Raw genomic sequence first — 135210 nt, 5'->3', positions numbered from 1 at the left:
CAGGGGGCGCTGCTGTAGCAGGAAAGGCCGCCCTGCCAGGAGCTGGTCCGCCCCGCCTGCAGGAACCCGCCCTGGCGAGGCTGGGGCGGGGGCTGGAAGCTGCTGATTCAGAGCCTTCAGGCCCTGTCCACGCCTGAGGGGCCCGCAGCGTGGGGACCACGGCTCTACCCCAAGGCTGCCCTTTCTGCTCAGGGTGTGGGAGGGGAGGAAGGTGGGATGGGAGCAGCTGGGGGGGTGGGTAGGGGGCGGTATACAATGGCCAGTCCTGTCCCTCACCCTGTTTGCTGTCTTCCTCATCTCCTCTGCACCCAGAATGAGCACGCTCATGTATCGATTTGTCTGTCTCCCCAACCAGGGCGAGGAGCTTGGCCTTTGTCCATTTTGTGCACCCTGGATTCGGGGTGCATGGTCCAGAGGAGGCCGTAGGCAAGGAGAACCTGGGAGGCTGTCCTGGTGAGGGATGCGCTCCCAAGCTCCGTTCCTGGTTGTTCAGCCCCTTGTCCCGCAAAACCAGGAAACCTATTGCCCTGTTTTCCCAGGGGAAGAAAAAGGCAGACTCCTCCCCCAGGCCCCACAAAATCCCCCATGGGCTCTCGACCATGGAACTGCTCGCTGGTGGATTGTCTTGGCAGCATGTGGATTCCTGGGCCATAGCTAACTAAGGCAGAGAAGGGCGGGGGTGGGAATGAGGAGCCACGGACAAGGTCAGTGCCAAGCACCAGCAGCAAGTTGTTTGCTTTGCAGTTGGTGAAGTTGGAAAGGTAAGTGTTCCTGAGTTCTTACTTAATTGGTTTGTTTTATTTTTTAATTTTTTAATTATTTTCTAGATTTTATTTACTTACTTGTCAGGGAGAGGGAGAGAGAGAGCACGAGCAGGGGGAGTGGCAGACGGAGAAGCAGGCTCCCCTCTGAGCAGGAAGCCCAATAGATACAGAACAGGGATCATGACCTGAGCAGAGAAGCCAGACAGTTAACTCACTGAGCCACCCCGGTGTCCCTTAATTGATTTTGTTTTTAGTTCAATCAAAGTTTTTATTATTTTTAAAAGAATCTGTGGTAACGTATGTACAAATTTACCATCCTAACCATCTTTTGTGTGTCCAGTTCTGTGCTCTTAAACCCGTTCACACTGCTATGCAGTAGCCGCCACCATCCATGCCCAGAACTTTCTTCGCAAAACTCACACTGTCCCCATTGAACACGAACCCCGTCCCCGTCCCCCCACCTGCCTACCTTGTCTCTATGAACCTGACTACTCTCAGTACCTCATAGGACAGCAACCCTACAGTGTTTGACATTTTGCAGTGGGCTTCTTCGGCTGAGCACAGTGTCCTCCAGGTTCATCAGTGTGATGGCCGGTATCAGAATGTGCTTCCTGTCTAACATTCTAACATTGGAAAATATATCCCATCGTGTGTGTGGACCACACTGTGTTTATCCGTCTACCTGCTGATGGGCACTTGGGTTCCTCCCACCTTTTGGCTTCTGTGAACAACATATCTCTGAACATGGTGTAAATATCTCTCTGTATATATCTATCTGTATCTATATGTATCTATCTATCTATCTATCTATCTATCTATCTATATGTATCTATCTGTAAATATCTCTCTGAAACCCTGCTCAGATTGTGACTTGAGCCGAAGACATACATTTAAGGAATGAGCCACCCAGACCTCCCCAGCCCTACTGTCAGTTGATTTGGATAAATACCCAGCAGTGGGGTTGCTGGATCACAGGGTAGTTCGTATTTCAGTTTTTGGACTCACCTCCACGGTTTTCCAGCATGGCCACACCCTGTTACACACCCATCAGCAGAGCATGTTGTCCCAGCTTCCCCCCATCTTCACCAAGCCTTGTGTTTATTAGTTTACAGTGGCTGTCCTTGCCCGCTCAAGGTGGTGAGGGGGTGAGCCCGTGCCAACAGTGAGAACTGCAGCAGGCACACCTGTGTTCTTGGGGCGCCATCAAGCCTCGTGTCCACCCTTCCTTCCCCCTAAGAAGGGTGCTGGGTGGGAGCCTTGGGCACTCCAGGACCACTTCTGCCCACATTGGATTGAATTTACTTTTTTTTTTTTTTTTAAGATTTTACTTATTTATTAGAGAGAGAGCGCACGTGTGCTCGTGTGCATGAGCCGGGGTGAGGCAAAGGGAGAGGGAAAGAGAGAATCCCAAGCAAAGTGCACACCCAGTGCGGGACTTGATCTCACATCCCCAAGATCATGACCTGAGCTGAAATCAAGAGTCGGATGCTTCACGCATTGAGCCACCCCAGTGCCCCATCTTTCTGTTCTTCTAAACTGTATTGAGTGCTACAGTCTCCCTCTAAGTACTGCTTTCGCTACAATTTACATAAGTTGTGTTTTCAGTTTCATTGAGTTCAAAATATTTAAAAATTTCTCTCACCATGTCTTCTTTGAGTTGAGTGTTATTGAGATTGTTGTTCGATCTCTGAGAATTTGTTTTTTTTTTTTTTCAACTGTCTCCATTATGACTTCTAGCTTAGTTCCGCTGCAATCCGAGAGTACATACAGCATGGTTTCCATTTTTTTCAACATAAGGTGTATCTGAGGGTCTGTCTTCGGTGTGGTCTCCCCAGCAGATGTCCGTGGGAGCTTGAGAAGGACGTGCACTCTGTTAGTGTTAGAGATAGTAATCTCCGTGTTTTTGTTTTTTAAAACTTTTGTATTTTGAAGTAGTTTTAGCTTGCGTATAGGTTGCAAAAATACTCCAGGGAGCCCACATGTGCCTGTCAGGCAGCTCCCCGCAGGGCACATCTTACCTAACCACCAAGGAATGGTGGACCCAGGAAATTGACATTGGCACGCTCCGATACCCCACTATTCAGAATGGCAGCCCTTATTCGGATTCCTCCTGCCCTTCCATGCACTCACTTTTCCTCTTTGTACCCAGTTCTCTGTAACCACCACCCCAGGTACAGAACTGTTCTGCCACCCCAGAAAGTTCCCTGGTGCTACCCACCGTGCTGGTCACCCCCTCTGCACTCCAACCACTGGCCACCAACACCTGCTCTCTCTCCATGGCTATATGTGAAGTGGTATATAAATGGAGTTATCCAGCACGTTATCTGAGACTGGCTTTGTCCACACAACCTGACTGATGCCCTTGAGATCCACCTGGGTGGTCTCCATGTCGGGGGATTGTTCCTTCTGTTCTTGGCATTGTCTATCTTCCCCTCCACCCCTTTCCTCAACCCCTGGCTTCCCTGCTCCCGCAGGCTCAGTGCTGTGCCCCCAGGCAGCAGGACCCTGAGTGGTGATCCCCCAAACCCTGTTTCCACATTCCACGACCAGCACGCACTTGGCCCTGTGCCAAGCCCCCTGCTCACATGTTCTTGTTCAGCCCTGCTGGGTGAGTACCCACCTTTCAGATGGGATGCAGAAGCACAGAGAAGATGTCATTGGCTTCTAATTCGGCTGTGAGCAGAGGTGCACCACATGCCTCCGAAAGCCGATCCAGCCCACACTCACTGACCACTGTGCCACCCCACTCACCATGCAGGATATTCCCCACTCCTGCTCCTGGGATGGCCAGGATGGAGAAGACCTTCAGCAGCAGGTGTCATCCATGCTGAGACCTGAACCAGGAGAGGGAGGCAGCCAGACCAATAGCTAATGCACAAGGGAACAGCAAGTGCAAAGGCCCTGAGGCAGCGGCACACATGGTCCCTGAGGTTTCCGAGGGAAGACAAAAGGAAGGACCTGGTGTCTGGTGTTAAGCATTCTTTTTGTGGGGCCTCCACTTCCTGGTCACTGGTCCTGACTTTGGCCGGATACATCCAGGGCAGTGACCAGAGAACGTGACCCCCATGTGAAGAGAGGACAGAAAGCCACAGTCTTTCAGGGGAGACGTGTACATGCATGTATGTGTATGCATATGTGTGTGAGAGGCACTTCACTCAACCCTAAAGCAGAGAGGAGTGTGGGTGCTATAGAAGGTGTCACTGGGGCCGAGGGTTGGCTGGGTTTCCTGGGAAGGCAGAGAGCAATGAAGGAGGCAGGGGGAGAAGTCCCTAGCACCTGGCTCAAGGGCCAGCCTACCTGGCTTCCCATTCCAGCTCACCCCCATCTCGTGACAGATGGAAAACCAAGGCTAGTTGCAGGGAGGAGAACCCCTCAAAGTCATGTCCCTCCCTCCCCGTGGCTTGCCCACCCCACTGGCTCTTTGTCACAGGGCACCAGTGTATGCCCTCCTTTCTTGTGTCTCTACCAGTCTCAGAATCGGTGAGAACAGGCACAGAGAAACATTCACCGTTTGATGGACAGACACATGTAGCTTTCAGACTCACCCAGCCTTTGAGACGAGGGGCCCTAAGAAGTCAAGAAAACTACCCAAGATCACATCACCTGGAAGTGGTAGAGAGGGAAGGTAGACCACACTGGCTGGCTCTCCAGATGGCCTTATTTGAGTGCATCCTTCACTCATTCATTCCACAGACACTGTTTGGGGTGTAACGTGTCCTGGGCCCTGGCCAGTGAATAAGACCCAGGCCCTGACCTCAAGGGACAGCGGGGGAGAGAGTGCTAAAGAGTCATCTTAGGTGGTCACAAGAAGAAACCTGGGCATTCTGTGTGAGGTCTGGGGCAGGGGTAGGCAATCAGGGATGGCTTCCTGGAGGAGGTGATCACTGAACTAAACATTGCAGGGTGGCTAAAAGTTTCCCAGAGAGAAATGGGAGGGGAAGGGCACTCCAGGGAGAGGGAACAGCATGTGCAAACACAAAGAAACAGAGACAAAGAACACATAATATAGTGGAGTCAAATTAACTAGTGAAAATTCAGTTGGGCATACGAAATTTTATATATTCAAAAAAAAAAAAAAAAAAAAGCTAAGCAGGAGATGGAGCGAGGACCTGCAGCTGGGCAGTGGGTCCAGAGCACGGGCATCTTGCTCTGTGGATGGTTGACTTTGGGTAGCAGGAACCTCTGGGGCCTTGACCGTTGAGGCTAAGGGAAGACGGGGGACAGGAGGGAGCCCTGAAGCCACTTCAAAGACTATGGCCTTTATCCTGGGGGTCCTGGGAGTCCTTGGATGGCTTCCCTGAACAATTCAAAGTGAAATTCTGTTCAGACAACCCCAGGGCACTCAGCAAGCAACAGCCTGTAGCGAGCTGCCACCAGTGGCCCCAGAGATCTTTAAGAGTGTCACTGACAGGGGGTCACCCAGATGATAGGACAGGGCGTGTCCACGCAAATGTGCATGATCCCACTCTGTGCCCAACCTGCCAAGGTTCAAGAGTCTGCCCACGTGTCCCAGGAGGGGCAGGACCTGTCCCCAACCCTCACCCCCACCCCCATTTGCCAGTAGTCAGGCCTTGTGTTCCAGACATCCTGCCTCGGGTCACTCTCCCTGGAGCAAGGTAAGCCTGAGTGGCTGCGGGGAACTGGTCCTGCACTGGGCAGAGGCTGAATGTCCTGAAAGACCCTGCAGTCCCACTTGTACTCCTCCCATCAAGTAGTGTCTCCCCTCGGGGCTCCCCTCCACCTGCCTCCATCTCCAGGATGCTCACTCTGGGGGAAGCCAGCTGTCCCCAGGGGACAGCCAGTGGCAACCAGCACCATGAATGCACCTCCAGAAGATTCCTGCTGAGGTCCCGGACAACGTGGGGCAGAAAGGAGCTCGAATTCCTCACCCACAAAATCTGGGTTAACGGATCCTTGTTTCTGGAAGTCTCCAGGTAATCTGCTCCATAGCCCGGAACAGAGGGACCCGCCACCCTACCCTTGAGAGGGAAGCAGCTGGGAGTGGGGCAGAGGAGTCATTAATGCCGCTGTGACAAGCCCTGGGCAGAGGAAGCGCCAGGGGCTGGAGGCCCAGAGCCTTGAAGAAGGGGAGAGAACACTTGCCAGGGGAGCCTTCAGGGAAGGATTCCAGCAGGGTAACTGCAGGGGCACAGGCCCCAGAGGCCTGAACCTTGCGGAGCTCTGTTCGGAGCCAAGTCCTGCGGCCTTGGGATCTGTCCCCAGGAAAGCTAAAGGAGGGGAAAGATGGGGCAGATTTGATTGAGACCCTCTGGGGCCCACGGTGGGGAGGAAGGTGGGTAGGGGGATTCTGGCTGGAGGCAGGTGAGCAGTGAGGAGGAACCCCATTCCATGGGCAGGTGGGCCTGCCAGGGGGTACTAAGAGGTTCCGTAGGCCTCTGAGCCCCCCTTCCTCTGTTCCCCCTATGCCCCTTCCTTTTCCCTGGTCTCTCTGGTCCTTTTCCTGCCCTTCAAGAGTCTGACCCAGCTCCCAGAGGCCCTGACCCCATGAAAGAAATGTCCCCACCTGAAGAGGCCCCCTGCACCCCTGCCTTGGCAGGGAGTACTTTGGGGCTGATTTCCCCAACACTTGCTGTAAATAAGCTTGGCCCGTTCCCAAAGCCAGTTTACCTGGCGCGTCCTGACCAAGGTCAAGGTCAAGGTCAAGTTTCTGGATACACCCTGGAATAGCACACACTGTGATGGTGAAATGCACAGGCCTGAGCCTGGGGCCGACCTGCTTCTAACCCAGTTCCATTAGTTCCGCAGTGAATCTGGCCAAGTTACAGATCCTCTCCCGCCCTCAGTTTCTCCATCTGCAGAATGGGGTTGGTGACCAGGGGCATCCATTCATGGAATCACAGAGGAGCCCTTGAGCTCAGGTGTCAAGGACTGCAGAGACTCACGTGGCATTATTCCCAGACCACCACCCTCCGTGTGGGAACTAAAAACGTTTCTTCTGGGGCGCCTGGGTGGTTCAGTGGGTTAAAGCCTCTGCCTTTGGCTCAGGTCATGATCCCAGGACCCTGGGATCGAGCCCCTGATCGGGCTCTCTGCTCAGCAGGAAGCCTGCTTGCCGCACCCTCCGCCCTCTCCTCACCTCTGCCTGCCTCTCTGCCTACTTGTGATCTCTGTCAAATAAATAAATAAAATCTTTAAAAAAACAAACAAACAAAAAAAAGTTTCTTCTGTCCTGGGGAGGAAGGTGCAAGAAAGGTAGCTGTGTGTCTCCGTGTGGGAGTCGGTCTGTGTATGACAAGCTGCCGGCAGACAAGGAAGGTAGACTCACTTGCCCATTCCATGCGCGCTTGTGGCTTGGTGTCCAGCCCGCTGTCCTCCCGGCCCAGCCTCACAGGGGTTGCAGATGGATGGCCTGACTTTTCCTCCGTTTCAGGCCATGTGGGACCTTCCCTTCATAAAGACCTGTTTCTTCCTGGCTACACTCTTGGCCTGGTGCTCATGGGCTCAATGAGCGCTTCTGAGCGCCCAGTCTGCCCGCCCTTCTGTTTGCCCACGCCGTCCTGAGCCAAGCTCACAACGTGGCTCTGTTCTCCGGCCACCCGGCCGCCAGCTCCCCAGGCCTCCCCGGGAGGATGCCGTGCCAGCTGGGGGAGGATGCCTTTGCTGGTTTTCAGGAGGACGCACGCACTGTGTGTGGCCAGAGATGGGGCATGTCTTCACTGGCAGCCCCTTCCCATTAAGGAGCGATTTGTTGCAGACAAAACACGTGTTCAGCAGGGCTGTTCCTCTGACCCTTGAGGGGTTGCCTCCTGCCTCTCCTTCAAGCCTGAGCATGAGTGGCTCCTGCTTGGACGGGGACCCGCCACTCCTGAGCGCTGCGCTCTGTCCCGTGGCTCCGTCTGATTTTCCCCATGTAGGTAGCACTTGTCATGTTCCCTCTAGAGGGTATCATTCAGAGGTCAGCTTGCTGTGTGTCTTGATCATGGCCATTCCCCAGAGCCCAGCACAGTGCCTGATTCACAGAAGGCCACAGTCGAGATTTGAATGAACAAACCAACCACTGTATTAAGAAATCAGCCGGCGAGTCCATGAAACCATGATTCAGCAGATCAGTCACCGACTCCATGAGGTCAGGGCCCACAGGCAGGAATCCATCGCTGCAATGAACAAGCTAGGGCCCTTCATGTGACCTCTGATCCATCTGGGAGTCGCCCTGGCTTTGTCCCATCTCAAGATCTTTGTACCTGCTACTCCCTGGGCCTGGAATTCTGCTCCCTGCCCCCTTTACATGAAGACCTTCCTCTTTGGGGTCTCAGTTGAAACAGCCACTTCCTTCCCAGGGCAGGCTACACTGGCTCGGGTTGGGCGTAGCTCATTCTGTGGCCGCGTTACAGCTCGGGGCAGTGGGCCCTCAGGTACAGAGTTTGTCCGAGACATAGGTGCTAGAATCCAGTCCTGCATTTGTTTATATGACAGGTTTTTATCCAGCGCCCAGTGAGGGCAGAGATAGAGCTGAAGCCAACTCGTGAAAGAAATACAAGCTCCCAGGGAGGGGGGGATGGGAGCAGGAGTACAGAAGAGCCAGACCACCTGTTCCTCAGGGAGGGGTGGTCTGGGAAGCCTCCCTGGGGGGAGGTGAGGTAATCCCTGGGTGGAGTTGCAGGGAAGGAGCTGCCATTCCAGGGTAGTAGGAGCTGTGTGCACAGTCTGTTGAAGTTCCGCCTTCCAGGCCTTTGTGGAGCTGTCCCCACGCTCAGCGGGGCCTGCGTGAGGAAGAGGCCTCACTTGATTTGCTCTGTACAGTTTTGAGAACCACGGCCAATGGTGGATGCCCAGGAAAACCCGTTTCACTCCAATATTGGGCAGGGCCACGTAGGTGGAATGAGCGGCCTGAGGAGGGAATAAGCATCCTGTTCCTCGGGGTATGTAAGCTAGGTAGGGAGAGGGAGGAGGGGCTCAGCAAGATGGGAAGGCTGCAAAATGCCCATGAATCCAGACAATCTCCAGGTCTAACTCAGGCAGGTGGTACCAACATGCTACTAATACAGGTACGCATGAAGTCGATCATAATGGAAGAAACCCTGTGTCATATGCTCCACTTTTAGAAAGACATCCTGGGGCACCTAAGTGGCTCAGTGGGTTAAGCATCTGCCTTCAGCTAGGGTCATGATCTCAGGGTCCTGGAATGGAGCCCCACATCCAACCTGCTGAGGGGGTAACCTGCTTCTCCCTCTCCCCCTGCCTGCCATTCCCCTGATTATGCTCATATTCCATCTCTCTCTCTCTCTCTCTCTCTCAAAAAAAATAAAACCTTAAAAAAAAGTCATCCTAGGTAATCGACATGCATGTGTTCCGGCGGTCCACGGAACAGGGATTCACTGTAGTCCTATTTGTAGCAAAGAAAACTGTAAATGCCCTGCAAATTCATCTGTGTGTTTTTTTGGTCTCCCCTCAGGACTGTGAGCTCCAACGGAATGGGCCCTTGGCTGTCTTGTTTACCATTGTATGTGTCTCCTCTGGTGGGTGCAAGAAACAGCATAATCTGTTTTTTAAAAGTATAATCCCACTGAAGAGAGAGAGAGGGCATCCAGGGTTAAGGGGTTTTGGGTGATGGGATTAAAGGTAGTGTTCATCCCTTCCTCACACCGAACTACGTTTTTCATCCTGTCTATAATAAACGTGTATTATGTTTGGGATGTGAAAAATTCTCAGAAAAAAATAGAATGGCAGGGTGAAATCGGGGCACAAAAATAATAATCATTTCCTTTGCTGGGCTGGGAATGGATTTTTATTTTATTTTTTATTTTCTGGGAATGGAGTCTTAAAGCCAAACTGAGTTGAGTAAGACTTGATTGCAACGTCCCCAGTGGCTCCCTCTCACCATCTGGATGGGACCCCACAACAATCCAGCTCTTTTGGGTGGGAAGAAAAAAATTTCAGTTTCACAGTGGCCCCCCCTAAAGCCACCCACCCCCTCCCTGGTGACCTATTTATAGCTTCCTTTGGGTGCAGACATTTATCTGAGCAAACCAGGAATCCACACTCTAGGGCTTCCAAAGCCACTTCTGTTCAGGGCAGATAACAAAACACAGATAAGTCTAGCAGCAGGAATCTGCCTTTGAATTTGCCTTCCAAAACAAGCAAGCTCTCTTGCTGTTTGGGGCGAAACCAACCTGCTTTGAATTGCTCCCGAAGATGAAACAGCCCTCTCTCAGTTTCTGGAGGGCTGAAAGGATTCAGCCTCCCTGTGGGGCTGCTCTCAAGGATGGCAGCCGCTGCCAGAAATCACTGTCCACCGTTTTTTCCCCTTGGGAGGTGGAAAGCTCCCTGACACGGGAGGTATGCAAGTTGAAGCTGGGCAACCCTTGTCAGAGGCAAGGGAGCAGGAATTTGTGTGTCAGATGAAAGGCAGTGCTGTGGGCTGAATTGTGTGTCTCCAGAATCCATAGGTTGAAGCCCTAACCCATGCACCCACCCACCTCCATACTGCAGACTGTGACTGTTTGCAGGTGGGGTCTTTCCAGAGGTAATCAAGTTAAAATGAGATCATAGGGTGGGTGCTCATTTAATCTAGCTGATATCTGATGTAGTTTTGGAAGGTAGGTGAGGTCTGCAGGCTGACACCCGAGAAAGAATTTTTGAGCTGTCTTTGGTACAAAGACAGTTTTTGCCGATTTATGAAAGCACCAGGATAGGACCCTTGGGCAGAAAGAGCTGCTGCCCCAGGGTTGGGAGGGATGGCTATCCTGATGGCTATTAGATACTTGGGATTGCTGGTAAGGAACCCTGGAGGTTTTCAAAAGAAATTTCATATGTTAAAGAGGACCTATCAGCCACCTGAGGCCTTGCAGTCGGCACAACGGGTTTTCCCTCTAGGAAAGCAGAAGACAGTTGGGGGCTTCTCGGAGGAACCTGACACTGTGCCTGGCTCAGGTGTTTGCCAGTGCGCTGCAGGTTAGAAGGACCTTTAATTTGATCTACTTTTCTTCTGCCTTGGTTTCCCACAGCATGAGGGCCCCACCGGTTACTTCAGGGGGCTCTGTGGGCCCAGGACACAGGCAGCCTGGGGGAGCAGGTCCCCGCTCTGCCCTTGCCTCCCCTGCAGACTGGAGCCCCTGGGTTGTGCCGAGCAGACATGCACCTGGCCCGGAGCCCACGGGCACGTGTGCCGTTGGGAGCGTTGGTCAGTGATGGTGCGCGTGTGTGCTCTGTGCTGGTGTGTACCTGAAGTACAAGCAGACACCCGTGTTTGCCCAGAATCGAGGCAGCGCGTGTGGATTGGCACCGGTGCGTGGGCTGCAGGGGTGGCCACACACCTCCCCTCCAGCGCCCACCTTGGCTCCTGTGTGCTTTGGCGGAGCCACCCAGGCCCCTACTTCAGAGCTGCTCTATCCAGGCTGCCCCTCAGAAAAACTCCCTCCCCTCCCACCTGCCCTCAGGACCTCTCTCCATCCCACCTTCCTGACTCCTGGTCTCTCTCTGTGCCTCTGACCCTGACTCTGACCCTGTCTCTGGTCCTTTCAAGCTTGTCTTCTCCCCGGCTCCCCCTCCCTGTCCCCTACCCTCTGCCTCTCTGTCTCAGTCTGTCTGTCTCCCTCCTCCACTTCCCCTCTAAGGAGGGTTGGCTCAGGCCTGGCCAGGTCTTTCTGGCAGACACAGCCCAACTGCCCCCATGAGCCCCAGACTGCCCTGCTGAGTGTCTCTTTGCTTTGGGAGGCCCCTGGAATGCCTTCTCTGCTCAGCTCTGACATGGCTCATTGTCACCCTGTTTTATGGGGCCTAAATGCATGCATTCAGGCGGAGTCACACCAGGGTGTGGGGACAGACCTGATCATTAAAGGCGGGGGAGGGGGTGCTCAGCCAGCAAGGCTGGCAGCTGGCACCGAAATGCCCAGGAGCACGGCCAGTGGGGGTTCCTGAGAGCGGGGAGCAGGCTAACAATCCCGCAGGAGCACAGCGTTGCCGCCTGCTAACCCTCCCATCCTGACACACCCCTGTATGTGCTTACGATCCCATTTCACAGGTGAGAAGACTGAAGCCCAGAGAGGTCACTGGATGGACCAAGGCCACACAATACCGCAAAGGCTCTGACCATCAGGACTTCCCAGGTCTTGGACAGTCTCGGCTGGGGAGTGCCCTACTTAACTCCTGGAGGAGGAGAAGGCCTGGGAGGGGACACTATTCAGTCCCCAGATGTTCCCATGCTTCTATCCCCACCCTAAGAAGCTGAACTAAGTAATTTTGCAGTGTTGAGTTCTCTCCCCAGGGAATTCAGAGTCTGATATAAGACAATACAATATTCGCCCCCTAGTGTCCCTTTCTTCCTCCCTCCCTTCCTTCCTTCCTTCCCTCAGTCCATGGGCACTCACCAGGCCCTATGAAGCCCCAAGTATGTGTCAGCCTGGATTTAAGAAGTGGTTGGAGGGGCAGAAGCCAGGGCATGGCCCCTCCAAGGCTCAGCCGAAGGCTGCCTCCTCAAAACCTTGCCCGACCCTTTCCAAGCCCCCGACCCTTGTGCCTGCATGTCTGTGCAGGTATGATTGGCTGGCAGCCTGTGGTTGTCTGTCTGTCTCCGCTGGTCTGCTGCTTGCGTGGGCTCCATGCCCAGCACGGGGCCTCCCCACCCGGTAGCTCAACAGTGCTATTTGGAGAAGGGGGTGGCAGCACCTTTGAGGCGATGCCTCCTGAAAGGCCAGGACCGGCTGGCGGCTGAGCGGTCGTTAAGAGTCAGCAGGGCAAACTGGGTGGGACACAGGGGTCAGCCACAGGCTGGGACACACCCGGAGCCCCGGGCACTGGCTTGGCCTTGGTCCAAGAGGACGCTGCTTCTTTGGAGCTGCCTTCGCGGAGCCTTGCCCTTCTGGACTGACCTTGGCCTTTCCCTGAGGCTGGCCACGCCCCGATGCGGAGCCCAGGCACACACACTGCCTGTGTGATTGCAGAAGGGAAAGAGAGGTTCGGGATAGCGATCTGCCCTGATTCATAGCTACCCAGAGCGGAGCTGGAATCAAATCCAGATCTGTCTTCTTCTCCCACCAGACTGGGCATTCTCCCACAGTAATAGCCACCACTAATAATAAAGTCATAAGAATGGTAGCAATAGTACCAACAAGCCAATGCGAATGAGCTTCCAACGTAAATGTGCTTTTTCCAACATTATCTCACAGGATGTGGTCTGAGAGCTGAGGGAAGAACTCATCCTCATTTACAGATGGGGACACTGAGGCTCAGCGTGGTTGCATTCTGTGGCCAGGTCCCTCCTCCTGCTATAAAGGGCATGACCAGCCCACAGGAGGCTGAGCCTAGATCCTGGGTGGGGCTGTGTCAGGACTGCTGGGTGGGGACAGGGTTCCCACCCATCCTGTGGTCTGGGCTGAGGGGCAGCCCTCCCCCCTGGCCAGCTGGGTTGTGACTGCCACCTGCCTGGGCGGCCTGGATGTCCCGGAGGGAATGACAGCCCCGGGGAAGCCAAGGGACCAACCCAGGCCCCCCACCCTCCTCGGCTCAAGCTGTGTGTCCCAGCCCAGCTAGCATCCAGTGCTGCCTGGGTCCGTCCTGCTCTGACCTGTTTTCCTGGCAGGGGCTGTCGGGGTTGGGCTGGGCTCGCCTGGGTGTCCTGCCAAGGCAGAGGTGGCCATGGGGTCAGAGGCGGCGTCCTCTGCCCTCCCCGCCCTTCCTTGGCTGAGAAGTCTTTCTCCTCCCAGCTCCTGTCGCCCACCCACCCGTCACCGCCCCGGGGAGTGGCTTTCCCCCAGGTGGAGCCGGTCCAGCCCTTCTGCCCTGCTGTGTTGACAGCGTCCTGGGTTAGGCCATCTCACTGGTCATCCTGGCTGCATACAGCATCCTGTCCAGGGAGGCTCAGCCAGCTTTTCCTGGAGCTCGTGATCACTTTAAACCGGGGCCAGGGAGGGCACGGGGCCAAGACTCAAGTGCGTGTCGGGCAAAGGGAGAAGGGGCTCCAGAGTTGTCCACTTGGCAGGGGCGGGGAGGGAGGACCCGACGACCTGATTGTACCAGAGGGAGCACAAGGATCTGGGAAGCACACCCCGGGGGCGGGGGCGGGGCAGACAGGAATTCCGGTGGAAGGGGAGGTGGCTGGGTTGGGTGGGCAGCCCAAGGCTGAGGTGGCCCTATCCAGGCGCTGGGGGGTCCCTGAGGCTGGTATGTCCTATCTGTGTCTCTGTGTCTCTGCATGGAGATGGAATGACAAACGACAGTGTCCAGCCAGCAAACCCTGGGCCAGTTCCTTGGTGTGGGACCCTCCCATCTGGCAGCTTCACACTAGTTCCTGGGCTGTCAGTGGGTCAGATGCACCTGCCCAGACAACCAGCTGAGGCAGAGACGCCCAGGGGTCCTAGCTGGAAAGGTGGGTCTTTTGTGTTCAGACTCTCTCTCTCTCAATATAAAAGTGATACTTTATGTCTGTTGTCAAAATAAGCTGGAAAAATGAGAAGCACAACAGACTTCCACCAAACATCACAGTCACCCCGTCGGGCTCAGCAAACCTTATCAGTATGTTGAGGGAACAGTCCCCTGGGGGTTTTCTGTACACGTTTTGACAAACTGGGATCAAGCTGAAATTTCGTGTTTGGCTCTTTTCACTTAATATAGACAGGTGTTATAATCTAAAATCATATTTAGTGCTTGTTTCTGATCATAGAATTATTATTTGCTCATTGTAAAAACGAACAATGACAGAAAGGTGAGAGAGACAGTCCAGAGATAAACAAGGCGAAAATCCCCCAAAGTCCCCAGTCCAGAGGTGACGACCACAGACATACCTGTGAATGGCTGTGTAAACAGCCCAAGGAGTGTAGACCAGAAAGTTGTTAAGAACACAAGGCGGGTTGAAGGTCAAGTCAGCTGGTTCAATTCCTGCCTCCACAGGCCATTCTTGAGCAGACTTCTCAGGGCCCAGGGTTTCTATAAAGCTGAAATGACCAGTGGGGCCTACCCCCCACAGAGTTGCTGGAGGAATGAATGAAGGAAGGAAAAACATTGACATGAATGAATTAATACAGGCATAGGACTTAAAAGGGTACACAGTAAGTGCTTAATAAATGTCAGATTATGAGCAAACCCCAGCAGAATCAACAGTGGAGCACTGGCCAGGCGCCAGGCTAGGGCCTCACATCTCTAACCCACTCAGCCTCCCAGTGGCCTCACGAGGTAGGTCCTTTCCTTGTCCCCATTCTGCAGACGTGACAGGTGAAGCTGACGTAGGTTGAGTGTCATCACAACACAGGCACAAGAGCCCAGAGGTGCAAACAGCCACGTGTCTGCAGCTAGAACAATAAATAAACACCGTTTGTCCTCTCCCTGCGAGTGGAAGATCCCTCAGCTGGAACAAGGGACAGAGCAGTGACGTGCTACCATGCAGATGAACGTAGGTGATGTCCGCCAAGGGGGCAGAGCCAATGGCCGAAGGCCACACATCGTAGGATTCCATTTATAGGACATCCTGGGGCGACAGAATGCCCTTGATGGGTGGTCTCCAGGGGTTGGGGGAGGGGGAGGGAGAGCAGGAGTAACTGCTTCCCAGGTAGGGGGCCAGTTTTAGGGGTGATGGAAAAGCTTTAGAATTACATGCAGGTAGGGGTTAAAACTGTGAAGGTGCTGAATGCCAGTGAGTTGTACATTTTAAAATAGTTGATTTTGGGGGCTGCCTGGAGGGCTCAGTCGGTTGAGCATCTGACTCTTGATTTGGGCTCCAGCTGTGATCTTGGGGTCGTGGGATCCAGCCTGTGTCAGGCTCTCAAGAGCCTGCTTGAGGTGCTCTCTCTCCCTCTCCCTCTGTCCCCCCAAGCATCCCTCCATGCATGTGTGTCCTCTCTAATTTAAAATTTTTTTTTAAGTTGATGTTTTTTCGTTGTGAATTTCACTTCAACTAAAAAGTAAAAAGGATCAGGCAGCCAGAGACCGACGATCTAAGTATCCGAGGGCTCCTGGATGGCTCAGTTGTTAAGCGTCTGCCTTTGGCTCAGGTCATGATCGTAGGGTCCTGGGATGGAGCACATCGGGCTCCCTGCTCAACGAGGAGCCAGCTTCTCCCTCTCCCTCTGCCCACACTGTCCCTGCTTGTGCTCTCTCTCTCTCTCTCTCTGGCTATCTCTCTCTCTCTCTCTCTCTCTGTCAAATAAATAAATAAATAAAATCCTTAAAAAACAAAAACATTCAAAGTAGCCAAAGTGCTTCTCCACAATCCCCCCGCCACCCCCCCCCCCCGGCCAGGGTCCACTGCAGATCACAACCTTTTACTCACCAAGTTAGCACCTAGGACGCCGCCTCCCAGAAGTGGAATCATGGGGTCAAAGTGGCCATGCGACATATCTGGGGACAGCCCCGGCCCCACGTGACCCCCTGGGTGGACAGGAGCATTGGTCAGCGGCCTGAATGCAGATAGACTGGTCAGTGCAGTGGGTCTGGTCTTGCAGCCCCACGGGGGAAGGGCGGTGCTGCCCTTTGGCCTGCTCTTTCTTTCTTTTCTTTTCTTTTTTATTTATTTGACAGAAAGAGACACACACTTAGAGGGAGGGAACACAAGCAAGGGGAGCAGGAGAGAGAGAATCAGGCTCTGCGGGGCTGGATCCCAGGACCCCGGGATCATGACCTGCGCTGAAGGCAGACTGAGCCACCCAGGCACCCCTGGCCTGCACTTTCAGGTTAAGCCTCTGCTTTCGACACCAGCCTCCGGCTCGCCAGAGTTCTGTTTACCCTCCCAGAAGCCAGGACTTGAGGATGGCGTGGCTTCTCTCGGGCTGCAGGGCCTCACACGGTGATTCATGGCACAGAATTGCCTCCGGCCCCATGAGGCCTTACCACCCCACTTCGATGTTCTGAGCTGCAGTTTCCCTGTCTGGAAACCAAGGACACAGTAACTCAACCACAGAGGAGGTCCAGCAGGAGCAGGATGGACTCTAACCACGGAAATTTGTTTCCGTGCTCCCTATGGCCCTGCAGTCATGCGGTATCTGGGCAATTGTGCACATACAAGGATGTCCAAGAGATGTTGTTTCCAAACACTACCAGTGAGCCCCTCGCAAACACTCAAGAAGTGGGAGTTGTTGTGACCCTTGGTTTGGGCTTCTTGGCTTTGCCCAAATGGGTTTCCATGCCCAGAGAACATTTCTGGAAGGCTCTACGAGGTACTGTGGATGATAGTTCCTTCTGGAGATGAGCCAAAGACCTTTTCACTTACGACCTTTCTGTTCTCTTGAAAGTTTTCATCAGGAGCACGTATTACTTTTATAACAAAGGAGTTAACAATAAAACTATACTCTGAAATAAAAAAGCGTGAGTTATTACAACCCTCTCAATCAACAGAAGAGGAACATGGTGCCCAGACCTCACCTCATCCAGGAAGTCCTCCTGTTGGCCCCAGCACAGGGCCTGTGACTATCTGGATGCCTCTTCCATGAAGCTGGGAGTGCCTGGAAGTAAAAGCCTTTTTGACTCATCCCTGAATCTCCATTGCATTGACGGGGGAAAAGCTGGGCACAGCAGAGTGAGGAAATGAAGCTCAGGGTAAGCCAGCTGCCCGAGTTGGGTGGTTTTGCAGGGGCAAGACCCAGGCCTCTGAGTTTCAACTCCACCACCCTACCATGCCCTGACTTCTCGAACACAGGCCCCACAGCTTCTGCCCACTCAACACATATGTCCAGAAGAGGCTACTGGGGGGTCATTGGGATGGCACCTAACTTTGGGGCAGCTGCTATGCTATTGGGGGTCCAGGAAGGAAGTTTGCTCAGGCCCCAAGTGGCATCTAGGGACGGCCAGGCAGGAAAAATGACAGACTGTGCTCCAAGCAAAGCCAACCAGAGCAGCCAAGGAAGTCAGGGTGGGCTGTCCTCCTGTGTTATCTTGTCTGACAGTTGAAATAGAGACTTCAGCCTTCTAAACTCAGGCACAAACTTTTCTGATGATAGCAGAGTCCTTTCCGGGCATAGAGCAGTCACCACTGCCCAGAAAGATTGGGGCCTGAAGGTCCCCCATAGTAGCTCAGGGTCAGAGAGATCAGAGCATTGCAAGCAGAAGGGTGAAGCCTCAAATCAACTCTTCTGGGTCCCAAATGTGTCTGTGTTCGCACCTGTGTCACATGCACCACGCGGCTTGGAGTCAGGCTACGAGGGTCCCATCACTCCCTACTCAGGAGGCAATGGAGGAAAGCCATTTAGTGCTAGGGAAATGGCTTTAAGTGCTAAGGAAAGCACTTGGGCCAGTGGCCAGCACGGAGGAAGGCAGCACTCGGTAGAAATGCGCATTTGGGGCTGCTGGTGCTCTCATACAGACAGATTTGGGGGTTTGTGTGTCCTTTGCTGGTTACCTTCCCAATGTGTGCCTCACTGCCCTCTGGCAAACCTTAGCATCTTGCCCCCACTGCAGTAAGAGTGGGGTGAGTCTCCTGCCCTGCCTAGTGAAGCGGAGGCCTCGGTGAGTCTGCTCATTTCCGGGGGCCGCACCCGGTGCCAGCCCATGGTCTACTGGCGCTGCCAGACTGCCAGGCTTGCCCAGAGCAGGGTGACCTTGACCTCCAACTGCTCTTAGCCCATGTGTTCTCAGCGGACACTCACAATCTGAACATCATCTCCGGATCTTCAAACAAATAAACACAAATCGCAGCTCTACAGGAAGGGACTGCAGGGAAATGAGGTCATCCTATTCTGGTCTGCTTTGGAAGGGTTCTCCTCTGAGTCGTGATCTCTACTCACAGCCACCTTAAAAAAGTCAGGGGGTGGGAAACCCCCGCTCCCCGGCTCTACTATAGTCTCTTGTGTATTTTTAAGTGGACTCTCAATTTTTCTCTCTTTATTTTTTTTAATTTTTAAATTGTCTCCCTTTTTTAAAAAAGATTTTATTTATTTATTCATGGGAGACAGAGAGAGAGAGAGAGAGGGGCTGAGGGAGAGGCAGGCTCCCAACTGAGCAGGGAGCCTGATGTGGAACTCGATCCCAGGACTCAGGGATCATGATCCTGCTGAAGGCAGACGCTTAACCATCTAAGCCACCCAGGCACCCTGGACTTTCAGTTTTTCATACTAAATTTACAGAGTTGCTAATAATGTAATTTCCTAATACATTGTAAATGTTGACATTTTATTATTACTTTATTTATTTATTTAAAGATTCTATTTCTTTATTTGACAGAGGGGGAGGGGGAAGCAGGCACCCCCCACCGAGCAGAGAGTCTGATGTGGGGCTCTATCCCAGGACTCTGAGATCACCACCAGAGCCGAGGGCAGAGGCCCAACCCGCCAAGCCACCCAGGCGCCCTATTTTGTTTTATTTTATTCTTTTGGTTTTATGCCACTCGTGCCCCACTCCTGTTCCTCTCTCGCAGGTGACTGCCACCAAAGGCCCGCTCTGGGACCAACCCTCTGACGACATCCATTTTCAGGGCTCCCTAATTTGGCAGGTGAATTATTATACACTCCCAAATAGATTCCAGCTTCCACGGCCACTGTCCTGCTAATGTCGACATTTTATTTTTATTTATTTTTTAAAAGATTTTATTTATATATTTGACAGAGAGAGAGAGAGATCACAAGTAGGCAGAGAGGCAGGCAGAGAGAAGGGAAGGCAGACTCCCTGCTGAGCAGAGAGCCTGATATGGGGCTCAATCCCAGGGTCCTGAGATCATGACCTGAGCCAAAGGCAGAGGCTTAACCTACTGAGCCACCCAGGCGCCCCTAATGTCAACATTTTAAAACAAAATTGTTATGATGCTCTTTTAAATAAAATAAATGGAACCTAAATCCCACAGCAATTTCATACTCACTATCACCCACTTAAAAAATGCATGACAAGGGGTACCTGGGTGGCTCAGTGGGTTAAAGCCTCTGCCTCCGGCTCAGGTGGTGATCCCAGGTCTGGGGATCGAACCCCGTGTCGGGCTTTCTGCTCAGTGGGAAGCCTACCTCCCCCTCTCTCTGTGCCTGCCTCTCTGCCTACTTGTGATCTCTGTCAAATAAATAATTAAAATCTTTTTTAAAAAATGCATGACAAGCTCTTTGACAATTAAGCGTTTTGCATCGTTTCTGTGACTTTCTATCTCTGTTCCACTTCCCCTGGAATTTTATCCTAATTTACTAGAATTTATCTTTACACTGAAAACTATTTTACTGTTATCAAATCATTTTTTTCCTTGTATAAATTAAAGTTAATTTTCTTTGACTGCAAGGCTCAAAAATCTTATTTTGGGGTGAGTTACCATTACCAAAATACTTTGTAACCCAGTCCTATGTTCCACCTTTTGATAAATAATCTTGAACATGAAAGTACAGTTTTACTAGAAGTTTGTTAGCAGTATGGATAGGCCTTATTTTGTGAATTAGTTCGTGGTGCCCACAGACAAATATTGCTGATAGTTAGAATGAGACATAGTTCAAGGTAGATTTTATTCTTTTTTTTTTTCATACTTATCATGTAAGTATGGAAGAAATATGTTCATATAAATACATTGATGGGAAGGAAAGATCTTTTGTTATAGAAATGTCACTTACTTCTTTGAACTCCTTCAAAGATATGTGGCCAAAAAAAAAAAAAAAAATCAAATAACAATGATCCATCATCTAAACTTTTTTTAAAAAAAGATTTTATTTATTTATTTGACAGAGATCACAAGTAGGCAGAAAGGCAGGCAGAAAGAGAGGGGGAAGCAGGCTCTCCCCACTGAGCAGAGAGCCCAAGGTGGGGCTCGATACCAGAACCCTGGGATCCTGACCCGAGCCGAAGGCAGAGGCTTTAACCCACTGAGCCACGAAGGCGTCCCTAAACCATTTCTACTGGTCAGTCAGTGGGCAACTTGGTTATGATCGTCTTAGTTTGTTGACTTTTCTTTGATTTGCTGGAAAGCCCCTGTCTTGCCCAGGGATATGTCACCCAGCTATTGGCTGTTGGGGTCCCACTCTCTCAGTCCCTGGGAAAGGACACGGAAAAGAATCTACCCAAATTTATCTGGGAGCTGTCCTATATACCTCTTACCATCAAAGACCCTTTGTGTAACTGGAAGTACACAGAAAGAATTAGGGAAATGAAAATGTTGTTAATTTCAATACACTTCCCCCCACCAAATTATTACATGCCCCGTCATATGCTTTACATGCAATTTCATCAAAATGTTGGAGCTATAGATTTATAGATTTTGTTCAGTTTGTGGAAAATACCCACCACAAAGGCAGCTCTCCCTATCAATGTATGAAGTCAATCAGACATGCTTTCTCTGAGAGGAAGGCTGGCTTCATCTTTCGATTCCAACAAAGGTGGCAATCACTGTTGGGGCATCATCTCCCTTCCGCATTCTAGATAAATGAGAGATGATTAGGAGGGCAAGTAAGTCATACTGATTAGACACACCTTCAGTCCTTCTCCTGAGAAGCTCTTTGCTTAGCTCCTACAAGACAATTGCTCTGAGAGCACAAGACGTTCCAGGGCCTCCTGACTCAGTCGGCAGAGTGTGCAACTCTCGATCTCAGAGTCATGAGTTTGAACCCCACGCTGGGCACGGAGCCTGCTTAAAATAAAAATAAAATAAAATAATTTTTTTTAAAAGTCCTGTTCCTTAAAAAACCAACCAAACAAAGAAACAGAGATTTCCTCTCTCCCCATGCCCTACGTGAGAATCCAGAATGGCCAACACGAGCCACAGCAGCTGCTGGGTCTCCAGTCCTGCCCCTGAGGAGGTATATAGGGACAAAGATGGAGATGGCCCACCCCGGTGCCTGGAAGGGAGAGGCTCCGCCCACACTGGGGCTTGGATTGCCATCCAGAGTGGAGGAGCCAGGCCTCTCTCTCAGAGGGCAGGAGACGTGGGTTGGGGGACTTGGGGGCAAATGGGGAAGGAACATTGTTCTGGCCTCCGACAACCTGGAAATTGAGGTCCTTAAGCCACTTGGAAAGTCCTTGTTGACACCTGGAGCACAATGCAGCCCCTGCGAAGGCTGCTGCCTTGGGGGCGCTCTTGGGATTGGAGGGACCTCTGGGTCCCTAGGGAATCAAGCTCCACCCCTTAACATCCTCAGTCGTGGAGGATCGGGATGGGTGCTGGCCCCCAGGTCACTCCCATAGGCCACACTTTTCCACTACCCACCAGACCTTCCTGGTGATTTCTTCTTGGCTGTCTCAAACCCCTCCAGAATGGAGGACACAGCAGCCTGGGGTCCTCAACCTGCTCCTCCTCCTGGGGTCCTATCTCAGTGAGAGCGCCACCTTCCACCAGAAATATGACCCTGACCCATGGTCAAGGGCCCCACATTCAAGAACTGCCAAGGCCTTTTCTAATCAGCCCCAGCGTCAGCACCCCTCTCCCCTTCACCATAGCTCCCATCTTGTTCGCCCTCCGAGACATCAAGATGCCTTTCCCAAGCCTGACCTTCTGGGCCCCTGCCCCAGGCGATGGTCAAGTCATCTTCCTGGACCAAAGTCTGACCTTCTGGGCCCCAGTCCATGCCAGTGTCCTTCGTGCACATGCTCCCCCCGCCCCCACAACTGGAACGAGCCTGCAGCCCTGTCCTCCTGCCTTGGAGGGACTACCACGTCACCAGCCTCCAAGGGGAGGCATCCCCTGGATGGCTGAGAACAAAGGCAGCGGCAGCTGTGTCCCCCAGCCCAGCCATTGCTCAGTGTCACTGCGTGGCCCTCAGTGCTCACCACACAGTCCTTCCCTCCCACCTCTGGGGGCTGAGGGCAGACCGAGCCTCATGTTGGGCAGCCAACCCATTTTCCCGTCATAGAAATGCAGCCCAGCGGGTGTGCAGAAGGCCAAGCCTGGCAGTTGGCAATGGAAGGGTGCAGAGGGCTCTGATTCCCAAAAAGCTGAATGGCCCATCAGGAGGAGAGAAACTAGGAGGGCTGAGTGAGGGTGGAAGGGGCCCGCAGCTGGTCAGCTGCTGGAGCTGGTCTGGGCTGCCTGCCCTGGCCCGGGGAGCTGTGGATGCCTGAGTATGCCCCGATTCCCGACATCACCATGACCGGTGTGTGCAGGCAGGATGCGTGGCCCCCATAACATTTTTTTTAAAAAGATTTTATTTATTCTTTTGACAGAGAGAGAGAGAGAGCACAAATAGGCAGAGCAGCAGGCAGAGAAGCAGGCTCCCTGCTGAGCAGGGAGCCGATGCCCGGCTCCATCCAGGATCCTGAGACTGTGACCTGAGCTGAAGGCAGACGCTTAACTGACGGAGCCGCCCTGGCGCCCCTCCTTGCTGCTCCTTGCATTGAGAGGTGGGGTCCATGTCCCTGCCTCTTGACCCTGGGGTGCGGGGAGCTTTTAATTTCTTTGACCCAAAGCACAGGGGATGCTAGCGTGGGGTGAGCTGGGTGAATTTGCAGGACTGAGCTCCCGCAGCCTGTTTCCTGGTCTCTAAAGAGAGCGATGGAGGTCTCTTCCTCATGGGTGCTGGTCAGGATGGCAAGAGTGCACCCAGGTAAAGCAGGTGGGGCAGTACCAGGCTTAATTAACCCCAGCATGGGGTGCTGTGCCCTGAGCCCCCCAGGCAGGGCTGCCCCTGCCCCTCAGTGCTCCTTGGCTCATGCTTGCTCACACTGTTTCCTCTCTCCCACATGCACACCCATGCACACACACAGACACACTTTCTCCTACAAGTAACTGTTCACTAAGCCTTTACTGAGCGTGTGTGAATCATGGACAAGCTACACCTGGGGAGGTGGTGTGACTGTGGCACACCTGGGCCTACCCTGGGAGCTCACCTGTGCGGACAACACAGGTGTTCAAGACAAATAACACGACCAGTGACTTCATCATGATCATGCTGGGGGCTGTGGAAGAAAGTTCTAGGTGAGAGGTGCCTACAGCAGGTGCGTTAGGGAGGGCTTCCAGAAGAAAGCGTGTCAGCGTGTCGCATGGAGGCAGGGAGCAGGCCGGTGGAGGGAGAGGATGTGATGGACACGTCCGCCCCGCCCGTGGGAGCGGGGAGGGCTCCAAGGACACACTGTACAGAAACTGCTCCCTTAGCGACAGACCCTGACCACAGCCCTTCCTCACGTACCCCTCTCTTCTCCACATCATCTTGCAATTCAAGCAGAGAAAAAAATGAAGCCAGCGTGAACCATGTATAGGAAGTTCGAAAACAGGAAAACCAATTCACAGCGAGAGGAGTCAGAATGGGGGGAGTGGGAGTGGGGGAGGGGAGTCTGTTGGAAAGGGACTCAAGGTGTCTCAGTTGGAGCAGTGGTTAGGAGTGCACGCCTTGGGCCAAACTCACCCAAAGCTCAGATCTGTCAATTACACTCCAAGAAATTATTTTTAAAAGAGAGAAGAAAGGAGAGAGAAAGGAGGGAGGGCGGGCGGGAGGGGAGGAAGGAAAAGCGGTGACGAAACAATATGAGATGAAGTATCAGAAAGAATAAGGAGCCAGCCCACTGACCTCAACCAGATTGTTTAACCTTTCTGAGCCTCAGTTTCCCTTCCTGCAAAACCATATCCTCGCCTGACCTCAGAGGGCTCTGTGAGCGTGCATGTCTGTGCCCAGGGACTGGAGCACAGGGGGGCTGCGGTGTCTGGACCCCTCCCCCTGTCCCTCTCCAGGCTGGGCCATGCGACCCATGAGGGGACAGTGGCCTGCCGGTGGCTTGGAGAGGCCCCTGAAGGCTCTAAAAGGATCTCTTCCGAAGACCGGCCTCAGTGCCCTGTCACCTCCTTGGCCATGGGTCAATCTTGGAAACTTTTCTCTTTGTTTCCTTTCTAAAGCGCCCATTACAGCAGAGAACTCTCAGCAGCTGTCCCACCAGGACACAAAACCAGTGGTTCCTCTGTGGAGGGGTCTCTGCTCAGCTCTTCTCACTGTTTCCTCTGCAGGGGAGGACTTCCCAGAGATGGGGACACCCAGGGCGTGACAATGAACAGCCCCACATCTTCAGTGTCACTAGTAACCCTGGGACCATGCTCTGCCCTGGAAATCTCACCTATTCTTTCCCATATACCTTGGCCTTTGCCTGAGGCTGCACCCTGGCCAGGGCCCTGAGGGACTACGAACAGGAATCAGGTCTGAGATTCTGGAAAGGAATGATGTTTTTAAAATATTTTAAAATATTAATCACAAGCGCCTGTGTGGCTCAGTCTGTTGAGCATCTGCCTTTGGCTAAGGTCATGATCCCAGGGTCCTGCATCAGGCTCTCTGCTTAGCGAGAAGCTTGCTTCTCCCTCTCCCATTCTCCCTGCTTGTGTTCCCTTTCCTGCTGTCTCTCTCCGTCAAATAAATAAATAAACAGAAAATCTTAAAAAAAAAAAAAAAGTTAAAAAACATTAATCAGATCATGTCTCTGCCCTGTCTTCTTACTGAGCTTAGCAAAGAGTCTGGGTTGACTCCAAGACCCCCTCCCCTTGTTTTCACATGAGATAACAGGTGTAGCAACCAGTGTGAGATCACTAGGCTCAGTGGGTGGCTCTGCTGCGCCTGCAGATCCAGAGATGGTGAGCCATGTAGACCCTCCAGGTGCCCCTGGTCTGGGGGGAAAACCTGGATAAGTAAGAAAGTGGCCAAACCACAGGGCTCTTTCTCTGCTCAGAACCTTCCCACGTGCTGTTCCCTCTTGCTAGCTGCTATTCCCTTCACTCCCCATTGAGTGAAATCCTGACGGGTCTTTAGGTCTTCCTCAGAAGCCATCCCCCACAGGGAAGCCCTCCTTGGTTCTCCCAACCCCTCCATATACATGGGTTCTTTGTTACATTCTTCTAGGCGGTGGTGCATGGGTAAGCTTGCGGGGCATGGTGCGGGCTGGCGGCACTTACCGGTTTCCATAGTTGGCTACTCCGGCCACAGGCAGCTTCAAGCTGCCAATATGAACGGTAGTACTGAACACCCAGGGAAGACCCCTGTGCGACCCGCCATCCAGACCCAGCTGAACCCACTCTGCAAGGTCCGGCTCCCCGCGAGCCCGGGCTCATCACGCATGTGCACCCAGCTCTTTCCGTGCTGGTCTTCCCTGTTGGACTGTGGGGGGACCTGTCGCGTGCACCTCTCCCCACCTGGGTCTAGCACGGTCAGCTCTCCAGGAATGAAGGGGAAGGTGGGATGGGGAGGGGACGTCTGTATCCTGCTCTGTCAGCCAGCTTCCACCAGAGAAACACAGATTTATTTTAAGGAATTGGCTTACGTGATTGTGAGGTCTGGCAGGCCCGTCCGGAATCAGCAGGATGGACCTGCGAGCTGGGGACTCTGCCCTCCACGGGCAGAATCTCTTTTTTCTTATGAAAACCCAGTTTTACTCCCAAAGTCTTCAAGGGAGTGGAGGATGCCCACCCATGTTATTAAGGATGACCTTGAACCTCAAGGCAACCAATTATAGATGTGAACCCATGGAGAAAAGGCCTTCCCAGCAACCACCACGGGAGTCTAACCTGCACACCCCTCTTAGGCGAGGACGATTTTCCTTGCTCTTTGAGGTCCCTGCTGGAATCATTTCTCCCCAGCGCATGTCCAGTGCCTTCAGAGAGAGGGTCAGAGGTGGCCAGCCCCCCACGACCGGGGAGCACCGTGGGGCCTGCATCCCAGGAGCACACACACCCCCTCTGCAAGGTCACCACACTCAGATCCTGGTGTCTGAGTACAGGGTCCCAGCCGGGAGCCCCTGCCTCAGGACAGACTCAGCTTCACAGCACCAAAGTGGGAGTCCGGTGGGAGGCTTCTGGGGACTCACAGGAAACTGAACAGTTAAGCCCCCGGGGCACTTCTCCTGGCCCAGCTGGGCTTCCTCCTGTTGGCTCAGGGCCAGATGCCTTGCTTTCCTCCCTCACCCGCAGCTGCCCACTCCTTCCCCTGAGACCAAGGACACCGCCCTCCTCATTCTGAAGGGACCCAAAAAAACTGACAGGAGCAGATACGGCGGGGTCCAAGGTTCTGGACTTTACCAGTTACTTTCCTCATGCGAGGCCCCTCTCTGAGAGGGTCTAGGGCCCATCAGAGACTTCTAGCTCCTCCTTGTAGCCCCAAGCTTATCTCCCTGTTGTCATGATGCCTGCCCTGAGAGAGGTCCAGCAAGAGCCCCTCCAGGGGGCAGCAGGGGCTGGGGGCACAGGGCTGACCACTTCCCCCATGTCCCACGTCCGCGTTGGAGGCCTCCTCATAGGGCAATTCCCATCTTCTTGGGGGCTCAGTCTACCCTCTGGGGTTCCCCCTCCACATAGTCTTCAGCGTCTGTCCCCAGAGCCATGGGAGAAAGGGCACCCCCTCCTTGGAGATGGGAGGAAGACGTTCTTCCTCCAGAGCCTGTCACAGACACTGACTAACCTTTTCCAGGGCCATGTTAGGCCACTTTCCAAAAGAGGAAACAGGCTCAGGGAGATTAAGTAGCTTGCCCAAAATCTCACAGTGGAGTCAGCACTCAAATTTAGCTCTGACACTCAGGCCACCTGTTCTGTACCAGCCCCCACGGCAGGACTGCTCCCTGGTGGAAAGAGGCGCATGGGACCATTCCCCTTCAGACAGGAGCTGTGCCTAAACCCCAGGTTCCGCAGAGCCCCATGCCACAAGGCATGAACCAATTTCAGGTAAAACAAGAGCCCTGCCTCATGCAAAGTTCTGATTATCCTTCAGCTTCCCAGTAAAGCCTTCAAATCGTGATGAGTAATGGTAGCACCATGGGGCTGATGGGCCCCTGTGGCAAGGATGGGGGGTTCCCATCCCACCTGGGGACACGTGAAGATTCCCTGATGTGCTGTCCTTTCCTGCTGGGAAAAGGATTTTCTGAAAGGAAGGGTTTTTATGTACGCTTTCCCACTTAACATGGCTATGAAGAACTGTCATGCCCATTTTACAGGTGAGGAGACTGAGGCAGGGGTCATTATTTGTCCAAGGTCACAGAAATGGTAATTGACAGAGGCAAATCTATCAGGCATTAAAACCCTTATTCTTTGAACCATATCCCACCAGCTCTTTGCAGTTGCTTGTCTCAAGTGATCTTCCCCCAACTGATCTCCAGAGGGGGCTTCCAAGTTCTTAACCAGAATTGGAATCTGTCCTGGGGTGGTGGGGCATGACTATGGACATGATTATTCTTTGCTGTACGGACCTGTGACTCATTTTCTGTAGATGCTCTGGCTTCCAGAACTGCCAGGGGGTCCTTATGAGTCTGGTGAAGGAAATCAAGCCCTCCAGAGAGGGGTAAGGGGGTCCTCTGGAGTTCGAGCCTCTGACGGGATGGGGTCCATGTCTGAGCTTGGCTGAAGCAGAGGCAGGCTTCCCACCCTCTGGGCACACTCCCCATTCTGGTCCCACATCCTGGGATCCCGGCTTGCAGCCTGGCTCACTCCCCGCCTGTGCTCAGTCTCCACGTCCAGCAGGTGGGATGGGTGTGGAATGGTGGACAGAGCCTGGCGTTGAACAGGGTGACTGTGGTTGAGTCAGCACTCTGGCTCTGTGCCTTCCGACAGTTAGAGATGGTGTGCTGAGAGCTGGCAGTTCCTGGAGATGTTCTCTGTCCTTCTCTATGCTAGGAGAGACCTTGTGTCTTCTGACAACAACCCCATGGGGCAGCTACTATTCTCACTTCCATCTGGCAGGCAGAAAACTGAGGACCAGAGAGCTCAAGTGACCTGCCTTAGGTCACACAGCCAGTGGGCAGCTGGGCCAGGCCTTGAACCCAGGCAACGTGGCTCCAGGACTTGCAGACTGACCCCTCAGTCCCTGTCATGGGAGACTGTGGTCATGCCTTGGAGAGGAAGCCACTCCTACCTGTCTGTGCCTTAGTTTCCCCATCTGCAAGATGCCAGAGTCTACCCCTCTTCCATTACTGAAGTGAGCGATCATTCAGGGGATCTCCGACAGACTGCTTCCACGAGCAAGCCAGGCGGTTCCAGGCACTGGGGGTGGAATGGTGAACACATCTGAGAACCCTATGAGCTCCTGGGCAAGGCATTCTAGTGCCAGGCAGTGGGCAGTGGACTTGCCAGCAAGTGTGTTCTATGGCAGACAGCTGAGTGCTCTAAGAGGCGTGAGAACTCAGAGCAAACTGCTAGGAAGGACGCCGTCCTCCCCAGAGAGGATCTCCAGAGCTCCGTGTCGTGTCTGCACAGAAACGGGGCCCAGGATGTGTGAGGGCTGTTGAGGGGCGCATGTGGTCTTATCCTTACCTGCCAGGTGCTTTCCCCTGACCCACCTGGGTCTGTCCTCCCCATGGCCTGTGCGCTGGGTTTATTACTTCTGTCTCACAGACAAGGAAACAGGCTCAGAGTCCGTAAGCAACTCGGCCCATGTCACGTACTGCAGGTAGGACACTTGGGATTCAGAGAAGGCCCGTGGTCTGAAGCCTGGGGGCCCCAACTCCTGAGGCTACCTACCTATGACAGAATTTCCCCATGCCCAGAGTTCTCATTTTATGAGTCTAAATTCAAATCAGCGATGCCTAATGTCAGAGGAACAGAATTTCTCATGCATTCATTTGGCCTTATTCCAGGCCCTGTCCCAGCAGTGCTGTGGTGCCGGTGCAGGGATGGGACTGCAGATCTAATTAAGTGGGGTGGGGGGAGGTGGGGAGCAGGTGGGGGGATGGGGGACCTGCCCAGTGGGAGCGCAGGGCTTCTGGAGAGGGTTCTGGACCTGGGACTAGGAATCCCAGCGATGTTTCGGGGTACCCTGATAAGGCACAGGTGGACACCCATCGCAGCACTGATCAAACATTTCCCATATGACAGGGTTGGGCAGGGCCGGCTTCTGGTCTGGCTCTGGGCCCGTCACACCCTTGCTGTGTGACTTAGCGCTAGTCCCTGTACTCTCGGGGCCTTGGGGCACGACACGGGGTGAGCACGGACTGTGAGCATGGACAGTGAGCCAGAGCATGGAGCGTAGATCAGGTTCTCCACGATGGGGATGTGTGTGTGTGTGTGTGTAAATACACACACACACACATATTCTTACAAACAACCTCTGACTCTCTCTGTGAGAGATAGAGAGAGGGAAGGAGAGAGAGAAAGAGGGAAGGAAGGAGGGGAAAGTAAGGGATAAAAGAGCCAGCTGGTGGACCCTAGGGAAGCTAGCCAGCTGGCTGTCTGGGGATGAGGGCTGGGTTTGCACTGAGTAAAATACTCCCCCCCCCCTTTTATTTTTTTTGCTATGACAATCCGAAGTTATATATTTTTAAAATTAATATCTATATTAATTCTAGCATGGTTAACATGCGGTGCTATGTTGATTTCAGGCATACAAAACAGCGACTGTGTGACATTTCCACGCCTCCCCTGGTGCTCACGGCGACAAGTGCACTCCTTCATCCCCACCAGCTGTCTCCCCCACCCCACCTACCTCCCCTCCAGGAACTATCAGATTGCTCTCTGGAGTTAGGAGTCTCATGTTCTGTTTGTCTCATTTTTCCTTTGTTCCTTTGTTGTGGTTCTTACATTCCACCTGTGAGTTAAATCATGTGATATTTGTCTTTCTCTGAATGACTGACTTCCCTTAGCAAAGTAGTCCTCTGGTTCCATCCACGTCATTGCAAATGGCAAGATTTCATTCTTTTTCAGGGCTGAGTAATATTCTGTGAAGATATATACCATGGCTTTATCCATTCACCAAATCGATGGGCGGTGGGCTGCTTCTGTAATTCGGCTATTGTGGGTAATGCTGCTAGAAACATCGCGGTGTATGTGTCCCTTTGAATGAGTGTTTTTGTGTCCTTTGGGTAAATGCCCAGTAGTGCAATTACTGGATCTGAAGGTACTTTTATTTTTAACTTTTTGAAGAATCTCCATACTGTTTTCTTTTTAAAGGATTTTACTGATTTATTTGTCAGGGAGAGAGAGAGTACTAGCATGGGGAGCAGCAGAGGGAGTTTGAGAAGCAGGCTCCCCACTGAACAGGGAGCCCAACAAGGGACTCAATCCCAGGACCCCGGCATCATGACCTGAGCAGAAGGCAGATGCTTCACCGACTGAGCCGCCCAGTGCTGTTTTGCAGAGTGTCTGCACGGGTTTGCATACCCACAATGCATGGCGCATCCTTGACGACATTGTTTCTTCTAGTTTTGATTTTAGGCATTCCGACAGGTGTAAAGTGGTAGCTCACTGAGGTTCTGGGAATACTCCTTTCTTTAAACTTTGCGTCTTGAATCATGTTGACTGTTTCCCTGTTTCAAACGACATTCCAGTTATACTTATCGCCTTATCATTGGATGCTCAGAATAATCTGCAAGAGAGGGCCAGACCCCACCCCTTTGGCAGACAAGGTAACCTGCATGACTTATTCAAGGTCACACGGCTCTGTCTTAGGGAACTCTGTCCCGGAGGTGAGCTGGGCCCTGCAGTCCCTCGTGGCTCTAAGGTATGGCTCTCCGGCCAATGTCAAGGCGCTGTGCTCCCCAGGGGGAGCCCCCACGGCCCCTCCGGCTGGCCTCTGGCTGGGGCAGAACCCACAAATGCCTTCACTCTGCCCGGCTGGTCTCACAGGCTCAGGTTGGGCCTCCTCACTGCAGGGGGAGGAAATAAAAATAGCCAGGCCAAGAGGCCAGGGGCTGGGCTGTGGGCAGCAACGCGTGCCTTTCCCATGACTTGGGTTCTGTAGAGCAGAGTCTCCCCCTGAGCCGGTGCATGCCAGGCCCTGGGCTGGGTGCCCAGGAGGCAGAGCCGAGTCAGGCATCACGGTCCCGCCCACCCTCAGGAGCTAACAGCCTCAGGGCTGGGATGTGTGGAGCACAGCCCCACAAGGAATGGGGCCCAAGAGGGCTGGCATGCGGGGGACCTCTCCCCCAGCCTGGGGGTGGGGGAGGCAGCAGAGAAAGTTTCCCAGAAATCGGTCACATGGGAGAACGCAGTAATTAAGAGGTGCGGGGAGCATCCAGGCAGTGGGAACAGCATTTGCAAAGGCAGAGAAGTGTGATGAATACGAGCCCTGGAGAAGTGCAAATGACTGGGTGCCCCTGGAGGGTGGGTGCCTGTGGGGCAGGATGTAGGGTTGGGCTGGCGTAGCAGGTAGCCCCGGTCACAGGAGAGGCCAGACAGGTGCAGGGCAACGTCAGAAAGACTGTGACTCCAGAACTCAACCAGACGGTCACACCACAGCCTCGGTGCGCCGTCTGGTCCCCGTGTGCTCCCCGCAGATCCCCTGGAGGCCTCCTTTACAACCTCCAGTTTCTAGCACTTTCCTCTCTTCCTGAGGCCACTCTCTGGCTGCCGGAATCCCTGCCCCTGCCGGTCTCCACTTACTCCCACCGTGAGCTCCAGGTGTCTCACAGAGGAAGCAGAGCCCAGTTAGGCACACCAGCTCCGGTGTCAGGAGCTCACAGCCTTGGAAGCTTCTAGAGGCTTCCAGCATTCTTCAGCTCATGGCCCCTCCTCCAACCTCTTGCCCAGCAGGTGAAGTCCTTCCCCAATGGGGTCTTCCTGACCCACTCTTCCACCTCCCTCTTCCAATTTTAAGGACTCTGAGAGAAAATCCGGGATAATCTCCCCATCGCAGGGTCCATAACCTTAGTCACCCCTGAAAAATTCCTCTTGCAGACACAGGTTCCGGGGACGGGGAGGTGGATCTCTGGTGGGGGCCGTTATTCTGCCGACCTCACCTCCATAATTAACTATTGGCACTGAATCTTTGCCCTGAGGCCTGTTTATGGTCAAAGAACCCCAAACCTCAGTCCTGATCCCTCCCTCCACGAACCCCAGCTCTGAGGTTCTTGGCAGCTCAGACTCAACAGACATTAGGTTTTGCGGACCCTGCACTCTAAATCCCCACCTCCAAGCATCGGCCCCTGCCTGAGGCCCCACCCACTGCAACCTTGTACTTTCTCTTGAACCGGAACAATTGAGACAAAAAGCCAGGAAAGGAATGTACGCAACCCTCCCCGTGGAGAAGGGGCGTGGCTTTGGTTTCCGCCAGACCTGGGTTCAAATCCTTTCTCCTCCGCGGCTTCGGCTTCCTTGCTCGGCGGCCGTGGGGGACCCACTGACTGGTCCCCTCAGAGCCTCGGTGGGCTCACCTGGCAAAGGGGGTGGGGACCTTGAGGGATCATCGAGAGGTCAGAGAGCGGATGTGTACGAATAGCTGCTCACACAGTAGGCTCTCAAGGAAGGAGAGCTGTTGTCAGTGACCAGGAGTTCTAGCTCTGTTATCCTGTCCTTTACAGAAAAGAATAACGAGGAATAAATGCTTTGCTACCTCCCAGAACTTACAACTGCTTAGGGGTAAGAGAAGTTTGTTTGTTTATTTGTTTCCTGGATGCAAAGAACCAGCTGATTTCTCCACGCCTGGTGCAGCTGACGATCGTCCCAGTCAACACGGATGTGGCCCGGAAGGTAGCCGAGGTTCTCGGTGGCATGGGACAGGGTTCTTCTGAGGACCCACCAGGACCTTCGCCTCAAAACCAACACCAGTTTCGGGCCCTGTGCTAGCCATAGGGGTAATTAGGCTAGATGGTTTTGGGGCAGAAATTCCACCCTTCCTGGCAATGCCATAAATCAAGCCACAAATGGGGAGGGCATCTGATGGACAAAGGTTGTGGTCATTTTATGGCCACTTCCCCCTTCAGGGAAGGTTTCTGTGATCATGTGTCCAGCCTTCCCTGCATCTGATTGTGGAAATGAGTTAGGTGATGGGTCCCTTTTTTTTTTTTTTTTTTTAGAGAGAGAGAGAGAGAGCACATGTGAGCAAGGCTGGGAAGTGGCAGAGGGAGAGGGAAGTAGAGAATCCCAAGTAGGCTCCACATCCAGTATGGGGCCAGACAAGGGGCTCCATCTCCCGATCTGAGATCACGACCTGAGCCCAAATCAAGAGTCAGATGCTCAACTAACCCAGCCACCCAGGTGCCCCTAGGTGACGGGTTCTGATGGTTTGCGTGTTAAATGAACACATCCCTGTGAATATAATGTTTGATACTCCCTTCGATAGTGTCAACTGGACAGAGTGTGGAGATTTCTAGCCTTTTTTTGCCCCCAAAAGCTGTATGAAATAGGAGTTTTCATGTAATTGCTACATAGATTTTGTTTTTCAGAAGAAGGATTGAACATCTGTTTTGCAGGAACAACTGAGCTCCTCTCAGCCAAGTAGACAAACTGCAGAACCTTCTCGCATCTTCCTCTGTCTTCCTCCCTAAGGCAAATGGAACCTTGGGCATGCGGTGGTGGGCTGTGAGCACGGCCCCCTGTGGATCTCGCCAGGTGGGTGGGATAAGCCCAGCCACGTGGCAGACACTGCTTCAGTGAAGTGGGACAGTGACAGCACCTGCCTCCTAGGCCCGTGAGCTTTTGCTCTGTAAGTACACACAGAGCCCCCAGAATTGCCTGTGGCACGCAGTGAGTGCCCAGCAAATGCCAGCTGTTTTAAAAGGCCCCAGTGGCTCGTCAAGCAAGTAGCAGGCAAACAAAGTCATGTAAGCATCTAAGGATAGGGACCCCATTTCACAGATGAGGAATAAGGCTTCAAAAGCAATGAACCAAAGTAGCGTGATTCACAATCGCTGAGAGGTGGAAGCAACCCATGTTCATTGGGGTACTGGTGGATTAACCAAGCATGGTGCATCCATGCGGTGGAATCTTTCTCAGTCCTAAAAAGGAACGGCAGGCTGACACCTGCCACACCGTGGACGGAGCTTAGAGGCGTCATGCTCATGAGATTAAACCAGTCGTGGAAAGACAAATCATTCTGGATGATTTCACTTTACACGAGGGCTGCAGAGGAGTCCAGCTCCTAGAAACAGGGGCACCTGGGTCGCTCCGTCATTAAAGGTCTGCCTTCTGCTCAGGTTGAGCCCCACGTCGGGCTCCCTGCTCCGCTGGGAAGCCTGCTTCTCCCTCTCACACTCCCCCTGCCCCTGCTTGTGTTTCCTGTCTCTCTGTCTCTCTATCAAATAAATAAATAAAACCTAAAAAAAAAAAAAAAAGACCTCCTAGAAACAGAAAGGAGATGGTGGCTGCCGAGGGCTGGGGCGGGGGAGGGAGGGCGGAATGGGGAGTGTTCCCTGCATTCAGTTTCAGTTTTGCAAGATCAAGATTATGGAGATGGACAGTGGTGTCAGTTGCAAAACAGTATGAATGGATCTTGTACCACTGAACTATATACTTAGAAATGGCTGAGGTAGCATATTTTATGTGATGTGTGTTTTACTACAATTAAAAAACCAATTTTTTGGACCCAGCTTGCCCACATCCCTCTGCTGCCAAGGAGAGGAGAGGAGAGACTCAGACCCAGGTCTGAATGGCTTCCCCGCCAGCAGCTCCCCATCAGAAACCTCTTGGCCAGGTGCCCTTTGAGTGGGTAAAATTCAGGGGGAGAGGGCAGCTTCCAGAAAGAGCTGAATGCTTTACTGAGGGAAGACACAGAAGGTAACCTGGGAGAGAGGAGAAATCAGTGGTCAGGGAGTCAAGTCAGGAGAACGGGGTGTCAGCGGACTTCTGCCACGTGAGCCTGGGGACACCACTCACCTTCCCTGGGCTTTGTGTCTCCGCTCCTACGTGAGAGTTAGGTTGGGAGTGCATCTGGGCCCTCCCAACTCGAAGGTCTGGGGAGGGGGGAGATAGGACGCCCAGGTCCACTCTTACAACTCCAACAGGCCTGAATGCCCAACCCCGGGACTCTTGCTGGGTGCTGGGAGCGGTCTTCTTCCTCGAGCACTTTCCCTGCACCAAGTTCTGTTCTGGACCAGGTCCCAACATCTTCTCAGGGAGGACAGGCAACAGACAAGCAAAGAAACAGGAATAGATCCTGACAAGAAGGGCAGACCTTTGTGGGGTAGGGTTTTTCAGAGGCGGGTCAATGGATTCCTAGTGGAGAGGAAGGCTTTGCTCTGAAAGGCATCCTGGAGGAGGTGGCATTTGGGTCAGGCCTTGAGGTTTGTTCCACAAGCCCTTGGGAGCACAGACTGTCAGCTGGGTGAGGGGTGCTGGAAAGAAAGAGTCTTGTGGAGACGACAGACAGGACAGCAAATGCATCACAGTGCAGGCACGGGCCAGGAGACGGGGACAGCAGGGCGCCTCACAGGAGATCTGGCCGGAGAAGAGGACACATGAGGTGGACTCAGGTGAGTTCATCAGAGCTGAGAAGCGCCCCAGGCTTGGGGAACATCGAGGGTGAAGGCCCGCGGGCCCACGGCAGAGGCTCCAGCGGTGTGTGACGTTGAAAGATGACACTTGCACAGAGTTTTGCATGCTGGGTGACCCTGCTTCAGGTAGGTGACTCACTTCTCTGAGCCTCAGTTTCCCCACTTGCACAATGAATGGGAGTACTTTTGAGAAGGCAGTGAGGTGATATAGGGACAGAGCAGAAGCTCCATGGCGCGGGTTTCTTTTCTGGCTCCTCTCCCCATATTGCCAGGTCACTGTGTATCAGGGGAATGGGGCATGAGGGGCAAATTTGCTCTGTTGGGCTCCCGTCAAAGTCCCTTCGCCTATATTGACTGCCCACCCCTCTGAGTAGAGAACCGTCCTCTAGGACCCCTACATCCCCATGTGGACCCTACCAGCCCCAACCTTGAAAAACCCCACCTGTTCGAAGCACTATCCTGGATATTATGCTTTTGGGGACCTTCTTTCTTTCCCAGCAAATGATGGCTAAGGGTGAGCAGAGTTCTGGCTCAAGGTGCGGGCTGGACCCGGATCCTCTCCATTTACCTCAGGGGGGATGCTGCTCCACTGTGGAAGTCCCAAGCTCCAGAGAGACAGTGGAGAGGGTGCCCCTGGTCAGAAGAGGCAGGCAGGTGGTGTTCCTGCCACTGACCCCTCCCCTATCTGAGCCAAAGGGGCATGAGCAGAGGTGCCTGTCTGGCTCACTTGGTTAAATGTCTGCATTAATCTCGGGTCATCATCCCAATGTCCTGGGATCGAGCCCCACATCAGGTTCCCTGCTCAGTGGAAAGTCTGCTTCTTCCTCCGCTTGCTGACCACCCCCCCCCAACTAGTGCTCTCTCTCAAATAAATAAATAAAATTAATTAAAAAAAGAAAGAAAGAAAGGGCTTTAAGAGGAAAGGAACATTATTTTTTTAAAATATATTTATTTATTTTGGTTGGGGAGGAGCAGGGGGAAAGAGAAACCCAAACAGACTCTGGGATCAGCATGGAGCCCGATGCAGGGTTGAACTCACGACCTTAAGCTGATACCAAGCTCAACTGACTGTGCCACCCATGTGCCCCAGGAAGGGAACTTTGCCCAAAGGCTATGCGACTGCCAAGTGACAGAGTCACCCAGTCCAAATTTTCCATGTTGGCTCTGAGAAGCAAAGCCACAGGCCCCTATTCCATGAGCATACCTGATGTACCTTCTCACTTCAGATCACTTCTTTCTAGAAGATGCTAGCTTCCTCTGAGGACACTTAAGCATTGTCATCAGACTATGACATAATTGTGATGCATAAACATAATATCCATTTTAATAAGTGTCAATTATATTCATTTTCCCTGTAAACACTATAGCATCACCAGCTGTTAGTAACAATTCTTAGGAATGACCCAAACAGAGCTGTAAATCTTTGGCACCCTCTGATCTTTATTTATTCATTCAACAAATCCTTATTTGAGCACCTGCTGCGTGTGAGGCTCTGTTTTAGGGGCTCGGGATCCAGCAGTGTGCAAAACAGACAGAGCCTTGCTTGCTCTCCTGGGACTTACAGTGGGGAGAGAGCCAGAGACAAATAAATGTGGAAGGAAACATGCGATGCTTCGTGCTAGGAAGAAAAACCCAGGCCACACAGGGGTTGTGCTATTTATGACCATGGAAGATTACAAAGGACCAAATATAATGGATTATACAGTGGACCCAAAAGATATGTCCGGGGGCTCCTGGGTGGCTCAGTGGGTTAGCATCTGCCTCAGGCTCAGGTCCTGATGTCCTGGGATCAATCCCTGTGGGATGCTCTGTTCAGCGGGGAGGCTGCTTCTCCTCGCCTTCTGCCTGCTACTCCCCCTGCTTGTGCTGTCTCTCTTTTTCTGTGTCCGATAAATAAATAAAAGCCTAAAAAAGAGTTTATTTATTTGTTAGAGAGAGATAGAGAGAGTACAAGCAGGGGGAACAGCAGAAGGGGAGGGAGAAGCAGGCTCCCTGCTTAGCAGGGAGCCTGATGGCGGGGCTCGATCTAGGACCCCAGGATCATGACCCAAGCCAAAGGCAGACACCTAACCGACTGAGCCACCCAGGCATCCCAAATAGTGTCCTTCTAAGAAGAGAAGACAGACTCAGGGCGCGTGGGTGGCTCAGTTGTTAAGCAACTGCCTTTGACTCCCATCATGATCCCGGAGTCCTGGGATCAAGCCCCACATCCGGTTCCCTGCTCAGTGGGAGCCAGCTTCTCCCTCTCCCTCTGCCTGCTTGTGTTCCCTCTCTTGCTGTGTCATTGTCAAATAAATAAAATCAAAAAAAAAAAAAAAAGAAGAAGAAGAGAAGACAGACACCCAGAGAAGGCCACGTGAATACCACGTGCAACAATGGAGGCAGGGAGATTAGAGTAATGTGGCCACAAACCAGGGAAAGCCTAGAACCTGCAGAAGCTGAGAGAGATTAAGAATTCTCTCCTTGGAGGCTTCGGAGGGAATGTGGTTCTGCCTTGATTTCAGACTTCCTGCCTCTGGAACTGGGAGAAAATTCATTCTGGTTGTTTTAAGCCCCCCAGCTTGTGGTGATTTGTTACAGCAGTCCCAGGAAACAACTCCTGATAACTTCTGACCCACCTTGAACCCAGTGAAGAAGTAATCACACAGGTTTGTGGGGGAGGAGCACTGCAGGTGGAGGCAAAGCAAGGGCAAAGGCCCTGAGGTTGACTGGGCAGTCTTGGGGAACAGCAAAAGGCAATGTGGCTACTGCAGGAGGCTTGGGGCGTCTGTGAAAGTGGGTCAAAAGAAGCCTGGTGGGTGGGCCTTGTGCGTGTGTGTTTACTCGGGCTTAGGCGAGGAAGGAGACATGATCCATGTGGTCCAGAATCAGACTGCTCTGGCTGCTGAGATGAGAACAGACTGAGGAGGTGGGGCATGGAAGCCCACCTTGCATGCCCCCCCCAAACTCACGTCGGGTTCCAAAATCATTGTGAAGCTCACATGCTTTATGGAAGGTCTGGTGGGAAAACAGAAGGGGAAGTTACACAGCCCAGCAAACCTTGCCTTCCTTCCTCTTTAAACAACACAGCTCCCCCCACCTTTTCTTAAATTTTAATTTGCATCCCAAATCCTTTTAATAATAAGCCAGGATCTGGGGCTCATTTTTTCTTTTAAAGATTTTATTTATTTGACAGACAGAGATCACAAGTAGGCAGAGAAGCAGGCAGAGAGAGGAGGAAGTAGACTCCCCACTGAGCAGAAAGCCCGATGCGGGGCTCAATCCCAGGACCCCGAGATCATGACCTGAACTGAAGGCAGAGGCTTTAACCCACTGAGTCACCCCGGCACCCCTGGGATTTATTTTTGTAGCCGAGACTGGCTAGGCTATCTCAGGTGCCCTCGAACTTCCAGCCTTTGGATCTCCTGTAAGATTTAGTGCAGCTGCACAAGGTCCCTGGGACTTTGTCAAAATGCCTGAATACTTCTCAGCCCTTGCATGGACCAAAAAGTGGGACGGTGCCACAGCCCTTGGGGACGGGGGGTTCCGGGTCAACTGGCTGAAGGCCAGAATCTTGTCCCCAGCTTTGAGGTTGCAGCTCTGGGCTGGCCACCTGCTAGCAGGGTGCACGCCTTCCATTTGGGCAGCTTTTCAACATGTACCTCATGGCTTCTTCCCACACCTACAACTGTAGCTGTCTTTCCCCTCTGCCGGGAAGAGCTTCATTCTCCCCATCATCCGGGAAAGGGCCAGAGGCCAATTGGTGGGACTCACCTACACCCTCTCCGACACAATGTGGTTAAACGTGGAGTTAGCTGGAGTTAGCTTGACCACAGGCCTGGGTCGACATCCTTGCTCTTGGGCTCCTTGCACCAAACCTCTCCCTCCTCCTAGCAGCCAGTGTCAGCAATCATTAGGGCCCCTCCTGCTCAGCCAGGTCTAGAAAGATCTCTCGGCTTCTTTTTGAATGTGTTACCCATGCATGTGCGGGGAAGGAGGCAGGAGCCCCAAGCAGGAGTCACCCAGCCGATGAGACTCAGAACCCCACTCCTCCTCCCGCTTCATTGCTCCTTCGTCAGACGCTAACTTCTGGATGGTGACCTGGCCTTGTGGACATTTTCCAAATAAGATCTGACCTGGCACCATGAGACTTGAGACTCGAAACACCCCCAGAGCCAAGAGCTAGTTTTCTTCAGCCTTGAACTGACCAGAACACTAAACCCGTTCTGTGACCTTGATCTAGACCTGCTGACTAGATATACGAGTTGCTTTCTAGTGGATCTGCTGTAGACACACATTTCCCATTTGCACTGTGTATCAGTTCCAAAGTCCTTGCTTGATCTGCACTCTGTTCACACTTACACACACACACACACACACACACACTCACACACACACCCCACTTCTCCAAAGTCATGTGCCATCCTTCAGCCATGCCCGGCTTTCAGTTTCTCGGTGCACTACAACCTTTCCTGCCACAAGACCTTCTCATGCGCTAGTCCTCTGCCTAGAACGCTCTCTGGGGCCTGCCTGCCCACTCTCCTGACCATGAAGAGCCTAGTTCTTCCCATTCTTTAAGACTCAATGTGGATATCATTTCTTCAGTGAAGCCTTTTGCTGACTAAGCGAACATAGCTATAGCTAAGTACAGCCTCCTGTTCGCTGCAAAAAAAAAGTTTTGCAATTTTTATCACAGTTAGTAATGGTATATTTCAACATTTTATAGTCCTCTCCAGCCTCAGATTGTAGGTTCCAGGCAAACAGGCTGACCTTATTTACCAGTGCCTACCCAGAGTTCGGCCTGGGGCCTGTCCCATTGCACTCAGGTCTCCTGATGGACAGATGGAAGGAGAAAAAGGAAGAAAACTGAATGTGGGGTTAAAAGCTTGGAGTTCTGATCATAGCACCAGCTGAGTGGTGGACCTGGGAGAATCACTCCAGTTCTCTGAGGCTGAGTTTTCCAGTCGTTAAAACAACAACAGGGGACACCTGGGTGGCTCAGTTGGTTAAGCAGCTGCCTTCGGCTCAGGTCATGATCCCAGCATCCTGGGATCGAGTCCCACATCGGGCTCCTTGCTCATCAGGGAGCCTGCTTCTCCCTCTGCCTCTGCCTGCCATTCTGTCTGCCTGTGCTCGCTCTCTCTCTCTCTCTGATAAATAAATAAAATCTTTAAAACAACAACAACAACAACAGGCCCTCCTTTCACCTGTTGATCAAGTGAGGTAGTGTGTCAAGTGATAGGTCAGGTATGTTCACTTGCCTCCAAGGCCAAGAACATGGCAGGTGTCAGAGGTTACACTCTGCCCACCACCCCCTCCCTCCCAGACAAAATATGTTGACATCCTAACTGCCTTGGTGAACTTCTCTGAAAATAGGGTCTTTGTGGATATAATTAGTTAAGATGAGGTCATCCTAGAGTAGGGTGGGCCCCTAATCCTATGAGATTAGCGTCCTTATAAGAAGAGAGAAATGGGAAAGAGATGCCCTGTGCTATGTTTGCAGAGCCTGGACTTAAGCCCCTTCGAGCCATGGAGCACCAGGGATGACTGCCAACAGCCGGGGATGCAAAAGGCAAGGGAGAAGTTTCTAGAAGCTTCAGAGGGAGCACACCCTGCTGACACCTTGATTTCAGGCTTCTAGCTTCCATTGCTGTAGGTCAACACATTTCTGGTGCATAAGCCAGCTCGTTTAGGGTGCTTTTAACCGAAGCCCTAGGAAATGGACCCAGTAGAAACTCAACAGATGCCAGGCCAGAGTGCTTCCCTTCGTTTTGCGCTCTTGGACAGTTAGGTCTCTATTTATGGCTATGTCGTCTCTAGAAGTCAGTGCGGTTCTCAAAGCCTCTGTGTTGGAATCACCCTGGTCCTCAGCATGCAGCACAGAGCTGGCCCATGAGTGCTTGTGAAGTGTGACTAGAACACATTCGCTCTGTGCTTCTCAGGGGTGGGAAGAAAAGGCCAGTTTCCTATAGTCCTTGCCGGGCTGGGATCTGCCCCTTGCTGTACCTGGGGAAACAAGGTGAGGTAACTTGTCCAGACGAAGATGTGGGGGTCAATGGGGAGGATCTGGGTCCAGCCCAGGTTTCCCAGCGTTGGGACCTGCTTCTCTGCCCAGCATTTTCTCCCATTATTTCTTGGGCCCTCCTGCTGGTATGGAGCTAGGGAGCCTCTTCTGATGGAGAAGAGGGGGTGACAGCCTGGGTGGAACATCCCCTCCCACAAAAGGCTGGCAAGCTGCTGGTAGGCTATTTTCACAGTTTAATATCTTGATTAAAAATCACCTACAAGGGGCACCTGGGTGGCTCAGTGGGTTAAAGCCTCTGCCTTCGGCTCAGGTCATGATCTCAGGGTCCTGGGATTGAGCCCCACATCAGGCTCTCTCCTCGGCGTGGAGCCTGCTTTCTCCTATCTCTCTGCCTGCCTCTCTGCCTACTTGTGATCTCTCTGTTAAATAAATAAATAAAATATTAAAAAAAAAAAAAAAGTCACCTACAAGCCCTTTACATACCAATCGCCCAGACACAGAGTCCTCTTGGGTGTGGAAGAGCAAACCTATGCGGAGGAAACCTGGAGCTTGGTGTTATTAATGACAGGCCATCAGGGTCGAGGCCCGGAGATTGGGAGGGAGGTGGGGTCAAGGACTTGCCTTAGGCTCCAGTAGCTAGACTTTGACCTCGCTTCGCACTCAGACTTTCAAGGCCCTATTTTGGAGATACCTTAGAGAAGGGAAGGAACTCATTCGAGGTTGCACAGGTGTTGTACTCACACCCAGTCCGACTGCAAGTTCATTTCTGAAGCAGATTCATTAGGGCAGAGTACATGAAGACTCTGACTCAGCAGCAGGGAGAGGGCAATGCTATAACATGGAAATCGGCAAGGGGTACGGCTTGCATGGGGAGTCAGCCATGGACACCCTAGGGTAGAGGCCTCACCCAGCAAGGTGAACAAGTGCAGGGGCGGGTCCGGGGCCTCAGAGAAAGGTCAGGGTGCGGAGAGAGATAGAGATGGCCTTCTGTCTCCTTGTGAGCTCAGGCTGCAGAGTGGAGGAAAGCACGCAAGAGCAGGCTGAGTGGCAGTGGTGAAGCAGTGGGGTGACAAGGGGTAGAGGAAGAGGGAACCAGCGAAGGGTTTAAGAGCAGAGCAGCAGCCAAGGGAAAAGGGTTGCATGTTTGCTGTGTGACGGGGGCTGTCTGACCCCCTATGCAGATTTACTTATCCCCTCACTATAGCTCTCTAAGCTAGATACCGTCATATTATGCCCATTTTTTAAAAGATTTTATTTATCTATTTGAGAGACAGTGAGAGAGAGCATGAGAGAGGAGAAAGTCAGAGGGAGAAGCAGACTCCCCGTGGAGCTGGGAGCCTGACGCAGGCCTTTTCCCTGGACTCCGGGATCATGACCTGAGCCTAAGGCAGTTGCTTAACCAACTGAACAACCCAGGCGCCCTATATTATGCCCATTTTACAGACGAGGAAACTGAGATGCAAAATAGAGTCCCTATGTCAGCAAGCCAAGTGGTAGAGCCTGGGTTCCACCCAGTGGTCCAGCCTGTGTGCTTAGCCAGCATTCACCCTGCCTATAGACTAGATGGTCGCTGGTGACCCTGTTGAATTTTCTGTGAATTGGGGTGGGGGGGACAAGGGTGAGGATATTGCCATCAGCCCTTGGGACAAGTTTGAGAAAAGATAATGAGACCGGACATTTACATGGCATCTTTGAGTCTACAGAGGCATCATACCTCTGATTGTGTTTGGCCGTTAATATAACTGACAGATGAGCAGGACAGGGCCATTATCCCGCCATCATTTCATACACTAGGGAATGGAAGCCCTATGAAGGTCAGTGAGCTCCTCAAAGTCATACTGTGAGGTTTCGTCAAAGGTTTGACCTCAACTTTTTATTTTATTTACTTTTAGTTAATTTTATTTTTTAAGGGTTTACGTATTTACATAATCTCTACCCCCAATGTGGGGCTCGAAATCATGATCCCGAGATCAAGAGTTCCATACTCCTCTGACTGAGTCAGCCAGGAGCCCCTTGATCTCAGCTCTTCAGATGCTGGAATGGCATTTACCACCCCTGAAGGGAATGCAGGGCCCCTGAGAGGAGAGGTGGCAGGAGGGCTCCTGGGGAGAGTAAGGGAAAAAGCCAAGAAGAAGGGGTTCATTTGACTGCTTTGACTGGCAGCATCTGAACTGAGATGAGCAGTCAGAATCCTGAATGAGGGTGTTGGGCCTGTGGGGAGGAACTGAGGGAGCTTCTCTGGGATTTTTATCTGGGCTTCATTCATCTAAAAGCTGACTCAGGAAGGACTTTAATGGAATTGTGTTGCATAGTAGCGAGAGCAGGGCTGCAATCAAATCCTGGTGCTTGCCACTTAGTACCAGCGTGGCAGGGGGTGAGCCACCTAACCTGCCACTTAAGTGACAACATGGCTAGGGGCAAGCCACCTAACCTGCCACTTAAGGAGCCGTGTAGCTAGGGGTGAGCCATTGACCTGTCCACAGTCCTCCAAGTCTCTAACTGCAAATGGGAATTACCTCCCCCTGCCAACTGGCTATGTTGGGGTTGGGACAATGTGAGTTGAGCACTTGGCAGACAGCTGAGGTCAATACAGGAACAGGTAATGTGAGTGCTGGGTGGCAGCTGAGATTGGTATGTTTCTTTTCATTTTTAAAATCAGACTTTTTTTTTTTTAAGAGCAGTTTTAGGTTCCCAGCAAAACTGAACAGAAAGTACAGAGACTTCCTGTATCCCTCCTGCCCTGCCCCCCTCCACATAACCTCCCCACTTTTATTAAAGTTGGCTTCTGTGAAATTTTGTTTCCAAAGTTCAGAGGAAAAAAACCAAATGGGAGGATGCTTTTGAAATCTTCCTGCCTAAATCCCTTGCTGTGCAGAAGGGGAAACTGAGTCCCCGAGAGGGAGAACACAGACATGCCCAAGGTCAGAAAGCGGGGGAGCCCTGGCTGCTGTCATCTACCAGCGTGCTGTGCAGTATCCTGGACTCGTGAATGTGGTTACAAAACCACTGCCCTAGCTGGCATCAGCCCGGATCCTTGCTGGCATTCAGAACATTCAGGTGAGAGGGCTCTGGGAGTTGCCATATGTCCGCTCTCACGGCCTCATCCTCCTGCAGGGGTCAAAGAGCTGCAGGAGGGGGTCCTGGGCTGGAGAGCTGAAATGAAGGATCCCAGCAAATGCTGAGACCAAGATGCTTTCTCTTTAGAAAATCCTTAGGCGGAACTCCTCCATTCCCACCCCAGTTATGCCCTAATGCCAGGAGTCCTCTGGCCTCCTTTTGTTCCCTGAGGATCACTGCTCTCCAGCCCTCTTTATTTCAGGTTGAATTCTTCTGATCACTACTCAAGAGCTTTAAAGAAGGTCTCGGGCAGGGTGGCCCAGTAGAGTGAAGGGTTCATGTTTGAGATGCTGTTCCCAGTTGCTCACATGAGTAAGCGGGGTTGTTTTCTCTCCATGTAGACACTCAGACTCCATTCCACATGGCCATTTAGTCATTCACCCACAAACTGACAGGTCTCAGGATGGGTTAGTGACCACCACAGACAAGAGGACAGCTCTCCTGGGATACAGGTCTTGGGGTTGGGGGGGAAGCTGAGTTTAATGACCAAACAAACATACAACCAAGATAATTGCTTATACTGACAAAAATGATGAATAAAAAAACCAAAAGAGGGTGATTGCCTCATGACTGGGAAGGCAGGCCATTCCAAATTGGGGATCAGGAAGGTGTCTCTGAATGTATGACCTTATAGCTGAACCCTGAACAGGAAGGAGCCAGCTATGCAAAGACATGGGAAGAGAAGATTCAGCAAGTGCAAAGGCCCTGAGGTTGGAGTCAGCCAAACATTCTAGGACTTTTGTCAAAACAACCAATCTGAAGGGCACGGAGCTATTTTGTTAAGGAAACACAGAAACCAAGATACTTTCATTCTCTAATCTGTAATCTTCCCCTACCATTCTAAATCTTACTAATCCTAGTTACTGCCTGCTCAGTTTCAATACTTCGCCTCTAAGAAGCCTTCTGATTTCACTGCTTTATGGTTTAGAGAATCTGGTCTGTGGCAACATGAGAAAAATAAGGCCAGTAAACTCTGAATGTCTGTTTGTGTGCTGGTGTGTGTGTGTGTGTGTGTGTGTGTGTGTGTGTGTACAGCTATAACATTACCTACTGTGTTTCCTTCTGAGAATATCTGAGATACATTGTTACTATTTTTTTATTTTTCACTGCTCATAAATTCTTTCACAAAATGAGTGTAGATGACAGCAATACTAGCAATGTAACATGTTGGTCACTCTGGTTCTGGGAGATTTCATCTGTTTGTGAAATCCCAGGTTTGGGGGCACCTGACAGCTAGACTTCCAAACTCCTTTACTTGCCTCTGTTCTGCTCAGACCACCCTGGCTTTCCCACACCCTTTCATCCTCTCCCTCCAGTTTTAAAAGTGAGCTCCAAGAGGGCAGGGCCACCTCTGCCTGTCATGGAGCCAAACCCAGCACAGGCACTGAGAATGTGTTGACTGAATGAACACCCTGACTTGTGATGGGGTACGTTCAACCCAGAGGAACCTCAGAAAATAAAATTGCCAGAAGCTGATGAGAAAGAGCTGCCCAAGGGAAGACCCCAGACTCCAGAGCCAGAGCCTGGATGCTAACTCTGCCTCCTCCAAGACCCAGTGTAGTTCCGGGGAGTCAGGAACCTCCCCCCTCCCCCGGCTAGCAGCAAGGCTTAGAACAATCACTTTCTTTGAGCCTCAGTTTCCTGACCTGTGATATGGCAGATAATATTCAGGATTCTTCTGAAGAGCAAAAGAAATGTTTGCAGAAAACCACTTTGTAGGTAGCATGTAAATGATAGTTCTCCATGGTCGTCCCTCCAACAGTCCTCTCCGTACCCAACTGGACCCTTCCCAGTCTGTACTTCTGCTTCTCAGGAGCCTGTGAGCTGGTTGCCTTTCAAGTTCTCAACAGTAAAGCCCAGCGCCTGGCACCTGGTGGGTGCTCAATAAATACATCAACGGAACAATGACCCCAGGTAGGGCACTGCCCCTCTGGACGGGTTTCCTCTTTGTAAGTAGCTAATCTCCTGGGCTTCATCCCCTCTGGTGCCAATCATCCTTAGTTATTTGCTTTTTAAGGACAGGACTAGGAATCACATTTAAGGAAGGTGGGTGTGAAGAGAGACGTTGATTAAAAGGTTAGTGCACATTTTTGGTTCCCACTTTCGAATGTTCCAGAATTTATTTTTGCCTACTTAATAAAAAGAGCCATGTCACATTTCTTTAGCTTGTCTTCTGGGATTCTTTTAAAAAAAAAAAAAATTAAAGTCTTTATTTTAAACCGCCCACTCCAGCCATCCCAGGACGCGGGTAGGAGGGGGCGCAGACAGGTGGAGCCTGCACCCGGAAAGGCGGGGGCTGTACCGGGCCGCGGGAGTGGCGGTGCAGGGCGAGTCGCGCGGCCCCGACGGTGTCTGGGGTCTGGGGAGGGACAGCCGCGGAGCTGAGGGGCTCTTGCCCGATGCAGCCCCACGCGCCCCTCCGCAGGGGGCGTTTCCCCTCCGACGGCCCTCACGTGGGGTGGGCTCCCACCCGCAGTCCTGCACCTCCCGGCGGCCCCCAGCACTCACGCCCCGCCCAGTGGCTCCGCCAGGACCCGGGCCCCTGAGCGGCCCGCCCAAGGGGCCCGCCGGCTGTGGGGGCGGGGCCGGGCGGTCGAAGGGGCGGGGCCGGGCGGGGCGGGCGGGCGCTGATGTAATCCGGCGGCTGGGCGGAAGGATATGGAGCGCGCCCGGCTGGCGGGGCGCTGAGGCCAGTTGCCGGGTAACGGAGCGGAGCGGCCGCGGCGCGCCGCCTCCCGCCCTCCGCCGAGTGGCGCCGGAGCCGCCGCCGCTTTACGTAAGGCGCAGGCCAGGGCCGCCGGCGCTCGGCAGCCGCTCGGAGCCCTCGCCGCGAGAGGAGGCGCCCCCGCCGGCCGCCGCGCCGCCCAGCCGCTCGGCAGGTACCGCGGGCCGGGGTCGGGCGGGTGGGCGCGGGCCGGAGCGGCCGCCGGCGCGGAGGGGCCCGGGGCCGGCCTGAGGGAGGCCGGACTGCCCCGGCGGGCCTGGGGGCTCCGCGAGAACCCCGGCCGGGCCCGGGGCGTGCGGCGGGGCCCGGAGGCCCCAGTCCCGGCCGCTGCGGCTTCGCTCCGCGCCGGGCGCGCCGGGGCCGGACGATGAGTCCGCACAATGGGCCGGTGCAGCCGCGCGGGGAGCGGCTCGCGGCGGGGAGGCGAGGCGGGGCGCGGGACCCGGGGGCGGCGGGGCTGGCGGGGCTGGCGGCGGGTCTCTCCAGCGGCCGGCGGGTGGGCGCCCGGTGCATTGCCCTCGGCCCGCGCGTGCCTCCGCCCCTCCCCTCCAGCATTGTCCTTTGGGGGCCCGGGCGGGGAGTCCGCCGGCGGGGGAGGGGCCGCGCGGGGCGGGGCGGGCGCTGAGTGACGGGCGCGCGGGCCTGTGGCGCGGGGCGGGCGGGGCGCGGGGTCCGGCGAAGGTTACGGCCGCGGGCGAGAGCTGCGGGCCGGCTGAGTCGCCGGCGCCGGCGGGATGCCGGGATCGCGGGGCCGCGGCGGGCTCGCGGAGCTCCCCGCATCCCCCGGCCCGGGATTCGGGGCCGTCGCGTGCGCAGGGCAGCCTGCCGCCCGAGGGGGTAGCGTGCCGCGTGCAGTGCGCAGGTGACAGGCCCGCCGGGCTCCCCGGGACGAGACCCCTGCCCCCCCCCCCGCCCCGCCCAGGTCGTGGCCGAACCCAGTTTTGGTTTCTCAGTTTGGGGCCTCTGGGCGAGGTGTAGAGACTTAATCTAGAAGAAGGTGTAGGAGATTAGGCGGGGAGGGGACGTGCGGTTCCTTGGGATCATTTAATTGTGATCCTGCTAGTAATGAGCTGGGTGGGATGCTTGGATTCATTGTCCCAAGTTTCTAAGAATGGGTTTTACATCTTTGGGCCTTTGCTTTTTTAAAAAAAGAAAAGAAAAGAAAAAAAGACAACCCGGTGGTAGAAGATGGGTGAAGGGGTGCGGGCAGGCAGTTTTGTTAATAGGAGGTGATGTTGTGGATAAAACTAAACAATCAGATCCCCAAGCTAGATTTCTCCTATGCAGTCTGAGACCCATGCCAGAATTCCTGGACCGTTTCATAGACTATGCACTTAAAGCGGGGGAAATCTACCAGTCTGCATCCTGAAGGTCAAATATTCTGTCATTGGTTGTTTTGGATGGATCCATTCTTAAATGGGTCTCAAAATCCTTTTTATGCCTTTTCTTTGTGACAAAAACTGTTTCCAAAATTGTGCCTTTGCCTACCTTTAGGTTAGCTCTTTGTAACCATGCCTTATTGTATATACTAGATTGAATTGCTGTATGTGCTAAATAATGAATTTTTAATTATTTCAAAAGTAGTTTACTTCTTGAGTTTGGGCACATGGATCAGTTTTCATGTTTGTTCGTTTGGCCACTGGAACATTCAGTGGAGGGGAGATTACTACTCTTAAGTATTTAAATCCATAGGAAGTGGAATTAGAGGGTTTTTTGCTTTTTAAAGAATAGTACGAGTCTTTAACATGGCAAAAACAAGAAGCAAATCTGTAATAATTTTAATGGTAATTAGCTTATTTGTTGCACAAGCTGCCAACATTTCAGAAAATTATGGATTTTTAGCATTTCTCTAATGATATACCTTTACCTTTGCTTCGGAAGCAGTAGGATTGTTTTTTTATTTTGCATAGTGTGCTTGCCTTTTCTCCCTGTTTTAGCAGCGTTGGATTTGGAGCAGTTAATGGCCTCTGAGCCAGTTTTCTGGTCTGTAATACGGAAGGAATGATGATACCTGTCCCACAGGGTGCTTGGGGTGATCAGGTGAGGGGAGATGTGAAGTAATTCTGTCAAAAGCCCTCTGCTTTTAAAATACAAGATTAGTTAGTGCTAGTTTGTGAAGCCACAGATTCCTCTCTTGGCTGATGCTCTCTTTAGATTCCTCCCCACCCCTTCCTGTGCACTCTCTGCCTGGCTGCCAGAGTCCTCTCTCCTAAACACAGATCACATCTTGCCAGTCTTTGGCTCAGAGAGCTAAGACTGCCTGTTGTTTGGAGCCTGGATTCAGATACACGAGCATCACATTCAGGGCCCCTCGTTCTGGCCCGAATCATCTCTGAACTTTACCTGACCGCTCTGTCACCTTTCTACACTGTCACCGAATGGAACTATGCTCCATTCTCTAAGTGTGCCCCGCTACTTCCTTCTTTGCTTATGTCCTTTTCTCTGATTGCAGTGCTCTCACTCCCGCCCTCTCCCATTTTTAAAAGTTCACACCCCATTTTATGTGCTCTGGAGCCCTTTAGAAACCCTGTGAATGTGAATTATTCACTGCTGCAGTCATAATCCTCTCTTTTGCTTTCATCATTGCCTGTATCACTTTACATTGCTTATGTGAAACTCTGGCTGTGATGGCCATACCATTATTTTGCCCCCAGCACCTTGCTCAGGTGCTTTAACACAAAAGTGTTCAAATGTTTGCTAAATAAAGTCAAAGTCTGTCATTCTCCTTATGTAATATATTATTATTACTAAGTATTTTAAAAACAAACATAAGAGTACCAGCCACGATGTTCAAAATAGTTTTATTACATTGAAGGTATTTAATACTTAGAATATTTCTTTTCCATTATGTTTGATCTCTCACATAATACCAGGTGGGATTTTTATAGAAACTAGAAACAACCACTTTTCTCTTCTGTGTCTGAACTTCAGGGTCCATGAGCCTGCACTGCTGACTGGGAAGTGAGTCCCTTTCTTGGGTAGAGGGAACGAGAGCACAAGCTTTAAAATACTTCTTAAGATTTTATTTTTATTTATTTGAGAGAGAGAGAGAGCGTGTGTGCACAGGAGTGGGGAGACAGAAACAGATTCCCGGCTGAGCAGGGGGCCTGATGTGGGACCCTGAGACCATGACCTGAGCCTAAGGCAAACGCTTAACCATCTGAGCCACCCAGGCGCCCCAGAATATTTCTTACCTTTGAGATAAAATTGCACTCCCAGCAGATTAAAGCTCTTTTTTTTTTTTTTAAGATTTTATTTATTTATTTGACAGAGATCACAAGCAGGCAGAGAGAGAGGAGGAAGCAGGCTCCCTTTTGAGCAGAGAGCCGGATGCGGATGCAGGATCCCAGGACTCTGGGATCATGACCTGACCCAAAGGCAGAGGCTTTAAACCACTGGCCACCCAGGCCTCCCTAAAGCTCCTTTTTAAAGCATTTTTTGTTTAAAACGCCTTTTTTTTTTTTTTTTTTTTGGACATTTGTTACAATATAAAAAGTAACTTGGTTTTTGGGAGGGTTATTTAAAGAACGTTAGGGGACACCTGGGTGGCTCAGTCGGTTGAGTGTCTGCCTTTGGCTCAGGTCCTGATCCTGGCGGGGATCCTGGGATTGAGTCCCACACCTGGCTCCTTGCTTAGCGGGGAGCCTGCTTCTCCCTCTGCCTGCTGCTCCTCCTATTTGTGCATTCTTTCTCTTTGACAAGTAAATACATAAAATCTTTAAAATAAATAAATAATTGATTAATTAAATAAAATAAAGAATATTAGGCCTGGGTTTGCAAGACTCGGGTTGGTGTCTTGGCTCCTCTTTTGCCCCTGTGTCAGCTTGGGCAAGTCAGTTAAATCTGTTTTGGACCTCAGTGTCTTTATTCTGTGAAATGAGAGCAGTCTTGTCTGTGCTATTTTTGCTCTGCAGCGTCACTTAAAGTGGCTATACTTTGTGTGTGGCATGTCCTTGTTCAGATAGAAGCTTATAGGATGCCTTTGCCACACATTTGTCTCCCTCATTACCATTCCCAGGCTGGAAACTTGGGTTTTTACGAGGTCCACCCCCCATGTCTCTTTTCCATCAGCGTTTTTCTCAGCAGTTCCCCTAGTGAGCCCTTCCAGTACTCCTGTAAATTGTTACTGTAGGCCTCCTGATGGCCTCCCTTTCTCTGGTCTCCCTGGTCTTCCTGTGTTCTGTTGCCAGAATTGCAGTGGGTAGATCAGATCCCATCATCCCCGCCTCCAGTGTGCGCTGCAGAGGTTCTCAGCACAACCCCCTCCCCCCCACCGCCATTCTGCTGCACCTGAAATATGGCCTAGTTCTGTTGGTAGGCTTACTTCTACAAAGATTTTCTCCTTAGAGACACTACCACCAGTTGGGTCTTAGTGGTAAAGAAATCACTGTAAGACCAACGCCACCTAGTCTCCTATAACTCTCAGCCCTGTCTCTACTGCCCCTCTCTCACCACCTCCACCTCGTATTTCAGCCTAGGCTTCTGGCCACTTTTGTGCTTGTTTTGTCCAGTTGCTTTACTCTGGAACATCCTTTGCGCCTTTCTCTTCCTATAAAAATCTTTAATACTGGGAGCTTGGCTTAAATGCTTCTGCTTCCATGAAAGAAACTTCTTTCTGGGTTGTCAGAGTTAACTCGTTATCATTCTTCTCCCACACAGTGCTTGACTGATGCCCCCACTCAGTTATTTTACCTTATGACATTTTAGTGTAGTCTTTACGTGGAGGTCTTTCCTGGATTATAAACTTCTTGAGGGAAGACCGGAAACCTTACCCACTGCTTGATTTCTTCTACTGTGCAGTGTGGTCTTTTATGTAGTACTTACTCATTAAATACTTGAGGGAATTAAGTCAGCCATCCTGCAGTCTCTGATTTCAGCAGAGGGGAAGCAGGGTTGGAATGGTTCTCTGTGAGAGCTTCATGCATGCCCATGATGCAGAACAGGGCCAGCACATAATAAATGCTTGGTAAGCAGCAGCTGTTAGCCAGTACTTTAAGCAGGTGTAGAAGACACTAGTGGTTGGCTAAGTTGATAGATTGTATGTGCTGGTTTACTGTAACAATGTTCACAGATTGTTCCTGGGGCATCCTTCTAAGTGTGTGTGTAAAGAAAAAGTTCTCTGGGTTTTCCACCTACAATCCTGTTCTTTATTAGTTTGATACCAAGCAGAGAAGTGAGTACTTCATTGGAGAGGGCTCTTGCATGAGCAGATTAGTGACAGTGGTCCTAAATTATTCTGAGGACAGGCAGACCAGACCTATCTGTAGATGAACCAGATTTTTTGCTTGTGGCTTAAGAAAGTCAGTGGAAATGGGAATTGTCAAATTTCACACTATGTTATTTTTCAGTAAAGCAAATGTTTTCATTTTAATCTTATATGTCTTGTAACTATTAAGTGATAGAATCTCTCTATTTAGAATTTGGAGGACTGTTAAAATTCTGATTTTGGTATTCCTTCCAAAGCATTCTGGGTCACTAGGCTTTCCACATAGCTCTTTGTCTCTTCCTTTGTCTGGTCATCACTGTTACCCCTGGCTGGAGAGGGAGAAACTAGGTAAGGAAAACCAGCTATAATTTCAAAACTTTTTTTTTTTTTGAGATTTTATTTATTTATTTGAGAGAGAGAGACAGTGAGAGAGAACATGAGCGAGGAGAAGGTCAGAGGGAGAAGCAAACTCCCCATGGAGCTGGGAGCCCGATGCGGGACTCGATCCCGGGACTCCAGGATCATGACCTGAGCCGAAGGCAGTCGTCCAACCAACTGAGCCACCCAGGCGCCCCTCGAAACTTTTTTTTTAAAGATTTTTTTTTTTTTTTTAAAATTTTTGAGACAGAGCGAGCGAGCACATGTGCACAAGCATGGGGGAGGGGCAAGGGAGAGGGAGAAGCTGACTCCCCACTGAGCAGGGAGCTTGATATGGGGCTCAGTCCCAGAACCCTGGGATCATGACCTGAGCCAAAGGCAGATGCTTAACCAACTAAGCCACCCAGGTGCCCCAATTTTGAAACTTTTTTTTTTTTTTAAGATTTTATTTATTTATTTGACAGAAAGCACGAGAGTGGGGAGGGTCAGAGAGAGAAGTGGACTGTCCACCTAGCGGGGAGCCTGCCAGGAGATCCGGGATCATGACCCACGCCGAAGGTGGATGCTTAACCGGTGTCCCGGAAATCTATATATTCCTAATAAATCTCTCTTAAAACCTGCCTGAAAGAATTGTGGATGATAGGGCTATCCCAGTGGATGAACTAGTGTCTGTATCAGATATAATGGCAGTAAGACAGTAGTTTAATCATTACAGTATGCCTGAGAATGTGCTGCTTTTGTTTATAGCTAGAAGTCGGAGTTCTGTGAATACAGGCACTGTAGGTGTGTGTTTGTGCGTGCACGTGCATACATTTGCTCCTCTCGTGACTGGAAGCGAGCTGGGCACTGCCTGCAGTCTTCATGGTACCTGGCACAGGGGAGTGGTTGCTCAGGACAGAGTGAAATGAGCCCATTATCTGTGGAGAAAAAAATTCATGGAGCTAAATAAGTATCAGGAAATGTGGCTTAGTGCATTTTCAGACTTCATTTTTGGTGATGCGGTTATTACCCTAGTTAATATAGGGAGGTGGAAGGTGAGGAGGGACTTCTTTTCCTTTTCAGCCAGGAGCTACTTTCTAGCTCAGTTCCATTTTCCAGAGTACCTTTGGAATCTTAATAGCCAGTACAGAGCTGTTTAAAAAATTGTTGGCCCAGTTTGGGGATTTATTCAAACACTTAATTTAATTTATTTATTCAGTCACTAGCTTTTTCTTAGGTGTCTGATTAACATTTTGTTTCTTAGCATCTTCTGTGAAGATTTTAGTGGAGAGAAAGCTGAAATAGAATAGATGCTTTTTAAAAAATTTAAAAAAAATTTTTTTTAATAAACATATAATGTATTATTAGTCCCGGGGTACAGGTGTGTGAATCGCCAGGTTTACACACTTCATAGCAATCACCATAGCACATACTCTCCCCAATGTCCATAACTCTACCATCCTCTCCTGACCTCCCTCCCCCCAGCAACCCTCAGTTTGTTTTGTGAGATTAAGAGTCTCTTTCACTTTGTCTCCCTCCTGATCCCATCTTGTTTCATTTATTCTTTTCCTACCCCTCAAACTCCCCACGTTGCATCTCCACTTCCTCATATCAGGGAGATCATAAGATAGTTGTCTTTCTCCAATTGACTTATTTCACTAAGCATAATACCCTCTAGTTCCAACCGCGTCATTGCAAACGGCAAGATTTCATTTCTTTTGATGGCTGCATAGTATTCCTGTGTGTGTGTGTGTGTGTGTGTGTGTGTGTGTGTGTGTGTACCATATCTTCTTTATCCATTCATCTGTTGATGGACATCTAGGTTCTTTCCATAGTTTGGCTATTAGAATAGATGCTTTTGGGGTGCCTGGGTGGCTCAGTGGGTTAAAGCCTCTGCCTTCGGTTCAGGTCGTGATCCCAGGGTCTTGGGATCGAGCCCCACATAGGGCTCTCTGCAAAGCAGGGAGCCTGCTTCCCTTTCTATCTCTGCCTGCCTCTCTGCCTACTTGTGTCTCTGGCTGTCAAATAAATAAATAAATAAAATCTTTAAAAAAAAAAATAGACGCTTTTTTAATTCTTTTTTTGGTGGTGGTGATTTGCCACTGCTTTATTTGGTTACCACCATAGATAATTGAGTATTGATTGCATTTTTATTTTTTACTTTTTTTGCTGGTACCAGCAAAGGAGTTTCTTGTTTTTATAAATTTAAAAGCTTTATTTAAAACTGTTAAAGTAGGAGTGCATGGCTGGCTCAGTCATGGGCCAGCTTGAGTTCAAGCCCCATGTTGGGTGTGGAGATTACTTAAGTGAATAAATATTTTTGAAAAATTAAAAAACTGTTAAAGTATATTTTGTATGATTCATCAAAACATTGTTCTAAAACAGCAGCAGATTATAAGATGAAATGTAAGACTCCTTTCATGCTCCTACCCCTCCTGTACTCATCCTGTACTGAAGAAAACATTGATAAGTTTCTTGGGCGTCCTAGGCAAAAAAAATAAGCCAATGTTTCTAAAAAATGGGGGTCCTTGTCGAGAATGTGTCATGTTTAAGCAAACCTTGAACTTTATGTCTTGGGGTGCTCTCCAAATCCCCACACACAGGTCTTTATGTTCACGTCTGATTCACTCTGGCTTTTTTATGTGCCTAGTATTCCATTGTATGAAGGTGCCAGAATTTACTGAGCTAGTTGATGGGGTGGGCTTCTGTGTCGCTGAATACTTTTTTTTAAAAAAGATTTTATTTACTTGACACAGAGAGATCACAAGTAGGCAAAGAGGCAGGCAGCGGGGAGGGGGAAGCAGGCTCCCTGATGAGCAGAAAGACCCGATGCGGGGCTGGATCCCAAGACTCCGAGATCATGACCTGAGTGAAAGGCAGAGGCTTAACTCACTGAGCCACCCAGACACCCTGAACACTTATTTATTTATTTATTTATTTTTTTAAAGATTTTATTTATTTGTCAGGGAGAGAGTGAGAGCAAGAGAGTACAAGCTGGGGGAGCTGCAGGCACAGGGGGAAGCAGGCTCCCCGCTGAGCAGGGAGACTGATGCAGGACTTGATCCCAGGATCCTGGGATCATGACTTGGGCTGAAGGCAGATGCTTAACTGAGACAGGTGTCCCTGAACATATTTTTTTTAAGGAATTTAAAAAATATATATTTATTTGTCAGAGAGCACACAGAGGGGGAGCTGCCTTGATGCTTAATAATTTTGATCAAGAGGCCTACATTTTCACCTTGCACTGGACCCTGCCAATTATGTCAGTCTCATAAAGACTTTTTTTTTAAATGGGGATGTGTGTGTGTCAAGGGGGAGGAGAGGAAGAGAGAGAGAATGTTTTTTTTTTTTTTTTTTTAATAAAGACTTCTACTTATTTGACAGAGAGATAGTACAAGTAGAGCGGCAGGGAGAGGGAGAAACAGGCACTCTGTTGAGCAGGAGTCCAATGCAGGGCTTGATCCCAAGACCCTGGGATCATGACCTGAGCTGAAGGCAAATGCTTACTTAACGGGCTGAGCCACCTGGGTGCCCCAGGGAGAGAGAATCTTAAGCAGGTTCCACAGCCATTGTGGAGCCGGACACAGGTCTTGATCGCACAACCCTGAGATCATGACCTGAGCTGAATCAAGAGTGAGATGCTTAGCCAGCTGACCCCTCCCCCCTACCCTGTGCCCTAGTCCAGTAAACATTATTTAAAAGAAGCACCCCTCATCCTCATGCCTCCTTATGCTGCTACCTCTGAGTGACCACCACTAACAATTTGGTTACCAACTTGGAGACTTTCCGGAATGCCTTATATAAATGCACCTACAGCATTCTTAAGTCTTCTTAAAAACTACTAATTAAGACTATGTGAGCTCAGTGTGTATTTTGTTGAAAAACCTCTAATCTAGAATGCTACAAACTGAAAAAGTCTTTAAAGGAGCTGTAAAAACAGCAGTAGGAAGTTGGTACTGAACTGCAGTTTTTAGATTTTGTATTGGTTTGTTTTTTTAAGGTGTGCTTTACTTGAAGCTTTAGGGAAACAGTTTAAGTTTATCCCTGGGATTTCATTTTCTGAAATCTAGTAAAATGAATCCTAAGCCCATCACAGGCAAGTCAGGAATGAAAGTAAAATTGAACCATCAGTCAGGCTCAGTTGAACAGAGCACCATTAGTGGGTATGTAGGATTATTTGGGGCTTTATTTACTTAAAAAGTGGGCACCGTGAGGACTCTGAATGTGCAGCAGCGGGTGGCTGTGGGTCTGCTGGGCCCTGCAGCAGGTTCTCCTGAGGGCCCCTGCTCCCCGTGCACCCGCAGCCCTGTTCTGTCCTGACAATATGAGTAAGCGAATGGGTACAACTGTCAACCAACAGCTCCTGCTAAGAGGAAAAATAAAGTGGGAGACGGGGGTCGTGTTGTATAGGGCAGACAAGGAAGGGCTCTCTGCTCAGATGCCACTTGAGCTGAGAAACGAAGGAAGTAAGGGGGAAAGATAGGAGCTCTCTGAGGAGCTGAGCGTCGTCCAGAGGGAGAGCAGAACAGGCGAAGGACCCTGCTTCTGGATGTGTTAGGAAGGGAGGACTAGGGATTTGCTGGTGGGTTGGGTATGGGATTTGAGAGGAGGATGAGGGATCTGGATGATGCCAAAGCTTTTGCCTTGAGCAGTGGAAACAGGAGGTCACCTTGGCTGACATTGGGAAGGTCTCAACAAGGTTGTTGGTGGTGATAATTCAGTTTTTGTGGTTTTTTTTTTTTTTTTTTAATGACCTATTATAAGTTGAGAAGCCAGTTAGACACCTAACTGTCTTGTAGCTTGATGGCTCTGGAATTCCTGGATTCTTTTTTTTTTTTTTTTTTTTAAAGATTTTATTTATTTATTTGACAGAGAGAAATCACAAGTAGATGAAGAGGCAGGCAGAGAGAGAGAGAGGGAAGCAGGCTCTCCGCCGAGCAGAGAGCCCGATGCAGGACTCGATCCCAGGACCCTGAGATCATGACCTGAGCCGAAGGCAGCGGCTTAACCCACTGAGCCACCCAGGTGCCCCGAATTCCTGGATTCTTGAGAGAAAGAGTACAGTTTGGAGTAATTGCTACATAGATGGTATTTAAATTCATAGAACTGGACATCAGTGAGGACTGTGCTGTTCAGTTAGTTAGCCATGAGCCACATAGGGCTTTTGAGTGCTTGAATTGTGGCTAGTTTGATTTGAGATGTGCTGTGTCAAACATACACCAGATTTCCAACACTCAGTGTGGGGGAAAAATATAAATATCAGTGATGTCTTACTCTGATTATGTTTGGATTGATAATATTGTGAATCTATTGAGTTAAATAAAATATATTACTAAAATTAATTTTACCCGTTTCCTTTTTACTGTGGCTGCTGGAAAATTTGAAATTGCATACTGGTGACTTACATCTTGCAGCTGGGTGGTGCTAATGGAGGAAGCGAGTGTTGGTAGGGAAGTCCAAGGACAGTCTGGAGAGCTGGCGGAGGAGGGGAGCTGGAGAAGAGGGGAGCTGGTGAAGAGGGGAGCTGGTGATAACAATTGTGGTCTGTGGGCAAGTGAGCCTCACTAAAATTTCTCTAGAACTCGTGGAAAAGAATCAGAGCAGCTAGGCCTGGCCACTGTACGGTCACTGTACAGTAGGTGGGCCTGGCTCTTTAGACAGAACAGCTCTCGGAGATAGTCGGGAGGATCAGGATCTTTCCCTTTAACTTCTCTTGTTTTTGGTTTTGTTTTAAAGTGAGTTTCATCCAGACGGGGATGCAGCCTGTTCAGTGAGAGCTGTGCTGTAACGTGCCCTTTGCCAAAGAACCACAGTCGGTGCACATGTAAGAGCTTTGACGCAGTTCATGCAGGCAGGTGTCTCCCGTGACCCTCAGAACCTCGGTCTCAGGCACCCTCCCACCTGCAGCCTTTGCCTGCTGTGACACCTGTAAGAATGTCTTCCCTTCCTTCTCCTTCCAGACTGCACAGAGTGTCTGTCAACACTCACTTAGGCCCCGGGAGCGGGCTCAGCTACCCCCAGGGAGGACTTTGTTATCATCCCTCTTGTTCAGTTCCTTCCGTCAGTGTGATCTCATGCCCAGGCCGCGCCTGCCCTGAGCGCCTCCCAGAGACCAGGAGCTGGGCCCAGGCGGCGCCACTGGCGGGATGTTGCTCTCCACGCTGGGGCTGCATTGATGAGTGTCAGGCAAACATTCCTCCCCTTACACAGTATCTTTGCTGCCCCTGTGTTTTGTGTGCCCATTTCCAAACACAGAAGTGCACATTGAGGAACTGTATTTGTAACCATTTTTCCCCTAGCTATGGAGTTGAAACTGTCATGGAAATGGCAACTCCTCCAGTAGACATGCCCAAGGCTTGCCAGAGCAGGCAGAGGGGAGCTTCGAGAGGGATCGGGTAGCACCCTGTAGTCCGCCCTTGGCTGAAGTGGGGTCAGAGCTGGTCTCGCTCTCCCTCTGACACAAAGTTTAGGGCCGTCAGCTTCTCAAAGTGTCTCTAGGGCTGTGGGGCTGGTGAACACTCGTGGCCAAACCGAAAGCTTTCATTAAGAAAGATAGGCTTAATGCAAAGTAAAAAGGTTTTGCCGTGATCCTTCAGAGCCGTATGACAGCAAGGCTGCAGGTTAGGTGAGGGGTGGATGGTGTGGAAGCAGCAGCAGCTTCCCAGCTGGACCATGGGGGCCCTGGGCTGCACCCATTGCAGGCCCCCGGCTGCATCTGTAAAATGCAGAGGTTTGGTTTAGCTCCGTGTTTTTCCATGCTGTGAAAGCCGTGCTTGGCACAGAGCAGGTGCTCAGATGTTTATTGAATGAACAGATAAATAAAAGGATTCTAGGCGTGAGGCAGGGGTGGATAGGGAGAGGGGATTTTCGGCACTTCTCGTGCTCCTCACCTGTGCCCCCATAAGCTGTTTCAGGTGTAGTATTGGGATTTGCTTCTTTGAGAGATGTTTGAGCAGCCCTAGGTTAGGTGATGTCTTGGAGTAAAAGTCAGCACGCTCCTGACACTGAGGCCTGCCCGTTTCTTTCTCCTCCTGTCCCATCCCATACACTTTCCAGAAGGCAGGGTCGCAGGAGCAGAAGTGGCCTTCAGCCAGGTGTCGGTAGGAAGTGCTGCGGGAGTTTCCCAGGACTGCTCTAAGGAGTGCCACGGTCTGGGCGGTGGATAGAGATCCTTGCAGTTCTGGAGGCTGGGGTTCCGAAAGGCCCGTGTCAAGAGGCTGGGGTCCTGGGGAGGTGCTGTGGAAAGGCCTGTCTGTGCCTCTGTCTCAGGTTCTGGTGTTCCTCAGCTTGTATGCACCTTATTCCTGTCCATCTCTGGCTGCACGTGGCCTCCTCCTCAGGTCTCTGTTACCATTTCCCTCATCTTGTAAGGGCATCAGTCATTGGGTTAGGGGCTGAACAGAGGTAGCTTGACCAGGGTTTAGAAGAGAGTGGAAAGAAGCTACTAGTTGGAAGTGACTCTCATTCCTTGGACTTGGATGAGCATATCCTTGGATCAGCATATCCGCGTTCCTAAACCTGGAACGTAGAATTTCCATGGAGTGGAAATGTGGATTCTGGGCCATCGCAGAGCAGATGGATGACGTGGGCCATTGAGGATGATTTTTTTGAGCCTGCGATGAAATGACATTCTCCTAGCTTTAAAATTACTAGAGAACATGCCGCCACTGCCCCCCAAATTAAGCTGCTCTGTCACCCCCACCGTGTCTTGTGGAGTCACCAAATGGTGGTGGCTTCTGATATTTATATACAATTAAGGGTCACTTGAATTTGATGGGGCAGTCAGTTCCTTTCTTAGTGTCACAAGGTAGGGTCTTTGGAAAATGGGTTCTCTGGAAAACAGTCATAGACTGTTCAGCATGCTGATACTGATTAAGAAGGACCCACAGGGGCGGTGCCTGGTGGTGCTGTCAGTTAAATGTCTGAGCACAGTTTGACTCAGGTCATGAGATCAAGCCCCATGTCAGGCTCTGCATTTATGATTCTTTCTCCCTCTGCTCTGTGCCCCCCCCCCACCCCCAGTCACTGGCATGTTCTCTTTCTCTTTCTTTTTCCTTATAAAACATTTTGAAACTTCTTTGTTTCTTTCTCTCTTTTTTTTTTTTTTCTTTTTAAGACTATTTATTTATTTGACAGAGAGACAGAGAGAGAGGGAATACAAGTAGGAGCAGAGGGAGAGGCAGAAGCTGGCTCTCTGGTGACAAGGGAGCCTGACACAGGACTCCATTCCCGGACCCTGAGATCATGACCTGAGCTGAAGACAGACGCTTAATGACTGAGCCACTCACGTGCCCCATCTTTCTCTCTTAAAAAGGGTCCCTGGAACAATAGCTCAGTCTCAAAATTTTGGGACCTATTTCATGTGAATTTAATATTCAATCCTACCTTCCTTTCCCCCCGTTTGAATTTGTCCTGCTTTGATGATTTGAAGGATTCCTGAAGGCAAATCCTTGGTCAGGTGGGACTGCGCACAGAATGTACCTCCTGGACAGCCCGAGTTAGGTACAGACCATTGCTGTGCAAGTCCTTCCCTCTGGGGCCGGAAGGACCCTTTGGGTAGCTGTAGGTTATTACTAGACAGTCTGCAGCGGTGAGGAGCTTCACTCTGGGGTTAGCTTAGTCTGCTTTCAGATCCCAGCTCTTCCTCTTACTTGGTGTTTAGAGAAATGAAGTTTCTGTTCTAAGTTTCTGTGTCGTCATCTGTACAAAGGGAATAATTACGTGTCTACCTCATGGGGTGTTGGAATGCAGTGAGCATGCATGTAGAACCACTTTGGTAGTAAATTCCAGAAACATAATCTGTTTCTGCTGTTGCTGGAGGAAAACCACATTTATGCTATGAGAAAGGAAGTACCTTTAGTTCACTAACTCTAGACACCGGTGACTAGGCAGCTATAGCTACAATCTTAGCAAACTGCAAGTAGAAGGCAGTGTTGCTAGCCGGTAAAGGAGGTCTACAGAAAACCTATGGACAACATCAGTTTTAATGAGGAAGAGTGGACCCATTTCCTGTATAGCCGGGTACAGGACAGAGGACACCCTGCTGAGGCCGCTTCTCTTCATTGTCTCGCCGAGGTGACAGTGGGCCAGCACAGCCAGAGGATGGCCTTGCCTTCTCCAAGGATTGCTGCGCTGGAAACAGAAAATTATTGTCATCTGCAGGTGATGATTCTGTATAAAACCTAGGAGAGTCTGTGGCCTAGCATCTAGGAATAAATGTGTGTGCTGAACATGGACACTTACTTGAAAGATCTAGGGGGAGACCTAGATAAATGGAGAAATGGTCCTTGTTCATAAATGGGAAGACTCCGCAGTATAAAGCTGTCTGTTTTCCTCAAATTGATCTATATATTTAATGTATCTCTAGTTAAAACCCCAGCAGGGTTTCTCACAGAATGTGGTGATAGATCCTAAAATTGTAAGAGTGAACACAGGGCCAGGCACAGAGAAGACACTCCCAAGGAGGAATCTTGACACTTCGTGTAGAAGTCCAGTAGCTCCAGCAGTGTGGTGTAGGCATGGGGGTGGGTGTGCTGAGCACAGAAGAGAGCCCCTGAGAGACGTGTGGTTATGCCGAGCTTGCATCTGGGAGAAAAGTGCGGTTACCAATGGGGATGGAGGGCTGATCCATCAGGGACACGGGCGCAACTGGGTTTCCACGTAGGAAAACATGCAGTTAGGGGCCTGCTTCACTAATCCTCGATACAGGTTACTCACAGGTGGATTCAGAATGTGATTGTGGGGACACCTGGGTGGCTTAGTTGGTTAAGCAGCTGCCTTCGGCTCAGGTCATGATCCCAGCGTCCTGGGATCGAGTCCCACATCGGGCTCCTTGCTCAGCGGGGAGCCTGCTTCTCCCTCTGCCTCTGCCTGCCATTCTGTCTGCCTGTGCTTGCTCTCTCCCCCTCTCTCTCTCTGATAAATAAATAAAATCTTAAAAAAAAAAAAAAAAAGAATGTGATTGTGTTACTAGATTTTACAAGGTTGCACTGCGGTGACCGAAACCCCGAATCTCAATGACTTAAGCACCGGACAGTTCTTCGAGGCTCACATCACGCATTGGCAGCTGCCACTTATAGCTATGGTGTCCTTCCAGGTGTCCCCTTGTCCTGAGACCCATGTTGAGGAAGCAGTCTCATCTGGGACACGTTCTTCCTTTCATAGCAGAAGAAGCCAGGCCTAATCCCATGTGATCACTTTTATTTATTTATTTATTTATTTATTTATTTATTTGACAAACAGAGATCACAAGCAGGCAGAGAGGCAGGTAGAGAGAGAGGGAGAAGCAGGCTCCCTGCTGAGCAGAGAGCCCGATGCAGGGCTCAATCCCAGGACCCTGGGATCATGACCTGAGCTGAAGGCAGAGGCTTTAAACCACTGAGCCACACAGGCACCCATGTGATCACTTTTAAAGCTGCTTGGACAAGGTATAGGCCATGTCCACTGTGATCTACTGGCCGCACCAGTCACAGGGGGCAATGCAGGGACATGTTCTCAGCCTGAGGGAGGCACTGCCAGTCCATCCCATGCGGATGATGGTGGGGACTTGCTGTGGAATGGGATGAATGGAACACAAAGGGTTGGTTGGAAACAGTGATTCTCTTTGCTACAATATGAGAAGAAAAACTTGAATACTTTTAGAAGAAAGTACAGACAAGCCTCTTTCTGACCTTGATAGGGAAAGAGGTCTAAGGCCTGTGTTCTCAAACTTTTAAAGTACATGGCGGGGGTGCGGGGGGAAAGGCGTCTTGGTGTCTCGGTTGTTAAGCCGCTGCCTTCCACTCAGGTCATGATCTGCTGGGATCCAGCCCTGGGCTCCCTGCTCCACAGGAAGCCTGCTTCTCCCTCTCCCACTCCCCCAGCTTTTGTTCCCTCTTTCACTGTGTCTTTTTCTTTCTCTGTCAAGTAAATAAATAAAATCCTTTTTAAAAAAATAAAGCACATTTGGGAGTGTCTGGGTTGCTCGGTCCATACACATGTGACTCTTGTTCTCAGGGTCATGAGTTCAAGTCTCGCTTTGGGCCTAGAGCTCACTTAAAGGAAATGAGTACATTTGTCACTTGGGGAACTTGGTAAAACAGAGATTCTGATTCACTGGCTCTGAGCAAGATCTGACAAAGTCTACCACCACAGTGACCATCTCCTCTCTTAAACCCTACCCTCAATTGCTCTTGTAGTAAAGTTCTCAGACCCTTGGGTAGGGGGTGGGGGTGGAGAACTGGTCTGTGGGTAGTGACTTATGCATAAACTACACAGGTCTTTGACCTTTTCAGTGAGGGGTTGAAACAAGGGTCTGTAGCACAACTCCGCCCAAATCACTCCTGTGGTTCTAGTTACTGGTCGTTAGGTAGCACCTGAAGATGCATCTGGATAAGATTACCCTTATTTATCAAATATTTCTAGGGATTATTACCTTTTTTTCCAGAGGTGTCTGATATCATATTCACCTGAGTGGAGAACTTACTACCAATCCCCGAATTAAATATTTCATGTGATAGAAAGCTTGACCAGAATCTATATGAAAAGTGTAATCAACTTCATATGTAACAGGAGCCATTTGAAAGGTGACTTTATGTTCAGTGTTTGGATACTTAACCGTTCTTGTTTATATCCTTTTCTCAGCTGTGAATGTATATTGCTGTTGTGTTTGTGAGTGTACATGTCTGCTACTTTTTATTTTATAGTTATCTTTGTAATGTTCATGATTTGAACATATCAGTGAAATTTAAAAAACATTTAAAAAAAGATTTTATGTATTTATTTGACAGTGAGACAGCGAGAGAGAGAATACAAGCAGGGGGAATGGGAGGGGGAGAAGCAGGCTTCCTGTTAGCAGGGAGCCTGATGTGGGGCTAACATGACCTGAGCAGAAGGCATACAGTTAACCAACTGAGTCACCCAGGCACCATCAGTGAAATTTTAGAGTTTTGACATCTATAGAGCTCTACAGATGGTCATGCCGAGTCTGTTCTTTGAGGAGAAGTGTTTTTTCTTTTTTCTAAGATTTTAAAATTTGGGGGCACCTGGGTGGCTCAGTTGGTTGAGCGTCTGCCTTCAGCTTGTTTTATGGTCTCAGGGTCCTGGGATTGAGCCTCACTTTGGGCTCTCTGCTCAGTAGAGAGCCTGCTTCTCCCTCTCCCTCTGCTGCTCCCCCTGCTTGTGCTTGCTCTCACTCTCTGTCAAATGAATGAATATAATCTTAAAAACACTTTTTTTTTACATTTTAAATTTATATTTATTTGGGGGAGTGGTGGAGAGAGACCAGCAGACTCCTCACCCTGAGCATGGAGCCCAGCATGGAGCTCAGTCTCATGACCCTGAGATCATGACCTGAGCTGAAACCCAGGAGTTGGATGCTTGATGGACTGAACCACCTAGGTGCCCTCAAAAGGTTTTTTGTTTGTTTGTTTAAGATTTATTTAGTTCATTTGAGAGAGTGTGAGCACGAGTGGGAGGGGTGGGGGGAAAGGGAGAGAATCCCAAGCAGACTCCCCACTGAGTGTGGAGCCTGATGCAGGGCTTGATTCCACAACCTCTAGGTCATAACCTGAGCTGAAACCAAGAGTTGGACACTTAACTGACTGTGCCACTAAGGCACCCTGAGAAGGGTTTTAATTAGTGTAAAATTCCAGCCCCAAATCTTTCAGTTTTGTGTCTTACATAGCTGTGCATTTTATTTTATTTTATTTTTTGAAACTGTCATTAAATAATTTGTTAAGGGATCCACTTCTGTGACTGTCATGAAACCAAGGCTGGATTAACAGTCATGAATCCTGGAGGTAACTGCACCTGACTCTGAACTTCCCGGCTGTGAGCACCATCTTCTCTAACTCAGCTGAAACCCAGGCTCCTGAGCTCTCAACCCCTGCCTCCCTATTCCTGGAAGGTGCTAAAGCCAGCTATGTAGGCGTCTTTCTCAGAGGAGAAGATAAACCCTCTCCTTCGCTTTACGAAGCAGAAACCCCAGACCTCAGGCAGGCTGGGACCTGTGCAGGCTGCTGGGTATTTTAAAGACTTTTGTTTATTTTTAGAGAGCGAGGGAGTATGGGCATGGGGGAGGTGGGGAGGGTAGAGGGAGAGAGAGGCCCTAGCAGACTCTGTGCTGAGTGCGGGCTTCGATTTCATGGCCTCACGGTCATGACCTGAGTGGAAATCAGAAAGTGGATAACTAACCGACTGTGCCACCCGGGTGTCCCGGCCACTGGCTATTTTAAATATATTTTCGATGATATGGCATTGTCTGTAAAGTATTTCTGTTTTAGGTCTTGAGAATTATCAGTGATGGATGGAGAATTTCAGAGATAAACATTCATATTAATGCCAGTCCACTTGGCCTCCCAGAGTTAGTGGAGCTTCTCAGCATCTTTCCCAGATTCAGGGATGCCTCAGAGTACACTGAAAATTGGTAGCATTTATAAATTCTTTAGCAGCTGTACGTGACCCCAGCAGATGTTTATGAACGACAGGTGCTTCTCCGTCAGCTTGCCCTTCCACCAGCCCCTGGAGCGTGGCCTCTGCACTGCACTCGGCCTTCCAGTGTTGCAGGGCCACTGACCAGTTGAGTTCCGTCCTAGTGGTGGCTCTGCCATGAGCATCCTATTACACCTCTGTCTTTAGAGCCACGAAAACCCAACTTGGTGGCTCTGTGCAGTGGAAGTAAACCCAGGATCATTTTAGGGGCTGTAAGCACCCCGACATCTCAGGTGCCTGCTTTGCTGCTGGGCCTGGAGTGTGTGCTGTGGGAAAGTGCTGTGTGTCGAAGGCATTGGACGTAGGCCCAGCTCCTTTAGTGTGGGTATTCCAGGATTGTGAATGAGGACTGAGGCATGCCTGGGGGAAAGGGAGGGATTGGGAACTTTCGATCCCATGGAGTTCTGATTGATTTACTGTATAGCACAATATAATTTATATGATTTTTATTTTTTAATAAATATTTTTATTTATGTACTTATTTTAAAAGTTTTTATTTATCTATTTGACAGAGAGAGAGAGCACCAGTAGGCAGAGCAACAGGCAGAGGGAAAGGGAGAAGCAGGCTCTTGGCTGAGCAGGGAGCCTGACGTGGGGCTCCATCCCACAGGATGGGAGCCAAAGGCTGTCGCTTAACCAACTGAGCCACCCAGGTGGCCCTGTATGATTTTTAAAAGGATAATAAATGTACTTATTTATATACTTAAAATCTTACTCCTAAATGGTATCTTCAGTTTAACTTTTCAACCCTAGGAAATTAAGGATATGAGGACCCTAGATGGTCTAGGTCTTATACCTTGATCCTTAGGAAAATGGTAAATCTATTTTAAAAGGTAATATTTCCCAAAGTGTGTTCTTGGGAACACAGAAGAGATCTGTAATTAAGTGAGTATGGAAAACGCTTGTCTACCTTGTTTTCTTCCTGGAGGGTCCAGATGCACATTACCTACCATACTAAAAGTTATAATAATAATAAATAAACCTACTTTTGTTTCAGCTCTGGTATTTCCCTAATTCATGCAAGAGGAAGAATTTCTACAGCAAAATAATAAATTTTATATCACCTAGAATAAATACACTATAGGGGAATTGTAGCAGCTTATACTTTAAATGATGACACTATTCATTTAAATAGTTTCCTAGGGACTATAGGTACATAGTTATCCTCAGAGTCCCAGCTAAAGACTTGAGTTAATCTTTGAAGCATGTAATTAATGGGTAAAAAATACAGGTACTTTGAACCCATTCTGAGTTCTCTAATGAATCTCTTTTTGCAAAATCGAAGAATTTTATTCTGATCATTGAAAATTTCTAACTAGTAGGATATGTATCAGATAATCATCTAAAAATTTTTATTGAATTAGGTATCTCTTATTGAGAGATACCAAATCTTAACCAAAATTTTATTGCTTATTACCCAGTTTTGTTTTGGAGAACTGTAATATGTATCACTTAGCTTATGGCTTTATTTTAGTATTTTTTAAAAATGCATGGTCTTACCAGTGAGCCTCAGAGTTTCAGGCCACTTTTTCCGCCCACCTACTGAAACTCAGAAGACAGATCACTGTAAATTTGAGGTCAGTAGTTGAAAGCTGTAGAGTTTAAAAAATTTTTTTGAAGAGTGTATGTGCGGGGTTGGGGGTAGGTTGAAGGGGTGCGGAGTGAGAGGGAGGGAATCTCGAGGCTCAACTCTGAGCAAGGAACCCAGTGACACAGGGCTCGATCTGACAACCTTGAGATCATGACCTGAGCTGAAATCAAGAGTTGGACGCTTAACAAACTGAGCCCCCGTCCTCCAGGCGCCCCAGGAGCTATAGAATTTTTATGCACAGAGATAGATGTTGGACAAGCAACAGTATCGCTCAGAGAAACTATTTTGATACACCATTGTGATCTAGTATCTTATTTAATAAATGTTTCATCCTTGACTAAACGGTTTTCATCATGGTAGAGCCTCTTGCATTTTCGGAATTCTAAAAATCTGCTTGTTTAGATTTTTGTTTCTAAAGTTGTTTAGTGTTGAAAATTTTTCTTGGAGTTGAAGGTCCATATAGTTTCTCCTAATTGAAATTTCTAAATTTCTGAAATTTAGTTTTATCACTTTCCAGCTGTTTTTAGGATTTCATAATAATGAACTTTGTTTTATTTATTCATTTATTTATTTATTTATTTATTTAAGATTTTTAATTTATTTATTGGACAGAGAGATCACAAGTAGGCAGGCAGGCAGAGAGAGAGGAGGAAGCAGGCTCCCCGCTGAGCAGAGAGCCCGATGCGGGGCTCGATCCCAGTACTCTGGGATCATGACCTGAGCCAAAGGCAGAGGCCTAACCCACTGAGCCACCCAGGCGCCCCTGAACTTTGTTTTTTAATGTTTGGCTTTTGTTTGGTAGCTGTATTATCGTTTGCAGGAGGACGCTTTCAGATGTCACTGTGTGCACTTACTGTCTGCCCTCTGACCTAAAGGGCTTTCTGCATGGTTTTTCATTCTGTAAAGTGCCTGACGTGTGGTTTGCCCTTTCTAGGGAAAAACGACATTTTTGTAAGTCTCCAGTAAGGACTTTTTTGAAGGTATAAAAGCTGCCATTTTGCAGTCCTGCTAATGAATTCTGGTGTCAATTATTAAGATCTAGATGAGTGATAAATGCTGGTTATTGTAATGGAACTTGCAAAGAGATTTCGGTCTGGGAACATCAGCCTAGCTTTCAAACCAGAAATACTAACAGATGAGAATGAATCATCTAATAACTGGCCTCAGAGTAAAAGTTAGAAATAAAACAATGTTACTTTGCATAAGCAGTTTATCTCCCTCTGGTTAGCCCCTTTAGGACTCTAAGAACTTAAAGGCTGGCCCAGGCTTTGGGTTCTGTAAGCACTCGCCAGTAGCACACCAGGGGGAGAGTTTCTCCAGGCTGGACTGAAAAGTTCTTTTCTTTTATTTAGTCTCTTTACACGCATGGTACAGTTCCGGTTTGTTTTGCTTTTGGAAGTCTGTCCTGTGCTTCTTATTCTCTGTGCGACCAGGTCCTTTCATTTCACCTGTCCTCATTATCTAGCTCTTCTTCCTTTTTCTTATCTTTTCACCTTAGAGATTAACCAGGTCTGTGTGCAATTTAGTAAGACCTTTGCTATTTCCTGTTACTCTGGAGTAATACTTTCAGCAATAAGAACAACCCTACGTTCATGAAAAGAATTAATTTTCATTGTCACTGGAGAATATATAGTGGTCAGTATATTTCTGATAGCCTGGCTAGTAAAAATGGAATTTAATCTTTATGCAGTTCTTCCTATTTGCATGGAAAGCACTCGTGTCCCACACTAGTCTCATTGCTTATATTGCCTTAGAAGCCTTATTCACTTCCTAGGACTTGGCACGTTTCTAGATGGGGAAGCAATTGTAGGTCCGACTCTCCCTGTCTCCATAGTTTTTCAGATACAGAAGCTTAACCAGGTGCATATGACCAGCTTTTAGCCTGTCATTTTTTCAGTGATAAGAGTTCTGGCTTAGGGGGCGCCTGGGTGGCTCAGTGGGTTAATCCGCTGCCTTCGGCTCAGGTCATGATCTCAGGGTCCTGGGATCGAGTCCCGCATCGGGCTCTCTGCTCAGCAGGGAGCCTGCTTCCCTCTCTCTCTCTCTCTCTCTGCCTGCCTCTCCATCTCTCTGTCAAATAAATAAATAAAATCTTTAAAAAAAAAAAAAAAGAGTTCTGGTTTAGGCTGATTTCTATGGATTTTCTCCTCTGGCCATAGATTAGCTCTGAAGGCCTGCTACCTACTAAAGAAAATGAGTGATCCCTTATGTTCCAAATCGATGCACTGAGATTATGTACATGTGTGTAATTAGTTCATTATAAATGTACACTCTCTGATCTGCCGGGCAAATATTTAGGGTCTTTGTGAAAAGTAGTAGAATCTAAAAGCTTAGTTCAAACATCTACTTTCTTTGTTCTCTTTTCTCCTACTTATATTTTTTATATCCTTGACTCTTCCTCTTTAAGGCTTGTGTGTGTGTGTGTGTGTGTGTGTGTGTGAAAGTTGCATTGATACAAAAATTGAGGAATTATGAAAAGACCGTTTCAGGTAATTCAGGCCCTTGAATATTGAGCACTTTGTCAAATTTATTGTGAAATTTGTAGTGCAGAAGACCAGGTAAAATATGAAGGCATAAATTGCAAAAGTACCAAACTAGATCAAGGAAGGTGTTAGACAGTGGGTTTCAGCAGGAAGAAGTACAAGTTGATTACCTCAGGATGAAGCCCAAAGCCCGTTAACGTAGAATGGTAAATACAGAGGGAATGAACCTGAGGGTCATTGATTTTGTATCACTAACAGTGTGCCCTGTATCTGGCACATGCAAAGCCTCCAGCACACAGGTGAGTGGTAGAAGAGTGAACTAGGGCTCCTGGGCTAGAGTTGTTCCCCACCTGGCAGCTGAGAACTTGACTGGGGCCCAGTGGTTTCCCACACACGCTAGCCTTAGGAATATTGTATTTCCCAAGGCTGTCCCTCAGAATTTATTCCATTTAGATGTGGAAAGTGTTTAGTTTGACACAGTTTTGCTCACCTGCCAAGGCCTAAGTATTTTGCTAATTAGCATGTGGAACATCTCACAGTTTGGCTTTGGGGAACTTTCAGCCTTGCTTGTGAAGGAACCCACATGCAGGAGGCTGTTGGGAGAATAGTGTGAATGCGTGTCATTGAGAAGCAGAGAACAGGGAGGACAGTGAGTGCCCCCAGTGTCACAGAAAGTGAGTAGTGTGGCATTAAGTAGTCAGGGATGACTTCTTAGAGGAGATAGGGCAGGGGTTGGCTGTTGCCAGGTGTTAATGTTTCAGCAGTGCTCACACCTTCAGAAACCTTCCTGAGCATGTTACTTTAGTCTCTTTTGTGGGGTGTGGTTGTTTTTTCTTGTTGGTTTTTTTTGTTGTTTTGGCAGTGTTTTGATTTATCTCCTTCAAATAGTCCAGCCAAGTTGATCAGAAGCTGGTTTTCAATAGTGTTAGACTTTAGAGTTGTTTCCTATCAAGAGTCCCACATTTTGCCTCTTAAAGTAGTCCTTAGGGCTGTTGACACCTGTTACTGCTCTCCCCTCCTCCTCGGCATCGGAGAGGCAAACTCCCCCTGAGCCCTGCTTGGAATGATGCCATGAGACTTGCTTTAGCTGGAGAGATGGGGGCTCACTCCCGGGAGGGAGTTTCCAAAGCACTGGGGCATGCTTTGATATAGATTTTCTTTGCCCCTGGTTCCTGAACTAACAGGGTTCAAGGTTGGTGACCGCACGGTCATCTTGTGTGCAGAGTCCCAGAGTGGTTGTGCTGTGATTATTATGCTGAGCGTTCCTGCCAGTCCAGGATGGACCTGACTCCTGTGATTTGGGGATTGTTTGTTTCTGCAGCATAATCCACCCTGTTTGAGTAAATAACCTTTCTTCCTGAATTTTGAACCTTGAAATTTGGCCCTTATCCGGGTTATTGTCAGTTTTCTTTTTGCTTTGTCAGTAAGCATCATGGTCCTTGCTGTTATGTATACAGTTTGACATTGTCTCTGAACCCTCCATAATTACTTTCTACTGCAATGCCATTTGACCTGATGACATTCGAGACCCAACAAACACAAAGGCAAGTGTTTTCCACTTCTCTCAGACTGTCCCTCTGGTACTTTGTGCTGTCTCAGAGTGGCTCTGCCTAGCATCCCATCTTGCAGGTGTGAGGGGGAGTGTCTCATACAGTCCACAAGGTACAGGGAGGAGGGGGCGTAGGTTCTGCTGAGCCTGTGACTCTGCTTAGTCCAACATAGGAGAGAATCTAAGCCAGTATTGTTTAGCAGAACTTCTGCAGTGACAGAAATGTCCTATATTTGCACAACAGCCACTAGCTACACATGGCCTTGAGCTCTTGAAATGTGGCTGGTGTGGCCAATTTTTTTTTTTTTAATTTTATTTGTTTATTTGACAGACAGAGATCACAACTAGGCGGAGAGGCAGGCAGAGAGAGAGGGGGAAGCAGGCTCCCTGCCAAGCAGAGAGCCTGATGCGGGACTGGATCCCAGGATCCTGGGATCACGACCTGAGCTGAAGGCAGCAGCTTAACCCACTGAGCCACCCAGGCGCCCACGTGTGGTCGATTTTTAATTAAAATGTTAAATAGCCATATTGGACCCTAGCACAGCACTGGGAAGATGTAATGTTAGGTGAAAAGCAGAGAATACAGAAGTATGTATTAGTATTTAACCTGTTGAAATAAGAAAACATTTTAAGTTCTATGAAAAGGAAAAATAACCACTGAAAATGACCACATGGAAATACTGTGAATTATATTAAGGTGGAGAAATTGTGTATGGGTGTCTTTCTGTTTTCATATTTAGAAAAATACTTTAACCAGCTTCTGTAATGAAAGTAGATGTGATCCACTTGAACAGAAAAGCAGAAGTGCTTGGAGACTAAAAGAGCGAGGCCATGGGTTGAACAGATCTCCATGTACAAGACCTGCGCTTTGCACTATGTGCTGAGAAGCGCCGTTTGGAATGGTTGACGGGTGCTCTGTGACTGGTTGTGCTGCCATACGAGCCAGTGGAGACAGTGCCACAGATGATAGCTATGAGCCATGTCAGAAAGGGATGATGCTTTTGAAATAGTCGTAATGTGTTTTCAGCACATCTAAAAATACATGGGCCCTACTACAAAAGAAGAAGGGAAACCCTTTGACATTTAAATTACACTGGTCACTTGTCCGCTTGGCTTGAGCTCTAAGGAATGGACTATAGGATGTCTGTTTCTTCGAGCTTCTAGGAGTCACTGCTGCTAGTCACCTGAGATGACTCTGTAGGCACACAAATAGAGCTGTAATTGGAATTACTTCTAGGAATGTGTGTGGTATTAAAAAGAGGACAGAAAGACACCATTTTATTTCTTGAAACTTTGTTACACAAGGAAAGAGATTTTGGAAGATCAGTTAACTCCTTCAAATTGACCCTTTATCCCACTGTAAAAAGAGCCTTCATTATTCTGTCATTCACTTGAAACTTGTGGCCTTACCATGTCTTAATTATTTGTTGAAAAAGTACTTAGTAATAACTTAAGTTCTAGATCTGTTTTCTTTTTTTCTTAGTGGACAGATCATTTGGGACTAATTATATGACTCAGAAACATATAGACTAGATAGTTAAAGAATTAAATGCTTTTATTTTATTTTTTAATTAATATATAATGTATTATTTGTTTCAGGGGAAAAGGTCTGTGATTCATCAGTCTTATACAACACCCAGTGCTCACTACCACACATACCTCCCCAGCATCCATCACCTGGCCACCCCATCCCCTCACCCTCCTCCCCTCAGTGCTTTTATTTTTAAAATTCAGTTTGTTATGCTAGTCCCAGATCTAATCCTAAATGTCCCAGACCCCAGGGCCCTGACTCCTGGAGACCAGCTTGGTGTGAGGTTTCTGGCAGTGGGGACGGGGGCTATCTTGAGAGGGTCAGGGGGCATTATGTGTATTCCCCCTGCCCTCTGCAGTTTGACTTCCAGGCTCAGACTAATATTAAGCCTGGAGGCTTTGCTTGATCCCCAAGCCTGCACAGAGTTGCCCCAGTCTTGGGGGTAGATTTTCATTCATCACCAGGGCTATTTTTAATCCTTGATTAGAAATAGCATTTCTAGAAGTTGTACACTGAGCCACAGAAAAAGCACCCAGGGTGTGCTGAGGTCCTCTGGATTTATGCTGTTTGGGGCTGGTGTGGCTTCTCTGCAGAGACTGCTCTGCAGGTGTGCACATTTCAAAACAAAGAGAAAACTGGGCAGCAAAGGGGGTCATTGTATTTCTGTGTTCATCCTCTGCACCTTAAAACCACCTTGAGTTATTTGCAGTGTCACATTTGAATTTGTAGCAGAGAATAACATGTTAACAAGAGGGAAGGCTTTGATGTGACTAGAAACTAGGTTCTTATCAGTGAAGGAAATTTCATAGTTTTTTGTTTAAGGATAGTAAGGAAGTCGAGAATTTTTTGTTCCAGAAGAGTAGTATTTTTTACACATATACTGTTCTCATAATCTGGTCACTGAAGGGATGTGTAAAATAAAGCAGGTATAAACCGTTTGAGAGGCGCAGTTTGTAACAATACCTTCCATTTGTGTGACAGTTTATGAAATGCAAAGGCCACAAAAAACATAAATGTGCTTCTCCTTTGCTCTTGGCAACGACCTTATGAGACATTGAAGTGTAGAGAGAGCTTGTATTTATTATTCTGTTTTACAGATGAGAAAACAAAGACCCCAAGAAGTCATGGGCACAAAATCAGCTATTAAGTAGCAGAGATGAGACTGACTACAAAAACCTAGATGTTATGACTGCTAGGTTCGTGAACTTTCCACTCTCCCGTGCTACCTGCAAGAATTAAAGAAGACCTAAGTGGTATAGAAACTTCGTAGGCATTTAATTATACCTGTATATATTTTTTGCATCCTTAATGGAAACCATTTAAAGTTTGTTGTAAAAAAAGACAGAAAAATCTAAAATAAGTGTGTTATAATGGGACTTTTTTTTTTTTTTTTTAAGACTATTTGAGAGAGCAACTGAGCGAGAGAGAGAGCATGAGTGGAGGGGAGGGGCAGAGGGAGAGCGAGAAACAGACTCCCGGCTGAGCTGGGAGCCAGATGCAGGGCTTGTTCCCAGGTCTCTGGGATCATGATCTGAGCCAAAGGCAGACACCTAATGAACTGAGCCACCCAGGCCCCCCTCTATTGTGAGACCTTTTAAATTGTCATTTATGCAGCCTGGTCTTTAGGATAATTTGGGTTAGTTTTGTGTAGGAGAAAGATACTCAAGATGATCCAAAGGTCCCTCTTTTTTCTGTAAACCTCTGGAGAATCAGATGTTGAAAAATGAAGTGAAGCAAGACAGAAAGCCTTTGAGTATATACAGTGGTGCTCTTTCTTTTTTTTTTTTTTTTTTACATTTTATTTTATTTATTTAATTTTTTTTTTAAATTTTTATTTTTTATAAACATATATTTTTATCCCCAGGGGTACAGGTCTGTGAATCACCAGGTTTACACAGTGGTGCTCTTTCTTTAAAACTCTTCTAGAGGAGCACCTGGGTGACCCAGTCTGTTATACATCTGACTTTGGCTCAGGTCATGATCTTAGGGTCCTGAGATGGAGCCCTTATCAGGCTTTCCACTCAGTGGGGAGTCTGCTTATCCCTTTGCCCCTCCCCCCACTTGTTCGTTCTCTCTCTCATAAAAAAAAGGCTTGAAAAACTTTTGGAGAATTTAGTTAAACCCAAATGAAATGTAACTTCATACTGACTAAATTTCACATTTAGAATGAGCGTAACAGTTTGAAATTTGGGTGTTTGCCAGCTGTGTTCTTGAACTTGTCAGGCAGATGTTAGATGGGTTTTGCCTCGGTTTGTCAGACCCTTCTACTGTTTTGACCATGTGGTAGATTGTAACCCAAAATAAATTTTAATTAAGAATCATGAGCCAACATACCTTTCAGTTCAGAACTAGAAATAGAGTCTCTCATTTAGTCGAATGTTCATCCCTCTATCAGAGCTTTCTTCTTAGGGAGAAGCTGCTTAGTTATGGCCCAGTATTTTCTGTACCGGGGTCCTCTGGTTACAGTTGTTCAAAATACAGAGAATGGACACTGGCTCCAAGAACATTTAGACCTGCCGTTATGGTGCAGGGAGAGCCATCTTGTGCTATTTCTGTCTCAGACCCTGTTACTGGGATCCACTCAGAGTTCTTACGCAGACAGCTGCCAGATAGCCTGTCAGCAGCAGACTTACCAGTGTCTGCTCTTCTCCGTGGTCCTCTGCAGTCCGAGCTAGAGAGAATGAAAAAAAGATCATAACCGCTAGTGACTCTAGGGATATGGCCCATTATTTAATAATGATATGGCGTCAGCTATTGGACAGGTTCGAGGAAGAGTTCTCATAGGGTTTTAACCAGCTCTGAGGAGAGCTTGGGAGTTTAGTGTACTTCATTTTGCATTTGTATGCTGATTTTTTTTCTCACTCACTTCTTGAATCCTTGCACTTGGCTAAACAAGTGTGAAATCTCTTAGTGACAACAGAGAGAATCCTGTGGTTGGTTGGGTTGAAACCTTTTTTTTTCTTTTTTTCTTTTAGAGAAAGAGAGCTGGGAAGATGCGAGGTACAGAGGGAGAGAGAAAATCTCAAGCAGGTTCCATCCCTGTCATGGAGCCTGACACGGGGCTCGATCTCACAAACCTGAGATCATGACCTGAACTGAAATCAAGAGTTGGGCACCCAACAGACTGAGCCACCCAGGTGCCTCTGATTAGTTTATAATTTAGTTCCATGTGGTCAGGGAATGTATTTTCTATGATTTGAATCCTTTTAAGTTTGTTGCAACCTTCTTTAGAGCCCAGAATTCAGTCTTCTGTCTGATTGATGATAATGTTGCTCTAGTTTTCTAAATCCTTATTGATTTTCTGTTTACTTTCAGTGATTGAGAGAGGGATTTTGAAATCTAGTACAGTCACGGATTTGTTTATTTCTCCTATCAGTTTTCACGCATTTGGAAACTCTGCATCCAGGTATATCATAAATAGGACTGTTACATCCTCTTGGTAATTGACCTCTTTATCATTACGAAATGACCTTTTCTTCTGTTAATGCTCTGTTCTGAAATCTGACAGATATTAATGTGGACATTCTACCTTGTACTTGTACTAAAAGAAAGATTTACTTATTTATTTGAGAGAGAGTGTGTGAGAGGGCCAGCTAGGGGAGGGGCAGGGAGAGAGGGAGAGAGGGAGAGGGAATTCCCAAGCCGACCCCCTGCCAAACACAGAGCCCAACGCAGAGCCCTAGCCCAGAATCCAAGATCCCAACCTAAGACAAAATCAAGAGTCAGCTGCCATCTGACTGAGCCACTGGGACCCCTCCACCTTGCTTTTGTCAGTGTTGGCATGGAGTATCGTTTTCCATCCTTTTACTCTGAACCTATCCATGCCTTTATATTTAATGTGGATATTTTTATAAGTAGCATGTATCTGGGTCTTGCAGCTTTAAAGTCCGTTCTGATTTTCTCTGCTTTTTAATTGGTTGGTTCGACCGTTTACATTTGTTATGATTATTAACCTCTATCATATCACAGCCTGTCTCCAAGTGGTGTTCTACCATTCCGGGTAGTAGTAGTAGATTTCCCCCCTCCAGCCTTTGTGCTCTGTTGCTCTCCATTTTGCTTCTATAGATACTGCAAATCTCATAAGATACTGTTACTATTTTTGTTTCAATAGTGGAATTATCTTTGAAAGATACTGAAATAATAATAAGAATGTAGTTATACTGTTTCCGCTACTCTTTGTTCCTTTGAGTGGATGCACCTTTTGTTCTGGTGTCATTTTACTTCTGCTCCAACATTTCTGATGGCTGTCTGCTGCTGCTGTTGGAACCCTCCAGCTTTGGCAAGACTGAAAAAGTCTTTGTTTCACCTTTGTTTTGGAAGATTTTGTGATGAGTATAGTTTCTAAGTTGATGGGTTTTTCTTCCAGTCCTTAAACTTTTTTTGCCTGATTATCTTCTCCTTTGCATGTTTCTGACAAGAAGGTTGGTGTCCTTATTCATCATTTGCTGTGTTCTATGTAGTGTGTCTCTTCTTCCCAGCAGTTTTGAGCTTCTTCCTTTTACTATTTGTTTGGACAGTTTTGCTGCAGGAAGCCTAGGTGTCCATTTTTTTTTATGTTTCTTTTGTTTAGAGTTTATGGAACTTCTTGAATCTGTGCTTTTAGCGGTCATCAATTTTGGGGAAAATATTGGTCATTATTTTTTCAAATATTTCTTGACCCCTTCTCTTTCTCTTCCAACTAAACATATGTTAGATTTCTGAAAATTGTCACCCAGCTTGCCAAAGCTGTGTTATTTTATTCCTTTTCTCTCTGTGTTTCACATTGTATGGTTTCTTTTGCAGTTTAAGTCTCTGGACTCTTGGGACGCCTGGGTGGCTCAGTGGGTTAAGCCGCTGCCTTCGGCTCAGGTCATGATCTCAGGGTCCTGGGATCGAGTCCCGCATCGGGCTCTCTGCTCAGCAGGGAGCCTGCTTCCCTCTCTCTCTCTGCCTGCCTCTCCATCTACTTGTGATTTCTCTCTGTCAAATAAATAAATAAAATCTTAAAAAAAAAAAAAAAGGACTCTGGACTCTTTCCTTCTGAAGTGGCTGATCTGCCATTACCCCATGCTGCCTGCTTTTCCTCTGTGATATTGTAGTTTTCATTTGTAGATGTTTGACTTTCAATCTTCTATATTTTCTGTTCATCACATATATGGCTTTTTGTCCTAGTAACTGCTTCAGAGTCCTTTCTGCTAATCTGACATTTGTATCAATTCTTAGTTGGTTTCAGTGAGTTTATTTTTCTCTTAATTTCTGCTTCTGCTTTGCATGTCTGCTAATTTTTTATTAGGTACCAACCATTGTAAATTTTACTTTTTTAAAAAAAGATTTTACTTGCTTGAGAGAGCATGAATGAGGAGAGGAGTAGAGGGTAAGAAGAAAGAGGGGGAAAAATCTCCAGTAGACGCCATGCCAAGCTTGGAGCCCAATGTGGGGCTCCATCCCATGACCCTGAGATCGGGACCTGAGCCAAATTCAAGAGGCAGACGCTAAACCAACTGAGCCATCCCGGCGCCTTTAAATTTTACTTTGTTAGGGGCTAGGTATTTTTTGTGTTCCTATAAACTTCTTGAGGTTTGTTCTGGGACCATAGTGAAATTAGAAATAGTTTGGTCCTTTCAGGTCTTTCTTTTAGGATGTGTTAGGCATATACACTGTTTTCTGCCTAGGGCTAGTTGCTTCCCCTTTTAAAATTAGGAGCCTTCCGAGTACCCAGTGTCCCTGAACTTAGGTTTTCTGGTCTGGCTGGTGGGAAACGGTGCTGTTCCTGGACATGCTGAGCATCAAGTCCTGTTTCCTCCCAGGCTTCGTGATGACCCTTTCTGTGCTCAGGGAGTTTCCTCCTGTGCATGCCCTGATTAAATGATGAGTTCTTGAGGCTGCCCTCTGCTGAGCTCTGGTGCTGTGTGCTTTGAGCTCAGGCTGCTGTTCGTCTTTGACCCAGCTGCTTCCGCTGTTGCTTCATCTGCCCTCACTCTTGGTTGATCTTCACTAAATGAGTACCAGCTTGTCAGCTTGCTTTAGGGGATGTCCCCAGAATTCAGTGTATTGTTTAATTGACAATCTGTATGGCATCCCAAGATTCAAACGTATTAAAGAATTAATGAAAAATGTTTTAATTTTGAGAGTCAGCTGGAAAATTCCAGCAGGTGAAAATTATAGAAAACATTTGCTTTATCTATTTTCCATAATTCAAACTTTTTAAAGTTTTTATTTATTTATTTATTTATTTGACAGAGAGAGAGAGAGAGAGGGAGAATGAGAGTGTATACACAAGCAGGGGGCAGTGGCAGGCAAGGGAGAGGAAGAAACAGGCTCCTGGCTGAGTAGGGAGCCTGATGTGGGGCTCAGTCCTGAGATCATGACCCAAGCTGAAGGCAGATACTTCACTGACTGAGCCACCCAGGCACCTGTGTTTTCCATAACTCAGAAAAGACAGTACGGTGGAGAAAATTTTAAAAAATAGTATATACACTAATGCCAACTTAATGTAATAACTTAAGTCATATGGTAGATACAAACATTTTTTCTTTATATTTAATGTAGATAAAACTTACTGTGTAGTTATCATGAAATGCAAGAAATGAAGTCTTAAATCTGGTGAAGAGTCTTTCAGACTTCATGTTTTATTAACAATTCTTTAAAGTCACTGTTGTTGTTGTTGTTTTTTTTTTTAAGATTTGTTTTTTGTCAGAGAGAGAGAACGAGCGAACGTGCGCACAAGAGCACAGTACATGCAGTGGGAGAAGCAGGATCCCCACAGAGCAAGCAGCCTGATGTGGGACTTGATCCCAGGACCGGGGGTCATGACCTGAGCTGAAGGCAGATGCTTGCTTAACCAACTGAACCACCCAGGCACCCCTAAAATCATTTTTTAAATTTATTTTATTTTATTTTATTTTATTTAGAGATTTTGTTTATTTTGCAGAGGGAGAGAGGGGGAGAGAGCGAGCACAGGCAGACAGAATGCAGGCAGAGGCAGAGGGAGAAGCAGGCTCCCTGCTGAGCAAGGAGCCCGATGTGGGACTCGATCCCAGGACGCTGGGATCATGACCTGAGCCAAAGGCAGCTGCTTAACCAACTGAGCCATCCAGGCGTCCCCTAAAATAGTTTTTTTAAGAAAAGATTTATTATATTTTCTAGAGAGGGAGTGCATGAGTGGGGTGGGTGGCAGAGGGAGAGGGAAGGGATCTCAACCAGACTCCCTGCTGAGCAGGGAAGGAGCCTGACAAAGGACTGAATCTCATGACCTTGAGACCATGACTGGAGCCTAACATCAGGTGTTGGATGCTTAATGGACTGAGCCACCCAAGTGCACCTGAAAGTCACTTTTGGTAGCCCTCCTATTGTCTGCTAAAATTCATGCACAGTCTCAGCTGATGAGATTTCCTGTCGCTGTGGTAGTTTCCATCTTCTGGCATGAGTGATTTAACAAGGCCGTTAGATTAGTTTGACACACGAAAGTAGGTTAACTTAAGGGAAAAAGCTATTAAGAGCATGACATCCTTCACGCAAGTAGGCAGACCGTCAGCCGAGGTATAGTAGAATAAAGCAGGTCTAACCATCCAGCTCGACATGGCTTTGAGCCAAATCCGTGGTTTACCTTAACTTTTATGAAGTAAGTAGTGAGCAGCCATGCAAATCTTTTACCCGTATGAGATGATTGACCACGATTATGAGACCTTCAAGTTAAAGGACTACTTTTTAACGATTGCTTAAATGGAATTACTATGCAGCTGCTTGTTTCTGTGAACACTCAAAAATGAACTAGTGATTTGTTACCATGCAAATTCTTTCGGCATTACGGATGAACAAAATTTTGTTAGCTCAGTCTCTTGAGATAGCAAAATAAGCGTTGGTATGATGGAGCACAAGCACAACAATGTAGATTTTGGAGTTTCTCTTTCTTTTAAATGATATTAAGCTTAAAATTTTGAGATGTCACATATTTTAAAAAGTTATACATTATAATAAAAAAGAAATCCATGTTCTAAGATACCAAATTTCAAAAAACAGTTCATTTGGGGTTTTTTCCCCCAAAAGATTTGTAATTTATATCTATATATAATGCGTACCTTTTTCTCTCTCTCTCTCATTTTTGTAGGTTCTGCCGGAGACTTCCATTTGGCCTCATGTGAAAGTAGAGTAGAAAATCACATCTACATGTGTATTGCTATCAGAATGTTGATTCATTGGTCATGCCTGAAGAGGGAAATTCTGTCCTAATGGCTGACTGCCAGCGAAAATAGATGCTTATCCTAGATGTCAAGCATCTCTCCTTTTTACTGGAGTGAAAATCCCCTCCAGATACCAACAGAACATCAACTGCAGAAAATGCTTCACATTTTAAGGATGTCAGCAACCTAAATTCATGCGCCCTGTCTGCACAGTAGCTGTGGATGGTTTACCATCTGAAAGCTCCTCAAGCTCTTATCCAGGCCCCGTATCTGTTTCTGAAATGTCTCTGCTTCATGCTCTGGGCCCAGTGCAGACCTGGCTGGGGCAGGAGCTGGAGAAATGTGGCATCGATGCCATGATTTATACCCGCTATGTCCTCAGTCTTCTGCTGCATGACAGCTACGATTACGACCTGCAGGAACAGGTACTTCACCCTTGTGCTTTGGGACAACTCCCGGTTGTGTCTGCATGTTTGACTTTCTCTTCCTGGAGTGCTTTTATGCTGCAGGACAGGCTTGTCAGTGTGCCGACCACACACTCCTGTCCTGTCAGGGGCTTAGGGGAGTGGTCCCAGCTTAGTCCAGCTGCTTGCTCTGGGGGGAGACCTCCTCCATGTGGACCGCACCCTGGCTCAGCTCTGGTTGTGGGCAGGGCAGATTTGGGGACCTGCCTTGGAGGAGCGCTGCTCTCTGCTGGTTAGGCGTCTCATATGGGACCACTGGGCCTGGTGACCCTTGTGTCTGTGATCCTTAACATGCTAGGGGTGAGTATTTCCTTTTCATGTTAAATTGCTGGTTAACCAAAGTGTGTGTTATAAACGAGTGGACTTAGAAAGCTGAGTAAAGCACGTAACAGTCAGTGTAAGTCATTGTAGGTCACCCGTGAGTTGGCCATTACGCATTTTATCTGATGGCGGGGCCCAGTGGAAAGTGAGAAAGTAAGCAAATCTAGGTTCTTGAGAAAAAAGAAGAAAAACCAGTACTAGTACCACCCTCTGAGAGTTGCTTCTGAAAGTGAGGTCTGCCCAGAGGACAGCACAGTTGTCACTGGTGACCACAGGGGCTCTGGGTGGCTTCTGTGTGCAGAGTTCACATGAAACCAAGTGCTTTGTGGCTGTTTTTGTTGTTTGTGTTTTAAACCATTGTTGCTAATGCTGAAAGCAGGAATAAAGTTCCACTGACAGAACAAGTGGCTTCACTCTTCCAAACCACAGAAAAGCCTCCAAGTACTATAAATCCATCGTTTCCTCACTGTGTTTAGCGTTCGTCATGCATCAGCTGTATGGAGTGTGTCCTCTTCTGCTGGTGCTCCTTACCCATCCTAGCTGGACGCGGCAGTGTGTTCCCTGCTTACGGGATGCTTACTGCCTTGGCTGCTGAGAATAAGGTTCGCGTTTTCGGGGGGTTGAGTTATAGCCCAGTAATCAGAAAACATGTCGTGTTGGTAGTCACTATTTTGTGTAATTTCCTTACTAAGGCTCTACTATTTCCTGTCATCTTCCCAGTAAATGTAACACTTAGGACTGTGTGTTAACAATATCCGCCTGGAATATTTTATCACCACCAGTAAGTTTATTAGCACAAAGTATTGACATACTGCATGCTGTAGGGCATTGAGAAGGGAACGAAACCGGGCCTATCGAAACACGGGCCTATCGTGTGGGTTATAGTTGATACCTCTCTGATAAGACGTGTTTGCGATTCCTCTGGTTCCTTTCTTAGGAGAGCCTGAGGGTCAGGGGCAAGGCAGCTCTCTGTGCCCACCTTGATCCTCCTTCCAGAGTGCTGCTTTGTCTTTAGGGAGCAGGATAGATAAAGGTTAGCGAAAACACATTGTGTCTGGAGTTGCAAGGAGAATCCAAAGGGAAATAAAGGCTCCTAACATACTCTTGCCCTCAACCCAGTGCTGAGTCCCGTGCGGATGGGGAAGGTCAAATTGAAAATAATACTTGTTTTAGTAAGGGGTGGCCTAGGAGGTCAGTTAGCCCTGGTGATCCTTTCCCATGACTCTGGGGGAGGATGGGCTCACTGTATCACCAGAAGGAGAGTTTAGGCTCAAAGCCGAGGCCAGTCTCTGAACCTTGCCCACCTTCCGTGGTTCAGACGCTGGCCAGTTGATCCCTGGGTCAGAGTGTGGTAGCCTCGCTCCTCATGTGGAGGTCTAGAAGACTCTCCTTTGAGGGTCTGTTTCCTTGAGAGTTTCGCCCCTTCTGTTCATGAATGAACTAATCTTGACTTGCACGTGACTAGTTTTAGGGCTATTGGTGCTGCTACGAGCCTTATTTGCCACATATAATCCCTCATTTTTCCTAATCTTGGTTAAAACAACCCTACAAAGAGCTCCTGAGTCCTAAGAAACAGATTATGCACAGGACTTTGGTCTCTGCTGCCCCTGCGCCAGATGATAGGATAGGAGAAAGGCCGACCCACGATGGTCCTGTGAGGTGGGATACCCGGCAGAGTTGCACAGGGTCATAATTGCAGCGGTGGCATTGCTGGTTCCTGGGCCCTGGAGAGAAGCACCTCTGACGGGTGGACACTGGGGATGCGCCACAGTTATTTTTTGTTCTTGTTTTGTTTTTAAGATTTTATTGATTTATTCAATAGAAAGAGGGAGAGAGAGCATAAGTGGGGGGATCGGCAGGCAGAGGGGGAAGCAGACTCCCCGCTGAGCAGGGAGCCTGATATGGGGCTTGATCCCAGGTCCCTGGGACCATAACCTGAGCTGAAGGCATACGCTTCACCGACTGAGCCCCCGCAGGTACCCCCGCAGCCACTTTGTTTCCACGCATTCTTCTTTCTCTTTCTCCTTCGGCTCACGATTACCATGCTCTGGTAAGGGCACTCACAGCCCCTTAGGAGCTCGCTCCTTGTCACTTTCAGATGTAGGTAGGAACCTCAATTCTAACCTGTCCTGTGGGGCGAGGCCCCTGCTGCTGCGCCTTGTGAGGCCTCTGCTTGCTCCCCCACGTGACTGCGTCCTCTGCTTCCAGATTCAGTGTTTCTGCTGTAGAGCTCGTCTTCGCAGCTGTTAGAAAGTATTGTCTTTCCCAGGGATTTATAAGGGCTTTGAGCACAGAAATCAGATTTTCATCTTCTTCTTCTTTTTTTCAAGATTTTATTTATTTGGGAGAGAGAGAAAGAGGGAGAGGGAGAAAACGCATAAGCAAGGAGTTGGGGGAAGGCAGAGGGAGAAGCAGACTCCCCCACGGAGCAGAGTACCCAACGTGGGGTGATCCCTGGACTCTGAGATTGTGACCTGAGCCTAAGGTGGATGCCTCACCGACGGAGCCCCCCAGGCGCCCCCAGATACTCATCATCATAAACGTTTTTGACTTCTGGTGAAAGAATTCCAAACATCAGGGTGACAAAGCAGGACAAGGAACTCTTGTGTACTCTACTCAGTTACCTGTTGCCCATATTTTCCTGCTTTTGCTTTATTTTTCTCATTTTGATACTCACCCTAAATAAATCAGCATATGTTTCTTAAGACTGGACTTTCTCTTAGATAGCCGCAATAGAAAATTCAGGAAAATTAACACCAGTGGGTTAGTATATAACATAAGTCCTTGTTCCCATTTTATCTGTTGTCCCAGTAATTTCCTGCATCACAGTGTTCCCCTAGTTCAGGATCCAGTTGAAGACCACACACGGACTTCACTGGTTGCTGGTCTTGACTCCTTTAATCTGGAATAGTTCCGTGTCTTTCTTTGGGGCTCACAGCTTTGACATTTGTGAAGATAGCAGGCCAGCTGTTTTGCAGCCTTTCCTTTAACCTTGGGTTCGCCTGATGCTCACTCCCATTTAGCGTCAGTGTGTGCTGATGGCAGTGAGGTTTCATGAGCCTGGGGTTCCCTTTTTTCCCCTGCACCACAGTGGACGCAAACATCGTTCTGCTTCGTGGTGGCAGTGCTGGCTTTGGTGACGTCTGCCAGATCTCCAATGTGAAGCTGACCACTCTTCTCTGTGTAACCATCTGGTGGCCGGGGCGGGAGACTGGCACTTGGGCTGTGCCTGGGTGATTCTGCCAGAATCACTTGTACCTGGTGATTTTTCTAGCTCCTTGGTCCCCTCTGCATTCACTAGCTGGCCTTCCTGGACGAGGGGACCGCTGGCCCCGTCACGCAGAGAGCGCTGCAGCAGGCCCAGGGCAGCGCCAGCCGTGTGCCCTGGGGACTGTGGTAGCCATCACTCCATAGCTTGCAGGTGAGTAGTAGTATGTTCCTCTTGTGTGGACACGGACGTTCAGAGGAGTTCTGGTGATCTTCCTGAGGCCACACAGTACTGAGTCAGAGTATAGACTCGTGCCTGCCAGACCCAGATCATGTGCCCACTTTTATGTCTGGGAGTGTTTTGTTTTTATTTGTTTTCATGTATAACAGATAATGATTGAACATTTCCTCATAAAGGCAAGCTTTAGAAACCACGTGGAATTGGTTTAATTTTTTTCTAACGTGCTCATGATTTGTAGAGGTGGGGAAAAATCCATTCGTATTAGTTCACATTTGAATTAGGAGTTGAGTCCCTGCAAAGTAAAAATGAGAGCCATGGGAGCGTGCACTGCCAGGAAACTCAGAGCATGAGGTCTCTGAGTGTTAAACTGGATTTAAGTTAAGTTATTTCAAAATACACACAGATACACAGGTTTTAAGTATAAGCAAGTTTCAGCCCAGTGCACAGCCTGGTACAGGCTTGAAGCCATGACCCTTAGATCAGGACCTGAGCTGAAATCCATCCAGAGTTGGACATCTAGCTGACTGAGCCACTCACCTGCCCCTCAGAAATACCGGATAGTCTTACTCAAAATTGGCTAAAAGGGAAGCTTACAGTAAAAACTGTAATTTAAAGGGAGTGGGAGTTTCCTTTTCTTGCCTCAAGGTTATGCTGGGTTGATGGTCAATGGCAAGTTCCCCATAATCTTTCGTGAGTAGGAAGAGTTATTTTAGGAAGATAGGACTGCCTTTCACTACCTCATTTCTTAGAACTCCACATCTTCTGAATTTTCTTCTACAATTAGTAAATTAAAACTATCATCCAAGAGTTCACCAAAACATTTTTCGTGTCTGTAATATTAATGTTCTCAGCATCATGAAATCTGTATCAGGAGCGTGTGATGACCATAGAGAGCCCAGCTGACTTGTGCTCACACAGAAGTGGTGGTCCAGACAAGCATATACGCCCCGTGAGCAGTGAGCCAGCCGCAAGGTGGTACTCACCCTTTCAGCAGGCTGCCTCACCATTGGCGCACGGGAGGGACTTAGACATGGTGGTGAAGCCACTTGCCTAGCATCACAAAGCCAGTCAGTTGGGAGCATTTATTGATTAAAAACTTGAAATGTCCAGGGATGCCTGGCTGGCTCAGTGAGCCTGCAATTCTTTTTTTTTTTTTTTTTTTTTTAAGATTTTATTTGTTTATTTAACACAGAGAGATCACGGGTAGGCAGAGAAGCAGGCAGAGAAAGAAGGGGAAGCAGGCTTCTCGCTGATCTGAAAGCCCAATATGGGGCTCGATCCCAGGACCCCGAGGTCATGACCTGAGCCAAAGGCAGAGGCTTAACCCACTGAACCACCCAGGTGCCCCGAGCCTGCAATTCTTGATCTCACGGTTGTAGGTTTGAACCCCATGTTAGATGTAAGGTCACTTAAAATCTTTTTAAATAAATAAATAAATAAATAAATAAAAACTTGGAATGTCCAGAGACTAGGGCTGGCCCCAGTGGCAGCTTGACTCAGAGCCTTCCATAGAATCTGTGCCCCCCACCCCCAGCTGTGAATCTTGCCTTATCTATTGCTTTTATTCTGAGCTACATCCTTGCCCCCCCCCCACTCCCCTCTCCACTGCAAAACCGGACTCCCTCTTCCTGGTAGGGCAGTTGGGTCATGGCACGACTCCTGACCCAGTTACTGGGATGAGGAGACTTTGGCTGAGCTACAAGCACCTGGAGCCATGGGAACTAAGAATTGGAGAAGGTCATGCCCCACAGGTAGTCTGGGGTGATTAGGGTGCTGAGCTGGAAAAACACAGTCTTCCGGGCACCTGGGTGGCACAGTGAGTTAAGTGTGCAGCTCTTGATTTTAGCTCAGATCTTGATCTTGGGGTCCTGAGTTCAAGCTCCACACTGGGCTCTGTGCTGGGTGTGGAGCCTACTTAAAAAGAAAGGAAGAAAGAAAGTAGTCCTCTCGAGTACCTGCATACAAATGCTCGTAGGTTTGGGGAGCGCGCACTGGTGGTACTGCATTCTGACATTTGTGTTTCAGACAAATCAACTCTTTGCCGTGTTATCCACTCTTCATGAGTTTGTTCTCCTTGTTTCTTTGAGGGGTTTTACCTTGCACGCCTCCTCCAAGACTGTCCTCCCATGGTCATCCCTCCGTCTCTGTGGTTGCTTCAGGCGTTCTTAGGATGTTAGACTTTTTGTAGGTTCTAGATCGGGAACAACCAGGGATTCTGTGCAGAAATATAAGAGGGTTTTTTTCCTTAACGCTTTTTATTGAGGCCTATGGTCTGTACTGACCAGGATAGTAATGGGTGAATGGTCATGAAGTTCCCATCTACGGAATGACACGCAGACAGACAGCACATTACCGTGAACACAGAAGCTCCCGGGTGCCCCGCAGCCTCCCTACACACTGCGTGTCCAGAGGAGAAGTTGGCCGTGTGGCCTGTTCTCCACTCCCTCTGGGCGACTGGCCCCTGCCTCACTGATGTGTTCTGTCCAGGCCTGAGAAGTTGCCCCCAGCTCCCCTGGTTTCTCCGTCTCTTAAAGGGACACCTTTTTCTCTGCCTTTTGCCCTGTGCCTATTACAGGTACATTTCCCAGAGGAGAAAACAGGCTCAGGTGTCCGGCTCAGATGAACCGCCCTTGCCTAGGATGGTCCCCTCACCTGTTATCAAGGCCTGGATGTTTCAGCACAGGTGTTCATGTTGCTTTGGATTTGTATTTTATCTGGCTTTTCTGGTTAGTCTGGGAAGGGGAGTTGGTCTGCTGCCACTTACCTTTCTTTCTTTCTCTCTCTTTTTTTTTTTTCTTTTACTTTAGAGTTGTTTTGATTCGCAATAAATTGAGAAGAAGAGATTTCCTACATAACCCCTGCCACACACATGCAGAGCCTCCCCCGTTATCAACACCCCAACCCAAGCAGCGCCTTTGTTATTGAACCCACATTGGTACATAATCGCCTGAAGTCCGTAACTTACTTTAGGATTCACTCTCTGTGTTGAACAGTCTCAGGATTTGGACAGATGCAGAGTGAATGACATGTATCCGTCATCACAGTAGCCTGCAGGCTAGTTCCCTACCCCAAACATCCCCCGTGCTCCACCTGTTCATCTCTCTCTCCCCCAAGCCCTGGCAACCAGTGGGCTCTTTACTGCCTCCACAGTTTCACCCTTTCCAGAATGTCAGGGAATTGGGATCATACAGTATGTGGCCTTTTCAGACTGGCTTCCATCACCACTAGGTGAATATGCATTTAAGTTTCTGCATGTTTCAGAATCTCCTCTTAATATTCCATGGTAGGAAAATGTGTAATATTCCACAGTAGGAAAATGACACATTTTACATATCCAGCTGTCAGTAGATGCTGGGTTTCTTCCATGTCGTAGCTATTGTGAATGACACTGCCATGAATGGGAAACAGTATCTTTGAGATCCTGCTTTCAATTTGGTGGGGGTGGGGGGGTGGGGGTTACATACTCAGAAGTGGAATTGCTGGGCCATAGGGTAATTCTGTTTAAAAAAATTTTTAAGGATTTTATTTGAGTGAGAGAGTGCATGAACGGGGTAGGGGCAGAGGGAAAGGGTGAAGCCGACTCTTCTGCTGAACAGGGAGCCCTACTTGAGGTCATGACCTGAGCTGAAGGCAGACACTTAACTGACTGAGCCAGCCAGTCACTCCTCTATTTTAAATTTTTTGGGGAACTTCAAGCAGCTACACCATTCTACATTCCCACCAATTTCTCTGCAAAGTCACTCACATCTTTGTTTTTTGGTGTTTTGATAGTAGCCATCCTGATGGGTATGAGGTGGTATCTCGCTGTGGTTTGATTCGTATTCTCCCTGATGATCGGTGATGTTTGAACATCTTTATTGTGTGCGCACTGGCCTTCTGCATGTCTTCTGTGGAAGACCGTCTGTTCATGTCATTTGCCCATTTTTGAATCGGGCTGTTTCTTGATATTGTTGAATGTTGGGAGTTCTCCATGTGTTTTAGAGTTTACCCCCCCCATCAGAGACATGGCTGGATATATTTTCTCCCATCCTGTGGGCTGTTATTTTCAATCTGTGGAGAGCGGCTTGGATGTACAGAATTCAAAATTTTTCATGAAGTCCAGTTTGTTTATTTTTTCTTTTGTTGCCGGTGCCTTTGGTGTCCTAAGAGATCACTGTCAAAACTAAGTCCTGAAGCTTTACCCTGTGTTTCTTCCCAGAGTTTATAGATTTAGCTCTTACATATAGGTCTTTTGTCCACTTCTGGTTAAATTTTTGTATATGGTGTGAGGTACGGATCCAGTATCATTCTTTTGCAGGTGGATGTCCAGTCTTCCCAGCACCATTTGTTGAAAAGACTGTCCTTTTCCCATTGAATGGTTGTGGCACCTTTGTTGAAAATCATTTGACACATGTACAAGAGTCTGTTTCTGGTCTCTCTGTCCTATTTCTTTGGTCTAGTGCCTGTCTTTTTGTGAGTACCACACTGTTTTGATTAATGTAGCTTTGTTGCAGTTTCTTTTAAATCTCCTAATTGAGTTGTATCTTCTAGCTCAGAGTCCATCATTGTAGAAATGTAGCTGCATTATTACATTATTTGTGTTCCCAGAGGTTAAATAAGAATATCCCAGGACTGATTGCTAAGTGGGACTGATGACTTCTACATTGGGCACAGCTCATTTATTCCTGGAACTGCTTGTGACCTGCTCTTGAGCACATCTCCACCTGGGGAAGCTAGCATCTGCAGTGTTCCCCTGGAAGATTGTTGTCTTCTTTAACGATAACTACCACAAAACTGGATCTGTCCTGGATTGCTCGTGTGTCTCACCCATATGCTGTATTTCAGCATACATGTACTCAGCAGACCCTGATTAGGTCAGCCTTACACATAGGGAATATGACAATACAGTCAGAGTGGGGTTAGCACTGTGGGTGGGCCCACAAGTTCCTGTCCACAGACTCCCTAAGATACTATAATAAAAATGTGTTTTTTGGGAACTATGGGGGTAGAATCTTCAAATGGAATAGAGGAAAGGTTTTGAATATAAATAATTGCATTTTTATTACTTTTTAATGAATAATTGCATTTTTTAAATGCACATGTCTGCTTTTTTATTCAGCAGGTGGTGATGTGATGTGCTAGACACTATGATGGGTGCCAGGAATCCAGGGCTGACTAGGGATAGTCCTCCAGAGACAGCCGCTAGTTTTGGGATCTGTGAAACACTGGCTGTGCAGAGCTAGGGACACTGGATGGGGGACGGTGGCAGTGGGAGTGACAGAGGAGAGATCTTTGAGCAGTTGAAGGAAGAAGGAAGAGAGAGTGCATGCGAGGTCACAGAAATAGGAAGGGCCTGTGCTGGGAGGCCGCAGAAGAGTGGGGTGGGCATGGGGAATGGGACTGGGCAGGTGGGCAGATCCATCCTGATGAACTGGTGTGCTGTGGGGGGGAGTTGCACGTGCGCCCCCCCCCCCCCCCATTGCTGGAGATGGCCGGCACTGCAGGATGGCGTGTGTGCTGCTGGATAGACTGGTTGGGGTGCTGAGTGCAGGGAGGCCAGTGAGGAATTGTTTCTATTGACTGAGGACCTAGCCGGAATTAACCTGAAGTTATGCTTATTTTTTAGAGGCAAGTCTCCATTCTTTTGAGCAACAAGAAGAGGATTTATTACTTAGGCCCTTCCTCAAATTCTAGCTATATCTTCTATTCATGAGCAACCAAAAATTTAGCCTAAGTTGGCTTGCGAGGGGGAAAAGTCTCCTATAACTGAATTTCCAGAAGTAGGGCTGGCCCGAGCCTGGTTCGTTCAGAGCTTTCCCGGTGTCATTAGAGCTGCCCTGCCTCCCTATGGCAGCTTGCTGTTCCCGCCAGCTCCCAGGGACATGGAGGGCGCATGAAAGTGATCATAGGTCTGGCATCCGAGGATGTGTTCCCCTTTTCTTTTTTTTTTGCTCATTTTCAAGTGTCCACATCTGATTGGTCGCATGCCGGTATGAGCCAATCTTTATGGCCAAAGGAATGAAACACGCGGATTTGTATTAAGCTAGTTAGAGCCTGAAGATGGGGGTGGCACCAGTCCCATTCAGATACTTCATGGTTTGGGTTTTTCAGGGTGCTGTTAACAGGAAGGTGTGGGAGGTAGGGGTGGGTGCCGAGCAGCCAGCAGCAGACGTCATCACCCCAGCTGTATTTCAGAATGGCGTGTTCTTTTTCTTCCTCCAGTTCCTAGTGTTTCCGTTTTGACAGAAGGCAGCCAGAGAAAGTCAATCAAAACCCTTGCCTTATGTCACCTCACAGTAGCTTCTGGAAAAGTACTTGGTAATAGATTTCCAAGCCGAGAATGTTCTTTAGCCGTATCTTCTTTTGGTACTTGGTAATGTTTCCTGTCTTTAAGATTACGACTTCGAGAAATCATCCTTGATTTTACTGAGTTTATCAAGGAGATGTTTGGCACACAGTCAATATTTTATGTTTGTGCCTAAGTAGATCTGTAATGAGTATAGCATTGGGGACTAAAAATAATAACCTAGAAATATCTTGAAGTGTCTTTTTATACTGTGTTCTTTTAAAAGCTGATTATTAGCTCGGTGCTATTGTTTAAGAAGTCGTAATATATTCACACAGTACAGGAAGCCAGAAAAAGGAGGGAGCTCTTGGATATAGTAAGTGGAAGAGCCAGAAGGCTTGGTGCATCTGCTGCGTTGCTTGTTCACATAGCTTTTTCTACATGCTTGATGATGTTTCTGTGACGTCACCCTAAAATTACAAGGCAAAACAGCACATTATCTGCAAAATGTCTAAAGCCATCCTCACAGCTAACATTGTTTGACGCACAAATAATGGCAAGCTGCTTTGTGCATTTTCATTCTGTCAAAAGGGAAAACAAGAAGCAAGCTCCCCACTCTGGCCCAGCTCAGTGGTGGGACGTTGTGTAGGGTCACACTGTAGTGCACCTGTGCTTTCCCACTGGCCATGGTGCACAGGGACCGTCTGTATCTTCACATCTATGTCACTGTTCAGCTGAGAAGCATCTACCAAACTTTGACTTGGGGGCGACTGGTCTGCACTACAGGGACATGTGGAAAGGCAAATAGGAAGGGAAGAATCTAACAGATTTCATAAATGTCTTCTAGTCGATTAACATGTTTAGTTAAACACATGCCTGCGGTTCATATCAGTATTTGGCAGTATCTGTGTGAAAAGACATTTTCTTTCTTTTTTTTTTTTTTTTTAAAGATTTTATTTATTTATCAGAGAGAGAGAGGGGGAGAGAGCGAGCACAGGCAGACAGAATGGCAGGCAGAGGCAGAGGGAGAAGCAGGCTCCCTGCTGAGCAAGGAGCCCGAAGTGGGACTCCATCCCAGGACGCTGGGATCATGACCTGAGCCGAAGGCAGCTGCTTAACCAACTGAGCCACCCAGGCGTCCCTGAAAAGACATTTTCAAAGACAAAATACACCAAGTCTTATTATAGATCAGCATTAGCAAGGGCGGCTGGGAAAGGAGAAGAAAAACCGCCAGCTTGGAAGTGATGGTTCACAGGTACCACAATCTTGTATAGAGAAAACCTTAAGGAATGGAATTAAGAAAAGTCCATTTATAGCAGTATTAAAAAGGATGAAATGCTTTGGAATAAATCTAACAGAAGAAGTGCAAGACTTGCACACTGAAAACGTCACTCAGAGAAATGAAGAAAGACCTCGTATATGGAAGGACCATGTTCACTACCAGAAGACTCCATGTCGGTAAGACAGCGGTGTCCCACGCATTGACCCACATACAGTGCGGCCCCGCCAAAGTCCCCACTGCCTGTGTTGCCGAGATTTTGGCAAGCTGATCCTAAAATCCATATAGAACTCTAAAGAGATTCAGAGTAGCCAGTGAAATCTTGAAGAACAAAGTTGGAGGACTCACACGTCTCAGTTTCAAAACTTGCACAAGGCTCTGGTAACCACAGCCACTTGGTCCTGGTGTATGTATGGCTGTAGGAAATGAAACTGAGTGTTCAGAAACGAACCTGTGTATTTATGGTCTAACAAGACCACATGAGGGGGAAGAATGGTCTTTTCAATGAAAGCTGCCGAGATAGCAGAGTGGCTGCCTGTAAAGGAAGTTGGACTCCTACTTTATAACCACTTGCAAGTATTAACTCCACCTGGTTTCAAGTCATCAGTGAAAGGAGCTGAACTATAAAGCTCTTGGAAGAAAACATAGGTGTGAATTGTCACAACTTGGAGGAGGCAGTGATTTCTCAGGTCACCAAAAGCAAGCAGCCTAAGACCCTAGTGGATGAGACTATCACAATGAGAAACTTCTGTGCCCCAATGGACATCATCAAGAAAGTGAAGAAAAAAAAAAATAGAATTGGAGAAAATGTTCCCAAATCCTGTATTTAGTGGGAGATTTGTGTTCAGAATATATTCTTTTAAAACGGGCCACTACTTGAATGGCCTGTTGGTGTATCTTTCCTGGACAGAAGACAGCAAGACCATGAGAGCGCGCCCCATGTTGTTAGTCGTTAGTCATTCGGGACATAAAGACCACAATGAGACACCACTTCGTGCTTGCCAAGACGGCTAAGGTAAAAACCCAGGGAATGGCGAGTGTCAGGATGTGGGGGAGGCAGAACCCTGAGATGCTGCTGGTGTGATGGTGAAGGAGAGCTGCTTTGAAAATCATCTGTCGGTTCTTCAAAGAGCTGAACACACAGATGCCACGTGACCCCACTGTTGTACTCCGGGGTCTCCAGTCAGGAGAATGAAAACTATATGTCCGTACGAAAACCTATATGTGAATGTTGAGAATAGCCAGGAGGTAAAAGAGTCCAAATGTTCGTTAACGCGTTCATGGAGGAAACGCGGTGGAGTATTCCTCGGTCAGAAAAGGGAGTGGAGCCCTGGTATGTGCCACAGCCTGTACGAAGGATGAGCCTTCAAAACCTTGCCCCGAGGGGAAGAAGCCAGATGAAGAAAAGGTGGTCGATCATATCACTCCATTTATATGAAATTTTCAGAATAGTCAGATGCATAGAGACAGCAGGCCAGGAGTTCCCAGTGACTCAGGAGAGAACAGAGTAGTGATGGGAAGGGAATGCTAATGGTATAGGGTTTCCTTTGGGGGCGAGAAATAGGTTTTTTAAAAAATTTTATTTATTTACACACACACACACACATATATATATATTTAAGATTTTAAGATTTTATTTATTTATTTGACAGAGACAGCGAGAGAGGGAGCACAAGCAGGGGGAGTAGGAGAGGGAGAAGCAGGCTTCCCATGGAGCAGGACTCGATCCCAGGACCCTGGGATGATGACCTGAGCCAAAGGCAGCCACTTAACAACTGAGCCACCCAGGTGCACCTACTTATTTATATTTTTAAAATATTTTATTTGCTTGTCAGAGATTGAGAGAGCACTAGTTTTGGAGAGGGGCAGGCAGAGGGAAAAGCCGGGCCAACCAGGCCAAGAAAAAGAATGTGCCCCTTTTAGCCTTCCTGAATGTGTTCTGCAGACCTTTATAGCAGCAACAGCCATTCTCAGGTGTTGGCCTTTGAGTTTGTATTTCATACCAGACTGGGCACCTCTGGCAGGCAGGGCCTCTGCTGTGTTCATACTTATGATCCCTAGTGCCCCAGAGCAGACACTGAAGTCACTGCCGGATGAACAGGGGAGTCCACATTTATGGGTAGACCTAGGATGCCAGGTAGGAAATGTGAAGCCCATGCCAGATAACCTATCCTAGGTGAAGAGTGGCAGACACTCTTCCAAGTTTCTCTGTTTTTGACTTAGTAAATTTTCTATTAAAACAATATCACAACTTTTTTTATTTAAAAGATTTTACTTATTTGAAAGAGCAAGAGCAAGTGAGAGATCACAAGCAGGAGGTAGCACCAGAGGGAGAGGTAAGAGCAGGCTCTCCACGAGCGGGGAGCCAGCCCGATGTGGGGCTTGATCCCAGGACTTCAGGATCATGACCTGAGCCAAAGGCAGACCCTTCATGACTGAGCCACCCAGGTGCCCCAACAACTTTTGACTATTAAACAGTATGACCTAATTATAAGAAAAATCAGAAAATAATATTCGTGTGCTTTTCCTGCTCACTGAGAGATAAGCTCCTCAGTGACCTCTTAGGTCATTTCTCAGACCTTCTAGTGCATGGTAACGTGTGTGCACACGCACATTCAAACGAAATGAGGTTGTACTGCTGTGTAGACTTTATCCTAGTATATTGCAGATAGCTTTGTCAGTAAGTGCACTGTGTAATCTCCTTAATGGCTGTCGTGCATATCTCATCGCCTGGATAAACTATAACTTATTTAACCAAGTCTTCCTTATTTGGCATTTAGGTTTCTGGCTGTTTGCCTTGGTTGACAGCATTGTGATCAGTACCACAGCCCCTAAGCCTGTGCGCACAGAGGTGATTATTTTGTTAGGATAAATTCTCAGAAATAGAACTGTTAGATTGAAAGTACACACCTGTGTTTAAGATGTTTGAGATGTTTTGTCAGACTGCCTCCAGAAAGAGCACCTGACCACGTGAACTGAATTTTGAAAGCCCCTTCTGTCTGTGAAATAAAACTTCGTTAGGACTTTGAATGTGTGTTACCTCTGCTGAGCTGTAATAACAGCTTCAGTGCAGAAACATGTTGATAATCTCAAGAAGGAGAAGGAGCCAGGCTCAACAGCTCACACAAAAACGAGTCCTGTGTTCATCATTTCAGAAATAGCTTTTCTACTTCCTTTGTTTTATATACCAGGAACAGAATTACTACGTTTCTTTCTGCGTTTGGAAGCTTCAGGTCTGTGTTGTTACGGGTCTGCTGCTCCTCTTAGAGGACAAACCTGATCACCAGAAGATATCACTGATAAGGAATGTCAGGTTTCAGGTGTTGTCCAGCCAAACCCGTCACATAAATGGAAATATACTGCTAGTACTTACTTGGCCATTAAACACATTTTCCCTTGGAAAATGAGTTGACACCACTCAGCCAGAAAATTTGTTTTTCAGATTCATGAGATCTGCAGACATGCCCAAGAAATTAAGGAAAGTATGCTAATAATGAGGGGTGTAGAGGGAGGGACTGTTCTCCCACTCTTATCTGGTGGCATTAAAGTAATTTTTGTGTATTGAATCAAAGTAAAAATTGGGTTACACAATTGATCGTGTATGATTTGATTTTTAAAATCTTTTTATTATTATGCTTTTCCATCTTTCTCTCCTCTTGTACATACAATTGTAGCCATGTCCTGAGGGCCTGCTATAGGCCACACCATCTTCTAAGTAATTTTTTAAATTTTGCCATTGTCTTTCTGGTCCTTTTTTTTTCTTATTGTCTGTCCACTGGTTTTAATCATAATTTATCTAATGGAAGGCTTTTTATTTACTTATGTTTAAATTGGGTGAGACAAAGTAGCACAGCAATTAAAAATACTACTTTAAAGTCCCAGCTTAGGGAAATAGCTGTAAACTTATGTTTTAGAATATTCTATAGCCAAAGAATTTGTGGTAATGTCGAGGTGATGCTTACGGTTTAGTAAGTTAAGTCAAATACAATATTCTATAACTAGCATGAATTCAAGTCTGTGATTTTTAAAGCATACAGAAAAGGCCAAATGAAGCAGACCAAATAATTCAGGTTCTCACTGGGTGGTAGTATCATGGATGATTTTGCTTTCTTCCCACTTTCCAAATTTTCTTCAGATTTTGATTATGGGCCTGTGTAACCAAGGGGAAAAATAAACTTACAATGCCAACATAAAATATTTTATATCTGTTGTTTTTTAGACTACAAGGTAAAGAAATAGGAATTGAACCATTTAACTGTTAACTGTTAAAATCTCCTAGTAATATATACACTCATTATCAAAGAGTGGGAAGTACAGAAGACATTTAATTGTGTTTGCAGTCTGGAATTTATTTATGCTGTACTTAATTTACATACAAATGTCTGAGTTTATTACCACTTCATGTCAGTGGGTCATATTCCTTAAGATCGTAAATAAATCATAATATAATGCAAATCTGGGTAATAGGTACCAAATGAATGATTATTCCAAAGCCCTCAGACTGACTGTGTCTGTGGTCTCTGAACTTAACTAGCGATGAATGCACTTGGGAGGGGAATGTGTTTGAGCATTTGGGAAGGAAAAGTGTTTGAAACTTGCTTCTTAGTTCGCTGTTCATTGAACTCTGTCTAATCTTATTTTAGGAGAATGACATCTTCCTGGGCTGGGAAAGAGGAGCTTACAAGAAATGGGGAAAGAGTAAGAAAAAGTGCTCAGACCTGACTCTAGAAGAAATGAAAAAACAGGCTGCTGTCCAGTGTCTTCGCTCTGCTTCTGACGAAGTAGGTTCACATTTTATTTCTAATGCTCAAGAGAAGAAAAAAGACCGTGTGTGTGTGTGTGTGTGTTTAAAAGTACACAATTACAACATCTTGACCAAAGAAACTTAGAAAAATAAACTACTCATTATCTTAATGCTGTAATGTGAACAGTAACACTCTTTCCTCTAGGACATTTTAGATTTTTTTTTTATTTATTTATCAGAGAGAGAGAGGGAGAGAGCAGGCACAGGCAGGCAGAGGCAGAGGGAGAAGCAGGCTCCCCGCTGAGCAAGGAGCCCGATGTGGGACTCGATCCCAGGACGTTGGGATCATGACCTGAGCCGAAGGCAGCTGCCCAACCAACTGAGCCACCCAGGCTTCCCTCCTCTAGGACATTTTAATGCATAAATGAAGTTGCATTAAAATATATTCATTTAAAGTACTGTTACAATTAGAGTATACACCAAATTCTATATCCTTTTTTCCCATTAAACATGTTCCATCTTTTTACTACATTATCTTTATTCTTTGTAGTGGCTAAGTTCTATTTCATCAAATAATATTCCAACAGCAATATAATATACTCTTTATTAGTGGATATTTACTTAGCTTGCTTTTTTTTTTTTTTTTTTTTTTTTAAAGTAATTTCTGTGCTCAGTCTCATGACTCCTGAGATCCAGAGTTGCATGCTCTCCTGACTGAGCCAGCCACTCTTTATTTTCTGTTATATTCTCCCAAATATTTTCATATGTGGCTTTTCCATATTCTAGATTATTTCTTTTAGATCCATTCCTAGAAGTGGGATCGTAGTTTAGTATTTTGAGGACACTACATTTGCTTATGATTCATAATTTTTTGTTGGTTTTTACAAAATATTACAAGATTTTTTTCAAAGTAAGTTCCGTGCCCAACATGGAGCTTGAACTCGCGACCCTGAGATCAAGAGTCACATGCTGTACTGACTGAGCCAGCCAGGCACTCCGTATAAGATTATTGTATTATATCAGTCTTCTAATACTTCATGTAAAATATTTGTCATGTCCTTTATCATCCTGAAAAAACATGGTTTTAGATATAATCACCCATTTAATTAATACTCTGCAATTCTTTTCTTTTTCTTTATTTATTTGAGAGAGTGAGCAAGAGAGCACAAGCAGGGAGTAGTGGCGGAGGGAGGGAGAGAAGCAGACTCCCCATTGAGCAGGGAGCCCAGTGCAGGGCACTGGGATCATGACCTGAATTGAAGGCAGACACTTAACTCACTGAGCTACCCAAGGGCCCCAGTACTGTGCAATTTTTATTACTCACTATAAGACGTACTCTTTGAGATCCTACTACTTAGAAAATTATTTTATTTTGCTTTTAGCAGTTATTTGACACGGTGTGGTTTAAGTACCTTTTTTAAAGCAGAGTTGAATTGAAAGGATACTGTCCTCTAGAAACTTTTTAATTTAAATGGGTGATTATATTCTAAAACCATTTTCTATCAGGATGCTAAGGGACATGACAAATATTTTATGTAATATTAGAAGATAAAACAGTTACAGGAGTTAACCTCATGGCTGATGTTGGGATAACCAGGTTTGCTGCATTGGGTGATCTGTGGAGGGGTCTTCTGTGTGGCCACCGTGTAGCACGCACGGCTCCCCAGGCTTGTTCAGGGCACCTCCGCTCTGTGTTCTCCCCCCACCCAGCGCTGTCTCTGAGAGCCGAGCCCTGGCACTGTCTTGCTCTGCTTGTGCACGTCTCGTGTCCGCCACTGCTGTTGCTGTTTTTCACTTCTGTCTTCCCTTTGTGACTGTGTGCCTTGGGGACTGACACCATGAGCTCCCTGGGTACTGGTCTCCTGGTGCTTGATAGCGTGAGTGCAGTCTTGGGGCAGTCCCCCCTTGTCATCCCGACCCTTCCTGTCCTCTCCCACTGGGTTCCTCTCCCTACCCCTTTGATCTTTGACTTTTGATCTCATGAAAGTGCTGCTTCTTAGACTGTAGGATAGGGATTTGAAAGTTATTGCTCACGTGGCCATCTTTCGAACTGTTGCATTACAACAAGGGGAGCATCAGGAACCTAGTTTAAGAAAAAGTGGGAATATACATGAAGGATGTAGGGATAGCTCACTGAAACCAGGTCTGGGAATGCAGGGCCTGAGGAGCGGCCTCAACTGGGAACAAAATAATTGGCAGCCAAAGTCATTTACTCTAATCATCCACATTCTCTCATTTGCTTCTTTCTCTGCTTCTGGGTCGTTCCACCTCTCTCTGAAGTCTGGCTTTCTCTGCTTTAGCCAGCATGCTGAGAAAACCACCGGCCATCCCTAGACCAGCACCACTGCTGAAGGCTGGTATCCAGCACCGTTCAGCTGGGGAGAACTGTAATTGGTCGGACTGGGCCAGACATCGCCCACCCCCCCACCCCTGGTTGGCCAGCTGCAGTGAGGGGGCAGAGTTGCCTGGGGGTCCACTCCTGGGGCAGGGGCAATGCTCAGAGAGAAGGGGGTGGTTGGATAGTTTTGCAAAAGATATTTTCTACCTGACATTGAAGGAAAAATAATTTGGAGTTGAAAAATGGCAGGTGGTTTTTTTAAGGAGAGTTTAGTTCAGGTAAATTCTTTGAGTAAAATCAAAGCTGCTGAGTCACGCTTGAGAGGAAAATATGAGTTAGGAGTTTCAGTCTGGGAGAGGATCTTATTTCTGCTTTGGACCAAAGTTGCTGAGAAATGACTCTTGCCTTCAACTCATGGTGAAGGGAAGCGGAGTAGAAATCCAGGGTGCGGGGCGCCTGAGTGGCTCAGTGGGTTAAGCCTCTGCCTTCGGCTCAGATCATGATCTCAGGGTCCTGGGATTGAGCCCCACATTGGGCTCTCTGCTCAGCAGAGAGCCTACTTCCTCCTTTCTCTCTGCCTAGCTCTCTGCCTACTTGTAATCTCTCTCTCTCTGTCAAATAAATAAATAAAATGTTTTAAAAAAAAGAAAAAACCAGGGTGCCTAACGTGAACCGTGAAAGAGTGAGGAGTACAGGTGCCTTCTCCTAGCCTAACACAAGACTCCCCTGCCTCGTGGAGTACAGTACTCCCCTGGGGAGTACAGGTGCCTTCTCCTAGCTTAACACAAGACTCCCCTGCCTCATGGCACTCACATCTGGTTCATCCTCGCTGAGCGTGGTGTGTGCTGGAAAGGATTTGGTGTGAAGCAGGAACAGTGCAGGCGGAGGAGAGTGGTTCTTTCCTTTCTTGCTTTGGAAAAAATGCTTCCCTTTGCTGGGAAGTCAGAGGGGGGATTTTTGTTTTCAAGTCCAGTGAAGCTGTCCGATTTGTTCTTCTCATTTTATAAAAAATTGTTGCATTGCTTTTTCCTAATGATGGCTTTTAATCTTACCAAATGAAAAAGAGCCAGGTAAGTGAATGTGCAAGGCATGTACCAGGAGCTGCGGTCATGCTTGGGAATGGAGGAAGCGGAAGTAGGACATTCTGGAGCCCTCCGGCCTTTCTCGGAGTGCCTGCTGCTGTGTGTGCATCAGCGCAGAGTCCTTCAGCCAGCGCTCCGGCTGGCTCAGCATGACTCAGGGAGTCTATGGAAAGAACTGGAAAAAAATCCCTCTTTCCTTATGGCCTATAACTTTAGAAAGAGATCACTGTTGCTGTTCATAAACTGTAGGCTCTTTGTCCCTAGGCTTTTCTTTCTAGAATCTGTCTGGCAGCTTCAGTGGAAATAAAGGTACAAAGAAGTCCTGCCTAGGAAATTAGAATGCAGGAGTTTTGTTTTCTCTTTTGGCCACAGTGAATGTTTGCATATGGGCATGGTGTCCATTCTCTAAATACTGAGGATGGTGACATCCATGGTTCTGGGCTTTGCTTTCCCACCCAGTCACTGCCAGTTGACCAGAATCCAAAAGTCTACGATCCAGTTAAAATGCTCTTGACATAACTACACGACAGCGACATAAATGAGGCTGTTGTATTAGGTGGGTAAGGTAGGGGTGCTGGTACATGTTCAGCATGGGTTCTTTTGTCCTGACGTCCGTGTGTGTGTGCATGTGTGACTGTGTTAGGGACTGGGCTAGTTGTTTCTGTAAAAGCGTCCACAGCCTCAGACTTCCCTGGGTCGTTTCAGGAGGATGGTGGACTTGCTGACGCCACTTTGGGAAGTGACGCTGTGTCTCCTCCCGCTCTCTCCCTGCAGCAGGTTGTGCCCCCACATCACAGGACATCTCTTTGACCTGCTCAGCCCAATATTTTGTCTAAGAGATGTCACCAAAACAATAGGAAACTCCATTATGTCAAATTTCATGTTAGACATTGAATAAAGTTGGGCAACCCCCACGAAGACTGTGGGCAGTTGGTATCAGGACACACACACACACACACACCACCACCACCACCACCACCCCCCGCCCCGAGGAGTTTGTGATCCTTGTGGGCTTTGCTGTTGGTGAGGCCTGGCCTAGGCTGTCCTTGTGGATGGCCTTCATTTGTACCCACGAGTGACCTGTGCTTCCCCGGGCACCTGTCTGCTCCAGCACGTTTGCATTGGCTCTGCTTGGGTTGTGCCAGCTGTGGCCCCCATGCCCCCCAGATGGCTGGTTTCGTCAAGGAACGCTCTGAGTGGTTTCTGTCATCCGAGGACGGGGCGTGTGCCTGATGTCCCCTATATCCAGACCTTGTCTTGTCTTGTTTTTAGTGTTGGAGTTTGCCGACTTGTATTTTGGAATCCTGAAGTTTCCTTGGTTCCGTTTTCTCAGTCCCTGGAATTGGAGCTTTTTATATTGTTTGGGTTTTTGTTTTGTTTTGTTTTGTTTTGTTCCATTTTAATGAGTGATATTTCTGCTTATTCTAATGGGGCTACTGAAAGCTGCTCCACAGCTGGTGTGTCGTCGCCCAGTTTGGGCGTTCGTGGAAGGCGAGGCGCCGCACCGGGCCCTGTCTAGGGAGTGAGGTAGGCTCGAGGTGATAACTTGGTGAGGTTTGGGAAGTAGAGCTGCTGGTCAGCCTGGGCAGTCGCCTGGTCTGAGGCTGTCATTGAGCCTCGCAGGGGCTTGTGGCCATGACTCATGTGCCCGCAGTGCCTGCAGCCCCCCAGCAAAAGCTCATTGCACATCCTCGTATCTGAGTTGGTGGTGTTTCCTTGCTGTCTAGGGCCACATGTACCAAAGCTGTTTTCTACTGTGGAAGTCAGCTTTGATAGTATGTATTGATTGTGTCTTTGCATGCTGACTTTTGACCGTAACTCATTCTGGATGATAATAGCATCGAAACAGTGATAAGTAACACTTAGGGGGTTCTGAACATTGTAAGCGGTGAGGCTGTGCTGGGTCTGTAGGCCAGACCCCCGAGAAGCTGATCAGTGGTTGCTAAAGCTGAGTGCGCTCCCAGTGGCTGTGCTGTCACAACCGGCCCCGGGCCTGCCCACGCGGCCTCCGCCTTAGCCCGGTTCCATGGAGGGGAGGCATTCAGGGACACCTGCAGGCCTTTGGGAGGATTTTGGCTTTTCCTCTGGGAAGTGGTGAAGTGTTGGTGAGTCTGGAGCAGAGGCTAGTGTAACCTGACATCTCTGCTGCTAGGACCGTGTGGACTGCTACACTGATAGGGGGCCGACTCAGAGAAAGTGGCAGTCTGGAAGGGAGAGGACCACGAGAATTAGTGGGATTCTAAATGCATTTTGAAGGTAGAGCTGACAAGACTTGATTTGGAGTGGAGAAAAGGGAGGAATTGGGGAGGATAGCTATGGTGTTTGGTCTGAGCCACTGCAAGAATACAGTTTTCAGGGATGCCTGGCTGGGAGATTCAGTCACTTGAGCATCTGACTCTTGATTTCAGCTCAGGCCATGATCTCAGGGTTGGGACATGAAGCCCTCAGGGGGCTCTGCGCTCAGCAGAGAGTCTGCTGGGGCTCCTCTCCCTCTGCCACTCCCCCTGCTCACGTGCTCACTCTCTCACATCTTTTTATTTTAAAGATTTTATGTATTTGTCAGAGAGCACACAAGCAGGGAGAGTGTCAGAGTGAGAAGGAGAGGCAGTCTCCCTGCTGAGCAGGAAGCCTGACCGCTGGCCTTGATCCCAGGACCCTGAGTTTATGATCTGAGCCGGAGGCAGGTGCTTCACCATCTGAGCCACCCAGGTGCCCCTCAAATAAATCTTCAAAAAAAAATTATGCGATTTTCATTTCTGAGGACAGGAAATTAGGGAAAAGACACAAATCTGTGGGTGGAGGTATGAATAGAGCTTTGAACGTGAGCTTGGTGGGAAGAAGGCCACGTGGAGACTGGGAAAGGACAGTTGGGTATGAGGGGGTTGCCTCTGAGGCTGCATGGTTTGCGGGGAGGTGGAGTAACAGACCGGTGGCTTGTCTGTGTGTCTCGCCCAGACCCGGAGAGCTCATGTCTCTAGGGCCAAGGAGGAAGCTGAGTGAGTAGGACAGTGGAGAGCATGAGGCCTGCCAGGCACAGGCTTGTCTCCACACTCACTGGTTGTGACTGTGGCAGGTGCGGGCCTGATGGGGCTAGGTCTTCTGATCTCTCTTTAGAAAAGGTAGGAAATTGTGGTTTTTACAAGAGAGTCCTGAATATCAAATGTCGAGAAGTGAGGGTATGGGAAAGGGAAGAAATGGGAGTTGCTATAAATCTGTGGCAGGGGTAGGGGCGGGAGGGCCAGCAGGCGACCTGTGAGGGTGGTGGTGTGGGTCATGAATCCAACTGGGTGCTTGAGGGGGGCTGTTGCCCCCTCCCCCAGCCACAGATGAGGCAGAGTGGAGTTACCTTTTTCGAAGCCTTTGTGAATCACGTTATTTGATCATTACTTGTAACAGACGCTGCCATCCTCTACTTCTTAGGACAAATTGTAACTGCTTTTTGTCCATCTTTCTAAGAAGATGTGGGTCTTGTCCTCCCTGGCATGTGGTAGGCATTTGGTAGTACCCAGTGGGTATTTCTCTGCTCCCCTCTACCGTGTTCTGGAGAGCAGGTATAACGAGCTGGAGGCAGCCATGGGGTGGCTTCTTGTAGCTCTTCCTGTGGTCAAGTATGGGAGTCGCGGCCCTCGTGCAGATGCCTTGGCAGAAACAACTTTTTGTTTGGGTTTGGATTTTTTTTTGTTTTTTGTTTTTTGTTTTCTAAATCTTTGAATGGCTGTAGGCCAGAGATGTCTGTTCTGTCTGCATAGCACGTGCTCCATCCTCCACTTCCTCCTGCATCACAGCTAGCCACGGCATGTGTTTCTGTTCCTTCCCTGGCCACTGAGGCATGAGCCTGGGAACCCTGGTATCAATTCTCCCTTGTCTCACTTGATACCCTTTTGTTTATTGGCTTAACCTTAACTTAGTTCTGCATTTTAAAAAGGCTTTTAAAATGGAAGTGATTCTTTACAGTTTATCATCACCAGTAGGTTTCCTGCCACTCATCTTACAACTCTGCTTTAGAAATTCCAAGTCTGAGGGGTGCCTTGGTGGCTCAGTCAGTTAAGCGTCCAACTCTTGATTTCAGCTCAGGTCGTGATCTCAGGGCTGTGAGACTGAGGCCCTCATGGGACTGGCTCTGCTCTGGGCATGGAACCTGTTTAAGATTCTCCCTCTCAAAAAAAAAAAAAAAGATTCTTTCTCTCCCCACTCTCCCAGCCCCCCAGCTTGTGAGTGCACTCTCTCACTGTCTCTCTAAAAAAAGGGGGGGGCCTACCTGGGTGACTCAGTGGATTAAGCCTCTGCCTTCAGCTCAGGTCGTGATCCCAGCATCCTGGGATCGAGCTCCATATCAGGCTCCCTTCTCTGCGGGAAGCCTGCTTCTCCCTCTCCTATTCCCTCTCTTGCTGTGTCTCTCTCTGTCTAATAAATAAATACAATCTTAAACAAAATAAAAATCTGAGATCTGAAAAATTGTAAATGAGTTCTGTCCATGTGCAGGGTATGGGTATTTGGAAGTGTGTACCTTGGTTATTGGTGCCTGACCAAGTACTCCAAAACTTAATGACTTACACTGATAGCTGTTTTCACTTCCTCACAGCAGTGTGGGTCAGCTAGGGCTCAGCTGGGAGGTTCTGTTGCTGGTCTTGTGTGGGGTCTTACGCTCTTGAAATAATATGGCAGCTGGGACTGGAAGATCCAAGATTGCTCTCCTCACTTGGTCTCGTGTTTCTGCGGGGATCACTAGCTGTGACCTCCATGTGGCTAGTACATGCCTCTGTACAGGCAGGTGGAGCCCAGGAGGTAACATTCCAGGAGCCCATGCATTACACCCGCTGGTGTCTCACTGTGGGCAGAACCTCTGGTGGGTGGGGTGCCAGGAGATGTGGCTCATCGGAGTCCCCAAAGTGCTACGCTTTCCTGTCCTGATAGGTACTTTCTGGAGTGATGGAACCAGGCAGGACACCAGGCACCCAAGATAAGATGAGACGCCTTAATGGAAATTGCAGAGTAAAAGTCAACAAATTGATGGGTGAATGGATCCCTGTCCCTTTCTTCTGTCCATCTGCCGTGGTGCTGAAGGTCAGCGGTGCTATGAAGAAGAGACATTCAGGGGACAAAATAATGTCTTCAATTCTAAACATGTAACAGAAATGAAGACGCTCAGTAGAAAGGAGTAGAAGGGTTGGCAGGAAGAGAGGAGGGATACCCCCAGTAAGTAGCACAGGAGCACTGCGGGAATGGTGGGGAGGAGAGAAGTTGGGGCTGGTGTAGGAAATGCAGGACGTGCATCAGCCCTGGTGTCATCATTTTCCTGGTGTGGAAAGCCACAGTCACATGGTGATCCCTGGGATGACGTGCAGACCTGGTCTTTTTGACTCATGTGTTCCTGCGTGTGAATGGAACACTCCTGTGTCCTTTTGGTTAGTGACCACAGGGTTGGGGTGGGAGTGCCTGCCCAGCAGTTAGGAGTATCCAGTTCAAATGATCTCTCCATAGAAGATGAAGCTTTGAGATGGAGAGATAGTGATAGAAAGCTTTGAATGTGGATAGGAGAGAGAACGGACTGAGTGTGATTGCCTTTGTTTCCCTCATATTGAGAAGGATGTGCAGTGTGGAGAGGATGGAGAAGGACTGAGCCTGTTGTGGGAAGGGAGCACGTAAAAGAATTTCTCAGAAGCAGTAGGACAGTAGCTGCTGCATCCGACCATGGCTTGGACTCCAGGGGCACGGCTGTGTCTGCTGCTCCACCTATGGGCTCGGCGAGGGAATGTGGTCGTGCCAGGGCCCTGGATTCTGGCAGAATCCAGGGAACTTGGGGTGACCTGGGTCAGGTTAATTATCTTCTTACTCCTCCAACGTCCAACTCAAAGCAGAGCAAAATTTAAGGGCATTTTAGAAGCAGTGAATCCAGTCCATTAATGAGATTTTGGAAAATGGAAAGCATACACAAAATCTGGAAATGGCACCAACATTGGTGCCTCACAGGCACGTCCTCCTAGTTCACCCTCATGGACCTTGAGGGGAAGGTGTATTGTCCTCGGCTTCCCTGCCACCCAGTATGTATGAGGCTGGGTGGGAATTCAGACCCGGCCCCTGGGACCCCAGGGCCAAGTACATGCCACTTGGCCATCTTGTCTGAGTGGCAGGCACTGTTCCAGTGTCCGCTCTGGGAAGACAGGGCCCTGTCTCTCCCGGGGTCATGCCTGGCCCTGTGATCATGACCGTCTATTGACCAAGTGAGCGCTAACTCTGTGGGTGCCCGTGCACGCGGACACTAGCCAGTCTTCGTGTGTGCTCCCCTGGGTCCGGATTTGGAGGACAGTTGCTTGCAGCTTGGCATGCTCTTGTTTTTTGGTGGGGGTGGGGGGTGGGTGCGGCATTTTTACATGTTCATTTGACGCTGGGCAGTGACTGTTAGGTGATACTGCTTGAAAAAGCAGTTTATGAGTTCAGTGCTAGAACAGTAACAGTGTTTTCACCTGCAGCATGTTGTTCCTCACAGGTGTCGCTGTTGCTTTATTCCCTTTTCTCTTTTAAGATTTTATTTATTTATTTATTTATTTGGGAGAGAGAAAGAAGCAGAAGGAGAGGGAGAAGCAGACGTGGGGCTCGATCTCACGATCCTGAGACACGACCCGAACCACCCAGATACCCCTGATTTACTTTATTTCTTAAGATCCAGTAGGCTCGGGGTGCCTGGGTGGCTCAGTGGGTTAAGCCTCTGCCTTCGGCTCAGTTCATGATCTCAGGGTCCTGGGATCGAGCCCCACATGGGGCTCTCTGCTCAGCAGGGAGCCTGTTCCCCCCCACACACACAACGCCTGCTTCTCTGCCTACTTGTGCACGTGCGCGCACACTCTCTCTCTATCAAATAAATAAAATCTTTAAAAAAAAAAAAACTTAAAAAGATCCGGTAGGCTCTCTGTATTCTTGAGTGTCCTCAGGATATGCTATACTATGGACATATTAAAATATCTTATGGTTTATATCATTATTGGGAAAGTAAATGGCATTTCTCATTCACAGCACCAGATTAACCCAGCAGAATGCCTGCTGGGAGATGACCGGGTACCGTGCTGCTTAGGGTACCCCTTTTTGTGTCTCAGTTCACAGTTATAGCCCCACTGTCAAATGATTATGTGTAATCTAAGTAGGCTGCTGCAGGAGTCCGGGAAGGAAGGTGGAAGCCCTGGTGGGGAGAGCTGGCCTTTCTTTGCAGAGTTTTTTTTGCCCTTCATATACGAGAGCAAATACATCTACTTCCACACTGCATTATGACCCAGAAACAACTCAGCTGGAGAGATGTGTGGATGCAATTTCCCAGACAAAGCATGAAGCATGGTATCTCATCCCTTGGTTCTCATGATTTTCCCCAGACACTGTGGAACAGCCGGCAGGCACCGCAGGGCCCCAAACGGGGCTGAGCAGGCGATCCCTGGAGGCTCGGCCTTCCTCGCTGGAGCCTGGCACCAGGTTTAGAAACATGGTGACATAGGCTTGCTGTACTGAGCAGCGTGCAGCAGGTGGCGTGTCAGCTGACGCCGGGCTGGGTTCATCGTCGGGAGGGAATGCAATAAAACAACCACGGCGAGCACACCTTGCGCGCTATGGTAAGCGGAGGCTTTCTGATGGGATTGTGGCGGCTGAGCAGGGTCTGTGACTAACATTTTCTGCGTGGTTTCTGAGTGGTTTTAAGGGCAGGATGGCTCTTCTGTGGCCCGTTTCCCTGTGACCCTCTGGCCTGTCTCCCTGCTAAAAGCTGTGGTCTGCCGTGGATAGGATGTAACTGACCATGTCTACCATTAACCATTCCCTCTGTGCTCTGTTTCTTGCTGTTCAAATTGGAGCTATGCGCTTTCTTGTTTAGGGTATCTCTGAGACTTGTGCTGAGTCATTTTGAGTTGAGTGAATGGGGAAAAGTTCTATTTTTAGCCCCTCCAGGCCCCAGGAGGGCAGCCGCTTGAGCAGAGTCACGGGCACCTGTCTGGGTTGGCCCACCTAAGACAGACTCATTTCCAGTTTAAACACGACTTTGACCACTGAATAAAGGGCCTCAGAAACGCGTTTGCTCCTCTCGTACCCTGTGAAGGAATTTTCTTTCTTCCTTGAGAAAGGGAAAATTGTTGAAGTTGGAAAGTCTACATAGTGAAAGATTATTTGTTCATGCCTGTTTCCAGTATTCATTTTTCTTTCAACTTTGGCTCTTTGGGTTATCCTTCCCATTTCAGGTTTTTGCGCGTGGTGTCCTCAGCTGCCTACCCCCCACCCCATGTGGGGCCTAATACCCTGTTCGTGACCTTTCAGAGAAAACAAAGCTTTCACGCTCATGCACGGCTGTGAATGCTGTGCATTGCTCTTTCTGTTGCCGTCACCAGTGTTCACTTCAAAAAATTAAACACTGGCCTTCTTTTCTCTAGACTGTAAGCTCCTAGAGGAACCACATGAGATTTCAGTGATTTTTTTTTCCTCCTGTGTGTTGAATCTGGTATAGGACCTTGCTCACATAGGTACCGAGTATTGTTCTGGCTGGTGACTGATTTCTAGCCATGCGATGGGTACGAGGGTATGTCGGCTGCATGGCCAGTGAGATGCTAACCCCCCAGGAAGACCGGCTGTCCTGGGAGCCATATTAATGTTTGCACATTGTATCAGTAAGCCATTGACTGTACTCGGTTAATAAAATATGTATGCTCAATCATAGCAGCAAACCTGGAGTGTTTCAGCTCTTATGTAGTTTGTGTACTTATTTTAAAGATTTTATTTATTTGACAGAGAGCACAGCAGGGGGGAGAAGCAGGCAGTGGGAGAGGGAGAAGCAGGCTCTCCAAGCAGGAACCCCAATGTGGGGCCCGATCCCAGGACCCTGGGATCATGACCTGAGCTGAAGCAGATACTTGACAACTGAGCCACCCAGGCAACCCTCTCATGGGGTTTAAATATTACTAACATATTTCATTTAGAACATGGGAGATTGGTCAAACCTTTGTATAAAAATAAGCATGTCCAAGGGCCTGGCAATGAAGTAACATGTATTTTTGTTGTCATGCAGAGCTCTGGCATTGAGACTTTAGTGGAGGAGCTCTGCTCCAGACTGAAGGACCTTCAGAGCAAGCAAGGTGAGTGCAGCCTCCAGAGCCCATCTGCACGCAGTGGGCTGTGGGCCCCGAGGGGTGTGATTCCAGAGGCGCTAGAGTCGGCCAGAGACAGACAGAAGGAAGTACGTCTTCATGTTCAGTGTGTCGCCTTGCCAGCGTCACACTGTGCCTTCAGCTGTTAGGGCTTCCAGGTCACCCTTAGCAGTCACTTGTGGATAGATCCCCGCTCTCAAAGGAGTATATTAATTCACAGGTGTTCTTGTTGGGGGCAGGGGCTGGGGGGCACGTTTTGTTTCCCCTTCACATGGAAGCACGGGGATCAGGGTCAATATTTTCTCTTTCCCACCCTGGCCTCCCTGTTGGCATCTGCCTGTTGACATCAAGGCCTCCAGAGGTGTCGTCTCTATTTCAGGTTTGAAAGGAACTTCTGCCTTCAATCGGGTTTTTTGGAAAGGCAGCCTTGAAGCTCATAAAAGTCATTTTGACACATGAAGCCTCATAGCTTTTTGTGGATACTTTTCTGCAAGCGCTTGGAATGAGAGCTGCATATTGAGGTCAAGGGTCTTGGTTTCGTTGTCCTCTTCATGGCCATTTTTGCTGCCTGCCAAGCCTTGAGCCTTGCTGAAGAGTTTGTTTGTAACTGAAGGGCTTCCCAAGGGCTGAGCTGAGAGCTCGGCCCTTTGTTTTAGTTGACTCCACAGCCCTTGCTTACCTAGATGTTGGAACAGAGAGCTGATTATAATGGGTTTTCTTTACAGAGTAGTGTCAGTCCAACATGAGTCCATACAGAATCCATGGGTGCAGAATTTTGCGAGGATCTCAACAGATGTTCTCTCCGTCTGGCAAAATTAATAGAGGATTTCAGTCTTTAATCTGGTGCCTCTGGAGCACTTAGTCAGAGATGAGACAGACAGCTGTCGCCTCGCAGCCCACCGTTAGTGTGGTTAAGCTAGAGAATTCCATCTGGGGCTGTGAAGAAATGGATTTTTATTAGAAAGACAGATGGGTATAGAGTTCTTTTTCAGCCATAAAGTCTATATAATTTCTGATTAAAGTTACTTGAGAAACTTTAAAAAAAAAAAAACTATTGACTAGATATAAGACATATCTTTCTGAATTTTTGTTTCGTAACAGAAGAGAAGATTCACAAAAAGTTAGAGGGGTCTCCCTCTCCAGAGGCAGAATTATCCCCTACAGCAAAGGATCAAGTGGAAATGTATGTAAGATTGTATTCAGTAATAAAGTGTGCATTTGTTAAAATCAGACTATAACTGCTGCGTGGTTTACAGTTTTTCTTCATTGTCTTATATTTGGTTCCGTATTTGATAATTCAGGAAACGTTCATTGAGCATTTACTATGTGCTTGACACAGAATTCAGATGTGAATAAAATGGTCCTGTGCTTAGTACAGAATCAGTACTTGTGAGATGAATGAATGGAACAAGCAAGGTTATTTACAGTCCACTCGCATGCTGTCACTCCAGTGCCTGGAGGCGGCTGTGAGAAAATACGGGCATCCTTGTTTTACATACAAGGAGACCACATTGCTCTGGCTGATTATAGAGGAATGTGGGCAAGTCATTGACCTTGTCAAGCTTGTTTCCTGAAGATGCTCTTTGCTGTTTTTTTGGTAAATAGTTAGTAAAATTGGCTGCACTATAAGCAGAACTTCCTTCTTATACGTTTTATTGAATCTTCTGAACTTCTCGAACTTAAGGTGAACATAGCTTTTCCTGGCTGGTAGGAACCTGTGCTGTCCCACGTAGTCTCTGTAAGCTGTGTGTGGCTATGTAGCACTTGATATGTGGCTACTATAAATTGAGATGTGCTTTAGGTGTAATATTCTCATCTATTTCACAGACTTGGTTAAAAAAAAAAAAAAGAATGTAAAATACTGCATTAATATTTTTAAATATCCTGTGATGAGTGCTGTGAAGTATGTAAGCCTGATGATTCACAGATATGTAACCCCAGGGCTAATAGTACATTATATGTTAATATTAAAAAATACTTTTAAATATCAATTACATGCTGAAATAATGTTATGGATGTATTTGGTTAAGTAAAATACATAATTCAGTTTCACCTTTTTTTCTTACACTTTTAATGTGACTTCTAGGACATTAAGAATTCCATGTGAGGCTCACATGTAGGTCTGTTAGACAGCTCTGGTAGAGGCTGAAAAGGAAAATCAAGTATAGGCCCTTTAAAAACATGGCCCTTTATCACTTGGTGTATGACCTTGACTGTTGCCTCCAGATGACAGTCCCCTTGGTAGGCAACCTGACTCCAGGTTCTTGCTTTGGCAGTCTGTCTTGCTCTGAAATCTGCGATGGCTACCAGCTTCTTGGCAGATTGGAAACAAGTTCTCGTTTTCAGTCCCTCTAAAAGCAGCCTCCCCGGCTTTTCCTGCAGTCACTGGTCTCCTCAGACCTTGTGTCCACACACGGGCGCCCATGCCTCACGAGTAGTGGCCCTAAGCTACATTTCTGGAGTGTCCAGGCTGTGCTGTGGGCCACTTGTGCTCAGGGTTCTCAGCTGCACCAGCATCCTCTTTTTTGACCACTTGAACGCCCTGAATAATCCCTCCTGTTTTCCGAGGGCCTCATGAGAACACGTGGGGGACCAACAACCACGTAGTATTCCAGCTCCTCTTGTACATTAATTCCTTCACTCCTCCCAGCTCTGTGAGGCAGCTGGTAGTATTCTCTGTACATCACAGGCCACAGAGAGGTTATGTCACGGGCCTGAGGTCACACAGCTGGTCAGGGTGGAGTCAGGGTTCACAGTTGGGGAGCACGGCTTCAGAGCACATGCTCTTGGCTCTCAGCATCTTCTGTTTCCCCTGCTCCCAGTGGCCTCGGGAGATAAGTCCTGTCCTCACCAGTGTGCAGCTGAGAATGTGGACCGACACATCAGTTAATGAGCTGAAAGTCACGTTTACTAACTGACGTGAACTGAGATGCAAGTGCAGGCATTTCTTCTCGAGGTGACATTCTTTCCACCATATTGCATTTGTCCTTCGTGACTCCTTAATTAAAATGACAACTTTAAAGATAAGAACTGTCCTCCTCCCTATTTTCTAAGTATTTCTAAATTAGTGCCAACTTTAGTGCTGAACATAAAGGTGCTTAATACACGGGACTAAACATAAAGTATATTTTACTGTATTATTCTTTTTTTTTTTTTAAGTTTTAGTCTGTGGATGACGTAAATGTTGACCGTTAAAGTGAAATACCCCGCCGCCCCACCTGGGAAGGAATGTTGTTTTGCTCTATCTTATACATCTAAATGCCTGCTTTTGAACTCTGTCCTCTGTTTTTCAGGTACTATGAAGCATTTCCGCCACTGTCTGAGAAACCAGTTTGCCTGCAGGAAATCATGACTGTGTGGAACAAGTCTAAAGTCTGTTCTTACTCTAGCCCTTCTTCATCATCCACAGCCCCAGCAGCTAGCACAGACACATCCTCCCCCAAGGACTGCAACAGCGAAGGTGAAGTCAGCAAGGAAAGAAGCAACGAAGCGCCCAGCACTGTACACACGAAAATCCAGAGCAGAAGTAAAAGTGAGAAGGAGAACAAATTCAGTAATGGCACAATGGAAGAAAAGCCTGCTTTGTACAAAAAGCAGATCCGACATAAACCTGAAGGAAAGATTCGCCCTCGCTCTTGGTCTTCTGGCTCGAGTGAAGCAGGTTCAAGTTCAAGTGGTCATCAGGGAGAACTAAAAGCATCCGTGAAGTGTGTGAAAGTCAGACACAAGACCCGAGAGATTCGCAACAAGAAAGGGCGGAACGGGCCAAGCAGGCTCTCGCTGAAGACTGGCGACAAGGCTGAGAGGGGAGTGCATGCGGTGGGGAGCGGTGGTGGGGGGGCCCCCATCAAGCCGCTGTGCCGGCGCGGGAAGAGGCCCTTAAAGGACCCGGGGAGAAGAGACGCCGGCAGCGCGGAGGGAAGAGATCTGTCCCTGGAGAGCAGAAACGACAGAGAATATAAAGAGGAACCACTGTGGTACACTGAACCGATTGCTGAGTATTTCGTTCCTTTGAGCAGAAAAAGTAAACTGGAGACCACGTACCGAAACCGACAGGATACGAGTGATCTGACGTCAGAGGCGGTGGAAGAGTTGTCAGAATCTGTGCACGGTCTTTGTATCAGCAACAATAATATTCATAAAACATACCTCGCAGCAGGTACTTTCATTGATGGTCATTTTGTAGAAATGCCTGCGGTTATCAATGAGGATATTGACCTCACTGGGACCTCGTTCTGTTCTCTCCCAGAGGACAACAAGTATCTGGATGATATTCATCTATCAGAATTAACACACTTCTATGAAGTGGATATTGATCAATCCATGTTGGATCCTGGTGCCTCAGAAACAATGCAAGGAGAAAGTCGGATTTTGAATATGATTCGGCAAAAAAGCAAAGAGAAAACGGATTTTGAGGCAGAATGTTGCATAGTGTTAGATGGAATGGAGTTGCAAGGGGAACGTGCAATATGGACAGATTCCACCAGCACTGTGGGTGCCGAGGGATTCTTTCTGCAAGACCTGGGCAACCTGGCTCAGTTTTGGGAGTGCTGTTCATCCAGCTCGGGCGATGCCGACGGAGAGAGTTTCGGCGGAGACTCTCCAGTTAGACTCTCTCCGATCTTGGACAGCACAGCACTCAGTCCACATTTGCTTGCTGGCAATCAGGAGCTCTTTTCAGATATTAATGAAGGATCTGGCATAAACTCGTGTTTTTCAGTGTTTGAAGTGCAATGCAGTAATTCTGTTTTACCATTTTCGTTTGAAACTCTCAACTTGGGAAATGAAAATACGGATTCTAGTGCTAATATGCTTGGGAAAACCCAGTCTAGATTGCTAATATGGACCAAAAATAGTGCCTTTGAAGAAAATGAACACTGTTCTAATCTTTCAACAAGAACTTGTAGCCCATGGTCCCATTCAGAAGAAACACGTTCAGACAACGAGACATTAAATATTCAGTTTGAAGAGTCCACTCAGTTTAATGCAGAAGATATTAATTATGTAGTTCCTAGAGTCTCGTCAAATTATGTAGATGAAGAACTTCTAGATTTTTTGCAAGATGAAACTTGCCAGCAAAACAGTAGAACGTTAGGAGAAATTCCTACCTTAGTTTTCAAAAAAAAATCGAAACTAGAATCTGTCTGTGGTATTCAGCTCGAACAAAAGACAGAACACAAAACCGTGGAAACTGCCCGAGGGGGTGGCGAGAGTGGTCCACGTGGCGGCGGCTACAGCTCAGGGGTTATTAAAGACATTTGGACAAAGATGGCAGACGGGGGATCTGCCGCGCCGGTGGACATAGATAGAGTTGACGAGGAGTTGTTCCCAGCAGACGTCGGTAACTACTGCTGCTGCCTGGATGCCGAGGCTGAGGCCGAGAGCCTGCGGGAGCCCCACAAGGCCGTGCAGAGGTCCGAGTATCGTCTGTGGGAGGGACAGAAGGAGAGTCTGGAGAAGAGAGCGTTCGTTTCCGGGGCGCTCTCGAAGGTGGACGGGGGCGACTACACTACACCCTCTAAACCCTGGGATGTGGCCCCAGACAAAGAGAACACGTTCATTCTCGGTGGAGTTTACGGAGAGCTCAAGACCTTCAGCAGCGACGGGGAGTGGGCGGTCGTGCCGCCCAGTCACACCAAGGGAAGCCTGTTACAGTGTGCGGCTTCCGACGTCGTGACCATAGCTGGTACGGACGTCTTCATGACCCCAGGAAACAGCTTCGCTCCCGGTCACAGGCAGCTGTGGAAGCCCTTCGTGTCATTTGAACAGAGTGATCAGCCGAGGAGTGGGGAAAATGGATTAAATAAGGGATTTTCTTTTATCTTCCATGAAGACTTACTAGGAGCTTGTGGTAACTTTCAGGTTGAGGATCCTGGGCTGGAATATTCCTTCTCGTCCTTTGACTTAAGCAATCCATTCTCGCAAGTTCTTCATGTGGAGTGTTCATTTGAACCCGAGGGGATTGCCTCTTTCAGCCCTAGTTTCAAACCGAAGTCAATCCTCTGCTCTGATTCAGACAGCGAAGTTTTTCACCCCAGAATCTGTGGCGTCGACAGAACACAGTACCGGGCAATTCGGATCTCTCCTCGGACTCACTTCCGCCCTATTTCTGCATCCGAGCTGTCCCCGGGAGGAGGAAGTGAGTCAGAATTTGAATCTGAGAAAGATGAAGCAAATATTCCCATTCCTTCTCAGGTTGATACATTTGAAGACCCACAGGCAGATCTCCAACCACTGGAAGAAGATGCTGAGAAAGAAGGCCATTACTATGGAAAATCAGAGCTGGAGTCTGGAAAATTCCTCCCCAGGTTAAAAAAATCTGGCATGGAAAAGAGTGCTCAGACATCACTGGATTCTCAGGAGGAATCAGTTGGGATTCTGCCAGTGGGGAAGCAGGATCAATGTTTGGAATGTAGCATGAATGAATCTCTGGAAATTGCTTTAGAAAGTTCAGAAGCTAATTGTAAAATAATGGCACAATGTGAGGAAGAAATTAATAATTTTTGCAGTTGCAAAGCAGGTTGTCAGTTTCCTGCTTATGAAGATAATCCGGTTTCTTCGGGACAGCTGGAAGAGGTAGGTGGTTGTGTGTGCTGGTGCTTGATAGAAGTTGTTAACTGGCCTCGAATGCAGGAGCAGCCGGATCAAGCAGTGGAAGATAGGGTGAAATTATTGGGAAATTAACTTCAGTGTCTTAAAACTTAAATGCTTATGATTTTATATCAGGACTTAAAATGGGTTCGATATTTATAAATTGGAACTAGACCATAGACCTCTTGTGCAGAGAAAAGACATTTTAAAATTATAAGATAGTAAGAGTCTGTCTTAATACGCACGTACTGTGCTTCAAACCGAGTACCCTGGCATTCTGGCCTTCGAAGCGGATGGATCACAAAGTGGCTGTTCACCCTGAGGAAGGCCCCGTGCTCTTCGGAAGCAGAGACAGAGGGCCTCTTTGAGGTAGCAACCCATCTCACAGTCCCCGAAACACAGATTGGTTTAGGACTTGGGTTTTACTCGCAAAATAAGTTACATCTGTGTGGAGTTCCCTGAAACAGATGGTGGTATGTGTAAAAACCCCCAGTCCCTGTGTATCAGAGGAGCCGCTATGGGACCTACAGAGCTGAGACCCACTATGTACCAAGGGCACCATCCTAAAGCGCTGCAACTCGCACGTTAAAATGAGGCTAATGGTGGTAGTTTTGTGAATGGGAGTCATTATACCCTCTGACGACTTCTGAGATGTGGTTTGAGGTTAAATTGAGTGTGCTGGAACTACCACTGAAGGTGCTAACAACCTGTTTCACAGAAAACCCCAGCAATCTGCCCATTTCTCAGCCCATACTCGATCAGCAGTGCCTGGCCTCTGTCCAGGAGCAGCTTAGTGAAAAGACAGTTGGAGGTGCTTGGAAGACATGCTGCCTGTGGCCTGAGAGCAGCTGAATGTCCTCTCTCCTCTCCACCCTTGTGCTCGTTTCCCCCACCTCTGCTGCTGCTAACTGCTCCCCAGACAGCGAGGCTCTCTTCAGTCCGCCCCCACTTTTGACCCGCATCCTAATGCCTCCTCTCTCCCCTTCCCCGCCCCCTCCCACATCAGAACTAACGCCTCCCTTCTCTTTTCATGCACTGTGCCTCTTTTCCTGTTGCAGTGCCTGTTTCATGAGTCATCATGTACTTTCTCTCTTTGGGTTATAAGCTCCTAATGGAAACAGACTGTGCCTTCGTCACTTGCGGGGTCAAGTGCTTGGGGGCTCCTGAGTGCATGTGGTGGGAAGAAGCCCCACAGACAGCTCAAGGGTTGCTGCTCCAAGGAACCTGCCCAGAGAGACTTCGGAGGGGGGCGTCATGCACTGGGTCCCAATGAAACACTGAAGCTGAGCTACCAGAAATGGGAAACAATCTTGTTGTCAGCCTTCATCTGTTTGTTTGTTGTCCCTGCTTTGTACCCTTAAATACTCCTTTGTGTACCTTTGTATTTCACCTGGTTCCAGATTGGAAAGAAGGAAGAAGAGGGAAGAAGTGAGATTCTACATCATACCAGTCCATATTCCTTCACTTTCTAGTGTGTTGATGGATTTATGTGTTATCAGAATTCCAGGTTGTCTTGGAAGGTCTTAGCGGCTAGAACGGGACGCAGGGACGTTGTGGGGTTGTCAGCCAGCGACCTGCTCCCAGCCCCAGGCTCTGGGTATGGGTGCTCCAGTGTAGAGCTGGGTGGAGCTCACGTCCTGAGGGACAGGAAGGCTGAGAGCCTGAGCCAAAGGACAGCGTGGGGGCTGGGCAGGGACCAGAGTGAGGATGGTGTCTGCCTTGCCACTCTCACACAGCCTGGGCAGTCCAGGCAAGCTCCAACCAGAGTCATCTTCCCCCTTTTTCTGAGAGAGGGCGGTCTGGGAGCCCTGTGGTAAAGGTCACTAGTGCAAGGCCACCTGGCTCAGAGCAAGTGGACCAAAATGTAGGAACTCTAGGGGCGCCTGGCGGGTGCAGTTGGCAGAGCCTTGACCCTTGATTGCAGGGTTGTGAGTTCCCAAGCCCTGTTAGGTGTGGGGGTTTACCTGAAAAGAGAAAAGTTAGAATGTAGGAATTTTAATAGAATTGGTGTCCAGAAGCATGGATTCTTTTCAGAAACTTAGTTCAGTCGGTACAACAAACATTTTCTGATTACTCGTTACATGCTTATCACTAGAGTAGGTGTCATGTACAAACGGGTCCCCGTCCTTACACTGGAAGAAGTCAGTCTAGTTACAAAGACTGCTTTGGAAGTAGTCATTTACTTCAACTGAAGTAGGTCATTTATTCACCTGGTTCTAATGCAGATGTTACGGGAGGGTGTGTGTACCGCAAACAGGGTGTTCCTGTGGCAGCTGCAAGCTTGCGTCCCAGCGCGGCTTTCCAAGGCTGTTTATGTGTGTAGAGGCAAAGATACATCCATATATGTTTCCTCTTCTGTTTCTCTTCTTGGAGAAATGGCATTTTATTATAATCAGCCTTTTTGATTTTCTGTGTCCTGTTCCACTGTGTGGACAGATGTACTAGGGTTTATCGAGCCAGTTCCTTACATTTCAGGGCATCTGGGCAGATGTAGTTGGAGGGAGCAGGGGAGGTGGCATGGTGGAGGTGACCGCAGGCGGCCTCGGGAGCCCAAGGAAGCCGTCTTAGCAGTGAGCATGAGTGTGAGCGCAAGCGTGGAGGGACGCTTGTGGCACACACCTGGGGTGGCTCACACCTGGAGTTGCACACATCTGAGCGTCCGGGGGCAGGAGGGTGAGGAGGCGGCAGGGCACTCGAGGCAGAGGGACCAGCATCAGCAAAGACGAGGGGGCATCTGCCAGTGGTCAACTGCCAGTGGCATCTGCCAGCTTCTGAAATACAAAATGGGAGGTGAGGAGAAGCACAGTGTGCCTCCCGTGTCTGTCTGTGCATAAGTTTGTGGTGTAAGGGTTCTCCTCGTCACTGACCTGTTGCCACTGTAGCGGCATGTGTGTCCAGGAGCACAGAAGAGCAGCAGAAAGCTTGGGCTGCCTTCCGGAGTTTGCAGTCCAGTCCCGGGGAGAAGGCTGTTTTGCCCACAGTTTGCAGTGGCCTCAGAAGGCTCTGATGAGTGGAGGGGTGCGGGGCCCATCCTTGGGGTATGGCACCTGGCCCCCCCGTGCCAAGTGGTGTGCCCACTCTGCCCTGGCACTATTATCCCGCTGAATGTCCACAGTGACCTTCTGTGATGGGTTTCTTTCCTCCTTCCCGGACTGTGAAGGCCACATAGGCCCAGAGGGATGGAGTCCCTGCCCCTGAGCCCACCGTCAGGGACAGAGCCTAAGTTCTTTGCTCTGCTTTGCCACGCAGCATCTCTCATTGGTCTCTGGCCCTCTGCAGCTCTTCATCTACATGGGCTGGCTTTTCCTTTTGTGACCCAGGTGTGTGGGAGTGGACTGTGAGTGAGGGGCACTTCTCTGTGCTCTTCCCAGAGTAGAACTCAAAGAGGAACAGCAGGGACCTTTGTCTTCGCAGACCCAGGAGGACTTAGTAAGAGTGCAGAGAGGTGCCCCCTACCCAGCTTCCAGCTTCTAAAGACTTTCTGGTATCCCGTCTTTGCTAGAAAACATTTCTGGTCAGGCTTTCTGGCTTAAATTGTTGTCTTCTCTGTTACTTCATGGTTTCATTCATCATTGAGTATTTTGGGGGAGCATGCCCTGTCTGAGTGCTGGCCTGGGTGTGGGGGACCAGCATAGAGCACTGCCCTGGCTGGGTCACATTCAGCGACAGCCCGTGGCCTGTCACGCATTGTGCCGGTGTGCCCGCATCTGGAGAGGGCGGAGAGCTGGCTCAGGGCTGCAGCGCAGTGGGGCACCTAGAGGACTGGGCGCAAGAAGCTGGAGCTCAGGGTTGGCTTCTCGGTGAAGGTGCCGTCTGAAGACAGGCTGGCAGGCGAGAAAGTGAGCCAAGCAGCTGTCGGGGGAGAGGAAGAGCGGCACAGGGACAGCGGAGCCCAGCCCACCCATGGCTGTGGCCTCGTCTGGTTTCCTTCCCTCCATTCCCTGTCAGCCAGACACGGGAATCTGTGCATCCAGAAGAGGCTATTTAAGCAAAGCATGGTCACTGCTGCTGTGCAACGATGTCCTAAGATGATGCATGTTCATCAGGGGGGTACTCCGTGTAGCGTAGCACAGAACAGGACAGAGAACTCTGCCTTGGGAACTGACTTTCAAGGGGAGGATGCAGAAAATTTCCTAAAACTAGAGCAGAAACCGGCATGACTTGAACAGGATGGGGGCAAGGGGGGTGGAGGACCGTGGGCCACATAATCAGGGACCTGCATCGGGGGAGAGCCTTTCCTTCAGGCGAGCAGACTCAAGCATCCACTTTGTGCAGGCCTTGCGCTGGAGACACAATCAAGGCATGGGCTCTGCCCTAACGGGCTTCCTGCCTCTCCCACTCTACTCTTGTCTAGCTTTCTCTCGTTCATGCTGACCTTCCAGCCTGCTCTCCCAGCCGTCTCCCACACCCTGCGATGAGTTCTCTCTCCCTCCCTTTCTTACCCTTGCCCCAACTCCCACGGTCTTGGGACAGGGTCGCATGAGTAAACACTAATCGTTGCACAGCTGCTGGGGACATTTTCTTTTGCAGGTAGAAACTTGCTGCCTCCAAATCCATCTGCCTGCAGTGGTGCCTTTGGGAGGAGGGCAGCTCTTCTGTCCAGGAAGCCCTCTTGCTCCTTCCAGATAGTGAGAGGAGGTGCACCTTGGAGAGAAGGCTTTTCTGGAAAGGTCTAGGGGTTTTGTGAATTATATGCTAAATGCAGTTAATGTCCTTCAACTAGCCATGGACCTTGGCTGTTGTGGCTTTGTTTGCATGAAGCTGAGTCTTGTCCTGCTTACATAACAGAGGGGTGCTGACTACTGTTGTTGGAGGAAGCTGGGGGAGAACGTAGTGAAGTTAACTGGCCACGCTGGGTACACGGTACCGTTTTCCTTCAGTGTCTCACTTAAGAATATTTCTTCCTGCAAAATTATGTGAAGTGAAAAAAAATGAAGGTTTGAGATGTTTCCTGTTAATTAAATAATAAACTCATTGAATCAAAAAGTCTTTTACCCGTAAGACAGTTCACATATAAGAGAAGAGCAAAGTCCTGTAAGAGGACTGACAGTCATTGTTTGCTAAGAGCACTCAGGTTTTAAGCTTGAACACATGGTGAGAATGTCTTCTGAAGCAGGGGGCGCAGACGGGGTCCACAGGCCTTCTTTGGCTTGAGTCCCAGCATCCTCTGGTTCTCAGCAAAGCACATAATGGAGTTAAAAAGCCATGGAGGGGGCGCCTGGGTGGCTCAGTGGGTTAAGCCGCTGCCTTCGGCTCAGGTCATGATCTCAGGGTCCTGGGATCGAGTCCCGCATCGGGCTCTCTGCTAAGCAGGGAGCCTGCTTCCTCCTCTCTCTCTCTGCCCGCCTCTCTGCCTACTTGTGATCTCTGTCTGTCAAATAAATAAATAAAGCCTTAAAAAAAAAAAATTCCTATAAAAAAAAAAAAAAAAAGCCATGGAGGTTGGTAATTCTGCCTCTTCAGTTTCTTTTTTTTTTTTTTTTTTTTTTTTAAAGATTTTATTTATTTATTTGACAGACAGAGACCACAAGTAGGCAGAGAGGCAGGCAGAGAGAGAGGAGGAAGCAGGCTCCCCGCTGAGCAGGGAGCCCGATGTGGGACTCGATCCCAGGACCCTGAGATCATGACCTGAGCCGAAGGCAGCGGCTTAACCCACTGAGCCACCCAGGCGCCCCTCTTCAGTTTCTTTCATCCCGTGCTATCATCTTTGACTCCTTCCTGCAGAGTGTGTGAAGAAGAGGGTCCTCTCTCTTCCCTGGAGCGTCTCATACCAGTGGACACTTAGGGTCGCCCTTTTATTTCTCTGCATTTCCCAAATCTAGAAATCTGCCTTGTCTTGGATATTAATTGGGGATATTTTGCCTTGAAAGGGTTTTGTCATGTCTTTTTTTTTTTTTTTTAACTTTTTTTTTTTTAAAGATTTTATTTATTTATTTGACAGAGATCACAGGTGGGCAGAGAGGAGGAAGCAGGCTCCCCACTGAGCAGAGAGCCTGATGCAGGGCTCAATTCCAGGACCCTGGGATCACAACCTGAGCTGAAGGCAGAGGCTTTAGCCCACTGAGCCACCCAGGCTTCCCTTGTCCTGTTTTTTAAGAGATCTTCATTCTCAAAAAAACTTCCTTTATATGTTATGAACACTTTTTTTTTTTTTTTTTTTTTTTTAAGATCTTATTTGAGAGAAAGAGAGCATGAGTATGGGGTAGGGGCAGAGGGAGAAGCGGACTCCCCGCTGAGCAGGAAGCCCAGTGTGGGGGGCTTAATCCTGGGACTCTGGGATTGTGACCTAAGCCTCCCAGGTGCCCCAACCCTGAGGCCTTTTGAGTTTACTTCGTTGGGGCACCCAGCTGGCTCAGTCAGTGGAGGATGTGACTCTTGATCTCAGGGTTGTGAGTTTGAAACCCACATTGGGTATAGAGATTACTTAAAAGTAACATCTAAAAATAAATAAATAAATTCACTTGTCTAGAACAATATTAAAAATGAAATTCATCAGTTTAAAAATCCTGGATTTATAGTTCCTAGTTAATAATATTTGAATTTTCTCCTTTATCCTGAAAATTTATAAACTTTTTTTTATATTTGTTTAACCTAAACAGTTTCCCGTATTGAACACTGATGTTCAAGGAGTGAATAGGAGTCAAGAAAAGCAAACCTGGTGGGAAAAAGCCTTGTACTCTCCTCTCTTTCCTGCGTCAGAGTGTGAAGGTAAGGAGGCCTGTGTTAGGTCATTGGTTCATCATTTGGATTTCTCGTCATTAAGAACAATACATTCTTTCACTATGAATAGCAGTTCGCCAGGCTCTTACCAGGAGGCTTCTGGGTGGTGGCATTGTCAGGCCCCAGGGACGCAGAGATGAGTGAGGACTGGAGCCAGCCCTTAGCCTAATGTGGGGAAAGGCATGGAAATGCATAAAAGCAGGACTGGCCTTTACCAAGGCCTGTTCAAGATCTCTGTGAATCCTGGGGGAATCACCTGTGGGGGGATCTTCAGGAAGCTGCCCAGATGGGGAAGGTGGGGGAGGGCAGGCCCCGTGAAAGGGTCAGCTTGCAGGAGGGTAAGAGGGTCTCTGGGCCCAGTGTTCCCAAGTGGGCCCAGCTGGGTGGTAGCTGAGGCTGGAAGGGCAGGCAGGGAAGAAGCCTGGCTGGAGGTGCGGGAGTACCGCTGGTATGGGTGGAGTGTGGTATGCAGGCAGGGACGGCCACTGAGAAGACAGCAGATTGGAGGCTGTCAGGTCTGTGTGTGTTTTAGGACAGTACTCGCAGCAGAGTGGAGAAGGGATAGAATAGCTCTGGTACCAGCTGGGGTTCTGGAGCCCTGGTACGGGCTGTCTTGGGAGGCCTGGGTCAAGGCCTTGCCTCAGGCCCCGCAGGGGTAGTATGGGAGGACAGCATGGAGAGGTCTCAGTCGAGGACTCCAGGGCCTCAGGAGTGACTCTGAGGCGTGAGCAGCAGGAGGGGGTGGAGGGGCACCTGCAGGGGGCAGACAGAGCATGAGCACATTGGGTGAAGGGGATTTGGGTCTGGGAGCCTCCTGGGAGGACATGCCTGGCAACTATGAAAACTCCACCATCCTGGTGGGGAGTGAGGGCTGCGGAGGGCATGCCACCGGCCCCGGGTTGGCGTGGGCTGTGCCATCTGACAGTCTCTGCCATCGGAGCTGGAAGTGGCACATACCCCGTTGGTTAGTATTCACACGTGCACGTGTCCGTAGTGTCTCCCGGTTCATGTAATGACCATGGAGCCCGTGGCGCCGCTCACTGCCTGCCATGCCTGGCTCGGTCCAGCTCTCGGGCCGCCAGCGCTGGCCTCCCTGTGCAGCCTGGCCTTCACCAGTGGTGGGGGTGCTCTTTGCTTCTCTCTGTGCTATGAGCCCCTGAACGCCCTTGCCAGAGCCTGCCTTCCTCCTTCCCAGAGGTTTGCTGGGTCAGAAAGAACACAAGGCGGAGTCTTCATTTTTAGCGTCTTTATTTAACTGCATTTATTAGAGAGCGGTCATTCCGCTTCTGAGCTAGTATCTGGGCTGCCTTCTCTGGTTTACAGTGCTCCCAGGCTTTCCTTTGATGTAGGCCCCACCGTAGCTTTGGGAGGCGGCAGCACTAGTTTGCAGATAAGGAGGCGCTGAGACTCCGGTCTGACGGTTCGTCCAGAATCCTGCACTAACTGGCAAGCTTAGGCTCGCATCCAGACCATCTTTCCTCGGTGCCCAGGGAGGCGCCAGGGTCAGGGGAGCCCAGATCTGGCCGTGACATAGATCCATTCCGTGTACCCGGCGAGTGTCCAGTCACCGGTGAGTTTAACAGGAATGCAGCTAAGGGAGGCCCAGTGCCCCAGAGTGGTGCAGCCACATGGACAGGGGGAAGTGGCAGTAGGCAGTGCTGGGGGTCCAGAAGACCAGTCCCTGTGGGGGGTTAGGATGGCTCTCAGATGCTGAGTTCAAGCTTCATTAATGTGTCAAGGGCGTCTTGGCAGCCTTAGTCTGGTCTCTTGTCATTAGTTAGGAGTCAGTCCTGACCTTTAGCCTGGGTCCTTAAGGGATGGTTAGTGCACGGCGCTTGTTTTGATGTGAAGTGACAGAGAGACTATCAGTGGGTAGATAATGGCCACCAGGCTTTGGAATGACTTTTGCCTCACAGCTATGCATTAAATGCCTGCGCAGGTGCCTTGTCACCGTGACATGACCAGCCTCACTCTCTCGGCCTGTGGGGGTGGGGCGAGCTGTCTCAGGAGCAGGTTGGCCAGGAAAATGGGGAGCCTCTTGCCCTCTCAGCACGAGTGACTGGAGTCTCTTGTAGCCTGGCTGGGGGTTAATAACAAGCCCCGTGAGTCAGGGGTGACCTGACAGCTCCCAGCCTCCCTGGAGAGGAGAGGGATCATCTGTTTTTACGGTAAGGCAGGAGGTGAAGACTCGGAGTGAGCCAGCTGATCGAGGCACCCTGCTGCCGGGGCGCCAGTCTGAGCCCCGCATCCTGCCACCTGTGCCTTCATGGACGTAGCCGCATGCCGGTGTTGTTTACGGGCCTGCCTTGTGCCAGGCCCTGGGGGCCCTCCTGATGAGCTAACATCCCAGCACCAGCAGAGGGAGTGAGGACATGAGCCCTGTGACAGTGGGGGCCACCTGCAGTGGGAGGTGCCCGGGCAGCAGCTCTGGCTGGTGCTGGAGCAGAATGTGCTTGGTGTACCCCAGTGTGCCTGGCAGAGGGGAGCAACGCGAGAGCACGGTGGGGACATGGTCTGCCGGAAACCAGCAGCCAGAGCATGAGGGCCTTGCGCACCCCAAGCCATGAGGGGTCTGTCCTGAGTGGTGGTCTCCAGAGCTCACACGCTGAATTCTGAACCTTTGGAAGGCTCATTCATTGTAAGTGTGTGGGTGTTAGCTCAGTCTTCTGGAGAAAGCCCTGCAGGGAAACCATACAAATAACAGTTAAGGGTTCAGGAGACAAAACGGAGCTGGAGCCCAGGGCCTCCATGGCCAGCTGGTAGACCTGGGGCAGTGACCAGACCTCCTGTGTCTCCATTGTTTGGGTTTGTAGAAAAAGACTAACAATAGTTCCTCCCCAAGGGGGTACTTCTGACAAGTAATGTGCATAGCACAGGCCTGGCACGTGGTCCTAACCTGGAACACGGGAGCCGTCCATGGGCAGATCACAAAGAACATTGTCCACAGTTACCACTGCCCATTCCTGACACCTGTAGTGTCACGAGCTACTTTTGTACATACAGAATCCTGACAGCAGGGCCAGGAAGTGCAGGAGTCAGGGAGGGCTGGCTCCAGCTCCACCCAGGGCATATCCTAGTCCAGGAGACCATTACTGTTCCTGTGGTGACGAGCTGGCGGTGTGCATGGGGCCCATGATGCTTGGTCAGGTGAGCTGAGTGGGCGAGCCAGCTGGGGTCTTGGTTCACCAGCCGGCATGCCAGCGCTGTTCTTGAGGCTGCCTGCGCGTCACCTCTTCTACTGTGCACAGGACCCCTGGCAGGCAGTTGGTGACCCTGTTTTAGAGCTGAGGGAGCCAGGGCTCAGAGAGAGCCAGTTACATCGCAGGTGAGTGCAGAAGCAGGGGTCCGCTCACGTGTGTGTAGCCCCGGTGTCCGGGTTATTTTCGTGAACCTGAGCCCGTGACTTCGAGGTCCTGAGGCAGGCACAGAGAGCTAAAGGTCATGGAGAATGTGATGTGGCCAACTCCCAATGGTACGAGGGCACAGCGGTCACTGAGCATCAGTCCTGTCCGCTCCTGTGTCACACATGGGGAGCATGTCATCTCCTTGAACTCCTCGTGGTAACTGGACCACAGTCAACAGGAAACATGCTTCACTGGGGGCATTACAGGACTTGCACACGGTGATTTCAAGCCAGGGTCTGCCCTGGGCCTACCAGCTGTCTCCTCTCTCGTCACTGTGTGTCCGCAGCTGTGTGGGGGCGCTGGTCTGGATTGAGACTGGCAGCGGTCAGCCATGGCTGCGCATCAGAACCACCTGGCCCTGACCAGATCCGTCAGGATCTCAGGTGGGGCCTGGGCTGGCGGGCTAGGCTTCACGCTCCCAGGGCTGAGAACTTTTGCACTAAATGATCTGTTTGATTTCTTCTAATTGCATCTTCCAGTTCTATCCCCTTCTGTGGGCTGCTTGCCTACTCAGACCACAAGCCTCCTTTCTCTTCCCTGTCCTTCAGATACAGGGCAGATGAGCTTTAGCGTGATGTTGGCTTGAGAGGGAACAGACAAGGTGGTTGCTGTTCTGTCTTTCCCACTGCACTCCTCCTGTCGGAAGCCCCTTTGTTCATTTGTTAGATGAACACACATGCACTGCATCGTCTGTCTCCCTCTGCACTCCGTACGCTTGTGAGAGCTCAGGCCTTGTTGGTCTTTATCCTGTGTTCCCAGGGCTTACCCTAGTACAGGTGTGCTTTGTTGAATGATTGTCTCATGCTGGGATAATAGGCATGTCTGGTTATGCCAGCCTGTCTTTTAAAAACTCAATAAACAATTTATTAGAATTTTTAAATGGACATAGCATTTTGCTCGTGCATACCTGGCTGACTGGTGTGCGCGTGTCTGCTTTTAGTGACTGTTTAAACTCTCCAGAGTGTTGGTAAACCTAACTGATCTGACTCAGCAAAAAATGAAACAAAAATGTATGTTTCATAACTGTGTCTTAATGAAATTTCCCCCCCTTTCCCTCTTTTCCCTTCTCCATTCAAAATGATTAAGACTGTTATACAAATGCCAAGGGAGAGAATGGTAGAGAAGAGTGTCCAGATGGTAAAGACATACCCAGTAACGAAGAGCGTCTGTTAGATTTTAATAGGGTAAGTGGACTGTCCTCCTCCTTACTAACTTACTAACAGCCACGTCTCCTTGCCACTCAGGCTGGAGCCTGGGAGCCCTGGGAGCTCCCCCCCACCACTCCCCTGCCAGTCCCAGGTGACCCAGCTCCCAGGCCCTCAGTCCCCACCTTCATCTCCTCCCACCTTGTCCGCTTACTACCAAGGCTTCCCACACTTCTGCCCTCGCTACCCCCAGTCGGTCATTCCCAGTGCTGCCACTGGTAATTCCTGCCTACCAGTTGGACCTTGGCACTCCCCCAGAAGCCCTTGGGTGGGCAGCACCGAGAGAGCCTTCTGGTGAGCTCCAGGGATGGACCCCACCTTCCTCTGCCCTCACCATGCCCTGTGTGGCACTCTGGCCTCAGCCCTGACACCAGGCTGCTTTTGGTTTCTGTAGCACTGCCTCCCCACCAGGCCTGTGAGCTCCTGCTAGGCAGGCAGGTGGGTGAATAAGGACACCTGTCTCTTTTCTGTGTCGGCGCTGGTCCTGTGAGGACTTTTCCCCCAGGGCACCCTAGGGTGTTGGCACCCATGGCCCTATCTTTCCCACCTCTGTGGGGGGTGCCCTGTGGCACCCCCGCTGCCACACCCATACTTGGGAGCCGCTGTCTGGCCCCTGGCCCTGACCACCCCGCCCTCCCCTTCTCCTACCTCCTGCACCCTGTCCAGGCTGAGCGCCCCTCGCTGCTCCTCACGACGCCTGATGGGGGGGCTATCCCTGTGCCATTCTGCATAGACTCGGGACGTCCTGTCTCAGGCCGTGCAGCCTCACCGCAAAGTGCAGACCTGAGCCTTGAGCCTCTGCGGGGACTCAGCCACTCCCGCTCCTAACCAGAATGGCCTTCTCTCCCTGCGCCTTGCCCAGAAAAAGGCCCTGTCGTGCTCTGCCCTCGTGTGCCTCTGGCCTCACATCCTCTCTTCTCCTGTCCTTCCTTGTGCCTGTCTTCTCCTGCTGCCTCAGGGGTCCCAACCAGGGACAGTGCTGCCATTTGGAAATGGGGGGTGCTGGCTACTCTGAGGAGGGGGTTGTCCTGGGTTCTGTGATGGGGGTTCTTGTGACTGGGGAAGGGGTACTGCTAGCTAGTATGATGGGGGGTGGTTACTGTTGGAGAGGGGCATTGCTAGCTACTGTGACTGGGGGGTGTGCTGGTTACTGGGGGGGGGGGGCGTTGCTCGTTACTATGACTTGGAGAGACGGCGGGATGTCGCTGGTTACTATAACTGGCCGGTGGGGGTGGCCCGGTTTGGGCCACTGAGGGACAGGAGCTTTGCTGATCACCTCGGGGTGGGGGGCATGGCATTGCAGGTGGCCGTGGAGAGGGAGGGTGGTGTCACTCATTGTCTGACGGGGTTCGGGGAGCATTGGTAGTTGCTGTGACTAGGGAGGGGCTTCATTTGTAGTCAGTGTCCTGGGGGACAGAGATGCTGACCATCTGGTGTGTGGGGGACAGTCCCACACAATAGAGAGTTTTTAGAACTCCGGTTTCTGAAGCCCAGCCCCCAGGCAAGCTCTGGCTGTTCCTTACACAAGACTTGCTTCTCGGCCTTCAGGTGAGGACGCTTCTCAGAGGGCCTCCCCTGCCACAACTGTCAGAGAAAGAGAGCATGTGTGTGTGTGTGTGTGTGTCCCCTGCCTGCGCCTCCCCTATCGACCACAGCACCCCATTTACAAAAACCATGGTGTGCCGTGCTGTTGCTTGGTCAGTTTGCTGTGGGCTCTCCCAGAATGTGAGCCTGGGGACAGCACAGCTGCACCACCTCCCCGGGTTCCTGGTGCTTGGCCCAGCCCCCAGCGAGGTGGCCCTCATACCTTGGCTCGTGCAGTCAGTCCTCACACTTGGAACGTTTTGTCCCAGGGACTCAATGTACAGAATCAGCCTTTTGGCCACTTTCTGGATCGCAGAGGAGAGTGTGGTGGTTTTGCCCCGAAGCAGTGCAGCTCTTCGTCACCTGTGGGTCTCCCCAGGAAGCCAGCGATTTGCTGTTTGCCCTCTGTATGTCGGGAGTGTTTCATGTAGCCCTTTGGGAAAAAAGTCTGGCTTTTGATCTGTTGAAAACTGTTTCTTTCATCCCAGGTGTCTTCTGTTTATGAAGCAAGGTGTGCAGGAGAGAGAGGTGCCGGAGCAAAACCCAGCGGCTTCCGCAGAAAGATCTACTCCAGCGCCAGCTCCGGCTCGGATGGCTCCGGCTCGGAGGGCGGAGGCGAGTGGGTGGACCCTGGCGAAGAAGAGCTCTTTTCTCGAACTCATCTCTAATCCTGCAGCGTAGTACAAATTATTTTTTGAGAGCGATATGTGATGGCAAATACCCTTTTGTGAGGCCTGTTAATCTAAAGCAACAACTTAGGTTTCTTCTTCAATTAACTGATTCAGATCAGCAATTATCTTTCTCTTCTTGCTTATTTTAGAGTTGAGGACAGCTATCCTGTTGAAGATTTTTTGTTTTCCAAGCTGTTGAATTCTTGGCTATCTGAAATAGACTAGATTGTGTTGTCAAATCAAGAATGGGTGTGCATGTGCTTGTCTAGAAGCAACCCTGCTTTCCACATCTTGACCGCAGTTGCTGTCTGTCCTTCCAGTTGCAGCCCCGGTCACTGTCACCTTAGTGCCGCGGTGTCCGCGGCCACTGCCGCTCTCCAGAGACTTGAGCTTTGAAACCTTTAGGCTTTGTTTTCTCTGAACTGGGATATAACACCCACCCCTGCCATGGATCGGGGTCTTTCTCAAGGCAAGAGGGAAGCATGGGTGACTCGTCCACGGGCTTCACAAGGTCAGCTCTCGTGTACATTTGCCGTAGGAGCCACAAGGGTATGCTTTTAGAGACTTACAAAATACTGTTTTCTCTCTTAGGATTCTCCCCCCTCAAGTATCATGGAAGATACTATGGTTTGTGACTTTCTTGCTAACTGGAGGAGCCAAGGCTTTGAGGTGCGGGGTAGCAGCGGAGGCAGAGCAGGGCAAGGGCGTACTCCCAACCTGTTTGACGTTGTGGTGACTTTTGCGCCAAATGCCCTTCAGGGTTATTTGTGGTGAGGGTCTTAGTTGCAGATCATGATTTTCTGGCGACCTCCATTGAATTGAAGCCTCCAGAACTCCAAATTATAAATGTCTGATATGCAGTACAGGCCGCCTCGTCACCCCAGAGAAGCCCTGGCTGCTACAGCTAGCCGCTGTCATGGCTGTGATCGAGTAGAGCTTAGATTTCATTTTGTGTTGGCGAGAATGTTCTGGGCAAGTTCTGTGTGGTGGGTTGGGGGCGGGCAGAGATGTCCTTTCTCCAGACCTTTGTGATGGCTTCATGGGACTCGCTTCCCGCTCTCCGTGGGGGCTGAGCAGTCAGTCCGTCTCCTCCAAGTCCTGTCCATTCAGGATGGCCGCCACCTCGAGTTTCCACGCCGGTGGGCAGCAAATGAAGCTACGAGGAGCAGTGTTGTAAAACCAAATTGTTTTTCTATTTAAAAAACAAACAAACAAAACCTAATGTGTAAAATCAGTTTAGCATGTCCGTAACACCAGGAATGGCAGAGAAGTCTGGCGTGGACGAGATGGCTTCACCGCGAGTCTTGGCAGGTGGTACACACATGCACTTCGCTAGCTGGGAGCTGGAGTGGCTGGGCGATCCCTGGTTTGCTCCGAGCTGTGGGTGCAGTTGCCTGCTTGTAACTGAGGACACAGATGACTCCAGGGCTGCAGAGCCGCCCTGGCTTCAGTGTCCTCACTGGGAGAAACCCAGCAGACGGCGGGCTGGGGTCTCACCACACGCCAGGGCTTGTTCGTACTCGGCACATCTTATGACACTTTAAAGTGTGTGTGTGTGTGTGTGTGTGTGTGTGTGTGCGCGCGCGCGTGTGCATGCACGCGCGCATGTGTGCGTGTACGTGTGCAGGGATGTGTGTGTGTGCATGTAAGGTTTATGTTGCTGTTATTTATTTACAGACTTTATAAGGTTTTATGTATTTTTCTTTCTTCCAGAGCTTCCTAAAAAGTGATTAGCATCTGCACTGAAATATAATTTAACAGCAAAGGCAAAAAAGAATTGGAAGTTGTAAATTCCTAAAATCACTACAGTGACGATCATTCTAAAAATCGTTGCTTATGTAGCAGAGACCAAATAAACATTTCAGATACAACCTTTAGCTCAGTTGATTTTGGACAGCTGCTTTTTATCAAGACAGGGCTCCAGGTGGCCGAGGTGCCGACTTCCTCATGCACTGGCGGGAAGACAGTGCACCTTCCACGGGGAACGGGGATGGATCATAAAATGGGCAAGGGGATTAACAGATTATGTATTTATTTGTTTTCATAGCTAAATGGCTGAAGTCCAGAGGCTTTCAGCAACAGAGTTGAAAGTGTGGTTTTTAGTTTTGTGAATGGATGATCACAAAGAAAAAGCATTTTTTTAAAAAGTTGGCAAAACGCTGAGACGCACTGTGGTATGACGCGCATTTGCATATCCATAGCACTGAAGTACCCGTGTTCCATTCCTGGGCTGAGATTTTTTTCCCCGTGGTTGTATTGTTCTGATTTCACGTACACCAGAGTAACTGATTTTTTTGTTTTCTTGTGGAGTTAACACCAAATAAAAATTTCAAAAAACAGTTGGTTGTCTTTGTTTATCATAGCAGAGGATCTTTTGTAGAGATCTGCAGCCTTAGTGACCTGCGTCAGGAGAAAATAGAAAGCATCCAGGTCACATCGTTCCAGATGAAGGGCATGCAGCTCTTACGGGCATTTGCTCGGAATGCTGGTGCACTGCTTTGCTGGAAAAGGGAGGGGGGGTGCCTGCTGGTAAACGAGTCGCATGCCCCCCCCCCCAACCCCAGCTCCTGCCTGAATCCTGCAAGAAACATGTGATTTTTGTCCAGAGGTATAGACAAAAGTTCCATCTTCTTTGTTACGGGGAAAAAAACCTGTTAACACGATCAACGTTCATTGTAGGAAAAGAAATCAGTGGATTTTTAAAGTATAAGGGAAACTCCTCTGCACTTCCACACTGGGCGCTGGAGGCTGCTCCCATTTGTGCCCAACGCCTCTCCAGACAGCTGAGCACCTACAGGTCTGCAGAGAACGTGTGATGTGACGGGGCGGTGCTGTCCTTGCTTCTGCGGACTTCATTTTTTATTCATTTATTTGACAGAAATCACAAGTAGGCAGAGAGGAGGAAGCAGGCTCCCCGCTAAGCAGAGAGCCCGATGCAAGGCTTGATCCCAGGACCCTGGGATTATGACCCGAGCCTAAGGCAGAGTCTTCAACCCACTGAGCCACCCAGGCGCCCTTCTTCAGACTTCAGAAGTGGGTTTTCACTCAGACGTCAACTCGTGGCTGTGATTGTAGGTGTATGTGAGAGGTTTGGTTTTGGTTTTGGGTTTTTTTTAAGATTTTATTTATTTGTCAGAGAGAGAGAGCGAGCACAGGCAGACGGAATGGCAGGCAGAGGCAGAGGGAGAAGCAGGCTTCCTGCCGAGCAAGGAGCCCAATGTGGGACTCTATCCCAGGATGCTGGGATCATGACCTGAGCCGAAGGCAGCTGCTTAACCAACTGAGCCACCCAGGCGTACCTGTACATAAGTTTTTATAGCTATGTTATTTTGTTCCAGAAATTTAATAGGTCCCTCACTGATCATATATAGAACATCCCATCATATAGAGTGCTCCGTATTCTGGATAGCACTTCTGCAGATGCTTGTAAACATGGGTGTCCTTGTATAGTCGCTCCTGAGGGGAGAGTCCGGCCTGTGAAGTGCTTGCTGTCCCCGTGGCTGAGATCATGACCTGAGCCGAAGGCAGAGGCCTAAACCACTGAGCCACCCAGGCGCCCCTGTGGGCATGTTTTTAAATGCTATCTTCACCTTGAAAGAGTATAAAGATACACTTCCGTGGTTTTTCTAGAACCCATATACCTTATGTAGAGTTTTTTGTGGTTTTGTTTTGTTTTGTTTTTCTTAAAGTAAGCTGTACGCCCAATGTGGGGCTTGAATTCATGGCCGGGAGATCAAGAATCACCTGTGCTTCCGACTGAGCCAGCCAGGCAGTCTTGGAAGCATGTAAATTACATACAAGGAGTGAGGCTTAGGGATTCAGTCTCCTTTTTTTTTTCTGGCTTGTTGGCCAGCTACTGCAACACCATTTGTTACCATCACCTGATGTGGCCCGAGTCTTCCCCAGGAATGGCAGCAGTGCCCTGTTGCACTCTACTCCCAGAAGTACCAGAGGCTGGGCTGGAGGGTGTTTGTGGGGCGAGGTGGCGGTCATCTGTTCCCCTGCAGGAGGTTGTCCGTGGGAGGTGTGCCCTGTGGCTGCCTTGGACTGTCTTCAGCCTGTTTCACTGGGGCCCACACCTGCAAGGCCAGGGTGC

The 135210-nt window shown here is 48.9% G+C and overlaps 1 protein-coding gene and 1 long non-coding RNA gene across 10 annotated transcripts; one reads left to right on the top strand and one right to left on the bottom strand.

Annotated features, from left to right (window-relative positions):
- The first annotated feature begins 47474 nt into the window (after nucleotides 1-47474).
- Nucleotides 47475-133453, top strand: KIAA0232 (KIAA0232 ortholog). Of its 9 annotated transcripts, none has more exons than XM_032333760.1 (11): nucleotides 47476-47693; nucleotides 74824-74922; nucleotides 81813-82310; nucleotides 98306-98443; nucleotides 106741-106788; nucleotides 110858-110927; nucleotides 112041-112122; nucleotides 114233-117515; nucleotides 124130-124238; nucleotides 128741-128838; nucleotides 130932-133453. In XM_032333760.1, the coding sequence occupies exons 3-11, from the start codon at nucleotides 82080-82082 to the stop codon at nucleotides 131109-131111; spliced, it is 4239 nt and encodes a 1412-aa protein (XP_032189651.1). In that variant the 5' UTR covers nucleotides 47476-47693; nucleotides 74824-74922; nucleotides 81813-82079; the 3' UTR covers nucleotides 131112-133453. The 9 variants fall into 9 exon arrangements, with proteins under 9 accessions (XP_032189653.1, XP_032189655.1, XP_032189651.1 ...); XM_032333759.1 differs by having other exon boundaries at nucleotides 74824-74979; XM_032333758.1 differs by lacking the exon at nucleotides 74824-74922.
- LOC116584848 lies at nucleotides 76621-87533 on the bottom strand. The gene is made up of 3 exons (XR_004283350.1): nucleotides 87490-87533; nucleotides 84112-84120; nucleotides 76621-76632 (listed from the first exon to the last, which is right to left on the bottom strand). It is a non-coding gene; the product is annotated as an uncharacterized LOC116584848 (long non-coding RNA).
- Nucleotides 133454-135210: the final 1757 nt, after the last annotated feature.

Source organism: Mustela erminea, chromosome 2 (assembly GCF_009829155.1).
Source record: "Mustela erminea isolate mMusErm1 chromosome 2, mMusErm1.Pri, whole genome shotgun sequence".
NCBI lineage: Eukaryota > Metazoa > Chordata > Mammalia > Carnivora > Mustelidae > Mustela > Mustela erminea.
This window is presented reverse-complemented; position numbering and strand designations above follow the sequence as displayed.

What these genes read in the sequence shown, in the direction of transcription:
- KIAA0232 (XM_032333758.1), top strand. Translation starts at nt 82,080, where the DNA reads ATGCGCCCTGTCTGCACAGTAGCTGTGGATGGTTTACCATCTGAAAGC. An exon ending in ATTACGACCTGCAGGAACAG is followed by an intron (nt 82,311 to 98,305) that starts GTACTTCACCCT and finishes ATCTTATTTTAG; the next exon opens with GAGAATGACATCTTCCTGGG. An exon ending in TTCGCTCTGCTTCTGACGAA is followed by an intron (nt 98,444 to 106,740) that starts GTAGGTTCACAT and finishes CTGTCCTGATAG; the next exon opens with GTACTTTCTGGAGTGATGGA.